At 38.7% G+C, this 107,718-nt stretch overlaps 1 protein-coding gene across 1 annotated transcript; it reads left to right on the plus strand.

The window, feature by feature from the left end:
- On the plus strand, positions 13,081 to 97,997 carry PRKCI (protein kinase C iota). Its single transcript, XM_021069795.1, has 18 exons — positions 13,081 to 13,518; positions 35,607 to 35,728; positions 51,411 to 51,500; positions 53,977 to 54,027; positions 58,257 to 58,342; positions 59,453 to 59,593; positions 62,037 to 62,091; positions 63,156 to 63,214; positions 74,055 to 74,231; positions 74,847 to 74,944; positions 75,638 to 75,724; positions 78,907 to 79,042; positions 85,992 to 86,079; positions 87,540 to 87,665; positions 88,806 to 88,885; positions 90,472 to 90,561; positions 91,120 to 91,235; positions 95,368 to 97,997. The coding sequence occupies exons 1-18, from the start codon at positions 13,418 to 13,420 to the stop codon at positions 95,453 to 95,455; spliced, it is 1,791 nt and encodes a 596-aa protein (XP_020925454.1). The 5' UTR covers positions 13,081 to 13,417; the 3' UTR covers positions 95,456 to 97,997.

The following is a 107,718-nucleotide window of genomic DNA, read 5'->3' on the forward strand; positions in this document are numbered from 1 at the left end:
TGGAAGAAACTCTAAAACCATTAAACAATCATTTCTCATGTACCCTTTCCTGCAACCCGTGGCAACCACTAATCTGCTTTCTGTCTCTATAAATTTGTCTATTCTGAAAATGTGATATAACTAGAATCACACAATATGTAGCCTTTTGTGTCTGGCTTCTTTTGCTTAACTTTATTTGTTTGTGTGTTTATTTTTATGCTTTTAGGGCCTCACCTGTGGCATATGGAAGTTCCTAGGCTAGGGGTCAAATCAGAGCTGTAGCCTCTGGCTTATGCCACAGCCACAGCAACGCTAGATCCAAGCCTAGATCCAAGCTGCCTGTGACCTACACCACAGCTCATGGCAACAAAGGATCCTTAACCCACTGAGCAAGGCCAGGGATTGAACCTGCGTCCTCATGAATATTAGCAGGGTTCGTTACTGCTGAGCCACAGCTGAACAACTTTTGCTTAACTTTACGTTTTCAAGGTTTATCTACATTGTAATGTGTTTCAGCACTTCATTCCTTTTTATAGATGAATATGATTTCATTTTGTGGATACACCACATTTTATCTGCTCTTCAATTAATGGAAATTTGGTTTGATTTCATTTTTTAGCTACTATTAATAATGCTTATAGGAATATTTATGTGCTAGTTTTTGTGCAGACATATGTTTTTAATTCTCTTGCTTATATAACTAAGAGGAATTGCTGGGTCATATAGTGACTATGTTTAACATCTTGAGAAATCATCAAGCTTGCTTTCCAAAGTAGCTGTACCTCTTTGTGTTGTCACCTGCAATGTATGAGGGTTCCAATTTCTTTTTTTTTTTTTTTTTTGGTCTTTTTTTTTTTTTTTTTTGCCATTTCTTGGGCTGCTCCCGCGGCATATGGAGGTTCCCAGGCTAGGGGTCTAATCGGAACTGTAGCCACCAGCCTACACCAGAGCCACAGCAACGCAGGATCCGAGCCGCGTCTGCGACCTACACCACAGCTCACGGCAACGCCAGATCGTTAACCCACTGAGCAAGGGCAGGGACCGAACCCGCAACCTCATGGTTCCTAGTCGGATTCGTTAACCACTGCGCCACGACGGGAACTCCGAGGGTTCCAATTTCTGCACGTCTTTGCCAACACTTGTTATCACCTGTCTTTTGATTGTAGTCAACCGAATAGGCATGAAGTGGTTGAGCTGCATTTCTGTAATGACTAAAAATGAATATTTCTCATGATATGATGGCTATTTGTATGTTTGCACATTTGTGGAGAAATGTCTATTCAAATTCTTTGCCCACAAAAAGAAATGGAGTTATTTGTCTTTTTAATTATGAGTTACTTAAATATCTGAATACTAGTGCCTTATCAGACATAGGATTGAAATGTTTTCTCCCATTCTGTGGGAAGACTTTTTCACTTTCTTGATGCTATCCTTTGAAATACCAGCATTTTTTAATTTTAATGAAATTCAATTTATCTTTTTCTTTTGTTATTTGTGCTTTTGGTGGTGATCTCAGGATCCATTGCCTAACCTAAGGTCACAAAGATTTACTACTATGTTTAGAACTTTAGAAGAAAAGTCTTATATTTAAATCTTTGATCCATTTTGAGCTATTTTTTATAAATGGTTTAGGTAGAAGTCCAACTTCATTCTCTTGTGTATGGATACTCAATTGTTTTAGCATCATTTGCTAAAACAAAGACCCCTTACGTCCCACCCCCCCAAATCCCACTATTATTTCCCCCACTGAATTATTTTGGCCCTTAATGTGTGTTGTTGTTGTTATTATTCTTATTGGCTGCACCTGCAGCATGCAAAAGTTCCTGGGCCAAGGATCAACCTGGGCCACATCTTTGACCCACAGCACAGCAGTGACAACACTGAGTCCTTAACCTGCTGAGCCACCAGAGAACTCCATTAATATGTGTCTTTGATAAATGTTAACACATATCTGCTAGTGTGAGCTCCTTGAAAGCAAGATTTTTTTGTATCCCTACCTCCATGTCTAGTATGGGACTACCACATAGTAAACCCTCAATTAATGAAAAGCTGATTTAAAAATCCCAGTGTCAATCTACAATTACCAAGTGCCATAGACTTTGCTAGGTGCTTGGGAAGGTTAATACATGAAGCTCACAGTTTGGTAAATTTTTCTTTTTATTTTCTTTTCTTTTCTTTTTTTTTTTTTTTTTTTTGGTCTCTTTTAGGGCCGCACCTGCAGCATATGGAGGTTCCCAGGCGAGGGGTCCAGTTGGAGCTGTAGCTGCTGGCCTACACCACAGCCACAGCAACACGGGATCCAAGCCACTTCTTCAACCTACACCACAGCTCATGGCAACACCAGATCCTTAACCCACGGAGTGAGGCCAGGGATCGAACCCTCAAACTCATGGTTCCTAATCGGATTTATTTTCACTGCGCCACAAGGGGAACTCCAAATTTTTCAAACCAGAAGTTTCCATGGGGTCCCAGAATCTTATAGTCCTAGACTGGAATGGATCTTGGAGATCATGAACTCCCTCATTTTCCAGTAAGGAAAAGCAAATCTTAAAGGTTGAATAGCAGCTTGTGGCCGATCTCATATTAATTTACCAGAGGATCCCGGTCTCTTTGAAATTGCATTATGACTTTACAAGTTAACAAAGGTTTTTTTTTTCAGTTAGTCCTTGATAAAGCATTTTTTCAGTTAGGCCTTGATAAAGTTCTCTCCAGATGAAAGACAACAGCTTCTGTTTCATACCACACTTATCTTCTGAGATAACTGCTATCAGGGATTGAAAAAAATTTTTTTCCACCCTAGGTGGACATAATTACTCCTTTCTCCACATTTCCATAATTCTTGCTTACTCTTCCACAAAACTAGCAATTTGTTTTGTTCTGTCCTATTGCTTCGCATTTTTATATAGTCCCAAATTGCTATTTGCAACTGGTTTATGTGCGGGCTTCCTAAGTAGACAATCCCAACTAGACTCAGGGGCAAAAGTTAGATTTTATAGTTTATTTATGAAACAGAGGGCCTAGTACCTAGTGGACATGCAGCTGATATTAATTGCATTTTTCTACAATCCATTTTTAAAATAAGAAGCTATTAGGCTTAAGTTTCCTTTTGTTTCTCCCTGTTTCATAGATAAGGTATATTACTGCAAGAGGCTCAGGGTGAGAGGCTCAAACGGAGAAGCACCTTCTTTCCTTTTGACATTTTCTAGTGACTCTCTGCTTTCCAAGAGGGGTGGAGACTGCAGAGACCTAATAATTAGTACATGTATATATTTAAATATTTCTTAATATTACTATTAAAAGTTTTAAAATTCCATTAAAAGGATAAAAAGACGAAGAATTCCTCTGAGAACCCAGTACATTAAACTAATACTCAAGGGAATTGACTTATAGTTTTTAAATTACTGAGTCAGATAGTAGAGAGAAAGATCCTGATTCTCTCTCTCTCTCTCTTTTTTTTTTTAATGGGCACATCTGTGTCATATGGAAGTTCCTAGGCCAGGGGTTGAATCAGAGCTGCAGCCGCGGCCTATGCCACAGCCACAGTGACACCGGATTTGGATTCCATCTACATGTGGGACCTACACCACAGCTTGGGGCAACACTGGAGCCTTAACTGACTGAGGGGGGCCACGGATTGAACCCGCATTCTCACAAAGACAACGTCCTTAACCTGCTGAACTACAACAGGAACTCCCTGATTGTCTTATCTCAGGATTGTTCTTTAGTTGTGAGGTGGAGGAAGGCGATGGAATAAACAAGCTTCACATTGAACAATGCCTTGCAGAACATAATCAGAATCTTTGAAACTATTTAACTGGGGTAAAATAGAAAAGGTGGCTGAGGAGTTCCTGTCGTGGCTCAGGGGTTAACGAACCTGACTGGCATTCATGAGGAGCAGATTCCATACCTGGCCTTGCTCAGTGGGTTAAGGATTCAGCATTGCCCTGAGCTGTTGGTGTAGATCGCAGACGCGGTTCAACTTGGGTTCAGATCCCAAGTTGCTGTGGCTGTGGTGTGCGCCGGCAACTTCAGCTCCGACTGGACCCGGAGCGTGGAAACCTCCATTTGCCATGGGTCTGGCCCTAAACAGACAAAAGACAAAAAAAAAAAAAAAAAAGAAGAAGAAAGAAAGAAAGAAAAAGAGAGAGAGAAAGAAAAAAAAACAATGGAGTTCCTGTCATGGCTCAGTGGTTAATGAATCTGATTAGGAACCATGAGGTTGCGGGTTCGACCCCTGGCCTCGCTCAGTGGGTTAAGGATCCAGCTGTGAGCTGTGGTGTAGGTCGCAGACACAGCTTGGATCCTGCATTGCTGTGGCTCTGGCATAGGCTGGTGGCTACAGCTCCGATTTGACCCCTAGCCTGGGAACCTCCATATGCCACAGGAGCGGCTCAAGAAATGTCAAAAAGACCAAAAAAAAAAAAAAAAAAAGATGGCTGAATGGAAGAATGAGTGATGAGTGTGTCATGACCTGATACTCAGTGCACTGCCAGGTACCTATGGGAATGCAGTGAGCCTGTGAATTGATTGCGATGACAAGTTATGTGTAGATTAAAATGATTCTCTAGTATCCAGACAGCATTTTAGCTGGTGGTTAGATCATGGAAAACAAACAAAAACCAACTAAGAATTTTGTGAAGTTAAGTTTTTTCCCCTCATCTGCCAGAAATCCAGTTCTTGTTTCAAATTTATGGCATTTTATTTTAAATTTTTGTTTAAGTATAGTTGGTTTACAAGGTTGTGTTAGTTTCAGGTGTACAGCAAAATGATTTAGTTACACACACACACACATATGTATATATTGTTTTTCAGATTCCTAAATTCATAATTTATTTATTTATTTATTTATTTATTTATTTATTTATTTATTGTCTTTTTGTGATTTCTAGGGCCGCACCCGTGGCATATGGAGGTTCCCAGGCTAAGGGTCTAATCGGAACTGTAGCCACCGGCCTACACCACAGCCACAGTCACAGCAATGCCAGATCAGAGCTGCATCTGTGACCTACACCACAGCTCATCGTAACGCCGGATCCTTAACCCACTGAGGGAGGCCAGGGATCGAACCCACGTCCTCATGGATACCAGTCAGGCTCATTAACTGCTGGAGCCATGACAGGGACTTCGACGATATTTTAAAATTATGCTAAAGAATGGAAAACATTGGAAAAATGATAAAGTCATTGTCACTTTAGTTCTTTGGGCTTCATTTGTAAAATGAGGCCTTGTTGTTGTTGTTGTTGTTGTTGTTGTTTTTTGAAGGACCGAAGGTGCGGCATAAGGAAAATCCCAGGCCAGGGGTTGAATTGGAGCTATGGATACAGGTCTATACCCCAGCCACAGCAATGCCAGATCCTTAACCCACAGAGCAGGGCCAGGGATTGAACCCATAGCCTCATAGGTATTATTTGGGTTCATTTCCACTGAGCCACAACTGGAACTTCAAAGCCTAGATTTTTGCTCTTCAAACTGTTATCGGAAACCAGCAACATCAGACATTTTAAGTCAGAATCTGCATTTTAAGAAAATCCCCACCTAATTTGCACGCTTATCAAAGCTGGAGAAGATTGACACAGAGGAATCAAAGTAATGTCAAGCTTGTAAATTCTACTATCCTGTGATTCTAGTTGGAAGACTCCATGTTAGTTTGGAGTTCCCGTCGTGGTGCAGCGGAAATGAACCTGACTAGGGACCATGAGGTTGTGCTTTCCATCCCTGGCCTTGCTCAGTGGATTAAAGATCTGGGGTTGCCATGAGGTGTGGTGTAGGTTGCAGACTTGGCTTGGGTCTGGCGTTGCTGTGGCTGTGGCGTAGGCTGGCACCTGCAGTTCCAATTGGACTCCTAGCCTGGGAACCTCCATATGCTAGGTGTGAGGCCCTAAAAAGCAAAAAACAAAACAAAACAAAACAAAAAAACCAAAAAAAAAAAAAACCCAAAAAGAAAAAGACTCCTTGTTAGATAAAAGGAGAGTCACTTTCTCAGAATTATGTTTCACTTAAGTAAACAGATTGCTCAGCAAGTTGAACTGACTTTTCAGGTCACAGCTTTAACAAGACAAACAAAAAATTAAGACTTGCTTTTCTTGCTTGGTGTTGTCAGCTTCCTTACTATCACACTGAGATTAATTTTAGTATTCAAGGGGACATAAACCAATATAAAATTATTTCAAGAATAAATTAACTTAATATTTGTCAAATACCAACAATTTTCTAAGAGCAAAAAATAAAAAAATGAAAACCAAAAACCAACCTCAGAAGGTAAGATTCCTGCTCTTGAGGCACGTAATGAAGATGGTAGCTTTGCTCTGAAAGTCTGTCTGGAGCCCTTACTGATTTAACTATAGGCTGATTCATAATTTGTCATTATCCAGAATTGGAAGCCACACAAATTCAGTAAAATATCTCATGCCTAAGCTGCAGGGTGATAAGCACAGTGTGCAGGTGAACTAACAGGCAGCTTTATCTCTGGAGAGCTGTTCCCCTTGACATTGTACATGTGATTAAGCCTCCAGAAATCATTAAGGACTATGAGCTCTGCTTTTTCCCTTGATTTCTTTGTGGCTCAAAATAGGATATGGTTTAATTTAAGGCCAGCAGAAATTCAATACTGAAAGATTTGAGTCCTGGCGGAAGTAGGTAGAGGTGGTAGAGAAAATGAGCTATCCCTCTGGGAGAGGGGAGAGGGGTTGGTAACCTTTGGGGGGACAGGAGTTTAATCCAGAGGCTGCTGCTGGGGTGGGTGAGCTGCTGGAGTGGGGGGAATTTATTAGATAAGGTTTACATTTTCAACTGGATATGCCATCCTCAAGAATAGGTTTGCCTTTTCAAATTGGAGGGTAGCTTATAAGCTTATAGTTAATGGTTGATTGCTGTTGGTTTTTTTGTTTGCTTGTTTGATTTGGCAGCATATACAGCATGCAGAAGTTCTCAAGCCAGGAACTGAACCTGCACCACAGCAGTGATCCAAGCCACACAGTGACAATGCCATTTCCTTAACCGTAAGGCCACCAGGGAATTCCAAGAGTTCTATGTTTTGATGGAGGTGTTTTTTTTTTTTTTTTCTTTTTTCTTTTTCTGCTATACCCATGGCATATGGATGTTCCTGGACCAGGGATTGAACCTGAGCCACGGCTGCAACCTGTGCCACAACTGTGGCAACGCTGGATCCTTAACCCATTGTGTCATAGTAGGAACTCTTGATGTAGGCTTTTTCAACCTGTCGTTTTACCAGTCAACTTTATGCTTTTCAGTCAAGCCAGACACAAGTGGGTTCTACTGATCTTTGAAGAAGACAAGGTAGCACTCAGGAGCTATTGCAATTATTCTTTGTCACTTACTGGCACATAGTTTCCCATTTTACAATTTTTCTCTATTGATATATGTCCTGATATCACATATGGATTGTAACTTTCGTGAAAAGGAGAGAGCATAGTGCCTGCACCAGTGAACCCCTTAGGACTTAATTATGTTGAGGTTTCTAAGACCTCTTTGACTATTCAGTGATTTTTGCTAAATAAATGCTTTATTTATTTTTTTGGGTGACTCTATGAATGGAACTCTCCATTGATGGTTGATTAAAACAAGCCCCTCTTTTTTTTTTTTTTTTTTTTTTTTTTTTTTTGTCTTTTTATCCTTTTTAGGCCCTCACTCGTGGCATATGGAGGTTCCCATGTTAGGGATCTAATTGGAGCTGTAGCTGCTGGCCTACACCACAGCTCACGGCAACACTGGATCCTTAACCCACTGAGCGAGGCCAGGAATCAAACCCGAAACCTCATGGCTCCTAGTTGGATTTGTTTCCGAAGTACCACGATGGGAACTCCACAAACCCCTTCTTTTATGTGATTTTTATAGTAACATTGTGCTACTTCACATTTAAAAAATTAAATAATTAGCCCAGCCTCAGGAAGTCCCTATTGAGTAAAGCAAATGCCTATCCTTCACTCATAGATAAGAAAAATGAAGCAAAGTGGTATCGTTTAGTGTCAATGGACATTACCGAGAAACTATTGTGTGCTGCATGCAGGGCACAAGTTGCAGTTCCAGCTTAATGAGCAAGCCAGCAAGAAAATAAACTGTGATAGTGTGCAATAAGTCTGCAATTGATATATAATCAGAGTGTAGAGCAGGAATACAGAGGAAGAGAAAAAATGAAGAAAATGGGTACCTGACCTCCTGGGGAGCAGAGGTGAATTTGTAAATAGTTCCTACAGAAGGAGAGAGGAAGTCAGCCAGGAATCATAGGGCCTGAGATAGGGAGGGGATTTCAGACTAAGCAGAAGGTACTGTACATACCAAGACAGGAATATTTGTCATTGGATCAATGAATGAGCTTCCTTTTCTGTGATCTGTGATCATCAGGGTATATCTGACATCAATTTTTAAATTATTTTAGATTCAACATGAAGACATTTTATTTCAAAGGCAAAACAATTAAGGCTCAATCTGCTATATGTCATTATCTGCAGTGTGGGAGTGAAGGGAACTGCAATGGAAGTATGTTTTGTTGCTGGAGTGAAGGGAGTACCCAGATAAACCTGGTGATGTCAGTGGGGGCAGTGAGAGGGCATATGAGAAAGAAGAGGGTGAGGGAATCATGGGTGTATTGTTTGCTATTACGCTAACTCAGTAAAGTTAATTAACAGAATGAAAACTAAACTCCCTCACTAAGCACAGCTGTTAGGACTCCAATCAAGAGTCTGGGTCATAACTTCTGCTCTTGAGGGTTAAGTTAAATAATTAATGTGATACTATTAGGACATGATCATACAGGACCTGTGTCTACTGTTTATTATCTCATTCGCTATTCTCCAAGCAGGTTATTTCTTTGCTCCATGTTGGGACAAGCACTAGGTAATGACAAAATGTGAGAATGTTGGCCAAAAGTATTTTAAATACCTTAAATTGGTATATTTAAACTTTATGTATTTTTGGCTGCACTTGTGGCATGCAGAAGTTTCCTGAACCTGTGCCACAACAGCGACCAGAGCCACAGCAATGATGATGCTGGAGCCTTAACCTGCTGAGCCACTGGGGAACTCCTGGATTTCAGCATTAATCTTTTTTCCTATTAACATCATTGCAATGAGCCAAAATTACGTGTAATTCAGTCTAGTGCCCAATATTTATTTTCACAGGTCGAAAATTCCATCCAAATGAACAGGACTAGCAGCTTAAATACTTTTTTCCTCTTTTAATGACATCATCACATCCTTAGTAAAATCACTGAAAAGTAGTAGTTTAAGGGAGGCAGGCTTACCCAAGTTGAAGGAACTAGTAAGCACCATTTTAAGTACAACAGAAAGAAAATACACTCTGGCAGACTTGTTCAAATGCATTGGCTTCCCATTTTGTATTATATGATTCTCAGTTGAGAAATAGCCATCTGTGGCTCTGGTCACTACTCTGGTGTGGGTTTGAACCCTCACCCAGGACTTTCTGCATGCCATAGGCATGGCCAAAAAAAGAGAGAGAGAAACAGGGACCAAAGATCTAGCAACAGGGTTTACTAGATGACATAAAGAACACAGCAAACAAATTTTCTTATGATCCTGGCTGCAGAACACACTGGTGAGGCTAATTAAGATTGTATACAAAGAAAAAAAAAAAAAAAGATTGAATACAAAGGAGTTCCCGTTGTGGCCCAGCAGAAACAAATCCAACTAGGAACCATGAGGTTTCGGGTTCGATCCATGGCCTTGCTCAGTGGGTTAAGGATCCGGCATTGCTGTGAGCTGTGGTGTAGGTAGCAGACACAGCTCAGATCTAGCATTGCTGTGGTGTAGGCCAGCAGATATAGCTCCGCATTGGACCCCTAGTCTGGTAACCTCCATATGCCACGGGTGCGGCCCTAAAAAGCAAAAAAAAAAAAAAAAAAAAAAAAAAAGATTTAATATAAAAATGTACCTATTCTGATTAGACATTTCCTTTTTTTTTTTCTTTTTGTATTTTCAGAGCTGCACCCGCAGCATATGGAGTTCCCAGGCTAGAGGTCCAACTGGAGCTGTAGCTGCCAGCCTACACCACAACCACAGCAACACAGGACCTGAACCATGTCTGTGACCTACACCATAGCTCACGGCAATGCTGGATCCTTAAGCCACTGAGGGAGGCCAGGGATCGAACCTACGTCCTCATGGATACTAGTCGGGCTCATTAACGGCTGAGCCATGACGGGGACTACATGATTAGACATTTCCTAATTAGAGCAGCTCAATCAGTAAAAAGGAAGCAAAATTTTCCTAAAGATATGACTAATGTGATGCCAAGTTCCTTTTTTTTTGGCTTTTGTCTTTATAGGGTCACACCCGAGGCATATAGAGGTTCCCAGGCTAGGGGTCTAATCAGAGCTATAGCTGCCGGCCTACACCACAGCTACAGCAATGCCAGATCGGAGCCTCGTCTGCAACCTACACCACAACTCATGGCAACGCCAGAGAGATGGCTTGGAGTTTCCTTATGGCTCCTCTAGTTAAGAACCTGTCACTGCTGTGGCTCTGGCTGTAGCTGTGGCGTGAGTTCAGTCCCTGGCCTGGGAACATCTGCATGCCGTGGGCACAGCCATAAATAAATAAATAAATAATAAAATGTACATCTACCTTAAAAAAATAGAGATGGCTCAATAGGTTCCAGTATTTTGTTACTAAAAATAATCTGTACCCTGATCATCCCATATGCTTAACTGTTTGCGCCCTTTATCTGTTTTAATTGCATCACATTGACTTTAAAAATTAGTGTCAGAGCACTTCCAGAATGGAAACATAAGGAGCTCCTTGTATACTCTCCCCAATGAAACAATCATAACTGTGAAAGTTATAAACAAAAATTGACCACTGAATCAGACTATGGAACAGTTTTATGCCCCACGGCATTGTCAAAAACACAGGAGCAATCAGATGTCAATCTGTGGAGGCTTACAGCTGGGAGCTATATCCATTTAGGCAAACCAGCTTGATGGGGAGATGAGGGAAAGAGGCAGTCAAAGAGAACCTGATTAAAACCCACTATCACTCCCCAGAGAAGGGACAAGGAGTCAGGGTGATAACGTGCATGCCAAAGCTGTACCCTCTGAGGAGAGACATTATAGACTGCATAATGGGGAAATAGACTTCATCTATTCTGGCCAACTCACAAATAAATAAGCAAACAATAACAACCACCAGCCCTGGAGCCAAGTGAGATCAGTCTTTAGAATTGCTACAATGGAAATGTAGAGTTTGCAACAAAAAAATATTATGAGGCATACAAAGAAACAGGCAACAGGACCCATACACACAGAAACTGTGCAAGAGAACACATGCATTGGAGTTCGCACACTTCAAAGCAGCTATTATAAATATGTTTAAAGAACTAAAGGAAACTATGCTCGAGAGTATAGATTCAAAATTCCTCAACAAAATATTAGCAAATTGAATCTAGCAACATATTAAAAAGGATTATATGTCATAGGAATTTCCCCCAGGAGTGCAAGGTTGGCTTACATCTAAAAATTAATTAATGTCACATAACACATTAATAGAACAAAACACAAAATCACATGATAATCTCCATAGACAAAGAAAAATCACTGAAAAAAACCTCAAAATACTTCGTAATAAAAACAGGCAACAAACTAGGAATAGAACGGAACTTCCTCAACCTGATAAAGGGCATCTGCAAAAAAATCTAGAGCAATTATCACAGTTAATGGTGAAAGACTGAAATATCCACATAAGACTGAGAATAATACAAGGATGTTAACATAGCCTCTTTATTCAACACAGTACTAGAGGTTCTAGCTAATTCAATCAGGCAAGAAAAAGAAAGAAATCATGCAGATTGAAAAGGAAGTTGTAAATTAATCTGTATTTGAAAATGATGTAATCTTGTACATAGGGAATTCTAAGGAATCCACCCAAAACACTGTTAGAATTAATAAATGAGTTCAGCAAGCTTGTAGGATTGAAGATGTATGCAAAATCATTGTATTTCTATACACTAGCAACAAATAATAAAAAAAAAGAAATTAGGATGGGAATAAATTGGTATAGCCACTATGGAAGATAGTTGATGTTAGAAAAAATGCTGATGGATAGATAGCTAACTGGATTGATTGGCTAAGTATTCATTGTGCATCTGTTCCTAGTAAATGGCAATGCACAAGGGCATTTGGGGGGCAGCAAAACAAGAAGACAGTTTTCCATCATATATATATACACATATATATATACATATGTGTGTGTATACACTTTGGTTTGGGGGGGCCTTATTTTTGGCATATGGAAGGTCCCAGGCTAGGGGTGGAATCAGAGCTGCAGCTGCTGGCCTACACCACAGCCACAGCAAAGCCAGATCCCAGCAGCGTCTGTGACCAATACCACAGCACAGGGGACACCCTGGATCCTTCACCCACTGAGCAGGACCAGGGGTTGAACCCAAATCCTCATGGATATTAGTTGTGTTCATTACTGCTGAGCCATGATGGGAACTCCCATTATACTTATATTTTAGTTTCCTTCTTTATTGCATTCATTATTACATTTGTTAAATATATTAAATTCTTTGCAAGAAAGAGTCTATGCTGATCAGGTAATCAAATTCTTCTTTCCGAAAAGGGCACTGGATAATTGAAATGATTTATGCAATTGGAAGGGAGCATTCACCAGGGAACAAGGTCTAGATGGTGATGAAGCCCAGTCATTTCCAATGCCCTCAGATGCCCAAGCTGCATTCAGGATTTCCACGACGAGGGTCCCAGGGACACAAGCTGAAGACAGACAGACTGTCAGCGAGAAGGCGGGGCCCTCTACATGTAAGGAACCTCAAGTCCCAGAATCCCATGGGGACTCCAAATCCCAGAAACCCGCAGGACAATTACCTTACGAGTCCCAAGTCGGCTGACCTCGGACGCGACCAAGTGATGAAACAGGGGTGAGATGCCGCAGCATTTGTCTCCTACCATTTTCCTTGCGGGGAAGGGCTTTTTACAGAATTGTAGTTACTTAAGTCTTGACATTCTCTCAATCACAGCTTCCACGAAAGGCCCCCTGCTGAAGAACTTGATGTGATATTTAGCATCCTCCATCCTTTCTCCCCTTTCCGTCCCCGTAAAAATGGGTCAGCCGGGCATTGAGGCTCCTTGAGTTGGAATAGGATGGTTACACCCGCTCTCCCCCGGAATGTGGGCCTTTGGAGCAAGCGAGGTGGGAGGGGCGGAGGCGGGAGGCGTGCTGGGCCTGGGCGGCAGTAGAGTCAGTGGCGGCCGCGGGCGGTGGGAGGAGCCGCGCGGTTCCGGCTGCCCCAGCGAGGCGACCCTTGGGTCCGCGCCGCGGGCGGGGTGGACAGGTAGGCGAGCGGGCAGCTGCGGCTCCGGGGAAGGCTCGGGCTGCGGAGTCCCCTACGGTGCCGGGCGCGCCCCCCGCACCCTCGGCCTCTGGCGTTGAGGCGGGGGAGTAAGGAGATGCCGACCCAGAGAGACAGCAGTACCATGTCTCACCCGATCGCAGGCGGCGGCAGCGGGGACCATTCTCACCAGGTTCGGGTGAAAGCCTACTACCGCGGGTGAGTGTCCTGGGGTATGGGTTAGAGTGGGAGGGGAGGGGAAAGGTCAGCTCGACTTGGCCCGGAGGAGGGGCGGGTAAGGGGCTGGAGATCTGGTGGGAGGGTTGGTCTTAGCGGGCGACTCTAGGGACTCCAGATGGGTGACCAAGTGGTCCGGGGAGGAGCATGGGGCTCTGGCTTGGGGCACCCCCAAGGTGTGGTGTCGGGCGCCCGGGATCACGCGGCTGAGGGTCCTGAGTAGGATCCGAGGGAGGAGCCTTGAAGTAGATTAGGTCCACCTAGTGGGTTCGAGAAACTCGCCTTCCAAGAGATTTACGAGATCTTTACATCTTTAAGTCTGGATGTATGGGGGGTTGAGAGTTGGTTCTGAGTGATGCCTTAGTTAACTAAATTTACTTTGGGTTTAAAAGACAGGACTGCTTCCGTTTGCTGACCCTTTTGACTACCAGCAGGCCTAAAGCCTCTGGTTCTCCAAGTCAGGTTTGTCTATCTTAGAGAAGAGTTCGTGAAGTGTGTCTGGACTGTGGTTAGGCTGCCAGTATGTTAGACATAGGAGCTATTGTTTGAGTAAACTCGATGAGTTTTCAGGGATATGCATTAGGTATTTATTGTCTTGCCAAGATTAGGTTGTATGTACATGTGTAAATTTAAATTTGTGAAGACTTCTTTGTTAGTGTTGCTTCAAAAACTGTCCGATACGGTGAAATACTGTGAGAAGAGGACCAGCCTAGGCACAGTTTTTAAATCTGTGATGTTTACTCTTATTATTACCTAAGTTATAATTACTGTGGTTCCCAGAAATAATCCAGTCCTAAAATCGTTGCATTAAATCATATTCCGTAATCAGTGACCTAAAGTGTCCCCTTCCCTTTATGTAGTTGTGGTTTGAAATTTCTTTGAGATAATTATATTCGGGTGCCTTAGAAAGGTGAAATGTTAGTGTGAGCATAAGAGTTTGAAACTAAGGGTTAACAAAAAACCACTTTGGCTTGTCTTACTGCTTGTCCAAGCAGAAGTAAATTACTTTAAAAAACTCAAGCATTAGGAGGTTTGAAACTGCAATGCATACTTTTACATTCCTGAGAGGATCAGTGAAGATAGCAAACTTCCAAAATGTCTGTCTTGTTTTGATTTCAAAGGAAATATTAGCCCCTAAATGTCTTACTGATTTGATGTAAGGATGTACTAGTTTGCTACCTTGAAGCCTCTGACCCCTCTCTGTTCATTAGCTTGATGGTGTTCAGGAGTAGTTTAGAGGAGTTATTTTGGACAGTAACAGAGTTTTTGCTTAAATCGATCAAGGAGGTCCTGATTTTAAAACAATAGATATGGGAGTTCTCGTCGTGGCGCAGTGGTTAAGGAATCCGACTAGGAACCATGAGGTTGCGGGTTCGGTCCCTGCCCTTGCTCAGTGGGTTAACGATCCGGCGTTGCCTTGAGCTGTGGTGTAGGTTGCAGACGCGGCTCGGATCCCGCGTTGCTGTGGCTCTGGCGTAGGCCGGTGGCTACAGCTCCGATTCAACCCCTAGCCTGGGAACCTCCATATGCTGCGGGAACGGCCCAAGAAATAGCAACAACAACAACAAAAGACAAAAAAATAAAAAAAATTAAAAAAAATAAAAAAAATAAAACAATAGATATGTACTTTGGGAAAAACTTTGCTTTCTTTACCTTACCTTTGATTTGACAAATGAGCTATTTCACTTTAGAATGTGTTCCATTTTATAGAGTTGACAATCTGTGAGTTGTTAGGTACAGAGAATGAAATATTGAAAAATGAAATATTGAAAATGAAAAAATTTAGTACATTTTCTTTTTTCTCATGATGTCCAATTATTGACAGTTTAAAAAACACATATACACACGTGGTAGTAAAGTGCCAACTGTGCAGATATATAAAATAAAAAGTGTTGGGAGTTCCCATTGTGACTCACTGGGTTAAGGACCCAACACCATATCCATGAAGATGTGATTCAAACCCTCACCTCGCTCGGTGGGTTAATGATCCGGCATTGCTGCAAGCTGCAGCATAGGTCACAGATGAGGCTCAGATCAAGTGTTGCTGTGTTGTAGGCCTGCAGCTGCAGCTCAGATATGACCTCTAGTCCAGGAGCTTCCATATGCCGCAGGTGCAGCCATAAAAATAACTAAAAATTAAAAAAAAAAAAAAGTGATCCCCATCCAGTCCTCTCAACTTCCAGTAGTAACTACTATTGACAGTTTATTTCTGGTCCTTCTGGAGGTTGCCCTTATTTCTTTAAAAGTTATACTACTGTTTTGTGATTTATCAGCTTTAGATGGTATCCGAAAGATGAGAAATTGGGCGCCCACTGTATTTTGCTTCCTTGCCCCTGATGCCTTTCGATTTGTGATTATTATTTTTAGTTCTCCGGTTTACCTTTCTGACTTTAAATAATGTAAACTTCCTAACTTAATACTATTAGATAGTTTTCAGTGATTCCAACTGTGAAACATGAAGAAACTAATGCTTTTTTCCTATTTTTATTTGACAATTGTAAATAGGCTTAGTTATTAAAGTCATTGTAGGAGTTCCATTGTGGCACAGTGGAAAAAAATCCAACTAGGAACCTGAGGTTACGGGTTTGATCCCTGGCCTTGCTCAGTGCGTTAAGGATCCAGCGTTGCTGTGAGCTGTGGTGTAGGTCACAGACGTGGCTCAGATCTGGTGTGACTGTGGTTGTGGCATACGCTGGTAACTGTAGCTCAAATTGGACCCCTAGCCTGGGAACCTCCATATACCGTGGGGGTGGCCCTACAAAGAAAAATAAAATAAAATCATTGTAAGCTTCTCCTTTAAAAATCAGAAAGAAATCAGTCTGCTATACCTCAGAATATAGGTATCATATTTTTTTGGCTTATTGTTCCAATTATTTTTAAAAAGAGAATAAGAACCTATAACCCCTTTAGTGCTTGACTAAAATGTCTCCAAAACATTCAAGTTAACATTATTTTGCTTGTTTTTACAAAGCAATGAATTTTGGTAAGTAATGAATCAAACTCCTTGTCCTGTGGTGTTTTTATTCAGTGAAAGCTTTCTTTTTTTTTTTTTTTTTTTTTTTGTCTTTTTTGTCTTTTGTTGTTGTTGTTGTTGCTATTTCTTGGGCCGCTCCCGCGGCATATGGAGGTTCCCAGGCTAGGGGTTGAATCGGAGCTGTAGCCACCGGCCTACGCCAGAGCCACAGCAACGCGGGATCCGAGCCATGTCTGCAACCTACACCACAGCTCAAGGCAACGCCGGATCGTTAACCCGCTGAGCAAGGGTAGGGATCGAACCCGAAACCTCATGGTTCCTAGTCGGATTCGTTAACCACTGCGCCACGACGGGAACTCCCTGAAAGCTTTCTAATAGTGCTTTCTTTTCAAGCTTCATTTAAAGACAACATCAGCACTCTCTAAATTGTACCAATTTCTGGCCTCTGAAATTAGATCTTTTAAGATTATATGTGTATTAACAGTAGTCTAAACTGATGGTTACGATATTACAGTCAGCTTCTCATTACTACAGATGATACTAAATGAGTCACCAATGAGGATAGTTAATAAACAGGTTGGCTAACTAGAACACCTGCCTGATTTTAAAATAAGGAACTCTTCCCTCATTATCAAGAAATGTAAGGACACTCTGCATTTGGAAAAGTTTGTTTTCCTCCAGAATGTCTGAATGACCATTCTCAGAGAGTTTTCCCCTCATCCCCTTCTAACAGTATTGCTTTCCAGTGAATACTGAAATCAGAATAGCCAGAATTTTTTAGTGCATAAATTGCCCTCTCCTTTCAGTGATGTGTCCAGTGTTCTCATTCTGTTAAATTTATTTGTAGTGCAAATGTGATGTCTCCCTAGATATAATAGATTTTAATTAGCCTTTTTTTATTTCTAGTTTTTAAGCAGGAAATTAATAGCACTGAGAATCTGATTTTATTGGAGACCACCTAAGAGTGCCTTGCTCCTGGCCTAAACTCCTCTTTCCTCACCACGAGAGCTTGTCAATGAGTGGCCTGCCTTCCTTCAATCATTACCTAGTGGTGTTAGTTTGGAGGAGGAGAAACAGGTTTTGTGGGTTAGTGGTAGATTGCTATTGTGTGTGCTATCCTTATATAAAGTTACTTGATATTATGGGATAGAATTTAACAAGGAAATGTCTGGACTATTCATTTCTTTACATTATAAACATAAGAGAGACTTTACAAAAAGCTTGTAAAAATGCTTTTTAAACCACTATTGCTGAGCAGTTATGACAATTCAGAGGATTCTTTTTGTGCACATCTACAAATAAAAAGGGATGAACTCCTTGGGTATTTGGAAAGTATAGCTGGTTCAGTGACGAAGTGTACAGAATTTTTCTCACTGTGAACAAGTCTTAGCAAGACTTGTTTTTAAGAGTATTGCAAAATAATTTTAGTGATATACTTTAGTAATGGTTCTAAGGAAATAAAAATGATAGGTGGAGTTGAGCTGAGGAAATGTGAGGTTTTGGTTCTGAAGCTTCTGAGCTTCTGGCATGGCGCATAGGGCAACTGATCCATAAATTAGCTAAGAGGAAGAGAGGCCATGGTGGCTTGGTGCCAAACCAAAACAACCCTCTCAGAAATTCGGATTGGATAATATAGAGATAAATTGCTTTTTAGCAGTGAGGACTAAAGCTGAAGAGTTAAGGGAGAGTCTGGTGAGTCTGAGACTGCCCATGTACAAACTAAAGAGCTGAGGAAACAGGAGGAAAAAACAGCTCTCTAGAGAAAAAATTTCCTAGATAGCTTTTAATACAGCTCTCAAGTTTTCTCTTTTTAAAGTAACTTAAGATAAATTTTTTTAATGGTTGAAGTGAATTAAAACACAGAATTTTGGAGTTCCCTTTGTGGCTCAGTGGTTAAAACACAGAATTTTGGAGTTCCCTTTGTGGCTCAGTGGTTAATGAACCCGACTATCATCCATGAAGATGCCAGTTCGATCCCTGGCCTCGCTCATTGGGTTAAGGATCCAGTGTTGCCCTGAGCTGTGGTGTAGGTCATAGACTTAGCTCGGACCTGTCGTTGCTGTGGCTCTGGTGTAGGCTGGTAGCTACAGCTCCAATTCATCCCCTAGCCTGGGAACCTCCATATGCCCCAGGTTTGGCCCTAAAATAGCAAAAAAAAAAAATAAAATAAAATAAAAAAATAAAAAAACAAAAAAATCCCACAAACAAGGAATTTTAAAAATTCTAATTTAGCCTATGATTTCACATTTTATTTACTACAGTGTATTTAAAATCAGTTTAATAGGAGTTCCCGTCGTGGCGCAGTGATTAATGAATCCGACTAGGAGCCATGAGGTCGTGGGTTTGATCCCTGGCCTTGCTCAGTGGGTTAAGGATCTGGCATTGCTGTGAGCTGTGGTGTAGGTTGCAGACGTGGCTCGGATCCCATGTTGCTGTGGCTCTGGTGTAGGCCAGTGGCTACAGCTCCAATTAGACCTCTAGCCTGGGAAACTCCATATGCCGCGGGAGTGGCCCAAGAAATGGGAAAAGACAAAAAATAAAGAATAAAAAAATAAAATAAAATCAGTTTAATAACGATTGCAGAAGAGCTTCAATAAGCCATGCATATGGTGCTAGGGTGGGCACAGAGCTTGAGTAACCAAGGGCCTTCGAGGAAAGGCTTTAAAAAGTTAATAAAGAAGGTTATGTGTGTGTGTTTATGTGTAATGTACGTGCAAGGATGGCTATTGGGGAGGAGTTTGGGGTGAGGGAAGCCCTCCTAGAGGATGAAATATTTGAGGCTTTTACAGGATACATAGGTTTTCCTGGCAGATTATGATGTTGGGTGGCAGATTATGATGTTGGGTGGCAGATCAGTGCCGGCATTGCACACCCACATGATATGTTTGGGGAATAAAGTTGTTAATTCCATAGTCATTCCTCATTAGGACATAAAGTGTGAAGTGGGCACTAATTAGAAGTGAGCTAATAAGAAGGTTCACAAGGAAGTACTTCCATGGTGGTCTAGTGGTTAGGACACAGCACTTTCACCACTGTGGCCTGGATTCAGTCCTTGGTCTGGGAACAGAGATCACACATCACGCTCCTGCACAATGTAGTGCCCCCCCCCCCCCACCAAAAACAAAGAAGGTTCATAAGCACTAGATCATCAAGACTCTTGAATACCATACTTCAGGCTTCAGATTTTTCTCAATGGTGAAGGTTTTAAATAAGAGGGATGTATGATTAGATTTTACTTTAGAAATGTCACTCTTGGAACCAGTATAGTGGATGAATTAGCAGTGGATGAGACTAAGAGACTAATCTGGAGGCTTTGAAAGTAGTCTTGGTGAGAGATTCTGAGGAGATGGAAAAGAGGACATGGATTCAGTGGCAATTTTAGGGCATAAAATCAATGTGAGTTAGAGATTGATTGCCTTTTGGGTAAAGAGGCTCTGAGTCTGACAACTCCTAGATTTCTTATTTGGAGAAACTAGGGACTATAAAGGAAGAGATTTATTAGAGAAGGTAATTAATTACCTGGAACAAGTAACCAAGTTTCTAGGTCAAGGTGCTTTGGGCCCATCCCGGTGAAAATGTCCAGAATTAACTGAACAACTATTTCTTGTGTGCCTGCTCTGTGTCCCTAGCACTATACATGACAACTAGCCTATGCAGAAATACGCCTGAGAATGATGATAGGAACACAAATCCCACCAGTGGCCACATACAGATTACAAAGACAAGACGCTAAAGCTAATTTTTTTTTCTTTTGTCTTTTTAGGGCCACACCTGCAGCACATGGAGGTTCCCAGGCTAGGGGTCTAATCCGAGCTTCAGCTGCCGGCCTTCACCACAGGCCACAGCAATGCCAGATCTGAGCCACTTCTGAGACTTAAACCACAGTTCACGGCAATGCCAGATCCTTACCCCACTGATCAAGGCCAGAGATGGAAGCTGAAACCTCATGGTTCTTAGTCGGATTCATTTCCCGCTGCGCCACAGCGGGAACTCCAAGCTAAATTTTAAAAATACAGAAATACATAAAGTAGGAAATTCCTCCTGTAGCCTCCCACCCCCACTTCTAGGGTGTAGCCATTGTTAATAGTTTGACATATTCTATGTCATATCAATAAATCTGTAAGTATACGTATGTGTATACATACAGACACGCCCTTTAATTTTTTCCAATAAATGGGTTTTCTTTACATGTTTCTGTAACTTGAGTTTTTTCATTCATGGTCATTTTTCCATGTCAGGATGGACAGACAAGTAGATAAATATGTTTAGATAGAGTGACCTACCTCTTTCTTTACAGTTGGTACAGAGTGTTCCATAGTTTTGTTATACCGCAAGTTATTTAATCTTTTTTTCTGATTGATGAGCTTTCATTAAATCACTATATCAAGTCATGTTGAAGGAACATCCTTATATTTAATATATATTCTTACAAACATGATCAAAGATATGCCTGTTTTAAAACTTGGTATTATCCTTCAAAAATATATCAATACACATTCCCAACAACAGCATACAAATGAAGTATTTTGCTTATGCTCTCATTGCATTTTATCAGCACTTTAAATTTTTATAGATAAAATTGGCAAAAAATGCTATGTTTCAAAAAAACAATATTCATGAGTTCCCGTCATGGCTCAGTGGAAACAAATCTGACTAGTATCCTTGAGGACGAAGGTTTGATCCCTGGTCTTGCTCAATGGGTTAAGGATCCAGCATTGCCATGAGCTGTGATGTAGGTTGCAGATGTGTCTCAGATCTGGTGTGGCTGTGGCTGTGGTGTAGGCCGGCACCTTAGCTGAGTCAATCCCTAGCCTGGGAACTTCCATGTGCCGTGAGTGCAGCCCTAAAAATACCAAAAAAACAAACAAAAAAAAAACACCCAATATTCAGAGGTAGATATCATTATCTCCTTTTTATGGATGATTATGAGGCTTAGTAAATCACAATACGAAGCTGACTCTTACCCTTCAGAGAAGTTTCCCTTTACCCTTTCACTGTATTAATGGGGCTTTTTTTCTTTATTATCAAATTGATATTTTACAATTCTTTTTGAGTCAGTTTTCTATCTCCTTGACTATTAAAATATGAAAGTTGCATTGACATTTATAATTAACAATTATAATTATAAATTAATTTGAGGGTGGTACTTTGTATGAATACTCTATTCCCTCAGAACCTTTTACCTACTGGTTTTACTATCCATGGATAATCCTACCTGAATCTATTATATTGATGATTACAAGTAAAAGGTTTTTTTTTTTTTTCTGATTATACTATATTTAATTTGGGAGAAGAGCTTATGTTGAGATAGCAGAAAAACCGAATTTGATTCTTTTTCAGGTTTTTTTTTTTTTAAAGCAATTAGTCCTAAGGAAAAAACTTTAGATTCTGTATTTAGAACACAGGAACACAATGAATACTTAAAACAGACTTCTGAAGCCCAACAGCAAAGTTTAAAATGCTTTTTCTTTTTTTCCTTTTTAAAAATTTGGCTAAAACTATATCTAAATTTGCCATTTGGGCATCTTTGTGGTGAAGCAGACTGTATTCTTTTGAAGACCAGTGGTAAGCTAATTTATGCCAACACTGAAGTTAAAACCAGGAAAAAAAAATCTACACATAATTTGTTTTGTACCGTTAGAAGTAATATCTTTATTTTGGAGCTTATTTTTAGCTTTGGTGCTAAAATAAGGATCTGGTGATTGTGGGGTATATGAACATGGTGCTTTCCCAATTACTTAAAGAAGTGTTTATAAAAAACTCCCTTTTAAAATGTTTTAGTTCCTGGAACTTAAGGAGTGTCAGTTGATAAAGCATGACTCCTTCATTGAGTCTCTTTAGAATGTGTATACTTACATTTTTAAAGGATTACCCAGATGTTTTCAAAATATTTGTACGTTCTGATAAATACAGCTCTTGAAAAATAAGATTTCTGAAAAATCCCTATTGTTTATAGATATGTTTACATGTATTAATTTTAACTACATGTGTATCTTAATAAGGAAGTCATATTTTTATGATATCTGATCAGACTAACTTTTCCTCCTTACATTCTAAAAAAATAATGTCATACTTTGCCAGAGAAATTCTTCATGAGCCTTTACCTCTCTTTTGATTTAAAATATATGCTCTCCTCATCCTCACCCCCTCATACTACTCATACTAGTAACCTTGAAGGTGTTTTGAAAGAAAAATTGTTGAAGTTAAGTAGGTATCTTTTTTTTTTTTTTTTTTTTAAGGGCCGCATTTGTGGCATATGGAGGTTCCTGGGCTAGGAGTCTAATCAGAGCTGTAGCTGCCTATGCCACGGCACAGCAACGCAGGATCTGAGCCAGGTCTGTGACCTATACCGCAGCTCTCAGCAATGCTGGATCCTTAACCTACTGAGCGAGGCCAGGGATCAAACCCACAATCTCATGGTTCCTAGTTGGATTCGTTTCCACTGCACCACAATGGGAACTCCAAAAATATACATTTTAAAATATTTAAAACAATTTACTTATAAAGTCATTTAAAATTTGTTTTGTATTTTAATTACATTTATTGAAAATTAAAATTTATCATAAATGATACCTTTACATGGTGGAAAAATTGGTAATAATCTATACCACTCAGAAGAATGTAAGTTCAAAGTATATTTTCTTTTTGTCTCTAGGTTCTCCCTAATCTTCAGTTCCACCACCCAGAGTTAACTACTATTAAAAAATTTTACTTTCTTAATAAATAATCTACTCTTCGAAATAATAAAAAGTTTTGTTTTGTTTTGCTTTTTAAAATTAATGGCCGCATCTATTGCATATGGAGGTTCCCAGGCTAAGGGCTGAATTGGAGCTGCAGCTGCCGGCCTATACCACAGCCACGGCGTGGGATATGAGCCGAGTTTGCCACCTACACCACAGCTCATGGCAACGCCGGACCCTTAACACACTGAGGGGCCATGAATGAACACACAACCTCATGGATACTAGTCAGATTTGTTACCACTGAGCCACAACAGCAACTATCCCCCCGAAAATTTTTTTTTGCTTTCTTTTATTATGTCTATTAATCATTATGGAAGATGAGGAATTTAGCACTTCTTCATTGTCTTCTCTCCTGAGTTTTTTTAGTTTTTCTTATGGTCACATTTATAACTTAATATACTTTCTCCTGCTTTTCTTTCTTTCTTTTTTTTTTTTTTTTTTCTTCTTTTTAGGGCCACACCTGTGGCATATGGAGGTTCCCAGGCTAAGGTTCCAATTGGAGCTGTAGCCGCCAGCCTGTGCCAGATCCAGGCCACATCTGCAACCTACACCACAGCTCACGGCAACATGAGATCCTTAACCCACTGAGCAAGGCCAGGGATCAAACCGCAACCTCAAGGTTCCTAGTTGGGTTCGTTGACTGCTGAGCCATGACAGAACTCCTCTTTTTCTTTTTAATTGTGGCAAAAAAATTTCTTTTTAATTGACCATCTTAACTTTTTTTTTTTTTGGTCGCACACAGGACATGTGGATGTTCCCGGCTCAGGGATTGAATCTGAGCCACAGCTGCAACCTACGCCGTGGCTGCTGCATCACAGGGGGAATGCCATCTTAACCATTTTTAAGTGTACAGTTGAGTAGTGTTAATTACATTCACATTGTTATGTGACCAGTCCCTAGAACTTTTTCTTTTTGCAAAATGAAGCTCAGTACTAACAACTTTCTCAAATCCCCCCAAACCTCCAACCCCCGGCACCTCCTTTTTTCTGTTTCTGTGAATTTAACTACTCTAGATACTTCATATAAATGGAGTCATATAGCGTTTGTCTTTTTTGTGAAGGCTTATTTGACTTAGCACAATGTCTTTAATGTTCATCCATATCGTAGCATGTGTCAGAATTTCATTTTCCAGGCTGGATAATGTTTTTTTGTATTCATAGATCACATTTTGTTTATTTATCTGCCCATGGACACTTGAGTTACTTCTACCTTCTGGCCGTTGTGAATGATGCTATGAATGTGGGTGTACAAATATTAGATTCCTTGCTTTTAGTTCTTTTGGAAATATATGTATAACCAGAAGCGGAATTACTGGATCATATGGAAGTTATATTTTTAATTTTTTGAGGAGCTTCTATACTGTTTTCTATAGCTGCTGCACCATTTTATATTTCCACCAAAAGTGCACAAGATGCCTATTTCTACACATCCTTGATAACACTTGTTAACCTGTTTGTGGTGTTTTTATTTTTTTCTTTTGGCCACGCCCATGGGCATATGGAAATTCCTGGGCTAGGGATTGAATCCGAGCTGCCACTGTGACCTGTGCCATAGCTGCTGCAATGCCGGATCCTTAACCCATTGTGCTGGGCCAGGGATTGAACCTGTGCTGCCTCAGAGAAAACACTGGATCTTTAACCCACGGTGTTATTGCAGGAACTCCTTTAATCTGATTTGTTTTGTTTTGTTTTGTTTTGTTTTTGTCTTTTTTTTTTGTTGTTATTTCTAATTTCAACAAATTAGTCTTTTGTTGTTATTACAACAAGTTGCTATTTCTTGGGCTGCTCCCACGGCACATGGAGGTTCCCAGGCTAGGGGTTGAATTGGAGCTGTAGCCACCAGCCTACGCCAGAGCCACAGCAACTCGGGATCCGAGCCGCATCTGCAACCTACACCACAGCTCACGGCAACGCCGGATCGTTAACCCACTGAGCAAGGGCAGGGACCGAACCCGCAACCTCATGGTTCCTAGTCGGATTCCTTAACCACTGCGCCACGACGGCAACTCCCTGTTTTGTTTTTGATAGAAGCCATTCTAATGGATGTGAGATGACATTTCATTATGGTTTTGATTTGCATTTCTCTAATAATTAGTGATGATGAACATCTTTTTCCTAAGCCTGTTAGCCATTTTTATGTTCGCTTTGGAAAAATGTCTGTTCAAGTCCTTTGCCCATTTTTACATTCAGATTATTCATTTTTTTTCCTTGAACCCTGCTTTTACTTATTTTTAAACATTTTTTTTTTTTTTACAAATTAAAAAAAATGTTTTTTTTGGCTGCACCTGCAGCATGTGGAATTTCTGGGGCCAGGGATCAAATGTGCGGCACAGCAGCAACCCAGATGCTCTAGTGACAACCCTAGATCCTTAACCTGCTGTGCCACAAGAGAACTACCCCCTCCTTTTGTTTTTAAATTATTAGTTTTAGGTAAGAGTACTGATTCTCTGTTAGGAAAGAGTTATTTTTGAATTTACAGATCCTTTCATTGTCTCTACATCCTAATTTTTCTTGGCAGTTTTTACATCGTAAAGGTTTATAGCACTATTCTGTTTTTTTAATTCTTTAACATATGTGTTTTTCTTTATTAAAAGCATTTATAATGAATGCTTATGTAAGTGCTATGTATTTGAAAAGCCAAGAAGTGTGGTTAGATGCTTATAGAAGAAAAAGTAATCTTGTTTCAATAAAATTTCTCTGTTAAGGGTTTCTGTTAACTTTGGTTTGGGGGGACTGGTATGATTTTTCCATCAGTTTTATCCCATCTGGTTTCAGTCATCTAGGATTTTCTCATACTTTCTGGTCTGCTGCTGGTGCCTATTTTGTTTTCTAAGAGTTTGATAAATTTGTTATTTCAGTTTTCTATCATTTCGGTAGGCCCTTTGGATGAAAGGATACAGATGTTTATTCCCTGTACCATATTAAACCAGAAGCATCTGTATGTTGTTTTTAGAAGGTTGGATTATTTTTATTTAATAAGGTTTCAATTCTATTTATTTATTTATTATTGTCTTTTTAGGGCCACACCCATGGCATATGGAAGTTCCCAGGCTAGGGGTTGAATCAGAGCTATAGCTGCTGGCCTACACCACACCAACAGCAACACTAGATCTGAGCCACATCTGCAACCTACACCATGGCTTATGGCAATGCTGGATCCTTAGCCCATTGAGTGAGGCCAAAGATCGAACCCAAATCCTCACGGATACTAGTCGGGTTCGTTGCCGCTGAGCCACGATGGAAACTCAATTCTGTTTGAGGTATTATATGAATACATGGTGTTTTAAAGTTTGTTGAACAAAGTGTGCTATATGCTAGGTATATACATTAACTTAATCCACTAAATCCTTATAATACCAAAGGAGTTATTATTATTCCCATTTTTTAGATGAGGAAATTGAGCCACAGAGAACTAAAGCAATTCACCTAAGGTTATACAGCTCTTGAGTGATAGATTCAAACCCAAGCATACTGGTTTTCACTCTCATGGTCTTACTCATTGTACTATGGCTGCCTCATATATGCCGTTCCTCCTTTGTGGTATGCTTTTTATTTTTACATTTCCTCATGCTTTCTTTAGAGTCCAACATACGAAACCTCCATTCACTCAACTTGTAATAATTGAATATCCACTCTGGGCTAGACACTGTTTCAGATATTGGGAATACAGCAATGAGTAAAACAAAACGCCTGTTCTCATGGATTTTACATTTAGTGGGAAAGACTATAAATTATATGCTGGCAATGCATTTTCTTTGAAGAATAAAAAAAAAATTAGCTTCAGATACTAAAGTAGACTCATTTATTATCTGAAACAAGGATTAAAGTATTCATTAGCCTATCTCTTAAAAGTGAGATTGATTGTTTATATCCATTATGTTATTGTCAAAAAATATCATCTGATAATACCTGTGCATTGGGCGGATGCTTGTGCAGAAGATGGTGTCTCAGATTAGCATGCAGGTAGTTTTTTTCAGGAGTGCTTTTATGATTGATAGCTCTTGAAGAGGAAGGAAGAGAAGGAAACAAGATTAGGTAGGAAAAAGTCAAGATGCCCTGGTCTCACCAGAAACCTCATTTGCCCCTCTAGGGAGTTCTGAAGATGAGGTGACGCTTTTGAGCTTTCCTGAGACATGTCTAGGACCTTTATGCCTGCACATTGAATCAGTCATTGATTGTGGGCTGACCAGCAAGGGTGTTTGATCATAGGCAAGGAATCAGATTTCTGGAGGAAGCTGATGACTGGGGATTGTCTACTGGTATCACTCCTGGCAGCTGTATAATAAATGTTCCCATTGCTAATGGGGGATTCTGGAGGTGCAGTGGGGAAGGGGAGGGTCAGATTGCAGCATCCACCATGAATGTCATTAAGAGATGTGGATTTGAATTCTTTTTTTTTTTTTTTGTCTTTTTTTGCCATTTCTTGGGCCGCTCCCGTGGCATATGGAGGTTCCCAGCTAGGGGTCGAATCGGAGCTGTAGCCATTGGCCTACACCAGAGCCACAGCAACTTGGGATCCGAGCTGCATCTGCGACCTACACCACAGCTCATGGCAACGCTGGATCCTTAACCCACTGAGCAAGGCCAGGGATTGAACCCTCAACCTCATGGTTCTTAGTCGGATTCATTAACCACTGAGCCACGACGGGAACTTCTGGATTTGAATTCTTATCCTGTTTCCTAACATGAGACTATGGCACATATTCCCCTTGTGCCTGGTTTTTTATTTATTTTAATTTTTTAATTTTAAATTTTTTTTTTTTTTTTTTTGGTCTTTTGTCTTTTTAGGGCCACACCTGTGGCATATGGAGCTTTCCAGGCTATGGGTCTAATTGGAGCTACAGCTGCCAGCCTACGACACAGCCATAGAAACACGCCATCTGCGCCGAGTCTGTGACCTACACCACAGCTCACGGCAATGCCAGATCCTTAACCCACTGAGCAAGGCCAGGGATCGAACCACAACCTCATGGTTACTAGTTGGGTTCGTTAACCACTGAGCCACTGTGGGAACTCTGTGCCTTGCTTTTTAATTTGTAAAATAGGGTCTGTAGGTTAGTATGTCTAGTTTGACCATTATTGTTATTGGGAAGATCATACAAGATAAAAAGTTTATTCAAATGCCTGAAACATACTAAATATTCTATACTGGTTTATAGGCTAAGGAAAACATAAACAGTGATTTTTCCTTATCAAAAGTGCACTTTTTGGAAGATGGATTTCTCCTAGAAAATATTTCTTCTCCATTCAGCCAAGAGTTATTTGTGTCCCTATCATGTTAATAGTTATGTGAATATATTAAAAAGTGGAAGAATTTTTGTGTTTCAGTTGATAACTTAATTGAGGATGTGTTTATATAATTAGTTGAATAACAAAAAAATGAAACTTAAGATACATGTTGGACAGGTTTGGAAGTATAGGCTTATGTGGTTGAAAAAGGTTTAATGGAAGTCGATGTTGAAATGCTGGTTAAAGAAAGATTCCTGCCTTCCTCCTTAAACCAAGCCTTAAATGGAGGAAATGTCAGGATTAAGACTTGGATCATTGAGATCCTCTGTATGGGGGTTGTGAATAAACCAGATGTCTGTCATAGAGTGTGATGCAAATGGAATCAGGTTGAGAATAGAAATTAGAACCTGCTTATCAAGAATCTTAGAAGTTCCTTGGTGGCTCAGCAAGTTGAGAATCTGGCATTGTTGCTGCCGTGGAATGGGTTCGATTCCTGGCCCTGCAACTTCCACATGCTGGCACAACTGGAAAAAAAAAAAAAGGGAGTCTTAAATACCACACAGAGAGCTGGAATTACAGATTTAGGAGACCCCTGCATAGAGAAAATAGTTAAAACATTGCATGTTAGTTAGGTTTCAGAAAAAGAGAGCTGGAGAATGGATATGAGAGAGGGTGTGAAGAATGTCTTGGGATTAAAGACAGGGGAGACTTAAGTGTTCAGAATAGTAGAAAGGGAGCCAGGGAAGCATACTGTTGTGAAAGCAATTCTAAGAGGCAGGTGCAGGAGTTCCCGTTGTCGCTGAGCCGTTTAAGAACCTGACATAGTGTCCATGAGGATGCAGGTTTGATGCCTGGCCTTGCTCAGTGGCATAGATTGCAGATGTGGCTCAGATCTGGTGTTGCTATGGCTGTGGCGTGGGCCGACGGTTATAGCTCCGATTTGACCCCTAGCCTGGGAACCTCCATATGCTGCAGGTGTGGCCATAAAAAGAAAAAAAAAAAAAAAAAAAAAAAACAACAAGAGGCAGAAAACCGTGAGATGCTAGAAAGAGAATGATTATCAAGAAAAGTTCATTCTGTTTCTATATGTGGCTCTCTGCTTACCTTCTATAAAGCCCCTATAGACTGCAGTTTTAACTTTTTCGGAGGTGACGAAAATTTTCAATTTCTATTTAATCTATCTTCTATGCTCCAGCTACCCATGTCTGTCCACAGTGTTCCTTCACAGCGCCATTTCTTTCCTTTCTTCAACAGATATTTATTGAATATCCATTCTGTGCTGGACACTTCCTTGGCCACTAGAAATATAATGAACAAAACAAAATTCCTACTTTCATCATGCTTATATTCAGGCGAGGGTAGAGGAACTTTAAAACGTTGGCTTATCTGTTCATGGTAGAAGAGGAAGGTCAGAGAGGTAGCTGGGGCAGTTCCCATAGGGTCTTGGAGATCCTGCTGGAGACTTTGGATTTTACTCTACATAAGAGGGAGAAGACATTTGAAGAGTTTAAAACAGAGGAAGGACATGATCTACATTAATTAATTTTTTCATTTTAGGGCTGCACCTGCAGTATATGAAAGTTCCCAGGCTAAGGGTCTAGTTGGAACTGCAGTTGCTGGCCTATGCCACAGCCACACCCCAGATCCTCAACTCACTGATCGAGGCCAGGGATCGAACCTGAGTCCTCATGGATACTAGTCATCTTCATTACTGCTGAGCCATAACAGGAACTCCTGATTTGCATTAATTTTGCAAAACCCTTATGACACCTAGTGTCTGGCACCTAGAGATCACTATATGTTTGTTAAATTAGACTCATTCAGTCCATTTGACTTACTTTCGAAAGGATGAGTAATGGCTGGCTACTATATGGAGATTATAGCACAGGGAGCCTTCTCATGACTTTTTGGAGGAAAACCCGGGCCTCTGCTCTAAAACATTTTGTTGCAATTTTAAGTCTTAGAGTGAGTAGCTTCTAGAAGGATTTATTTAAATACTATGGCTTATCTGACACTAATATAAAAATAAACACACATTTATGTTTTCATTTGTTTTTTGGGTTTTGGCAAATGGGATTCTTTTGGAAAAAGGGGGAAATGAAGGTGTGAGATCAAAAAATCTACTTAAAAGAGACACATGCACCCGAATGTTCATTGCAGCACTATTCACAATAGCCAGGACATGGAAACAACCCAAATGTCCATCAACAGATGACTGGATTAGGAAGATGTGGTATATACACACAATGGAATACTACTCAGCCATAAAAAAGAACGACATAATGCCATGGATGGAACTAGAGAATCTCATACTGAGTGAAATGAGCCAGAAAGACGAAGACAAATACCATATGATATCACTTATAACTAGAATCTTATATCCAGCACAAATGAACATCTCCTCAGAAAAGAAAATCATGTACTTGGAGAAAAGACTTGTGGCTGCCTGATGGGAGAGGGAGGGAGTGGGAGGGATTGGGAGTTTGGGCTTATCAGACACAATTTAGAATAGATTTACAAGGAGATCCTGCTGAGTAGCATTGAGAACTATGTCTAGATACTCAAGTTGCAACAGAAAAAAGGGTGGGGGAAAAATGTAATGTATACATGTAAGGATAACTTGATCCCCTTGCTGTATAGTGGGAAAATAAAAATTAAAAAAAATCATGCCATACAAAGAATGATTGACAGTCTCTTGGATGGTCAATCTGTGGAAGTTAGGGTTGAGGATAGAAGATGTGACAGATCTTTGTCAAATTATTGAAAGCCCATCTTGGATGCAGTTAGACCTTTGGGGAAGAGAAGATTGTGACTTGGGTTTGGAATAGGTTTTATTAAATATAATGCAGAAGCTTATCAGTAATAGAGCTGTTGGAGTTCCTGCTGTGGCGCAATAGGATCAGTGGTGTCTCTGCAGCAGCAGGGATGCTTTTGATCTCTGGCCTAGTGCGGTGAGTTAAGGTTTCAGCATTGCCACAGTTGTGGCATAGGTTGCAGCTCTGGCTCAGATTCAATCCCTGGCCCAGGAACTCCAAATGCCACAGGGTGTTTTGTTTGTTTGTTTGTTTGTTTGTTTTTTAATAGAGCTCTTTGTCTGTGGAGTATAGTGCCTCAAAAAAAGAGTGAGCTTCTAAAAGCAAAGGTGGGATTACTATGTTGGAACAGATAGGGTGGGCTGTTGAGGAAAGACTGAATTAAAGTTTCTCACAAATCTATTATTTTTGTTTTTTTTATTATTTTTTTAATGGTTATTTCCCCAATACAATTTTTTTTCTACTGTACAGCATGGTGACCCAGTTATACATACATGTACACATTCTATTTTCTCACATCACCATACTCCATCATAAGTGACTAGACATAGTTCCCAGTGCTACACAGCAGGATCTCATTGCTAATCCATTCCAAAGGCAATAGTTTGTATCTATTAACCCCAAGCTCCCCAACCACCCCACTCCCTCCCGCTTGGCAACCACAAGTCTATTCTCCGAGTCCATGATTTTCTTTTCTGTGGAAAGGTTCATTTGCGCCATATGTTAGATTCCAGGTATGAGTGATATCATATGGTATTTGTCTTTTTACTTCACTCAGTATGAGAGTCTCTGGTTCCATTCATGTTGCTGCAAATGGCATTATTTCATTCTTTTTTTTTTTTTTTTTTCCCACTGTACAGCAAGGGGGTCAGGTTATCCTTAGATGTATACATTGCAATTACAGTTTTTTCCCCCACCCTTTTTTCTGTTGCAACATGAGTATCTAGACATAGTTCTCAATGCTATTCAGCAGGATCTCCTTGTAAATCTTTTTATGGATGAGTAGTATTCCATTGTGTGTATATACCACATCTTCTAATCCAGTCATCTGTTGATGGACATTTGGGTTGTTTCCATGTCTTGGCTATTGTGAATAGTGCTACAATGAACATGCGGGTGCATGTGTCTTTTTGAAGGAGAGTTTTGCTCGGATATATGCCAAAGAGTGGGATTTCTGGCTCATATGGTAGTTATATGTATAGATTTCTAAGATACCTCCATACTGATCTCCATAGTGGCTGTACCAGCTTACATTTCCACCAACAGTGCTGGAGGGTTCCCTTTTCTCCATACCCCCTCCAGCATTTGTTATTTGTGGACTTATTAATGATGGTCATCCTAACTGGTGTGAGGTGGTATCTTGTGGTAGTTTTGATTTGCATTTCCTTTAATAACCAGTGATGTTGAGCATTTTTTCATGTGCTTGTTGGCCATCTGTACATCTTCCTCGGAGAAATGTCTATTCAGGTCTTTTGCCCATTTTTCCATTGGGTTGTTGGCTTTTTTGCTGTTGAGTTGTATAAATTGTTTGCATATTCTAGAGATTAAGCCCTTGTCAGTTGCATCATTTGAAACTATTTTCTCCCATTCTGTAAGTTGTCTTTTTCTTTTTGGTTTCCTTTGCTGTGCAGAAGCTTGTCAGTTTGATTAGGTCCCATAGGTTTATTTCTGCTCTTATTTTTGTTGCTTCGGGAGAATGACCTGAGAAAATATTCATGAAGTTGATGTCAGAGAATGTTTTGCCTGTGTTCTCTTCCAGGAGTTTGATGGTGTCTTGTCTTGTATTTAAGTCTTTAAGCCATTTCGAATTTATTTTCATGGATGGTGAGAGGGTGTGTTCTAGTTTCATTGATTTGCATGCAGATTTCCCAGCACCACTTGCTGAAGTGACTGTCTTTTTCCCATTTTATACTCTTGCCTCCTTTATCAAAGATTAATTGACCAAAGGTGTCTGGGTTTATTTCTGGGTTCTCTGTTCTGTTCCATTGGTCTGTATGTCTGTTTTGATACCAGTACCACACTGCCTTGATGACTGTGGCTTTGTAATATTGCCTGAGGTCTGAGAGAGTTATACCTCCTGCTTGGTTGTTGTTTCTCAGGATTGCTTTGGCAATTCTGGGTCTTTTGTGGTTCGATATAAATTTTTGGATTGTTTGTTCTAATTCTGTTAAAGATGTCATGGGTAATTTGATAGGGATTGCATTGAATCTGTAGGTTGCTTTGGGTAGTATGGCCATTTTTACAATATTAATTTTTCCAGCACAGGAGCATGGAATGTCTTTCCATTTCTTTACATCTTCTTTAATTTCATTGATTAATGTTTTATAGTTCTCGGCATATAAGTCCTTTACCTCCTTGGTCAGGTGTATTCCCAGGTATTTGATTTTTTGGGGGGCAGTTTTAAAAGGTATTGTATTTTTGTATTCCTTTTCTAATATTTCATTGTTAGTATATAGAAATGTGACTGATTTCTGAATGTTAATCTTATATCCTGCTACTTTGCTGAATTTATTAATCAGTTCAAGTAGTTTTGGGGTTGAGTCCTTAGGGTTTTCTATGTATAGTATCATGTCTTCTGCATACAGTGACAGTTTTACCTCTTCTCTTCCTATTTGGATGCCTTTTATTTCTTTTGTTTGTCTGATTGCTGTGGCTAGGACTTCCAGTACTATGCTGAATAACAGTGGTGAGAGTGGACATCCCTGTCTTGTTCCAAATTTTAGTGGGAAGGCTTTCAGCTTTTCTCTATTGAGTATTATATTTGCTATGGGTTTGTCATAAATGGCTTTGATTATGTTAAGGTATGTTCCCTCTGTACCCACTTTGGTAAGAGTTTTGATTATGAATGGATGTTGGACTTTGTCAAATGCTTTTTCTGCATCTACTGAGAAGGTCATGTGGTTTTTAACTTTTCTTTTGTTAATGTGGTGTATGACATTGATTGATTTGCATATGTTGAACCATCCTTGCACATGTGGGATGAATCCCACCTGGTTGTGGTCTATGATCTTTTTTATATGTCGTTGGATTCAGATGGTAAAATTTTGTTGAGAATTTTTGTATCTATATTCATCAAAGATGTTGGCTTATAGTTTTCTTTTTTGGTGGTGTCTTTGGTTTTGGAATTAGGGTGATGGTAGCATCGTAGAATGTCTTTGGGAGTGTTCCTTCTTCAACCTTTTGAAAAAGTTTAAGGAGGATGGGTATAAGTTCCTCTTTGTGAGTTTGGTAGAATTCACCTGTGAAGTCATCTGGTCCTGGACTTTTATTTATAGGGAGTGTTTTTATGACATATTCAATATCGTTTTTAGTGAGTGGTCTGCTCAGTTGATCTATTTCTTCTTGATTCAGTTTTGGCAGGCTGTAAGTCTCTAGAAAATTGTCCATTTCTTCTAGGTTGTCAAATTTGGTGGCATACAGTTGTTCATAGTATTCTCTCATGTTTTTTTTTTGTATTTCTGTAGTATGTGTTGTGACTTCTCCTTTTTTATTTCTGATTTTGTTCATTTGGGTTTTTTCTCTTCTCTTTTTGGAGAGTCTTATTATTTTTGTTTTTAAGCATTATTTTATTTGTTTGTTTATTTATTTATTTATTTATTTATTTATTTTTTGCCTTTTTGCCATTTCTTGGGCCACTCCCGTGGCATATGGAGGTTCCCAGGCAAGGGCAGGGATCAAACCCACAGCCTTATGGTTCCTAGTCGGATTCATTAACCACTGTGCCACGATGGGAACTCCTATTTTGTTTATTTTTTATTTTTTGGCCACACCCACAGCCTGTGGGAGCTCCTGGGCCAGAGATCAAACCCATGCCATAGCAGCAACACAAACCATTGCAGTGACAATTCTGGATCTTTAACCCGTTGTGCTGAAAGGGAACTCCAGTATTTTACTTTTTACATAGGTGGTTTATTGGAAGCAATATATGTTGAGGCACACACAAAATGCTGAAGTCCTTTGTTGGTAATCTATAGAACATTTTAGGTTTTTTTGTGGTTTTTTTATTTGTTTTGTTTCATTCTTTTTTAGGGCTTCCCATGAAGCATATGGAAGTTCCTGGGCCAGGGGTTGAATTGGAGCTACAGCTGCTGGCCTATGCCACAGCCGCAGCAGCATGGGATCTGATCCTCATCTGCAACCTACACCATAGCCTGTGGCAACACTGAATCCTCAACCCACTGAGTGAGGCCAGGAATCAAACCCACATCCTCATGGACACCAGTCCAGTTCTCAAGCCACTGGGCCACAATGGGAACTCCAAGCATTATTAGTTTTAACCATTGTCTAACTTAAAACTCCTTTTCTTTTCCAGGGATATCATGATAACACATTTTGAACCTTCCATCTCTTTTGAAGGCCTTTGCAATGAGGTTCGAGACATGTGTTCTTTTGACAATGAACAGCTTTTCACCATGAAATGGATAGATGAGGAAGGTGAGTGGTAAAGAGAGGGCTGCCTTTGTGAGCATTTCACTTAAAATACTATTCTGTCATTTGTTTTTTTAAAAAAACATTGTTTTAATAAAAGTTGTAATTTAAGGGAGAAAATGTGTATTGGAAACTTGATGCCGTTCTTATTGTTTTTAATGTTTAAATTAAAAGAGTACTAAGGGTACAATTTTTGTTTTGTCCTTTTTAACCCCAAATAGAGTGAAATTAATGTGACTTTTTTCTAGAAATAAGGTAACATCTCATCAAAAAGTGTTACATTTTTGTTTAATTTTTAATATTGCCTTATGTTTTAAGAGATTACTTGCAATAATTTGACATTATTTTCACTGAAAAATACTTGAAAGAAAAAATTCTTTAAAAGAGAATGTTATAGAATAAAAATGATTGTGACAATCACTACTTCAAATGTAGTGGCAGAAGCTTGCTGCCTTAATGGCTTGTATACAGAAAACATTAATTGAATATCTGTGTGGTGAGGATAGATATTTTCTATCCTCAACTCCTAGTCTCACAGGAAGATGGACATGTGAATAACAAATGTGGTAAGTTGAACAGAAATGCATAGAGGCCTGGGAATACAAAAGAAACAACACCTACATCTGCCTGAAATACCTGCAGAGTTTGAACTAACCCTGTAACAGAGTAAGAGTGGCCACACTGTTGGCATATGGAAATTCCCAGGCTAGGGGTCCAATGAGAGCTATAGTCACCGGCCTACACCACAGCCATAGCAACACAGGATCCGAGCCACATCTGCAACCTACGGTAACACTAGATCCTTAACCCACTGAGTGAGGTGGCCAGGGATCAAACCTGCATCCTCCTGGATACTAGTTGGACTCATTTCTACTGCACCACAACAGGAGTAGGTGAGGGTAAAAACATCCACAAGAAAGAATAAGATAAAGGTACGAAGGGAGGTATTAAGAACATGCTGTGTGAGGAAGAGCAGTAATTCACTAGATGTAAAGTGTGGGAGGCCTCTTTCTCCCCATCTCATGCTGAAATCTAGTTGTAAGAGGCCAGTCAGGTCTCAAAATGGAGGTAAAACCTCCAGCCAGTCACCCTAAGCCTGACTCCAGCTGCTGCTGGAGGAAAGAGGGTCCTGATCCCGAGGAACTAGAGTTGCTGAGAAAACTTTATTGAAATTACAGGTGATAGCTTAAGAGACCGTTTTGAGAAATGGGGCACAATTACAGATTGTGTGATGATGAGAGACCCCCAAAGAAAAGGTTCCAGGACTTTTAGTTTTGTGACTTAACTCTAATGTCAAAGAGGGGGATTCAGCAATGAGTGTTGACAGTACAAGATTGATGGGTACATGGTGGAACCGAAGACAACAGTTTCTAGAGAGGATTCTGTAAAGCCTGGTGCTCATCTAACAGTGCAAAAAATTTTTGTTGGTAGTATTAAAGAAGGTACAGAAGAATATAATTTAAGAGATTCCTTTGAAAAGTATGGCACGATTGAAACCATGGACATTACAAAAGACAGAGTGGAGAAAAGAGAGGACTTGCAGCATATAGAAGTTTTTGGGCCAGGGATCCAGTCTAAGCCACAGCTGCAACCTTTGCCACAGCTGTGGCAATGCCAGATCCTTAACCCACTGAACCAGGCATTGAACCTGTGCCATCACAGATAGAGCATTGGACCCTTTACCAGCTGCACCTCAGCGGAAACTCCCTGCTTTTGTTAACTTTTGATGATTATGATACAGTTGATAAAATTATTGTTGAGAAATACCACAGTATTAATGAGCATAATGTGAAGTGAAAAAGGTCCTTACTAAACAAGAAATGCAGCCTGTGGGATTACAAAGAGGTCGTAGAGGTGAATTTGGCAACTTTATGGGTTGCGGTGGAAACTTAGAGGTGGAGGGGGTTTTTTTGCATTTAAGCCCTTAACCAGAAACAGTGGGGACCTAATTATGCCAATACTATTTTTTAAAAGATAACTTTTCCCAAAGAATCATTAAAATATTACTCAGTTGCTATTCAGATAAAATGCTGATTGTTCATAAGGGCTATTATTGCTGCCCCAAAAGGACTTGTTTAAAATTGAGATTTGTGGGAGTTCCTGTCTGGTACAGTGGCAACAAATCTGACTAGGAGCCATGAGATTGCAGGTTTGATCCCTGGCCTCACTCAGTAGGTTAAGGTTCTGGCGTTGCTGTGAGCTGTGGTGTAGGTCGAAGATGCAACTCGGATCTGGCGTTGCTGTGGCTTTGGTGTAGGCCGGCAGCTACAGCTCCAATTAGACACCAAGCTTGGGAACCTCCCATATGCCTCAGGTTCGGCCCTAAAAAGACAAAAGACAAAAAAATAAAAATAAATTGAAATTTGATGTTAATTTACTTTTTTTTGGTTTTTTTTGTCTTTTTGCCTTTTCTAGGGCTGCTCCTTCGGCATATGGAGATTCCCAGGCTAGGGGTCTAATTGGAGCTGTAGCCATAGGCCTATGCCAGAGCCACAGCAACACGGAATCTGAGCCGCGCCTGTAACCTACACCACAGCTCACGGCAACCCCAGATCCTTAACCCACTGAGCAAGGCCAGGGATCAAACCCAAAACCTCATGGTTTCTAGTTGGATTCGTTAACCACTGAACCACAATGGGAATGCCTTAATCTACTTTTTTAAAAAATTAACGCTTTTGTGGAACAGATATCAAAAATAAAACTAGTTTATACATTAAAAAAGATTAATTTAAAAAGATTAAGTATAAGGAGTGGTGAGGATCTTGGTCTAGATTCTTGCTATTCAAAGTGTGGTGTGTGAAACTTAATAGAAAAGAGGATTCTCAGGCCTCATCACAGACCACTGAATCAGAAACTGCATTTTTATAGGATCTGCTGGGGTGTTGGTGGGAGTTGCATGAATTTAAGAAGTGTAGGACTAGATCCCAGAAGGCTTTTTGCAAGCCATATTAGACTTCATTTTACATGATGGAGCATCACTGAAGTGTAGTTAAAAGTTACCCCGAATATATTAGTTTTGTATAATGGTTTTCTATTAATTATAATACCCATAGAATTTCTTTTTAAGGAATGTCATTATAATATTTAGCTCAATATTTGGGGCCATTTCTGTGTTCTCTGGTATGAAGAGCCCTGGAAAGATATTATTCCAGCTTCAGTTGTGGGTAAACTGAAACCCATTTTCATTTTTCAAGGACATTTTAAAAGATTTCTCTAAAGTAATACTATTTTCACTGGGGAAAAAAATTAGTAGAGATGATTATGAAATTTAAAAAGAAGTCTTCTGGTACAAGGGATGTATGTCCAACATGATAAATATAATTAATACTGCTCTATGTTATAGTTGAAAGTTGCTAGAGTAAATCCTAACTGCTCATCACAAGAAAAAATTCTTTTCTATTTTAATTTTTTATCTATATGAGATGATGTATGTTCACTAAACTTACTCTGATGACCATTCCATGATGTATATGTCAGATCGTTATGCTGTACACCTTAAATTAACACAGTGCTACATGTCAATTATATCTCAATAAAACTGGAAGAAAAAATAAAAAAGAAGTGTACTGTTTGCCCTTTATCTTCTCTCTTCCCTCACCAATCCTAGCCCTAAGAGAGGAAACCACAGCTTAGTAACAGCTTAGTATGTACAGATATATTCTATTCATATTGCATATACATTTTTTGTTTCTATATGTTATTCATATGCACACATTTTTCACACTAAAAGAATGATATATAAACCATTTAACAATATTTTCCTTTTGGAGTTCCCATCGTGGCTCAGTGGACACGAATTTGACTAGTATCCATGAGGACATAGGTTCAATTCCTGGCCTCGCTCAGTGGGTTAAGGAGCCTGAGTTGCTGTGAGCTGTGGTGTTAGGTCACAGATGCAGCTCAGATCCCGTTTTGCTATGGCTGTGGTGTAGGCCTGCAGCTGTAGCTCCTATTTGACCCCTAGCCTGAGAACTTCTGTATGTTGCTGTTTGGCCCTAAAAAGCAAAACAAAACAAAACAAAAAATAGTGTTTTCCTTTTATGTTATGTATTGGCATTTTTTCATTTCAGGGTGCATGAGTTTGCATCATCATTTAAAAAAAAAAACTGCCACGTATTCCATATCGTAGATATTTCATGATTTATTTATATAATCCCTTATTGATGGACATTTGAACTGTTTCTAGGTTTTTAATACTATAAATAGTATACAATAAACATTTTTTTTTAATGGCCATATGTGCAGCATATGGAAGTTTCTGGACCAGGGATTGACTCCAGGCTACAGCTGCCACCAGTGCCACAGCTACGAGAGCATCAGATCCTTTAACCCACTGCACCAGGCTGGCATTGAACCCGTGCCTCTGCAGCAACCCAAGCTTCTGTAGTCAGATTCTTAACCCACTGCACCACAGCAGGAACTCCTGTAATGAACATTTTAATATGTAATTTTGTGCGATTGTATGGGACTCCAGCAAATGTGGGGAATAAGCACATTATAAATTTCAGTAGCTAATGACAGTTTACTACCTAGTTTCTGGCATGACTGCATTGAATGAGAGCATCACTTCACTCTTCCCTTCACTAGCCTCAGATATTATGAGTCATTAACAGTTTTTGAAAATCTAGGAGTTCCCGTTGTGGCGCAGTGGTTGGCGAATCCAACTGGGAGCCATGGGATTGCAGGTTCAGTTCCTGGCCTTGCTCAGTGGGTTGGGGATCCGGCGTTGCCTTGAGCTGTGGTGTAGGTTGCAGACGCGTCTCGGATCCTGCTTTGCTGTGGCTCTGGCGTAGGCTGGCAGCTGCAATTCTGACTCAACCCCCAGCCTGGGAATCTCCATATGCCGCAGGAAGCCGCCCTGGAAAAGGCAAAAAGACAAAAAAAAAAAAAAAAAAAAAAGAAAAAAAAAAAGAAAGAAAATCTAGTAAGTGAAATGCTAGCTTGTATTTTAAATTTTATACTGCTTAAGAGTAAGAGTGAGTATCTTCATCTTTTTCACCACTTTTTGACCCACTCTATCAAAAGGTTTGTTTAAAGTATTGTTGTTATAAATGATGTGGATATTTCACAGTATGTCTGTAGCCTGAAAAATGAGACTATGTAATTTAGTAAAGTGTATGGAATATAGTTAACATCAATAAACTGATTCTTACCATGAGCTAGTGTTACTCTCATTTTAATCCTGTTTTGATCATTTCATTTCCTCTATTTGCCTCTTAGGATTTTTTCATTCAGTGGTTTTCAAAATGTAGTATTCATGGAATCACTAGATAATGCATTTTATCAAAAGAAATTGGTTTAGAGACAATCCATTAAGTTTTTTTTATAGTACCTTTAGGCCTTTGTCTTCTTTGTCTGGAGAGCTAGTTCCCAGATTGTCACATGGCTGTCTCTTTCTTGTCTTTTCAGGTTTTAAATGTCATATTCTCTTGACCCCTATTCACTTTGTATCATATTTGTATGTGGAATGTAAGCTTCATAAAAGCAGAGATCTTGTCTTTTCCGTGGTGTTCTAGTGCCTAGAGCAGTACTCAGTAACAGTATGCTCAAAAAATACTTGTGAATTGTACAAAAGGGCAGTAGCAGGCCTTTCCCCAGTTAGTTTTATATCAGTTATTAGAGAGTTAAGCATTGGGAGTTGCAGTTTAGTCTTATTGTTTTCTTAACCTAATAGTGTATTTTAATTAACAGATTCACATAGTAAATTAAATTAAATTCTCTGACAGAAGTCTTTTCCTTTTACAATGCAACTCATCTTTCTTTCTCTCTAAATAGCTATTAAGTGTCCTTATTTTCTGGGGAAAACTATAAAACCGTAGCCTTTGCCTCATTCAAGTAAAAGTTTAAACTTTTCATTAAGGTCTGCTGATTTCCATGCGATCCTTCTTGCCCTGGTTAATTCTGATACCAGTCTTTTCTTAATTTTAGGCATACAGAGCCAGTAGTAATTATTTTTAAATTCCTTGCAGTTATTTTTCAGTTGTAGTTTTTCACCTTTATTTTCAGTCATGTAGCATTGGGGCATGCTTATATGGAGAAGAAATTTTCCCTAGGATCAGTGGAAGACAGTACTCTAATTTGATTTCTGAGATTTCAGAGAAACATTGTTCTAGAAGCTAAACATTTAATTGTGGGGTTTTTTGTTTGTTTATTTTTTGTCTTTCAGGGAGGACGAAAGACAGTAATTTGATTTCTGAGATTTCAGAGAAACATTGTTCTAAAAACTAAACATTTAATTGTGGGGCTTTTTGTCTTTCAGGGCCACACACACAGCATATGGAGTTTCCCAGGCTAGGGGTCGAACCGGAGCTATAGCTGCCAGCCTACACCACCACCACAGCAATTGGAATCCAAGCCGTGTCTGCAGCCTACACCATAGCTCACGGCAGTGCTGGATCCTTAACCCACTGAGTGACGTGAGGGAAAAAATCTGCATCCTCATGGATACTAGTCAGATTCGTTTCGCTGAGCCATGACAGGAACTCCTCTAATTGTGGGGTTTTAATTAGAGCAAATAAAGATCCTAAGCTTATTTCATTTCTTTAAACAGGTTTATGACAACTGCTCTTTTTCTTTGTGTTCAAAACCAGTTTTACAGATTTGATGTGCATGTTGAAAAATTGGTTTGCTTAACCTAAATATTTTAGAATGAATAGTAATTTTGTAATAATCACATCCCTGTTCTTATATGCAGTGAGGCAGTGTGTGGTACAGAGAATGATAAATGTGACTTTATATTTCATCACATTTTACCTGTGATGGTTTTTCCTTATGGATATAACTTTTTAAACTTCAAACCTAATAATTACTTTCTAAATTTTTAATTCTATAAATTTCTAATTTATTCAAGATCTGATTACCTGGTTTAAATTTAACTGTGTTTCTATTGTCACTTCTTTTTTACTGGAAATTAGCCTTTGGGTATTTTGGTTCTTATTGAAGTTGTTAATGAGAATAATGGATGCTTTTAAAACAAAAATACTGATTTATTTGAAGGAGAAAGATCTCTGGGAATCTTCAGATTCCAGAAATAGCTGCTATGAACAAATTGATGGTATCTTTTTCTGTGAATATACAACTAGAAGGGATAGGGTAACAATGTTTTTCTCTCTTAAAAATGGACTAATATTACAGAAGCATTTTCACTTACCGTCTTATAGATAGCTTTCCACATCAGTGCATGTAGACTTATCTCATTCCTCTTAAAGTCTTTGTAGTATTATAAAACAATCTTATACCATAATTTATTTAACTGGTCCCCTTTTGATGGATATTTGGATTGTTTGCACTTTATCTGTCAAAAATATTGGTGCAGGGAATATCTTTGTGCATGTGTTTTGAGGACATTTGTACTATATTAACTGTAGAGTAAATATCTGTGCTCCAGATATTCTGTAAATTCTGACTGCTACTGTTTATACTGCTACCGTTTCTCCCATTTGGGAGAAATCCCTTGAAGTGGTGGGGTGGGGATGTGTTGAGAGATGCAGCAAGAAAGGCCATCAGAGCCTCTCCCAGACCTGTCTCCAATTGCATTGTCATCTTTGCCTCTCTAAGAGCCAGCTACCATCATAGGGTAAGTTAATAATCTAAACTGTTTTCTCACTCCCGTCCTTCCATCCCCAAACAACCACTTATTTGTCACTGTTCTTTCTCTATATATATACACATATATATATATATATGACCAAGTATAGTATTTTCATGTACTGTTAAATTCCATTAATGGCATTCATTATTCAACATTTATTTTGAAACTTCCTTTTTTTTTTTAACTGGACCTTATGTCTTAAAGTTCACTCTGTGGATAGAGAACTAGTATACCCCTTTTTTAATTCTTTTTTTTGGGGGGGCAGGTGTTCCATGACATATGGGGTTCCTAGGCCAGGGATCAGATCTGAGCTGCAAGTTGTGACCTACACCACAGCTGACACAATGCTGGATCCTTTTTTTTTTTTTTTTTTTTTTTTGTCTTTTGTCTTTTTTTTGTTGTTGTTATTGTTGCTATCTCTTGGTTCTTGGGCCGCTCCCGCGGCATATGGAGGTTCCCAGGCTAGGGGTTGAATCGGAGCTGTAGCCATCGGCCTATGCCAGAGCCACAGCAACGCGGGATCCGAGCCGCGTCTGCAACCTACACCACAGCTCACGGCAACGCCGGATCCTTAACCCACTGAGCAAGGGCAGGAATCGAACCCGCAACCTCATGGTTCCTAGTCAGATTCGTTAACCACTGCGCCACGACGGGAACTCCATGGATCCTTTAACCTATTGTGCTGGGCCAGGGATTGAACTTGTGTCCTGGTGCAGCAGAGGTGCTGCTGATCCCCTTGTGCTACAGCAGTAACTCCTCTTCTTAAAAGTTGTGATAACCTATACATAACATAAATTGTTTTTTACCAATTTAGCCTTCTTTTGTTTGTTTGTTTGTCTTTTTAAGGCCGCACCCACAGCATATGGAGGTTCCCAAGCTAGAGATCCAATCAGAGCTGTAGCTGCTGGCCTACACCACAGCCACAGCAACTCGGGATCTGAGCCGTGTCTGTGACCTACACCACAGCTCACAGCAGTGCCGGATCCTTAACCCACTGAGCGAGGCCAGGGATTGAACCTGTGTCCTCATGGATGCTAATCATATTCATTTCCTCTAAGCCACAACAGAAATTCCCAATTTAACCTTTTTAAAATGTATAATTCAGAGACATTTAAGCACATTCAGAATGTTATGTGACCATCTTCACTACCCATTTTTGGAACTTTTTATCCTCTTAAACGAAAACTCTATATCTATCAGTAGTAACTTCCCACTCCCCCTCTTCCAGCTCCTGCTAACCACTCTTTTACTTTCTGTATGAATTTGCCTTTCTGTCTCTATGAATTACTCTATGAATATGCCTCCAGGTCACCCTTGTTTTTGAAAGATAATTTTGCTGGGTAAATAATTGTAGGTTGATAATTTTTTACTGTTCACTACACTGATTTTGTACTGCTTGCATTGTTTCTGATGCAAAATTTGCTATGTCATCTTTACCTTTGTTTCTCCATATGTAACATGTCGCTGGCTACTTTTAAGATTTTTCTCTTTATCACTAGATAAAGCAATTTGTTAGTGATGAGACTTAGTTTAATTTTCTTTATGTTTCTTATTTTGAGATTTGTTGATCTTCTTGGACCCATGAATTTACAGTTTTCATCATATTTGGAAAAAGGCCATTATTTCTTCAAAAATTTTTTTCTGTCACCAGATTCCTCTTTGAAGGACTCCAGTTACATGTGTGTTAGGTTTCCTAAACTTGTCATAAAGTCCACTAATGCTCTGTTCTTTTATTTTTTTCCTTTTTTAGTCTTTTCCTCTGCATTTCCTTTTGTAGAGTTTTATTCCTATGTCTTCGAGTTCACTAATCTTTTGCTCTACAGTTTCTAATTGCCATTCATTCCCTCTAGAGTATTTTTTATTTTAGACATTGTAGCATTATTTTTAGACATTTAATTGGGATCTTTTAAAATATCTTCCATGGGAGTTCCTGTTGTGGTACAGCGGAAATGAATCCGACTGTGAACCATGGGGTTGTGGGTTAGATCCCTGGCCTCACTTAGTGGGTTAAGGATCTGGTGTTGCTGTGAGCTATGGTGTGGGTTGAAGATTTGGCTTGGATCCTGTGTTGCTGTGGTTGTGGAGTAGGCTGGCAGTTGTAGCTCTGATTTGACCCCTAGCCTGGGAACCTCCATATGCTGTGGGTGCAGTCCTAAAAAGCAAAAAATAAAATATCTTCTGTGTTAACTTAATATGCACAATATCCTTTACTTTTGAACATATTGGATGTAATTATTATTAACTCTTCTAATGTCCCTGTCTCCAGGTTCTTTCTATTGGTGTCAATTTGTGGTTAATTTCAATTAATTGATCTTTCTCCTGTTATGGGTCATATTTTCCCACTTCTTCACATGCCTGGTTATATTTTATTAGATTCTGGACATTGTAACTTTTGCTTTATTGCACATTGAATACATTTTATGTGTATATATATATATTTTTTTTTTTTTTTTGACCGCCCACGTGGCATATGGAAGTTCGAAGGCCAGGGATCCAATCTGAGCTGCAGCTGTGACTGTGCCACAGCTGTGGCAATGCCAGATCCTTAACCCACTGCACCAGGCCAGGGATTGAACCCATGCTGTCTCAGGGACAGTGCCGGATCTTTAACCCACTGTGCCATAGCAAGAGCTCCTGTATAAATATTTTTGAGCTCTGTTTTGGGATGCGTTTAAGTTACTTGGAAACATTTGATCCTTCATTGCTTGATTTCCAATATCTTGAACCATGTTTTCATTTGTCTCATTTTTCTGTTGTTTTAGGTAGAGAGTTAAATACACCTTCTCTTAGTTTATTTTCTCCAGAAGTGGAAATTGAGGATGGGCAGCTTGATAGGATGGCATATACTTCTGGGTAATCACTGATTTCCACCTTCAAGAAGGAAGGAAGCAATAAGCCAGAAATCGGAGTTCCCGTAGTGGCGCAGTGGTTAACGAATCTGACTAGGAACCATGAGGTTGCGGGTTCGGTCCCTGCCCTTGCTCAGTGGGTTAACGATCTGGCGTTGCCGTGAGCTGTGGTGTAGGTCGCAGACGTGGCTCGGATCCCGCGTTGCTGTGGCTCTGGTGTAGGCCGGTGGCTACAGCTCCGATTAGACCCCTAGCCTGGGAACCTCCATATGCCGCGGGAGTGGCCCAAAGAAATAGCAAAAAAAGACCAAAAAAAAAAAAAAAAAAAAAAGGAAGCCAGAAATCCATTACTATTTGTGGCTGGGCCTGATATTGAAAGGATGAATACCTAAACACCATAGCATTCTTGGAAAATTTTCACAAATCTACATTTTAAGCAATGCAACCCTTAAAGTAAGGAGTGCTCTGACTTTCAGAAGTCATATACAGTGTCCTGAACCCAGTGTTCAGGGGCAAGGTGGCCATAGGAAGGTCTTGATAGGAACAGAGACTGAATTTGTAAATCTATGGAAGGCTCAAAGATCAGGAAGAGGAGTGTGGTGGTGCTGTCTCAGGCAAATATTAAAGGTTGCCAACTTTGGTTTCAGTCTGTGCTCTTTCAGATGTGGGGCACTGTATTCAGCCATGTCTAAAATACCTGTAACTAGTGTTGCCTATGTGTGTCGTGTTTTACACCTTGTAAAATTATCTCATAAATAATGGGATCTTACATATTTACCAAACACTTTGAGGTTCACGCTCTAATTTATTTCTTTGTTTTTGTAGGTCAAAAGAAAATGCAGATGCATTAAAAAAAAAAAGACCAGACCTGCTGGTTAATATATGATTTCATTACCTTGAAATTCATTGAACTAAGCAAATTTCACTTTCAGTGTATGCCTGTTTTAGGATATGAGTTTGGACTTTAGTAGTTGAGTGGGCTTTGAAAAATAGCTTTTATCTCATCTTTGTTTCATGATGACTGTGATGATTCATGATGGAATGTTTTACTTCTGAGTTACGTGGCTAGCTTTTATCAGACATTAAACAGTTGGCCTAAAAAGGTAATACCTGAATCAGACATTCAGTCCAATAAAAACAAAGTAGATTTGAATATACGTAATGTCATTGATTAACTTTTACTTTCACACTTCCTTGTCGTTATTCAAAAGCATCAATCTCTATGTATGTGTTGAAAGCAGGTATTTGACCTGCCTTAGGTTTCAACCAACAGCAAGCAGATACTGGTCTGGCAAAAAGACAATGTCTAGCAAAAGGGAAAAATTGATTTTTAAAAATATGATTATTATGATACCTTTGAAAATAGTTAATTCCATTCATGGCCTTTAATCAAAGTACAATAATAAAAGCCATACTTACAATGAACCAAGCATACTATGAGTCACTTTTAAATATATGATCTTTAGTTTTTCCATTATCCTTGTAATATAAATAATAGCACTTGTTTTAACATAGGAGAATATTAAAGCTCAAAGAAGTAATTTTGCTTAAGTCACACGAGCGATGCCATCTGGAACCTAAAAGAGAACCTTGTGTGACGTACTGAAAGACACCTCTTTGGGAGATTTTTTGATGTTCATTTTTAAAGGCCTGACTCAGGAATTTACTAAGTACATAATTTATTTAATATGGCATTTATCTATTTTATACAGTCTGTAATCTCTGGCTGGTTTCTTCTTTTGTTCCAGGAGCATGTAACCATCTAGGTTGATATGAATTGAGAATGCAGCATTTTTCTCCAACACACACAACTTCTTAAAGATTTTCTAGGCCTTTGGTATCTTGTAGATGCTGTTTTAGAATCTAATATTAAGTCAGCTTTTAAAGTTATGAAAGAAAACCTCAAAAACTGCATCTATAATCCTGTCATCCTGATGCAAAATTGTTTATTTTTCATAGGGATTTTTAATCTTTGCAAGGATCTTAATTTAGTTGTTCATTTTATATGTATTTTAAATGTGTCATTTGTGCATTTTTGTGTTTATTTCTGAAGTTCCTTTTCATTAAGATACTCTCAGTGCATTACAAATAGCATTTAATCAGTTTTTGTCTCATCTCTTCTTTTTTTCTGAATTTAAGGAAATCAGGGGTCATCTTAAAGAAGTGGTTTACCTCAGGTTACTCAGAAAGTGAGGTGGTTAAGTTTTGGGTTTTTTTTGATTCATACTACTGCAGTAATTTCACCCTGATTGTGGAAGTCACTTGAATTGTGGAAATCACAGTTTGCTGGGAGTTGAATTTGGCTCAGGCTTTTAAGATTTTTTTGAAAAATTTGTAGAAATAGCCCATTAGGACATCAAAAACAGCCAGTGAGCCCAGAGAAAATTGGATTTGATGTTTAAGTTTTTTAAAAAATCAAGATGCTTATAAGACATCCACTGTCCCCAGACCTAGGAAACCACAAATCTACTTCTTGTTTCTGTAGATTTGCCTGATCTAGACATAATATATAGAGTAATAATACTTAATGCTTTTTTAATGGCTAATTGTATGGATACCATGTTTTATTTATCCATTCATCAATTGATTGTGTTTTACAATAGCTATCCTTATGGATGTGAAGTGGGATCTCATTGACTTGCATTTTCCTAATGATTAGTGATGTTGGGCATATTTTCATGTGCTTATTGGCCATTTGTATATCTTCTTTGGAGAAATAACCTTTGCTCGTTTTTTTTTTTTTTTTTTTCTTCTTCTTTTTTTTTGTCTTTTTGCCTTTTCTAGGGCCTCTCTTGCAGCATATGGAGGTTCCCAGGCTAAGGGTCTAATCGGAGCTGTAGCCACCGGCCACACCAGAGACACAGCAACTCCGTATTCTAGCCGCGTCTGCAGCCTACACCATAGCTCACGGCAACGCCAGATCCTTAACCCACTGACCAAGGCCAGGGATGGAACCCGGATCTTCGTGGTTCCTAGTCGGATTCATTAACCACTGAGCCAAGACAGGAACTCCTGCTCATTTTTTTTAATTGTGTTGGTTTTTTTGTTTTTTGGTTTTTTTTGAGTTGTAGTTCTATATATATATATTGGATATTAATCCCTTATCAGGTAGGTGAATTGCAAATACTTTCTCCAGTGGGTTGTCTTTTCACTGTCTTGATAGTGTTCTTTTATGCACAAAAGTTTTTAATTTTGATGTAGAACAATTTTTTTTCCTAACTAGTGCTTTTGGTGTCATCTGAGAAATTACTGCCAAATCCAGTGTCATGAAGTTTTCTCCCTTTATTTTCTCCCAAAAGTTTTGTAGTTTTAGCTCTTGGATTTAGGTATTTGATCGCTTTTGACTTAATTTTTGTCTTTCATGTAAGATAAAAGTTCATTCCTTTCCCTGTGTTTATGTTTGGATATTTCATGGTGAATTTTTGCTGGTGTTTATAGGTTTATAATGATATTGTGATCATATTAAGGGATTTTAATCTAGGGTTATAAGGATTTTGCTCAAAATGTTATGGTGGGGAGGGGATAAGTGTGTGAGTATGCAGGTGAAACAGGATTTTATGATATGTTTGAAAAATTCTAAAAAGTTAAAAAGAAGAGTTGGTAAGCCAGCAGAATAGTGTTTAAGAAGCCTAGATGCAAAATCTCTGTAAACAGTCAGTGGACAACATTGTTAGATGGTCAGCAGAATAAAGACAAAACATGCCATTGATTTCAGCAGCTGCTTTCATCACCTTAGATACAGCAGTTCAGTAGTGTTTGGACTAAAAGCTGCAATCAAGGACCCTACCCCTTTTTCTTCCTTCCCCTTCTTCTCACTCACCCTCTCCAGTTTCAGTCTGCAGTTCACTCTTGAGACCTGTGGCTTCAGAATGAATGGAATGGCACCCTGAGCAGGAGAGAGGTTTTTGAGGAGGGGACTCAAACATGTCTTTGCCCAAGAAGAGCTAGTGAAAGGAAAGAAAAAAGTGAAGATGGAACTGAGGAAGATTAGTGGAATAACACCCAGAGAAAATAAAAGGAAGTCAGTGGCCAAGTTGGAGGAAAGAACAGAGGCACGCATTTCTTAGCATCTGCAGGAGAGGAGGTGACTTCACCCACTCAAGTAGTAGACCGAGTTCCCTGCTGAGAGTGATTGAGGTTTGGACAGGATTGATGGCATCTCCTGTGTGTTCATGTTTGGTGTAACCACAGGAATGACCAAACGATGACAGTGTGGAGAATCCAGCTCGGGCCCCAACTATGTTCGAAATGACTTTTTCATTGAGGAATGCCATGGTGCAGAGAGCCGTGCCATCCCATTGATTTCCAGTGTTGACTCAGTTTACTGGCTGGTTGACTAAGAGAAATGTTTCTTCGTCCCCTCTCTGTGTGTGAGTTTACTAAACTATGCATTTACATTGAAAAGCAGTCAAGTAGGACTACTCTTTAGTCCAGAGTATTTTATTTAATTTCGTTTCATTTCATTTCATTTCATTTTTTGCTTTTTAAGGCCTCACCTGTGGCATATGGCAGTTACCAGGCTAGGGGTCAAATTGGAGCTGCAGCTGCCGGCCTATGCCACAGCAACAGCAACGTGGGTTCCGAGCTGCATCTTCGACTTACCCCACAGCTCAAGGCGATGCTGGATCCTTAACCCACAGAGCGAGTCCAGGAATCAAACCTGTATCCTCATTGAACCTGCATCCTCATTATTAGTCGAATTCATTTCTGCTGTGCCACAACAGGAACTCCTAGTCCAGAGTACTTTAGTAGCTGTGTTTCCTTTCTGTGTACCTTCGGTAAGTAGGCTCTCAGGTGAAGGAAAAATTTGATAAAATGATTAAAGACTTCCATTGACCATACTGTGGCAATGAAACCACTTTCACGTCTTCTTTTAAAGAAACAGGTAACAGAAGGCTTATCCCTGGCCATTAGTCATAATTGCATTGACAGTCTAAAATGTGCTTAGGATAGATTCTCTTTGCTGTATTTTGAATATGTATAATTATCGAGAATTAAATGGTTTCATATGTATAAAGTTTGCTATCTGTGAATCTCATGTAATAGTTTGTAGAACTAGGGATGGAAGTTATGTTACCTACTTCAGAGAACAGAATTGTTTAAATATCTAAAAGATGTGTCCTTATCAGTTATTTCTCTCTGTGTATGTAATTCTTTTTCCGGAAGGTTTTATGTAGTTTCAATTATTTATTAATCACATTTAGATGATTTCAAAAGTGAGCTTTATTGTGCTTTTTATATTTTTCAGGAGACCCGTGTACAGTATCATCTCAGTTGGAGTTAGAAGAAGCCTTTAGGCTTTATGAGCTAAACAAGGATTCTGAACTTTTGATTCATGGTAAAGGAATAGTCATTTCTTATTAATTTAGAGCTGTAATTTTTTTTTTTAGATAACCCTAGATTTTTCATTTTCTTAATCTTTATCTCTCATTACTGTGTAATTGTCCTTATTCAGTAGTACCTCAAATGCTAAAGAAGACAAAAATCAGTCAGCTTTTTATAATCTTGAAAAATTTGTTATTTGTGTGTGCCTTCTTACATATTAAACTATGATCATCTTAGAGTAGAATTTAAGAATTGTGAGCCCAATAGAACCTAAGTCATCCCCTTGCAGTTTTGTAATGTATGCAAATAACGATTTTGAAAGGTAAGACGTCTTAAATGTCCTTTCTTTTGCTTAAGGGTTAACCATGAAACTATTTACAGAGGTATCATAGACATTAGTGTGTTAAATGTCAGCAGGCCTGAGAAGTGGGTAGTAGTACAGAATGAAGGACCTATAAACTAAGCAGTCATATAACTAGTACATTATAAACCTGGCTTATAAATTTAGACGTTCCGATTCCACACCTGTTTTCTTTTCATTCTGCTGTGCCACCGCTCAAATTTTTTTGTATCATGCAGAACCCACTTAATATGCTTAATGTAACTGCAATACATTGGCAGTATTTCATGTAATATTTTGGGTAGCCTTAGGAGACCAGACCTAGGAAACTCTTTAAAGCTTAAAACAAACATAAATCTCCCTTCAATACAATGACTCTTTTCAATACTTTGTTATTATTCCTTTGTACTTTCCTTTACACTGTTTTTTTTTTTTAATTTATTTTAATTTTAATTTTTTGTCTTTTTTAGGGCCGTGTCCACAGCATATGGAAGTTCCCAGGCTAGGGGTCCAATTGGAGCTGTAACTGCCAGCCACAGCCACAGCAACACCAGATCCAAGCTGCATCTGCAACCTACACCGCAGCTCACGGCAATGCCAGATCCTTAACCCACTGAGTGAGGCCAGGGATCAAATCCGTGTCCTCACGGATACTAGTCAAGTTCATTAATGCTGAGTCACAACAGCAACTCCTACAGTGTGTTTTTTAAAATATAGTGGTTTGATTTTTGTCTCCTGTCAGAATTTGTAATTCAGTTTGTTTAGATCTTGGTAGAACTTGTTTTTTTTTTTTTCACTTGAGTATAGTTGATTTACAATGTTGTGATAATTTCTGCTGTACAATTAAGTGATTCAGTGAAACATGTACATACACTGATTCTTTTTCATATTTTTTTCCCATATAGATTATCATAGAATATTGGGTAGAGTTCCCTGTGCTATATAGCAGGTCCCTGTTAGCCAGCCATTCCATATACCACAGTGTGCATATGCCAATCCCAAACCCCGCCGTCTGTCCCTCCTTCCTACCTGTCCTCTTTGATAATCATGTTTATTCAAAGTCTGTGAGTCTGTTTCTGTCTTGGCAGAACTTTATTTATTTATTTATTTTGTCTTTTTAGGGCTGTACCGCAGCATATGGAGATTTCCAGGCTAGGGTCAAATCGGAGCTGTAGCTGCTGGTCTACACTATAGCCATAGCAATGTAGGATCTAAGCCACGTCTGCAGCCTACACCACAGCTCATGACAATGCCAGATCCTTAACCCACTGAGTGAGGCCAGGGATTGAACCTGTGTCCTCACAGATGCTAGTCAAATTCGTTTCCTCTGAGCCACGACAGGAACTCCCCTTGTCTTGGCAGAACTTTAGAAGTCATCCTTTGGTCATCTCTTTCTAGAATAAGATTACAGGGGACTTTAAAGAAATGACTGATCAGTATATTGAAGTCAGTTTAAGTTTTATTACTTTTTATACTGTATCACAGATCTATTTTCAGAAGTTAGCTTCTATTTCATCTTATAAAAACATATCAGGAACTGTGCTTCCCATATTCCATGCTGTATATTGAACCAAGTCCTTTTGTACATCACAAATGGTAAATGGTTGACTAGATGTTTATAAACATATGATTTCATTGTATTCTATCTCTTTATAAAAATGATTTGAATTAGCATTTTTATAAATAATGTGATTCCTAAGATAAAACTTACATTATTTTCAATGTTAATTTATTCCTAAATTTTGTATACACCTTTTAAAAACAGGAATGGCTTATGTTAGTATTTGTATACATTTTGTAGTTTTAGTTCTTCATTGTAGCAAACTTGTCATGGCAACAAGGATTTAAGGAAATAGTTGACTTTTCTAATGGCAAAAAATCAGTTAATTATGTAACAAGGACTGGAATGAGTATTTTGAGCTTCTAATTAATTGTTTAAAGATGTTCACATTTATAAGAACTTCTTTCATTATGGCCTTACTAAAATGGATCCCTTCCAAAAGTAGTACTGATTGTATGCTAAGTATCTTGTGTCAAAGAGAGGGTCAGGTTGAAAACTGGGTCAGTATATTTGATATTTGAATTTAAAAGTCTCTGTAATTTGTATCTTTTAAATATGCTGTGTTAATTTTTGTATATTGTCTTTCAGTATTCCCTTGTGTACCAGAACGTCCTGGAATGCCCTGTCCAGGAGAAGATAGTGAGTGTTTATATACTTTATCCCTTTGAATAGAGTTATTTATGATACAATGGCACAAGTGAAATCAGAAATAGAACTCTTTTTTTGGTGAGAATGTAAAAACTTTATTTTTTATTCTTTTTTTTTTTTTTTTTTTGTCTTTTTGCGATTTCTTGGGCTGCTCCTGCAGCATATGGAGGTTCCCAGGCTAGGGGTCTAATTGGAGCTGTAGCCACCGGCCTACGCCAGAGCCACAGCAATGCGGGATCTGAGCCACGTCTGCAACCCACACCATAGCTCACAGCAACGCCGGATCCTTAACCCACTGAGCAAGGGCCGAGATCGAACCCACAACCTCATGGTTCCCAGTGGGATTCGTTAACCACTGCACCACGATGGGAACTCCTATTCTTAAAGTATAATTGATTACCACGTTGTGCCAATTTCTGCTGTATAGCATAGTGACTCAATCATATATATATATATTTTTTGTGTGTGTGTTATTTTCCATCACAGTCTATCCCAGCAGATTGGATATAGTTCCCTGTGATATACAGTAGGACCTCATTGCTTATGCATTCTAACTGTAATAGTTTGCATCTACTAACCCCAAATTCCCAGTCCATCCCACTACCTCTCCCTTCCCACTTGGCAACCAGAAGACTGTTCTCTATGTCTCTGAGTCTGTTTCTGATTTGTACATAAGTTCATTTGTGCCATATTTTAGATTCTACATATAAGTGATATCAGATGGTATTTGTTTTTCTCTTTCTGACTTCAGTTAGTATGATAATCTCTAGTTGTATCCATGTTGCTGCAAATGGCATTATTTGTTTCTTTTTTATGGTGGATTAGTATGGCAATTCATTTTCACTTGTGGTTTCTGCACATATCGGTGACTTTAGAAGGAATAATTGTAAATGTTTTGCTTTGTATTAAGTGAAATGCTCTAAACTTTTACTTCTATGATTCTTCATGCAATTAGTGAATAGAAGAAATTAAAGAACCATGGGTATTTGTGTGTAGAGTTGAGTGGGGGCTGTGTACTTTACAAGAAGATCTGGAAATATAAATGATAGTTAGACCCCTGAAGCAATAGTGAAAACTTTAGGTTTGATTTCAGCTAGGACTGTTTTGTTGAATTTCCAGTGGCAGATGGACTATAGCCAGCCTGCGCCGCCTTCACAGCTATCCTATCCTTGTCTAGGCCAGACCTGTGAAAGCCTTGCCATTGCAGCAAGTCTTGGTTCCAGAGTTCCATCTCCAAATCTATTATGGATCTGTAGCACACTTCCCAAATAAAATGAAATTTCCTAACTTTTCATTGTATTTCATGCTCACTTTCCCTATTTAAAAGTTGTTGGTGGGATTTTGACACACTTCTCCCAGTATAATAAGTATTACTAAACTAGATGATGAAAGAAAATTGGTAACTGTTAATATGGTCTCTTGGTTCTTTTAATTCCTAGGCAACTTGTTTTAAATTTAAGATGTATCACGTTGGGAGTTCCTGCCATGTCTCAGTGGTTAATGAATCTGACTAGGAACCATGAGGTTGTGGGTTCCATCCCTGGCCTTGCCAGTGGGTTAAGGATCTGGCGTTGTTGTGAGCTGTGGTGTAGGTTGCGGACGAGGCTCGGATCCCATGTTGCTACGGCTCTGTCCTCTGTCGTAGGCCGGCGGCTACGGCGCCGATTCGGCCCCTAGCCTGGGAATCTCCATGTGCTGCGGGAGCAGCCCTAGAAGAGACAAAAAAAAAAGAAAGAAAGAAAGAAAGAAATTATCAAGTTGTAGTTCATGAAAGCTTCTGGAAATAAGATGTTCTCATAGGTTAAGATATTATTAACAGAGGAGTTCCTATTGTAGCTTAGCAGAAACGAATTTGATTAGCATCCATGAGAACACAGTTTGATCCCTGGCCTCACGCAGTAGGTTAAGGATTCGGTGTTGCTGTGAGCTGTGGTGTAGGCCACAGACACAGCTTGGATCTGGCGTTGCTATGGCTGTGACGTAGGCCAGCGGCTACAGCTCCAATTCAACCCCTAGCCTGGGAATCTCCATGTGCCATGGGTGTGGCCCTAAAAAGACAGAAAAAAAAATATATATATATATATATATTATTAACAGAAACTTTCTGCTTTGGTTACTCCTCTAACAGAATAAATAATTAAAAATAAAAGCATCTGTATTTAGGTTTCTGTATTATGCTGTCTCAACATTTCTAATTCATTTCAACTATATTTTTCCATCTTAAATTTTAAATAGACTCAGTGCTACATTTGCTTTAAAATATGAGTGTAGAAATCTGTGGAATATTACTATTAATGACAAATAAGCAAGATATATAATAGTGATTGACTTAACCAAAATCACATGGGTGGACTTGATTTGATCTCATGGTACCTTGTAGTTTGTTTAAGAAAAAAATTTTTGTCTTTTTAGGGCCACACCCACAGCATATGGAGGTTTACAGGCTAGGGGTCCAATTGGAGCTATAGCCACCGGCCTACACCACAGCCACAGCAATGCCAGATCTGAGCTGCATCTGCGACATATAACACAGCTCATGGCAATACTAGATCCTGAACCCTCTGAGCTAGGCCAGGGATTGAACTTGCGTCCTCATGAATTTTAGTCAGATTTGTTTCCACTGAAACACGATGGGAACTCCTGGAAAAATATTCTTAAAATATAAAAATCAGAGATCCCCTTGTGGTGCAGTGCAAATGAATCTGACTAGTATCCATGAGGACAGGACATGGATTTGATCCCTGGCCTCCCTTAATGAGTCTGGGATCCAGTATTGCCATGAGCTGTGGTGTAGGTCGCAGATGCAGCTCAGGTACCACGCTGCTGCGGCTGTGGTGTATGCTGGGAGCTGCGGCTCCAATTAGACCCCTAGCCTGGGAACTTCCATATGCCTTGGTTGCAGCCCTAAAAAGCAAAAAAATAAATAAAAATAAAAAAGATTAAAAACCATGGTTAAGAATGTCCTTTATAATGTACTTACAAAAAGTACCTTTACAAGGAAGATAACTAGCTAGCATCACTGCCTCGAAGAGAGTGATTGAACACCTAGTGAGAGTCAGCACTCTCACATTTGTTTATTTCTTGGAGGACAGCTATGCTCACCATTATACCACCAACACCACTGACTATGTATTTCTTGAGGTGATGCAGTAAGAAATACGTAACGCCTATGTATTATTTTTGCCAAAAGCATTGATTACTTTTTAATTTGGTAATCCTTTTTTTTTATCTGGGAAGTGTATTATTACAGGCTTATAATAGATTTGACTCTAGTGAAGAGACAGACAGATTCAGAATGTAGGATATAATATAAAATATCTGCTTAGACTCTTTAACAAAACAGTCAACAGAGCTCCTGCTGTGGTTCAGTGGGATCAGTGGTATCTTGGGGGCCCTGGGACATAGGTTCAATGCCAGGCCTGGAGCAGTGGGTTAAGGATCCTGGCATTGTGGCTCAGATCTGATCCCTGGCCTAGGGAACTCCATATGCCCTAGGGTGGCCATATGCCCTAGAAAAGAAGAGAAAAAAAAACAGTCAACATCATGAAAAACAACATAAATAAGACAGAGTGAATGTTTAGCATACAAGGAAGGAGACCAAAAAAATGTAGCAATGAAATTCAGTGTCTGAATTTGGATTGGATCCTAGAGGGAAAAAGAAAGCTTCTATGAAAGACACTTTTCAAGAAAATAGGGAAATTTACATGTGAATTGTATATTAGGTGATATTGAATTAATGTTAATTTTCTAAGACCATGGTAATGGTATTGTGGTTAACAAGGTTAAATAGGTTTAGTCCTATTTAAGGTATTTAAGGGTGAAGCATTATGATGCCTACAATTGATTTTTAAATGATTCAGAAAAAAATGTGTCTGCTTTCCTAGAGAGGGGAGAAAGCAAATGTGGCAGAATGATAGTAACTGATAAATCTAGGTGAAGGATGGAGGTGGTTATTGTTCTTCCAGCTTTTCTGTGGGCTTAAAATTTTTTTCAAAATTGAAAATTAGGGGAAAATTAAAAAACAGAAAAGCAATAATAGTCAAACATTTATACTCTATGAGCTTTATTTTCATCTAGTCTCTTGAATCTACTTTTTTCACTTTCAGATTTTTATCAGTATATGTTTTTTTCTTGCAGCGAATATCATGAAAAAAATCACAAATATAAAGTAACTTATATTCACACTTATTCTTTTTACAAAATTTTTAATCTCTCTTCAGAGTCCATCTACCGCCGAGGTGCACGCCGCTGGAGAAAGCTTTATTGTGCAAATGGCCACACTTTTCAAGCCAAGCGTTTCAACAGGGTAAATCTTTGCTGAATACTAGTAATATAAGAAATCTGTCTTTTTCCCTCCCTATGTGAAAGGAAGTTAGTCTTGTTATTTTCTTCTAAAGGAAGAAGTAGAGTGACCTAAAATTCCCAGTTTGCTTGGGGCAGTACATCTGTTGTCTTCAGTAATTTTTAATACCATCTCCTTGACTCTTAAAAAATGCTCCAAATTGGATATAATTATATGATTACAGTAGCTGTATGAGTGTTGGATTTTTTTTTTAAATGTATATCAAGACAGCTAGAAAATAAGGTTTATTTTACAAACTATTTACTGTTGTAATTTTAGTTTTCACTGTTTCAGAAAATAATTGCAGACGTTTATCTGGCTTTCACTGTGTCCCAGACACTTTTCCAAATACTTATAGTGACGTATTTAATCCCTACAACAACCATGTGAGATAGGTACCATGTATTTCCATTTTATAGATGAAGAAGTGAGGTTTGGGGTCGTTAAATAACTTGCTCAAGATGACATGACTAGTAAGTGGCAGAGCCAAGGTTTGAAGGCAGTCTGTCTCCAGAAGTCCATGTTTTTAACTACTGTTGATAACTACAAATATATAGATTCCATTTCCATTTTAAAACTAGTGTTCTCAATTCATTAATGTAAATAGACGCTACCACTGAAATCCCCAAATTCCTCTTCCAGGAGCACTGATAATTAAAAAGCTTTGAAATGAGGTCACCTTAGGTATCATTCTTTAACAGCACAGGGGTTTGGCTTAAACAACCTGGAAGGTTTGTTTGCTTGGGGGTCCTTGCACAGCTTTTTCTGCTGTATGTTTTTCAAGTTTAATTCACATTTCCTATTGTTATTACTCTGAACTTAATTATGTAAAAACTAAAAATTCTTAGACTTAGACAAAATGACATGGTTGAAAATTTCATTCTCTTTAAAGCAAGCTCTCTTTTCTGTTTATTTTCCTGTGACCACCATAGCTTTGGAAAAGTTATGTATAATGAAGGAAATTGAGTTAGGGAAGAAAGCTACTTATTTTCACTATTTCATGAGCAAACTGTTGGGAAATGATTATGACCCATTTTTTTTGTTAATAAGACATTATTGAATTACTCTCTCCAGCGTGCCCACTGTGCCATCTGCACTGATCGAATATGGGGCCTTGGACGTCAGGGATATAAATGCATCAATTGCAAACTCCTGGTTCACAAGAAGTGCCACAAACTTGTCACAATTGAATGTGGGCGACATTCTTTGCCACCGGTAAGACAGTTATCTAATTTTTTTTTTTAACAGAGCATTTTTGATAATACTGCTAGAGCAGAGGGCTAAAATAGAGGTGTGTTAAGGAATCACAGCTCAACAGTGTTGTTATAGAATGTGGGGAGAAACACATTAGTCCAGTTAACATACTGTGAATTTGGGAATTATCACAAATTTGCTTGTAGGATATGGTTAAATTCTTTGATCTGCTACAAAATCCTTTGGTCTAAATTAGGATGATGTAGGGAGAACCATTTAAAAGGTATTTTTCTCTTCTTTAACTGTTTAGTTTATAGCTTCCATTATTCTAACATCTGTACTAAGCAGAGTTCAGGTAAGAAGAGTCAGATGCGTTATATATGTTGTGTAACATGTGAGATTACTGGGGAGTATCTGCAATTAAAATTTTTCATTTTTCACTTTCTATTTTAAATATGAAATTAAAACATGTTTGTTATAGAAAAAATGGAGAATAAAGATGAATAAAGAAAAATTAAATAAAATCCCCCATGAAATCTACCATCTAAAGGTCATTGTCTTTTGGTGTATATTCTTTCAGAACTATGCAAATTTATATGCATAGACTTTTTTTTTTTTTTTTTTTTTTTTTTTAGTACTGCACTTAGGCACATGGAGTTCTGGGCCAGGGATCAGATCCAAAGTTATGACCTCTGTGGCAGTACTAGATCCTTTAACCCACTGTGCCAGGCTGGGGATCGAACCTGTGTCCTGGTGCTATAGAGATGCCACTGATCCCATTGTGCCATGGCAGGAACTCCATGTTTTGTTCTCTTAAATACTTTTTAACAAAAGTGAGATCGTATGTGTACTATTTTCTAACACATTTTTCTCATTGAATATTTTATTTTGATCTTTTTATATCTTCATCATTTTTAGCATAGTATTTTATGTGTCTATACTATAATTTGATGTGTTCCCCATGATTAAAATTTAAGTTGTTTTCTAAATTTGCTTATAAAGAAAATCATAATGAACTTCCTGGTGAATCTTATTATTTCCTTAAGAATCCAAAAGTAGCATTACTGGGTTAAACGATGTACGTTTTTGTTTTTGTTTGGGGCCACACCTGTGGCATGCGGAAGTTCCCAGGCTAGGGATTGAACCTGTGCCACAACAGTGACCTGATCCACAGCAGTGACAATGCTGGATCCTTAACCCACTGAGCCACCAGGGAACTCTGGGATATGCGTTTTTTAAAAGTCTTATTTTTCTAAGTTATCTCTTAGAGTGGTTATACCATGTTTATCTGTAGTACCTTCTTTGGACGTTGTGAAAGTGGATTATTATTAGTGGCTTGGTAGTAGAATTATTTAGCTAGTTCATGTAAATTTACAAAAAGGGAGGTAAAAATCCAATCTTAATGAAAAGCAGAAGCCAGAAATTGTGAACATACTTTATCCAAGTTACCGTTGATATTCTTGAGCATTCTTAGGTGATGGAATGACTTGTGTGAGTTCATAAATGTAGAGGGAAAAAGGGACAGCGTTGGTGACTATACTGGTATTTTAGAATGGGTGCTGAACATATTGAAAAACCCATGAGTTTATCTTTAAAGCAGCCTTAAAATTATAACTCTTTAACTAAAGCTGCTTCTCAAGGTTACCCTTTCCTCCTGGTATTCATTAAAATTGGTCCCAAACTTAATGAATAAGTAACATTTTGGTTTGAATTAGCATTGTTCTTGACATTACTGGCAGTTACTTTCTTGAGGGTATTTCTGTTCCTTTTGCGGGTCAGTGGCCCCTTTGAGAATCTTCGGAAAGTGAGAAACCCATAAAGTTTACATATAATTTCAAAACGTTTATAGACATCTTGAAGTCTCTTTCTGACATCAGCTAAATAACTCTGTACTAAGTCCTTTTGCCAAAGACTTAAAGTGAGTATTTGGAGCTCAAAGGAAGAGTAGGTGGTGTAGAGGAGAAATAAATCAGAGTATATAGCAGTTGAATTTGATTTCTAATTGATGGTCTGAAATCAGTTTTTTGTTTATTCTGTGATTAGTAAAATGTGACTAACATTACCTCATTCATAGGAATGATGTATGGTTTCATATAATAAAAGTAAATTATATATAGTAATATAATTCTCACTTATTAAGATGTATTCTTTCAAATTTAAATTTTAATATTCTGGAGTTCCTGTCATGGCTCAGTGGTTAACGAATCTGCCTAGCATCCATGAGGATGTAGATTTGATGCCTGGCCTCGCTCAGTGGGTTAAGGATCTGGCATTGCCGTGAGCTGTGGTGTAGGCCAGCAACTACAGCTGCGATTAAACCCCTAGCCTGGGAACCTCTATATGCTGTGGGTGCAGTCCTCAAAGGACAAAAAGACAAAAAAAAATGTTGTTTTTGGATTTATGGAGAGGTATTGAGATTTAAAAATAGTTCACTAAGTTACTCTATCTTTGCAAATGATTGTAGGAACCAATGATGCCCATGGACCAGTCATCCATGCATTCAGACCATGCACAGACAGGTAAGAATGACACTGACATGAACCATTGCTCACAAGTATCATTTAAAGACTCCTTTTTGTGAATCTTTCACCTAAATTTAAAAACGTTATATTCTTCCTAAATAAAAGTTAGGTAACTATATTTTGTAATCTTAACATCAGTCATAATATTTAAGCTGTACATTTGACATTTTAAAAAGACAACTAAGGGAGTTCCTGCTGTGGTACAGTGGGTTAAGAATCCAACTGCAGTGGCTTCGGTGGCTGCAGAGTGGAGAGTTTGATTCCTGGCCCTGCACGGTGTGTTAAAGGATCCATTGTTTCCACAGCTGGGGGTGTATGTCATAACTGTCGCTCCAATTCAATCCCTGGCCTGGGAACTTCCATATGCCTCGGGTGTGGCCGTAAAATTTAAAAACAATTATATAAAAGATACAGAGATGCTGTATAGAAAATTCGAAAAGGAGCATGTGTGTTCAAATATCTAGTAGATACAAAACCTTAAATATATAGCTGGGGAATTCCTGTCATGGTTCAGTGGTTAACGAATCTGACTAGGAACCATGAGGTCAAGGGTTCGATCCCCAGCCCTGCTCAGTGGGTTAAGGATCTGGTGTTGCCATGAGCTGTGGTGTAGGTTGCAGACACAGCTTGGATCTGGCGTGGCTGTGGCTATGGCGTAGGCTGGTGGCTACAGCTCCGATTAGACCCCTAGCGTGGGAACCTCTGTATGCCACGGTTGCAGCCCTGGCCTCGCTCAGTGGGTTAAGGATCTGGCATTCCTGTGAGCTGTGGTGTGGGTCGCAGACGCAGCTCGGAACCCGTGTTGCTGTGGCTCTGGTGTAGGCCGGCGGAACCCTAACCTTCATAGGCTGTGGGTGCGGCCCTAAAAAGATAAAAGACAAAAAAAAAAAGTTTGGAATTTAACTCATTTATGTATAATTTGTTGTTAGTAGGACAAGTATTCAGTTTTAAATGATGATCACTTGTTCAGAAATAAAAACCAAGAGAAAATTTGAAGTCAAACTCAGCTAATGGATATTATGTTTTTCTCCCTTTTTTTATGTTCCAAATTGGCCTTTTAGTAATTCCATATAATCCTTCAAGTCATGAGAGTTTGGACCAAGTTGGTGAAGAAAAGGAGGTAAGATAATTAATTAGTCTTATGGTACATTATGTCATCAGCTATTTAACAACACTTAACAGTTTAAAGATATGACAAATTGACTTGCTTAGATTTTAGATCATAATAGTAAAATGTAGGGATGATTTTTAATAATTCCTGAGTTTCATTCTGATTTAATCCAATAATTAAATTACTAAAATCATTTAAATTAAGAAATAACCTGATGGTATAACTTATTTTCATTTTGAGATAGCGTAACCTAAAAAAGATTCTGTATTTAAGAATGATATTTAGAATACTCAGTAGTATTGTTTAAAATATAGATCCATGGAGTTCCCGGCCTGGCTCAGTGGTTAACGAATCCAACTAGGAACCATGAGATTTCGGGTTCAATCCCCGGCCTTGCTCAGTGGGTTAAGGATCCGGTATTGCCGTGAACTGTGGTGGAGGTTGCAGATGCGGCTCGGATCCCGTGTTGCTGTGACTCTGCTTAGGCCAGCGGCTACAGCTCTGATTAGACCCCTAGCCTGGGAACCTCCATATGCCATAGAATCGGCCCTAGAAAAGGCAAAAAGACAAGACTAAATAAATAAATAAATAAAAATAAAATAAAATAAAATATAGATCCTTTCATTTTATGGGCTTGATTGTTTGTTTAAAATAGAAATGATTAAGCATATTTTTTCTTTCTTTTTTTTTTTTTTTTTTTTTTTTTGTCTTTTTGCCATTTCTTGGGCCCCTCCCACAGCATATGGAGGTTCCCAGGCTAGGGATCTAATTGGAGCTGTAGCTGCCAGCCTACACCAGAGCCACAGCAACGCGGGATCCGAATCCGAGCCGCATCTGCAACCTACACCAAAGCTCACAGCAATGCTGGATCCTTAACCCACTGAGCAAGGCCAGGGATTGAACCTGCAACCTCATGGTTCCTAGTCAGATTCGTTAACCACTGCGCCACGACGGGAACTCCCAGAAGCAACCCTTTTTAATCATTTCTAGTTGTGTCTGCAATGGTTATATCTCTTTTTCAGTTTTTTTCACCTTTACATATTTCTGGCCATGAATGGTTTATTAGTTCACACTACCTCCTGCCTTTCTCTTCCCTTTCCAATGTTTGATAGGTGTATTATGTTTCAGTCTGAGTTACCTTTTTATTATGGAGAATTTCAGATATCAGTAAAAATAAATAGTATAATAAGCACCTATGCCATTACCCAGTTAAAACAATTGTCAGTACATGTTTTGTCTATCAGATTCCCTTGCTAATGTATTGTTTTGAAACACATCTGTTGGTTATCTGTTTGTCTCCAATCTTAATTTCTTGTTCTGTTTTAGTTAATACTTTGACTCTCCTTTAGCCATCCCTTCTCTTTCTTTTTTTTTGTCTTTTTGCCTTTTCTAGGGCCGCTTCCGAGGCACATGGAGATTCCCAGGCTAGGGGTCAAATCGGAGTTGTAGCCGCTGGCCTACGCCAGAGCCACAGCAACGCAGGATCCGAGCCACGTCTGCAACCCACACCACAGCTGACGGCAACGCCAGATCCTTAACCCACTGAGCAAGGCCAGGGATGGAACCTGCAACCTTATGGTTCCTAGTCGGATTCGTTAACCACTGCTCCACGACGGGAACTCTCCATCCCTTCTCTTTCTTCCATCTTTCCTCTTTCAGCTACACAGTATTTTTATGCTGCTAAGGTTGTTAGCATTTATAATCTGTCCTACAATTTTAACTGAACCTTCCATATTTTGTTCATTGATTGATAATGAGTCACCCAAAGGAGGAAATTCTTAATAATAAGGAACAAAGTCACTGTTCTTGTGGCACCATGAATTGCTAATGTTTCCTTCTGTTTGACCCTTGATGCTATTTTATAGCCTTTTTTTGGTCTTTTTTTTCGGGGGGGGGGAGACTCTTTAAGACCACACTTGCGACATATGGAGGCTGCCAGGCTAGGGGTTCACTAGGAGCTGTAGCCACTGGCCTACACCAGAGCCACAGCAACACAAGATCTGAGCCGCATCTTCGACCTACACCACAGCTCACAGGAATGCCAGATCCTTAACCCACTGAGCGAGGCCAGGGAACCTCAGTCCTTATGGATGCTAGTCAGATTCATTTCTGCTGAGCCACAATGGGAACTCCTGGTTTATAGCTTTTTGTTCTTTTTGGAGTTTCTCGTTTCCTTAAATATTATTATGTATTAGATTGCTTGTTTACCACAGACTCATTTGCTTTTATCCTCAATTTCTTTTTTGGTCTTTTTGCCTTTTCTAGGGCTGCTCCCGTGGCATATGGAGATTCCAGGCTAGGGGTTGAATTGGAGCTGTGACCATCAGCCTATGCCAAAGCCAGAGCAACGCAGGATCTGAGCCTCGTCTGCAACCTACACCACAGCTCACGGCAACGCCAGGTCCTTAACCCACTGAGCAAGGCCAGGGATCGAATCCACAACCTCATGGTTCCTAGTCAAATTCATTAACCACTGCGCCACAACAGGAACTCCTCTTAAAACTTGTGATACACCCTTTTTTTTTTTTTTTTTTTTTTTTTTTTGGTGCTTTTTGCTTTTTTAGGGCCACACTCGTAGCATATGGAAGTTCCCAGGCCAGGGGTCAAATTGGAGCTACAGCTGCCAGCCTTTGCCACAGACAGAGCAACACAGGATCTGAGCAGTGTCTGTGACCTACACCACAGCTCACAACAACGCCGGATCCCCGACCCACTGAGGGAGGCCATGGATCTAACCCATATCCTCATGAATACTAGTCAGATTTGCTTCTGCTGCACCACAATGGGAACTCCTTAATACACTTGTAAATTGAAAAATAATATACAGCAAAGTACACAAATCATGAATATATATAGCGAGTAGAATTTTCATGGAGTGGACACTGGATAATAGCCACTCAGATCAGTAGATAGGATTTTCTAGCATCTCAGAGGCCCATCTTTGCGCCTTCTTGGAGTCTCTGACACTCCCTCCTCCCTACAAGTAGTCACAGTCTTAACACCACAGATAGTTTTGCTTTTTTCCCCCAAGCTTTTTTATACATGGATTTGCACAGTGTATATTCTTTTGCATCTGGTTTCTTTTGTTCAACATTGTGTTTGTGAGGTTCAGCTGTGGGTTTTTTTTTGAGGGTTTTTTTGGTTTATTTTTTGTTTTTTCAGCCTTGTCCTCAGCATGTAGATATTCCTTGGCCAGGTATCAAACTGAGCCACAGCAATGACCTGAGCCATAATAGTGACAATGCCGAATCCTAACCACTAGGCCACCAGGGAACTTTTCAGCCATGTTTTATATAGTGGTATTTCTTTTTTTTTTTTTTTTTCCCACTGTTGTTTCAATTTACCTGTTCTATTGGTCTCAGTCCCCTGGATTGGGATTATTATGATATGTTGCTATGAATATTCTTGTAAATGTAGTTTGGTACACATATATAAGCATTTCTGTTAGGTATATAGCTGGGAGTGGAATTCCTGAGTTTTGAGCATGTTACTAAATGATGCCAAGGAATTTCCTAAGGTACTTTCCCCAACAATGTATGAAAGTTTGATTTGCTCCACATCCTTGTCAACACTTTGTATAGTGTGTCTTTTAAATTGTAGCCAGTCTGTTGAATGCGTAATGATAGCTTTTTAGAGTTTTTATATGCGTTTCCTTGGTGCCTACCTTGTATTTACTGGCCATTTGGACATCATCTTTAGTTAAGTGTTTCTATATCTCTTTAAAAAAATACATGTCTCCCTTTGTTGTAATAATTTGTAGGACTTTTTTGTATATCCTCAACATTAGGCTTTCATCAGCTATAAACTGCAAGTATATTCTGCTACTCAGTGGCTTTATTTTTACTGTATATCTTTTTTTTTTTTTTTTTGTCTTTTCAGGGCTGTACTTTTGGCATATGGAGGTTTTCAGGCTAGGGGTTGAATCGGAGCTGTTGTTGCTGGCCTACACCACAGCCAAGAGTAACACCAGATCCAAGCCGCATCTGTGACCTACACCACAGCTCACAGCATTGCTGGATCCTTAACCCACTGAGCATGGCCAGGGATTGAACCTGCATCCTCATGTATACTAGACAGATTCATTTCTGCTTAGCCATGACAGAAACTCCTTACTCTATATCTTTGGATGAACAGATGTTCTTGATTTTTGATGTAGTAAAATATATCTGTCTATTCCTTTTGGGGTAGAGTTTTTGGGACCTGTTTAAGAAATCTGTCTTTCCCAGGATTATTGAAGATATTGAAAATATATATTTCCTCCATTACTCTGCAGAGGTATCTTTTCATCAATTATATACCCATCACACTATCCATTTCTGGATTCTTTTACATTTTCATCACTTATTTATTTATTTATTGTCCTTTTTTTTTTTTTTAAGGGCTGCACCCATGGCATTTGGAAGTTCCCAGGTTAGGGGTTGAATAGCTGGCCTATGCCACAGCTACAGCAACACCAGATCTAAGCCTCATCTGTGACCTAGCACTACAGCTCACAGCAACACTGGATCCTTAACCCACTGAATGAGGCCATGGATGGAACCTGTGTCTTCATGGATACTAGTCAGGTTGGTTTTCCCTGAGCCATGATGGGAACTCCCCATTTATTTATTCTTGTGCTGATATCATGCTATCATTATAGCTTTATAGTAAGTCTTTATATCTAATAAAGTTCTTCTATTTTATTCTGGGAATTAATCTTGGCTACTCTTACTAGCTTCTTGAATTTCCATGTAGAATCAGCTCACCAGTTTCCATAAAATCAAATAAACCACACCTGTCAGTCAGTACCAGGAAAAGTCATATCCACAATATTAAGTCCTCAATACATGAACATGATGTGTTCTTCCATTTACTTAGGTTTTCTTCCATTTCTGTCAGTGTTTTGTAGTTTTCAAAGTTCTTATGCTATTGGTATTGGATATAACTGGTATTCTTTTAAAATTTTAATTGTTTACTTAATGTTATTATATGGAAATAAGGAGTTTTTTCCCTAAATTGTCTTGTATCTTGATACTTTGCTGAATTCACTTATTCTAATAATTTATCTAAAAATACTCTTAGATTTTTACATATATGACCATCTTAAGAATAGCGGTTTTCTAATTTTAGAGATTTTATTCCATTTTTTTATCTTACTGAGTTAGCAAGGACCTCTACAGATGGCCAAAATGATGTTGAAAAGAAGTGGCTCTCATGGGAATTTCTTTGTGGCACAGCATGTTAAGGATCTAGCATTGTTATTGTAGCAGCTCAGTCTCTGCTCAGGTACAGGTTTGGTCTCTGGACTGAGAACTTACACATGCTACAGGCACAGCCAAAAAACCAAACCAAAACAAAACAAAAAAGAAGTGGCTCTCAGATATTACTGTGTTGTTCCACATTTCAGAGGGAAACCTTCCAATATCTTATCATTGTTTAATATTTGTTATAGGTTTTTGTTTTGAAGATACCCTTATTAAAATGAGGAAGTTTATCTCTGTTCCTAGTTTGCTAAGATTTTTGTCTTCATCATGAAAAGATGTTGAATTTTATCAAAAATATTCAATGGCATTTGTGGAGTTGATTGTAAATGTCATTAATTTTCAAATGTTAAGCCTATTTTTCATTTCTAGGAAAAAACTCCCTGTGTTGTGATGTTTTATTCTCTTTATGTATTGGTAGATCTGATTTGCTAATAATTATTTTAGGGTTTTTAAAAAAATTATTATCATTATCACATTATTATTTTGGGCTATGCCTGTGTCATGCTTAAGTTCCCAGGCCCAGGATTAAATGGGTGCCAAGCAGTAACAATCCTGGATCCTAACCACTACTCCACCAGGGAACTCCATAAAAAATTATGACTGTTACTATTTTTATATTGTGTGGAAGTTCCCAGGCCAAGGATTGAACCCACACCATAGCAGTGACCCAAGCTGCTGCAGTGACAACACTTGTTCCTTAACCCACTGCACCACAAAGGAACTCCTAAAAAAGTATTGAGACGTTGACCTGTGATTTTTCCTTTTTGTATATTGTCAAGTTTTGGTATCAAGATGATATTGAGTTCAAAAATGATTTGGGGGGTTCCCATTGTAGCTCAGTGGTTAGTAAACCCAACTAGGATCCATGAGGACCAGGGTTAAGTCCCTGGTCTTACTCAGTGGATTAGGGATCTGGCATTACCACCTGGTGTAGGTCACAGATGAGGCTTGAATCCTGCATTGCTGTGGCTCTGGTGTAGGCCAGCTACAGCTCTGATTCAGCCCATAGCCTGGGAACCTCCGTATGCCTCGGGTGCAGCCCTAAAAAGACAAAAGACAAAAAAAAAAGAAAAAAAAAAAAAGATTTTGGAATTTTTCCTGTTCCCAAGGAGAATTCTTAGAAGATTGACATTATTTCTTTCTTATATTTTTGAAAAAATTCACCAGAAATGTAGTCTAGACCTGTTTCAGTTTGTTTTGGTTTGTTTTTTGTGGCTTTTTATGTATGTGAAGGAAGGATTTAAATCTAGATTCTCCACTAGGAGAATCTAGACTAGGATGATTTAACTTCTCTGTTTCTTCTTATGTTTGTGTTATTCCTTGGAATTTGTCTGACCTAAATTTTCAGATTTATCGACACAAAGTTGTTAATTTCTGGGCATATGAAATGATATCCCCTTTACTCCTGATAAAAGTTATTGTGAGAGTTCCCTGGTGGCTTAGTGGCTAAGGATTCAGCTTTGTCACTGCTGTTGCTTGTGTTTGATACCTGGCCCAGGAACTTAAGCATGCCATGGGTGTAGCCAAAAAAAAGTTACTGTTTGTTTCTGTTTTTCTTCATCAGTTTTGCCAATTGGATATCAATTTATCAGTCTTTTGAAAGAGCTGATTTTTGACTCGTATTTGGTGAACCCTTATTTTCTAGTGCACTGATTTCTCATTTCCTTATGCTTTCTTAATCATTCAGTTTTAAACATATCTTAACCTCTATTATTTATTTTTTGATACATGTATTATTTAAAAGTATACTGGTTAATTTTCAAGTACATGGGAATTTTTTTTTTCTTTTGGCCACACCCACAGCATATGGAAGTTCCTGGGCCAGAGACTGAATTTGAGCTGCAGTTGTGATCTATGCCACACCTGTAGCAATGCCAGATCCTTAACCCATTGCATCAGGCTGGGGATCAAACCAGTGCCTCCACAGAGACAAGCTGGATCATTAACCTCCTGTGCCACATGGGAACTCTGGGAATTTTTTTAAAGTCAATTTCTTTCTTTCTTTTTTTTTTTAATTAAAGTATAGTTGATGTACAATGTTGTGTTGATGATTCCCGTGCAGCAAAATGACCCAGTCATACATATATATACACACACATTCTTTTTCTCATGTTATCTTCCATCAGGTTCTATCACAAGAGGTTGGATATAGTTACCTGTGGTGTACAGTAGGACCTCACTGCTTATCTATTCTAAATGTGATAGTTTCCATTTACCAGTTCATCCCACTCCCACTAGAAAGTTAATTTCTAGTTTAATTTTGCTGCAAATCAGAGAATGTATTTTATTCTGTATGATTTCAGTCTTTTGAACTTTGTTGAAATTTGCTTAAAGACCAAGCATAGAGACATTGGTAAATATTCCCTAAGTATTATTCTGTAATTGTTAGGTGCAGTATTCCATACAGATCAATTAAGACCTGAGTATTAACAGTGTTATTCAGTCCTCTGTAAACCTCACTGACTGCTCGCTCTTTAACCAAACAGGCTTCATTTTGAATTTACATGTTCCTTTCAGTTTTGTTACCTTTTGTTTTATATATTCTGAGGCTATGTTACTAAGTACAGATAAATTTAGAATCGTAATATCTTATATTGAATTAACTTTTTTTCATAAAGAAATACACTTCTCGATTTGTAGTAGTGCTTCTTGCCTTAAAGTCCTTATGTTAGGTAATTGCTACATAACAAATTACCTTAAAATTTAGTGGCTTCAACCAACGAACTTTATTATGTCATAATTTCTAAGGGTCAGGAATCTAAGTGTGACTTACCAGGTTCTTGCCTCAAAGTCCTTTAGAGGCTGCAGTCAATATCCTGGCAAAGTCTGCAGTTATCTCAAGGCTGGACTGGGGAAGGAGCTGCTCCCACTCTTAGCTCGGTTGTTGGCAGGACTTGCCAAATGGCCTCATGTAGAGCAGCTCACAGGAAGTGCTTCTTAGTCAGAGCAAGCAAGCAGTAAGATCTAGAGTGAATGCCAGCAAAACAGAACTCAGTTTTTTGCAACCTAATCTCAGAAGTGACATCCTTTCATTTTTGCCATATTTTTTTTTATCAGAAGCAAGTCACTAGGTCCCGCCGGTACTCGAGGAGGGGGTTACACAAGGATGTGAATACTCGGAGGCGGGGGATCCCTGGGATCCTCTTAGAAGTCAGCCCACCACAGCAGGCCACTTTGTCTCATGTTAGTTTAGCTACAACACTCTTTGGTTAGTGATTACATAGCATGTAGCTTCTTACCCTTTTACTTTGATCTTTCTGTACCCATATAGTTAGACTTCCCCTGTGGTTTGATAGTCCTTGGTTCTAGTATTTAGTATGTTTAAATATTTATGTACTTTTACATTTATGTATGTATGTATGTATGTATGTATGTCTTTTTTGCCATTTCTTGGGCCACTCCCATGGCATATGGAGGTTCCCAGGCTTGGGGTCGAATTGGAGCTGTAGCTACCTGCCTACACCAGAGCCACAGCAATTCAGGATCCGAGCCACGACTGCGACCTACACCACAGCTCACAGCAACGCCGGATCCTTAACCCACTGAGCAAGGCCAGGGATCAAACCTGCAACCTCATGGTTCCTAGTCAAATTCGTTAACCACTGAGCCACGACGGGAACTCCTGTATTTTTACATTTAATGTAAATATATTTAAGCTAACAACTCACTGCTGTTTAAGTCTATCATTTTACTGTGTTTTCTGTATCTTATCTATTTATGTTACTTTTCTGGCCTTTTGGGTTAATTATTATTTTTTTCTCACCTCTTTTAGCTTGACATTCTTTTGCTGTTTTATTATTGTTTGTTCTAGAGATTGCATCTTATACCCATAACTTATCTAAATTTGATAAAATTATTGATACTTTTACCATTTTCCAGAATATGCAAGGATCTTAGGACACTTTAAATTCACTCACACTCCCTTCCTTGCTTTGGTGCTGCTTTTGTCAAATTTAAAAATTCTTTATGTGTGTGTTAGTGTTTTTAAGCAGTCAACCGTTACTTAGGTTTAGCCACATTTTTTCCTTTTTTGTTCTGTTTTCATTCTTGTGTGCCTGCCTTCTATATGAGATCATCTTTCTTCTTCTTGAAGAACTCAATACTTCCTTTAGGGAGAACCTACTAGTGATGGATTTCCTTAGTTTTTGCCTGAAAATGTACTTATTTCACTTTCATTTTGTAGACTATTTTTATAGGCTATAGGATTGTAGATCAGCAGGGAGGTTTTTTGGGGCCCTTAAAAGGTGACATTCCACTGTTTTCTGGCTTCTATAGTTTTATTCATCCTTAATACTATTTATGTGAAGGTACTGTTCCATACGATTCGCTCTTGTAGTTTCCAGTTAATCATATTTAAAGTCTAAACATTGCTTTGCTTTATCTTTTCACATTCTCTCCTTTCTCAATCTGGTCTAATCTGTTTTCTTTCATTTCTTTTTATTTATCTTTGTTACCACATCAGATTATTTCTCAATTTTCTTTTGACTCATCGTTCTCCTTCAGTTTTTATAATATCTTTTTTTCCTGTTTTGTGCTTACTAGTTTCTTTTTCTTTCTGAAAGTTTGCTCTTTGCTTTTGTTGATACTCTTCACCTCAGAAAACTCATACTTAATTCTCTTCGGTACATCTGTTGATGGTATGCTGAGGATTTTGCAGGCATCTAATAAAAGATAATCTTTAGTCTTCTCTATAAATTACTGGAAGCCCGTTTCTAGTTGTGAGTGAATTACAAGGCTGACTTTGTCATTCCAGAGAAGCCTTGGATTTGTGTAAAAAAGAACATTTTCCATTAGCTGAACTGCCTCATGTTTGTTTTCTGCCTGTAGCTTCTAAAAATGAATCTGAATGTATCCTCTCATTAACTCAGGTTTCATACACCAAGCCTCCGGCAGACACTGTCATCTCAATGTCCCTTTTAACTTCTAAGTTCAGTAGGAAACACTGAACTCATTATCTCATCAACTTTAACAGTCTTATCCTGTGCTCACTTTATTTTTCTATCAGTGATACCTCCAATCTCCCAGTCACCAAAATTAGTGTCATTTTTTTAATTCATGCCTCTCCATTGCCTCCATACCCAAAAGTTATCAGATCCTTTTAAAGACATACTTTAACATTTCTTAGATTTCCACTCCCTTTCCATTTCCAGTACCACCCCTTTGACCTCAGTTCATGAGTTCATCCTACCTTTTGAGTAATTAGAATATATTGTTTGGAAAGATGTAAGAAAATAATTAAAAACTTAAATCAGAAAGTATTTTTAAAAATCATTATAGGAGTTTCCATTGTGGCTCAGCTGTAATGAACCCAGCTAGTATCCATGAAGACACCGGTTCAATCCCTGGCCTGCCCAGTGGGTTAAGGATACCGAGTTGCCATGAGCTTTGGTGTGGGTTGTAGATGCAGCTCGAGTCCTGCATTGCTGTGGCTGTGATGTGGGCTGGTGGCTGCAGCTCTCATTCAGCCTCTAGCCTGGGAACTTCCACATGCCTCGGGTATAGCCCTAAAAAAAAAAAAAGGTTATAGGTATAACTAGGTGTTGGAAATATATTGTATTATGAAAAATGCTTCAGATATAACTCTTTGGTATAAATGTTCTCAACAGGCAATGAACACCAGGGAAAGTGGCAAAGCTTCATCCAGTTTAGGGCTTCAGGATTTTGATTTGCTCCGGGTAATAGGAAGAGGAAGTTATGCCAAAGTACTATTGGTGCGTTTAAAAAAAACAGATCGTATTTATGCAATGAAAGTAGTGAAAAAAGAGCTCGTTAATGATGACGAGGTAAGCACAGTGATGTTTTATTACCTCTAAATTGTTGAGTTGGCTTAAGTGTACTATATCAGAAAAACCTCTATGTTTGTACCTTATTATTTCAGTGTACTTTTCTAAACACATGCTTCAAACAGATTATATCAGGTATTACAATTATTAGTTTTTTTTAAATAAAAAACCATGTTATTATCAAGGGAAGGTACTTGAGCTTTGTAAAAGTTTTCTAGACTGTTTCAGATCGGGAGCTTGGGCTTATCAGACACAACTTAGAATAGATTTACAAGGAGATCCTGCTGAATAGCATTGAGAACTATGTCTAGATACTCATGTTGCAACAGAAGAAAGGGTGGGGGAAAAACTGTAATTGTAATGTATACATGTAAGGATAACCTGACCCCCTTGCTGTACAGTGGGAAAATAAAAAAAAAATAAAAAAAAAAGATTTAGTGTTAGTATTTTTCTCTTTATATGTAAATTATAATTTCATGATTATGAATATTTTTGCTGTTTAGCCTAGTTAGTTAATAATTGCATTTGTGGTAAGGGAATTGTAAGAACAAATTTATCATAGTTCTTATGCTATCATTTCAGTGCGACTGAGACTTCTTTTGTATTTTAAAATAGGATATTGACTGGGTACAGACTGAGAAGCATGTTTTTGAGCAGGCATCCAATCATCCTTTTCTTGTTGGGCTGCATTCTTGCTTCCAGACAGAAAGCAGGTAAAATGGAAAGATAATGGGATGACTACTGGGCTTTACACATTTTGGTATATTACACAATAAGGACCCTTTAGTAATTCCTGAAGTGGAAGTCACATGGAGACAGACACAACAGTCCTATACTTATAATTTCCTGCTACTCGTGCTCCAATCAGTGATATCAGTTTGACATTGGATCAGCTTTAGGAAATTACCTGCTTCAGGCAAAAAAGAAAAAAAAAAGGAAAGAAAAGGAAAAGAGAAAAAAAGGAAAGAAAAAGAAGCCAGGTCGTAACTAGGGCAATAGAAATCCAACCTTTTAAATATCCCCAAGACTCCAGTTTTAGGACTTAAAGTTTCCTAGAGTTTAATTAGGGGGATAAATCCTAACTTCTTTTACCTTAAATCACAGTTGAAAATGACTTCTCTTGCACATGCTAAGATCAGGGTGGGGGAATGAGAGCTCTGGATGGCAAGTGGTACTGCTTGAGAACAGAATGAGCAGTTTACAGGATGATTCTCATTCTGGTTTACTTTCTTGTATCTTCTCTGATTAAATAGCTTACTATTCCAACTACCCTTTGTTTCCGGCAGATTCCTGGAATTTTTTTAAGGGTGAATCATGCGGAATGGCTGGTCTCTATAGTATTTAAAATGCAAAGTTATACCACCTTATTTTGGTCTTAGTTTCATGTGTTCTCTCCTATGTTGCAGATTGTTCTTTGTCATAGAGTATGTAAATGGAGGAGATTTAATGTTTCATATGCAGCGCCAAAGAAAACTCCCTGAAGAACATGCCAGGTAAGTGTTTATTATTTACCTGTGTTGGATTTTGGTGGGGGGAGCTGTGGGACTTTTTATATGCCAATGGTTGAAAGCAGTAGATAAATCATTTATTTTGATAAGAGCTAATCTTTATAAGTCATATAGAGGCTAAGCTAGAAGTTAATTTATATTATGATATATATAATATAATTATAAGCAATTGAAAAATATGAACAATACTAAAGCTAAAGTCTTTAGTATTATAAATTCAATTATTTCCAATATTTTCCCTATTCAGCATCAGCCAGTAAAGTAATTGATGGATTTATAAACACTTACTAATCTTATCAAGTTCACAGTGATCTCTGTTAGTTTTTCTTTCTTTGAAGACTATCTTGGTCTCCCTGTTATAGCTGTGTTCTGGTGAGATTGTTTTCTTTTGGTTAGAGTGTATTTTCTTTTTATTTTTTGTGGGGATGCCAAACTTGTAGTATATGAAGGTTCCATTTCTAGGGGTCGAATTGGAACTAAAGCCACAACCTGCACCACAGCCATAGCAACTCCGGATCCTCAACCCACTGATTGAGGCCAGGGATCAAACATGTGTCCTCATGGATACTAGTCTGATTCGTATCTGACTAGTATAGAAGTGAGGGAACTTCTTTGGCAGGTTTTCATTAAAAGATTATACTGTTCATACATACTTGAGAGTAATAAAACAATTCCTCTTAAGTTATTATGTAATTCTAACCATTCTTCCATAATTATCTCTGAATTGTTCTGCCTTGGGTTTTCCCCTCGCTGATCCCATACATGTTGATTAATAAGAGAAAAGTATTAAATATCATTTGTTTAGTGTCCTTAATTTGATATTATGATTCAAGATTATAAATCATTCATATATTAGAGGAGTTAGGTGGGGAGGGGTCATGGCCTTGAATAAGAAGTTTAATCCGTCAGTGCCATGGTTTTGTTTTCTACTTATAATTAGCAGTAATTCTGTCCATTTGTGCTTCACAAGAGTAATGCCAAAATGAAGCCTGTGAGTTTGTACATGTATGAAACAATGCTTAGAAATTCATTTTTTAAAATAACGTATTAAGTGGAAATCTTGCTATTCATTGATAGTTCTTTTTTTTTTGTCTTTTCTAGGGCCGCACCTGTGGCATATGGAGGTTTCCAGGCTAGGGGTCTGACTGGAGCTATAGCCGCCGGCCTACGCCACAGCCACAGCAACTCCAGATCTGAGCACTCCAGATCCGAGCCGCATCTGTGACCTACACCACAGCTCACGGCAACACCGGATCCTTAACCCATTGAGCGAGTCTAGGAATCGAACCCACAACCTCATAGTTCCTAGTCGGATTTGTTAACCACTGAGCCACGATGGGAACTCCTCATCGATATTTCTTAAGAAAAGATAATATCCTTCAATTTTATAAGAAGTTACAAATTGTATCAATCTAATTTCGGGGCCAAATTGTTGCTGCTGTTGTTTACTTTACTGTATGTTCATTGCTTATTTAGGCTTTATCAAATGGTCACCCTTTCATATCAAAGCCAAGATGATTTTTTTTTTTTAGGGCCACACACATACGGAAGTTCCCAGGCTAGGAGTCCAATTGGAGCTACAGCTGCTGGCCTACACCATAACCACAGCAACTCGGGATCCAAGCCGAGTCTGCGACCTACACCACAGCTCACAACAAAGCCAGATCCTTAACCCCCTGAGCAAGGCCAGGGATCAAACCTGCATCCTCATAGATACTAGTCGGTTTTGTTCCCACTGAGCCACGACGAGAACTCCTACAGATGATATTTTTAATCATGAATATAGCCAGCATTTGTTCCTTGTTTTTCAGTTGGACTTGAAGAAACTATCTAGCTTTTACTATATTAAAGTGACCTTTCTGGTTTTATACCGTCTTTTTTTTTTTAAGAACCAAAGTACAGGACAAGGGCTCAAGTTCCTTATTCATAGAATTAAGTAGCTAGAAAGTGTGTATTATGTACCTCCTTCAGCATAATAATGTTCACCAAAGCAGCTATAGTCCGGCCAGGGTGCTTCATTTTCTTTTTTCCTTTTGTCTTTTTAGAGCTGCACCCAGGGCATACGGAAGTTCCCAGGCCAAGGGTCAAATTGGAGTTGCAACTGCCAGCCTACACCATAGCCACAGCAACAACAGATCCAACCATGTCTGCAACCTATACCACAGCTCACAACAGCACTGGATCCTTAATGTAATGAGCAAGGCCAGGGATCCTTAATGTAATGAGCAAGGCCAGGGATTGAACCCGCATCCTCATGGATACCAGTCCAGTTTGTTACTGCTGAGCCATGATGGGAACTCCAGGGTGTTTCATTTTCATCATCCAGGTCAAAAGTTTTGCTTATGACCAATAAGTTAGTGGCAACTTTGAAAAGTGCTTTCTTTAATATATTGTAGAATAATTTCTTCTAATTCCTTTTCTAGAATTTTGGCATGGATCTTATGGTTTGAGTGGTCAGCTTTTAGTATTCTTTCTATTTTATACCAATCAGTGGTTCTTAGCATTTTGGGAGGTCATTGATCCCTTAGAGAAGTGATGAAAGCTATGGAAACTCTAGAAGTATTCATGTACACACAGCTTTGCCTGCAGTTGTATGAGTATGGACAATCTGAAGTCTGTCCAAGGGTCCTGATTAAGAACCCCTTCTTGAGACTTTCAAGTCCAACTTTAAGGAAAGTATGGATTTAACTTAGACCTTTTTTTTTTTTTTTTTTTTGGTTTTTAGGTCAGCATATGGAAGTTCCCAAGTTAGGGGTTGAATTGGAGCTACAGCTGCCGGCCTATGTTACAGCCAGAGCAATGCAAGATTCAAGCCGGGTCTGTAGCCTACACACAGATCATGGCAACGCTGGATCCTTACCCACTAAGCAAGGCCAGGGATCGAACCTGCAACCTCCTGGTTACTAGTCGGATTCGTTTCTACTGCACCACAGTGGGAACTCCTAGACTTAAACTTTTATAGTTGTGTTTGGGGCTCAGCTGTTTTAAAGTGGTACTTCAATTTGTGTTTTGGTATTGTTCCTGAAATCACTGGGTGAAAAAAATCTTTTGACATGATTTTGATGATGGGAGTTTGCAAATGGGAGTAGGATTTAAATACCTTTCTCTAGAAACTTACCACAATGTAAAAACTTGAATCAAATGAGTAATTTTTCATTTTATTTTAGATTTTACTCTGCAGAAATCAGTCTAGCATTAAATTATCTTCATGAACGAGGGATAATTTATAGAGATTTGAAACTGGACAACGTATTGCTGGACTCTGAAGGACACATTAAACTCACTGACTATGGCATGTGTAAGGTGAGGGAAATTTCTAGTTATTCAAAAGGTCTTAGCAGCTCAGGAAATTGTTTTGGTCAAATAACTTCATATTTAAAGATGGGAAAATCATTGCTCTTTTGTTTAGGATACACTTTGGAATTCTAGCACAAAGACAAATGTACTCATTTCCTAGCCATTTACAAAATTCCATATTCTCTATGAGTGTTATATGTGCCATAATGAATTAATTTCTTTTTATTATCTGTTAATTGTCTTGAGAGTTGTGACACTTGAAGAAAATTTGGAGGCAAAAACTTAGCTACCAGCCCACAACTTTAGCACAGCTGCTTACATATTACCTTCCAGTTTTTGCCATTTAATTGTACCTCTTTTTTTTTTTTTTTTGGCTGCGCATGAAGCTTGGGGAAGTTCCCAGACCACAGATCGAACCTGTGCCACATCTTTATCCAGAGCTACAGCAGTGACAACACCAGATCCTTAACCCACTGAGCCATGGGAGAACTCCTAATCGGGACTCAATAATGCATTTGAAAATTTCCTAGAATTCCCTAATGGCACAGAGGGTTAGGATCCAGTATTGTTAATGCCATGGTGTGGGTTTGGTCCTTGGCCCCAGAACTTCCATATGCCAAGGGTGCAGCCAAAAAAATTTTTTTCATAGGAAATCTTTTCTTTTTTTTCTTTTTTTTTTTTGGTCTTTTGTCCTTTTCGGGCCAGGCGCAGCATATGGAAGTTCCCAGGCTAGGGGTCTAATTGGAGCTGTTGCTGCTGGCCTAGCCAGAGCCACAGCAACAGATCTGAGCCGCATCTGCTACCTGCACCACAGCTCACGGCAATGCCGGATCCTTAACCCACTGAGTAAGGCCAGGGATTGAATCCGCAACCTCGTGGTTCCTAGTCGGATTCATTATCGCTGCGCCATTATTTAATTTAAAATTTAAATATTTAACGTAAAGTGCAATAGAGCAAAATAAGAATTTCAGTTATTATCAGGACATGTTCTTCATTTCTCCTTTATTTCTTGGTGTTTTATTCTTTTTATAATAATGTTTCATTTAAGGGTCCAGTCTTTTTCCAGGAAGTGTATAAGGGGCTACTCTTCTTTTAAAATAGCTGGACAGAATCATCTTCACACAGTAAATGTGGCAACAAGATTGTAAATGTGTTAATTGCCTTTCCCCATTCACCTGAGGCAAGTGCCTCCAAGCCTCACTATTTCTTCAAAGAAATTCAGGGATCCTGTTTTGCCTGGAAGATATTATATTAGAGAAAATATTTGATCTTTTGTTTATTCTTAATCAGAAATAATATTGGTTTGTTATGTATTCCCATTCTTCCAGAGATCCTCAGATTAACCAGGATTTTTGATAAATCTTAGAGGTTTTATTTAGTAGTTTTTTAAATCGGTTGTTCTGCTTACCTGTCTTTCTGCCTTTCCTCCTTCTCTAGGAGCTAGTGTTAGTAGGAAAAGACACCAGGATTGGAACTTTTGTTTAGAGACTTGACTAACTGTACTTTGTGTCTTTTCCAACTAACACATTTATACCCAGTGTTAAAGCTTATGGGACATGAATCCCCTGGAAATTTGAGTGTTCTTATCTTAGGACTTAGAGTCAATATTTAAACTCACCTAAAATCTGACCTTGGGCAAATACTGGATGAATTTCTTTTCCTATTTCTTCAGTTTCTCATTAGATACCTTTAAATAAAGAATGCAGAGAGTAGTGATTATTGGAGGCATATGAAAACTGCAATTAACATTTCCAGACTTAGGCTTGAAATATTTTATGAACATTTACTGAAAAACTAGCCATTTTATGAATTGATGTGCCTTTTACTCTTTTTTTCATCAGCAGGGGAATTTTATAGTATCTATCTATCTTTTTTTTTTTTTAATCTTTTTTGTTTTTTCTAGGGCTGTTTCCCTCGGCATATGGAGGTTCCCAGGCTAGTGGTCTAACCAGAGCTGTAGCCTCTGGCCTACGCCAGAGCCACAGCAACATGGGATCCGAGCCACATCTGCAACCTACACCAAAGTTCATGGCAACGCTGGATCCTTAACCCACTGAGCAAGGCCAGGCATTGAACCCGCAACCCCATGGTTCCTAGTCAGATTCGTTAACCACTGAGCCATGACAGGAACTCCCTAATATCTGTCTATCTTATGCTGTAGATAACTTAGCTGATGGGCCTACATTTAGATAGCCAGTCAAAAGGTGAATGATTTAGCATAGCTCTTTTACAGGTTAATAGACTGCACCACTTGCTTCTGACTCTTGCCCTGAAAGTGCATGTCATTCACCATTTGACTGTAGGTCAAGCTATTGCCAGTAACTTAAATCACGTTCATATTTCTTTGTACAGGCATGCCTTGTTTTATTATGCTTTGCTTTACTGTGCTTCACAGGTATTGCATATTTTTTTTTTTTTTACAAACTGAAGGTTTGTGGAAACACTGTGTTGTCAGGTAACGATTAGCATTTTTAACAATAAAGTGTTTTTAAATTAAGATATGCACTTTTTTTTTTTTTTCCTTGGCTGCGCCCGCAGCATGTGAAAATTCCCAGGCCAGGGATCAAACCTGAGCCACAGAAGCAACCCAAGCTGCTGCAGTGACAATGCCAGATCCTCAACTAGCTGTACCACAAGAAAACTCCTGCATTTTGTTTTTTCAGACATAAAGCTGTGCACACTTAATAGATGACAGTATAGTGTAAACATAATTTTTATATGCACTGGGAAACCAGAAATATTCATGTGATTTGATTTATTGTGATATCTACTTTATTGCAAGGGTCTGAAACCAAACTTCAGTATCTCTATGGTATGCCTGTATACAAAAATAACATATATATCCCTATTGGGGATCTTAAAAAAATCCTTGGAATCACAGCATATATTACTAAGTATTTCTTCTTCTTCTTCTTTTTTTTTTGTTTTGTTTTGTTTTGTTTAATAAGAGTTGAAACATTTATTTCAGGTTTTCTCTTGGGTTTTTTTTTTTTTTTTTTTTTTCTTTTCTTTCTTTCTTTCCACATAGGCAGTATTTGGAAGTTCGTAGGCCAGGGACTGAACCTATGCCACACAGCAGCAACCAGAGCCACAGTGGTGAGAAGGCAAGCGCCTCAACCCACTAGGCATCAGAGAACCCCACTAAGTATTTCTTCTAGATGCTTGTGTTAGTATTACATGTAATAATATAAAATTTGAAGAAAAATGCATACACCATGCCCAGAATATCTCTGTAGGAATACGTGAGAACCTCATAACAGTTCTTGTCTCTTAGAAGCTGGAACTGCATGTGTCAGGGACAAGAATGGTAGGAAGGCTTGACTTTTAGTATTTTTCTTCTCCCGTTTTTTTGTTTGGAATGTTGGACCATATAATTTAACAATAGGGAAATGGTGAAATTCTATGTTCATAAGTTCAGTTGAATTTTATAGTTATTAATAATAGGAAATCTATAATTACCTGGGAAATTACATGCTTATAAAGTTTAAAAAAAAGCAGATACCTAATTGTATATTTAATATTATTCAGCTTGTTTTTAGACTATATTTTTACTCCTTAGTTTTAATTGAGGTATGGTTGATTTACTTTCTTTTTTTTTTTTTTCTTTTTTCTTTTGCTTTTTAGGCTGCACCTGCAGCTGATGGAAAGTTCCCACGTTAGGGGTCAAATCAGAGCTATAGCCACTGGCCTACACCACAACCAGAGTAACTTGGGATCCCAGTCTCTTCTGTGATCTACACTACAGCTCACAGTAGCTTTGGATCCTTAACCCACTGAGCGAGCCCAGGGATTGAACCTGCGGCCTCATGGATGCTAGGCAGGTTTGCTTCTGCTGAGCCACAACAGGAACATCCTGATTTAGTATTTAAGTTTCAGATGTACAACATAGTGATTCACAGGTTTTAAAGGTTATACTCCATTTATGGTTATAATGTAATATTAGTATAAAATAGTATATTCTTTGTGCTGTACAGTATATCCTTGTAACGTATTTATACATAGTAGTTTGTACCTCTTAATCCCCATGCCCCTACTTTGCCTCTTCCCTCACCCCACTCATAGCCATTAGTTTGTTCTCTATATCTGAGTCTTTTCTTTTTGTTGTTGTTATATTCATTAGTTTATTTTTTAGATTCCACATATGTGATAGCATATGAGTTGTATTTGTCTTTCTCTAACTTATTCACTAAGCATAATACCCTCCAAGTCCATTCATGTTATTGTAAATGGCAAAATTTCATTATTTATTGTGGCTGACTAGTATTCTATTGCGTATAGTATACTCCATCTTCTTTATCCATTCCTCTGGATGGACATTTAAGTCGCTTCCCTGTCTTGGCTATTGTAAATAATGCTGCTGTGAACATCAGGGTGCATGGATTTTTTTTTCAAATTAATGTTTTCATTTTCTTTGGATATATACATCCAGCAGTGAAATTGCTGGATTATATGGTAGTTAACATTTTTCAGTTTTTTGAGAAACCTCCATATTTTTTTCCAGAGTGGTGCAACAATTTACATTCCCACCAACAGTGTAAGAGGGTTCCTTATTCTCCACATTTTTACCAACACTGATTATCTGTGGCCTTTTGTGTGTGTGTCTTTTTGCCCTTTCTAGGGCCACTCCCATGGCATATGGAGGTTCCCAGGCTAGTGGTTTAATCAGAGCTGTAGCCACCGGCCTACGCCAGAGACAGCAACGCAGGATCTGAGCCGAGTCTGCAACTTACACTACAGCTCACGGCAGTGCCGCATCCTCAACCCACTGAGCAAGGCCAGGGATGGAACCCGAAACCTTATGGTTCCTAGTTGGATTCATTAACCACTGAGCCACGATGGGAACTCCCTGTGGTCTTTTGGATAATAGCCATTCTGACAGATGTGAGGTGATATCTCATTTTGATAGGTATTTCTCTAATGATTAGCATTGTTGAGCATCTTTTCATTTGCCTGTTGTCTGTGTGTCTTCTTTGAAAAAATGTCTCTTCAGGTCTCCTGCCCATTGTTTAATCAGGTTTTGTTTTTGTTTTGTTTTTTTGATGTTGAGTTGTACAAGTTTATATATTTGGGATATTAACCCCTTATTGGTCATATCATTTGCAAATATTTTCTCCCATTGTGTAGGTTGTCTTTTCATTTTGTTGATGGTTTCCTTTGCTGTGCAAAAGCTTTTAAGTTTAATTAGGTTCCATTTTTTAATTTTTTCTATTGTCATTACTCTAGGAGACAGATCCAAAAAGATATTGCCATGGTTTACATTAAAGAGTGTTCTGCCTGTGTTTTCCTCTAGTTTTTTAGTATCTGGTCTTACTTTTAGAGCTTTAATCCATTTTGAGTTTATTTTGGTGTATAGTGTTAACAAATGTTCTGATTTCACTTTTTTATAGGTAGCTGTCTAGTTTTCCCAGCACCACGTATTGAAGAGACTGTCTTTTCTTTATTATATATTCTTGCCTCCTTTGTTATAGATTAATTGACCATAAGTATATGGGTTTACTTCTGAGTTCTTTATTCTAATTTTTTGATCCATGTGTCTGTTTTTGTGCCAATACCATACTGTTTTGATATCTGTAACTTTGTAGTATAGTCTGGAGTCAGGGAGCTGATTCTTCCAGCTCTGTTCTTCTTTCTCAAGATCGTTCTGGCTATTCATGGAGGCTATCTTTTTGCTGTTGATTTCTTATTTGATTGCTTTGTGGCCAGAGAATGGTCTGAATGATATTGGTTCTATGAAATATATTGAGCCTTTAATATTTGGTCAGTATCCCAAATGTAAATTAAAAAGGATGTATAATCTCTATTTTGCATGCAAGAAGTCTCTGACTTTCGCTCTTTTTCCCTTTCTCCACACATACACATAGATGTAAGTATTCTGTATGTCTCATATACATATTTTTAACTCTAGCTGTTGTCCAAATCTTTCTTTGCTTATTAATTTTTGTCTGTATGACCTATCATTTTCTCATATAGATGTATTAAAATCACCTGTCATGATTGGGGATTGTACTGTCAGTTCAGATTGCAGCAACAAGGTACTCTAGACTAGGTGGCTTAAGCAAAAAACATTTATTTCTCATGGTTTGGACATTTATTTCTCATGGTCTCATGGGGGCTCCAGCCTCATGACCTGATTACCTCCCCCCAAATCCCCACCTCCCAGTGCTATCTATCACATTACAGCTTCAGCATATGAATTTTGGGAGCACACACACATTCAGTCCATAGCAGGGATTGTAAAATTCTCTTAATAATTTTGTACATTTTTATTATTTGTATTTTGAGGCTGTGTTGTTAGCTTCATACAAGTTTGTTTAAACTTCTTTGGTGATTTTTCCATTTGTTATTGTATAGTTTTTGTATTTATACACATTAGTATACTATACCTAAATTCTCTCCATCCCATAGCTATTAAAATACAAAACCAGGTGTTCTCTTGTGGTGCAATGGGTTAAGGATCTGGCATTGTCACTGTAGCAGCTTGGGTTGCTGCTGTGGCATGGGTTCAATTCCTGGCCTGTGAATTTCTGCATACCACAAGCATGACAAATTGATTAATTATAATATAATTAATTAAAATAAAATACAAAATCAAAAGTTTGTGTGCCTTAGGAAAAACGACCTGAAGGGAAACATCATAATGTCAACAGTAGTTATGTTACAGGGTGGGATTTAAAGGGCTTCTTTTCTTCATAAAATATGATTCCTTTTATTGATATAATTTAAAATTTTACTTGAATATAAATTAAATGCATTTTTTATCTTATTGAACTCTTTACCAACGTATAATGAGGACAGGCTATCTTTAAGTTTTTTAATAACAACTCATGATTTCAAAAATAAAGGCAATTGTGCTAGTGATATTTTATTTAAGCTTAGTACATTACCTACAAATACTGAGCTTATATGATAAATGGAACATTGCATCTTAAACTGTTTTTTCTTTTTTTCATAAAAGGAAGGATTACGGCCAGGAGATACAACCAGCACTTTCTGTGGCACTCCTAATTACATTGCTCCTGAAATTTTAAGAGGAGAAGATTATGGTAATAAATAAACTAGTGACATTTGACTATATACTAGAAGGGTGGTTAAATATGGTACCAATTGCAGAGTTCCCTGGTGGCTCAGAGAGTTCAGGATCCTGTGTTTTCACTGCTGTGGCCTGGGTTTGATCCCTGGCCCAAGAACTTCCACATGCCATGAACTTGTCCAAAAATATATATATATATATATATGGTAGTAATTGCATTACAGTACACTGTAGTATTTCAATACTGATCTTTTTTTCTTTTTTTTTTTTCCTGACTGCCCCATGGCACATGGAGCAACGTCTTAATTAATTCACTGTGCTGGGCCAGGGATCAAACCTCTGTCCCAGCACTGCAGAGACACTGCTCATCCCATTGTACCACAGTGGGAACTCTAATACTGATCTTATTAATATAAACCTTTTTTTTCTTTTGGCTGCACCCATGGCATGCAGAAGTCCCCGGGCCAGGGATTCAACCTGTAAACCTGCGCCACAGCAGCGACCCAAACCATAGCAGCGACAATGCTGGATCCTTAATCAACTGAGCCACCAGGGAACTCCAATATAAACTTTCTTGATCCTCTTAAAACCAGTGTGAAAACCCCAGACTCTGAAATTGGAGACAGTGGGACCTTGGCAGATTTTGAGGGTGCAAATTTGAATAATACATTTTATTAATGCAAGCACTTAACAGTGCTAGGCACAAGTTTAAGCAGTTTGCATATATTAACTAAGTTAATCCTCTCAATGATCCTGTGAGGTAAGCACTATTAATTACCATTTTACAAACAAGCTGATTTACAGAAAGTTTAAATCACTTGCCCAAGGTCATGTAGCTAGAAACAGGAAGAGTTGGGATTTAAACTTCAGCCATGTGACTCTAGAGTCATAAACCTCTGGAAAATTGTTCAGATATTGTGGGGTATTTTTCCTAGGAATCTAAGATTGACTGCTTGTTAGGAACCAGAGGATATGTTTATCTTAAAATATTTGACCCTTTGGGTTCTGGCCCTCTGATTTCAGCAGTTATAAAGGAGGATGGGTACTTCTGATAGCTGCTCATAATCTGGTTCCAAAGTCCTTTAAGAATCTAATCAGGTAACAGGAGATCAAGTTGCAGACCAAGGAAGGCTATTCTCAGTACACTTATATCCTTGAAATATCAGATACAGCCACAGCAACATCAGATCCTTAACCCACTGAGTGAGACCAGGGATCAAACCCACATCCTCATGGATACTTGTTGGGTTCATTACCACTGAGCCATGATGGGAACTCCTGATAAGTGAAATTTTTTTTGGTAAGTGAAATAGTCCCGTAATCCTCAATGCCTACCATGATAGTTGTAATGCATTTAGAGTTTGCTTTTTCATGAAGTTTACTTTTTTATTATGTAATAAAATGAATCTCAAATCACTGACTTTTAAGACCGCAGAATGGATAATTTGTTGCTTTAAAATTTCTTTTTCAAAGGTTTCAGTGTTGACTGGTGGGCCCTTGGAGTACTAATGTTTGAGATGATGGCAGGAAGGTCTCCATTTGATATTGTTGGGAGCTCTGATAACCCTGATCAAAACACAGAGGATTATCTTTTTCAAGGTAATTTGCAGTATTTTACAGAGATTCTCTGTGGATAACCTGTTCTAGAGCATGAATGAGGACAGCTTAAGTATTAACTTTGAGTAAGAAAGAGAATCATCTGGACAGTATATTCCTTAACATGTGAAGCTTTAAGTTTGTTTTTATTTCAATATATCCTTTTTTACTTCTCTTGTCTTCAGTCCATTTGCTAGTTACCTTCTCATACCCAAAAACACAGAAAGAGGTTCTTTCAGATGGTGTATCGCAGAGATTGGAGGAAGGAATTGTGTGTGTAGAGCGGACAGTCTTTTCACCTGGACCATGAGGCCGAATGCATAAATCTAAGAACAGTATGGAGGAAAAGTAGAGTACTAAGAAAACAAGAGGGATCAAAAGGTGAAAGAAAAAAAAGCCCCTAAATTGGAAATAACAAAGAAATGAACAGAACAGAAAGAAACAAGCAGACAGGCACAAGGACCACCCCCAACACACAGTCCAAAGAAGTTACCGTAAGATCCTGTGTTTAGCAGTTAAGGCCGTCACAGGAAATGGATAGATCTTTCATGTAATAGGAAATCCATATGGCTGTGGAATATATGGAAAGACATTCAACTTCACTACCAATTAGGTGTGTGCACATTAAAATGTTAATGAGCTACTATTTCATACCCACGCATTTGACAAAAATTTTTAAAGTCTGATAATAACTGTGCTGGTGAGGATACAGAGCAACTGGAACTCTCTTAGACTGGTAGTGGTAGTAAAAATTGACACTGCAGCTTTGGAGAATGATTTGGCAACATCCAGTAAAATCGATATAGTAATGTATACCACACATTTTACTGATACTAACTCATTTAAACCTCTTAACACCCCTATGAATCAGGTATTATTTGTATTCCAATTGCACAGATGAAACCAAGACAAAGGAAAGTAGTCAAAGAATAAAATGTATCCAGGTAAATATTATAAAAACTATTTAGATTAGGAGCTGTCTCTGAGAAGGAAGGAAAGGAATGGGATTGGGAATACACAGGACGCTTAAGTGGTGTGTGTAATGTCTTGGTTTTTTCCTGCTAGAATGCCTTAATTATCTCATAATAAAAATTTAAAGACTTGTAAAAGTTAAATAAAATGCCATAAATTTTACCTTTCTAGTTATTTTGGAAAAACAGATTCGCATACCACGTTCTCTGTCTGTAAAAGCTGCAAGTGTCCTGAAGAGCTTCCTCAACAAGGTATAAATTGTGTATAAAATCTGTAGTGATTTATCTCCGTACAAATGAAACTGGTAAGTAGAAGTCCAGGCACCTTAAAACTCTGAAATCAGAGACAATGGACCATCATCAAAGAGTAAGTTGGCAGCATTAGATCCTGAGAGGAGTTATTTCCATTTAATTTGCCCCCAGCTATATATTGCATGTGGTGTTTTCAAGGTAAATGATATATACCATGTACTCAATTAGGGAAAATTTACATCTTTGGGGATAGTCTTAATTTTATTTTCAGCTCTATTTTTTAAAATTTTCATAGAGTATCTTTACTTATTATTGAGAACTTGGGGCAGTAGATTCCCTACAAAATCTCATATCAAAACCCTATAATTAGATAATATTCAGAAGAAATGAAATGCTATCATTGGCTCTTTAAAAAATCTGAACACCATTCCATTGTTTGTTGCATTGATGGACTAAAAGCATTTTAGGATCTAAGATTACAATTCTGAAGTGTTTTTACTTATCACTTCTAACACCACATGTGTAGTTTTTTGTTTTTTGTTTTCCACACAAACAACCAACTCTCCAACTCTTACTTTAAAAATCTTATTTTAAATAAGTGGTAGATTAGAAAGTAGGTTGATGTACATTTAGTTTCTAAGATAAATAGATATGATATTGATTTAAAAAGATAAATTCAGGCTTATTTTAAACAAATATTTTATATGAAGAAAGATTTAAACTAGAAACTTAAGTTTTAACACAGTGAAGAATGAAGGTGAAAAGTGTCAGTATGCAAAACAGGATGCCTTGTATTGGAAAGGAAAATGGGAACATGTTCTCATTCATGACAATTTATTAAGTTGCCTGCTCCTTCTCAGTCCAGTGATTCAGATAATGGTTGTATCATTGTTGTACACAGATTATGGATTGTTATAATAATTGAGCATAGGGCTTTTAAATTGAGCTAAGAACAAACTTGTAAAGTTTGGAGGGTTGCAGATTTTGACTGTCACTCTAAACCATGTCAAAGAAAGAGCCAGATGCTGCCCAAATGATTCTATTGCTCTCCCTTTCCTCCCATTTTTCTTTAGCAAAGTATGGTGCATATCTCCACTTGAATTACATGACAGATGCAGAGAGAGCCATAAGGAAATCTTTTTTGTGTGTATGTCTTTTTAGGGCTGCACTTGTGGCATATGGGGGTTCCCTGGCTGGGGGTCGAGTTGGAGCTGTAGCCTCCTGCCTGTGCCAGAGCCATAGCAAAGTGGGATCCGAACCAAGTCTGCAACCTACACCACAGCTCATGGCAATGCTGGATCCTTAACCCCCTGAGCAAGGCCAGGGATTGAACCTGCATCCTCATGGTTACTAGTCAGATTCGTATCCACTGAATCACGACGAGAACTCCAAGGAAATCTTGCCACAAGCTTCATGCTCATTTGAGTATCTAGTGTACTTTCTAGAAATGAAAGGTAGACCATTCTCATTTCAGACATAAAGGTATCATATAATAGACATGAAACACAGGTCACAAAGAAGATTTTCTCTAAAGCAGGATATTCACCCAGTGAACTGAAAAATTGAAAAATTTCTTTGCATCACAGGACCCAAAGGAACGCTTGGGTTGTCATCCTCAGACAGGATTTGCTGATATCCAGGGACACCCATTCTTCCGAAATGTTGACTGGGATATGGTATGTAAATTTGGTTTGTTTTGTATATTAGGTTTCATTGTTTTCTTGGGCCAGAATTTATTAACTTAAAAAATATTGAAGTTTTTATATCACAGCTTAAATAACTTAAAACTACTCTCTAAAGTGTTTTTTTAAAAGTTTTTAGGAGTTCCTGCTGTGGCACAATGGGTTGAGAATCCCAACTGCAGGGGCTTGGGTTGCTGCGGAGGTGCAGGGTCCATCCCGGCTGTAGCAGTGGGTTACTGGTCTGATGTTGCCGCAGCTGGCTTGAGTTTGATCCCTGGCCCAGGAGCTTCCATATGCTGTGGATTCTGCCAAAAAAGAAAAGAAAAAAGTAAAAGCTTAGAGTATTAATTTAATGGAGCAGGTTGTAGTATTATTGAGGACTGCATCACTGTTCAGATTTGTAAATTATTTCCATCATTGTGCATATCATAGAACCATTCTAAGGGACTCACTTTAATAATACCGGGAAATATCTGAGGGCAGAGGAGAAATGCAGAGGTGAAATTTTTCTAAGAATGCAGGCTTGAGTTGTCATTCAATATGTCTTTCTAGATGGAACAAAAGCAGGTGGTACCTCCGTTTAAACCAAATATTTCTGGGGAATTTGGTTTGGACAACTTCGATTCTCAGTTTACTAATGAACCTGTCCAGCTCACTCCAGATGACGAGTAAGTAATTCTGTAGACAAATATTTTGAAAGTTCTTTGAAAATCCCATTTTTAGTGGCTATACAGTGTTTCATTATCAGATTAAGCTATAATTTGTCTAACCATTTAATTACGAGATATTTGCATTTTAAAAACTATAATTGTCATTTTCTGCTTTGCTTTATCTGTATTGTCTCCAGTTCTCACAACAAGCTTGTAAACCTAGTCGTTGTCATCTTCATTTTACAGGTGAGGAAACTGAGGCTCAGTGAGGTTAAGCAAAGTTAACAAAACTATGAGGTGGCAAAGCCAGGATTCAAACCCAAGTCTGACTAAGGCCTGTGCTCTTTCCACTGCACTGCACTTTTTCCCATTTTGATGATGACCATCTTTGTCTGAGTTCCTGAGTATTACCTTGAGATAGATTCCTAGAAAGGGAATTAGGTCAAAGGGTCTGAAAATTTTTAAACTCTTGATGTGTATTGGCAAATTGCTTTTTAAAAAGATTGCATTAACTTATCAAGTCCAGGCACTTTTTATGTTAATATTGTTTGTATCTTTTTGTTTTTCTTCTTTTTTATGTTGTTTGTATCTTTTAAAGATATGGTTTAGAATAATTTGGGGCCATTTGATCGTTCACCTGTCATTACAGTTTCATTCTCTCATCTCATGGGGGCGCATTCTGCTTGTCAGTCATTTTATTTCACATCTTGTTAGTTCTTATCACATTCCTCACTGCAGCTGTTCCAGACGGTCTCTACATTTCGGAGGAATTCAGTCCTGCTCCTGCCTCCATCACTCTTAATGGATTAACCTTGCTTTAACTTGACTGCTAGGATTGAGACCTCCCTGCTGTGAGCTTGCTCCCTTTCCAGCTGTCACTAGACCACCTTGCATCTCAGAACTGCTAACTCTTCCCAGACTTTTTCTTCTTCCCTTTTCCTAGAAGGCTCTCCCTCTTGTGTAAGGAGTACCCTGTTATTTTCCTAGACCTGTTTCCTTAGTTTTCTCCATCATTTCCCTTTGTCAGTTTTCTCCATTACTCTTCCTTCCTTAATTTCTCTTTTCCAGGTTCTTTCCCTCTGCTTATAAACATGCTCAAATATCCTTATTTTTTTTTCATTTTTTATTTTTTTTCTTTTTCTGGGCCACACCTGCGGCATATGGAGGTTCCCAGGCTAGGAGTCTAACTGGAGCTGTTGCTGCCAGCCTACACTAGAGCCACAGCAATGCCAGATCCAAGCTGCATCTTCGACCTACACCCCAGCTCACAGCAACGCCGGATCCTTAACCCACTGAGTGAGGCCAGGGATTGAACCTGCGACCTCATGGTTCCTAGTCGGATTTGTTAACCACTGAGCCATGAGGGGAACTCCAAATATCCTCATTTTTTTACACTTCTTGGAACTATCACTTTTTTTCTCATCTTCTTTTCGTCTTCAAGCCTTTTTTTAAAAAGTTAATAGATGCTATCTATGATAAAAGAAAAATAAATGGTATTAAATTCCTTCAGAGCATTGTCTTGCTCTCTCTTACTGCCAACACTTTACCCTCTTACAATTTATCCTGCTCTTTCAGCTTTTGAAGATTGGATTGACTTCTTAATTTTTAAATTTTAAGGCATTTTTGGTCTGTCCCAATCGCCCCTGATGGCTGTAAAACACCCAGCACTCATGGCCTGCTTTGGTTGCTACTCCTACCTTAGTTCTGCATCATCTCTTTAGCTACTTGTCATGTTTGTTTCCCTGTCCTCTTGAGACTAGGATGCTTCTGTTCATGACTCCTTCTCTTTGCTTCATGCAGTTTGCACCTTGGAGATTTGATCCTGCCCTTTGGCATGGATACCAGCTATTAAATGACTCCCAGCTAAATTGGAAAACAATTATTGAGCAAAAAGAACATGTCAAGTACTAGACATTCAAAGACAGTAAAGCACAGGCCATCTCTTGCCGTCTCCTAGAAGGGAGAGAGATGTACCCAACTCATTATTTCTGACAGCATTTCCTGTTAAAAGAGCACTGGATTTAATCAAAAGATAGGAATTTGAATCTCGATGCCACCTCTTACCAATTAGGTGTCCTGGGTGTGAATTGCATAACTTCTCTGAGCCTGTTTCTTCTCGCATTGCCTCGCTCTCAGGGTTGCTGTGGAACATAAATGCATGATAGTTTCTAAAGTGCCTAGCCCCTGCTCTGATATCTCTGCCGAGCTGCATTTCCATCTGCTTGTTTAAACATCTCTTCTAGTTTGTCAGACAAGCACCTCAAGCATATGAAGTCTAAATTGTTCTCAAGCATTTCCTTGTTTTTATTTACCCTTTTCTGCTCATTGCACCGCCGTGTATTTCTGCATTCAGATTCAAGATGTCAGTGATTGTTGACTCTAGCTTTTCCTTAACAAACTGTGTAATACTTTCAGCTGCCAAGTCCTTGTCTTTTTTATTCCTTTACTTCATTACTTTCGTCAGATCTTCCTATTCATTCCCATGGCCATAAGCCCAGTTCACATCTCTTTCAAATTATACATAGAATGTTATGCCACCCTCCTAACTGGGCTCCTTCTTTACTTTGCCACCCATTTGATATAGCTTATGAAGTACCACTCCAATTCTTTAACTTCCCTAATCAGAAACCTCCAGTAACTCCTATATTGCCTAGCAGACAAAGTCTATCCCCTTGGTTAGCAGTTAAGGCCTTGCACCATCTGCCACAGGCTGGCTTTCTGGCTGTTTCACTACACCCTAACACAAGCACTGTGCTCTGATCAGGCTCAGTTACTCACCATTCCCCGATACGTGCTGATAACACTGTGCTTGTGCCACTTGCTCGCTATTCTTCCTTCCTTTTTACCTATTGAAATCTTCCCCGTCTTTCAGAGTTGCGTCAAATGTAACCAGGCTTTAGTGAATCAAGGTGGAACTCCTTGGTATAAAACATCACTGGCTCCTTTGAGCATCTGTCACCTTCCTTCCAGCATCCTCTGTCACTCAACACCCTTGTCTTCCTGTGCTCCAGCTCTCATCCATTACTGGCATTTCCCCAGACCTACCTAATCTTTCATAATTCCATTCAGTTAGTGTTGTGGGATGATGCTGTCTTTCCTGATTTCTCCAGGTAGAATGTAGCTTGGCCTGTGGGAAACTTCGCAGATACTGCTTTCGTTTATATGAAGTACCTTCTCTTCTTGAAGTAAAGGACTATATCCTGTGTAACTTTGTGTCTGCAGTACAGTTAGTCCATTTATGTACTGAAATATTTGATGATACTCACTCTTGTATATTAAACTAGAAGCCCAGTGTAATTAACAGAGTGCTGGCCTCCTGGCTCCCTGTAACCCACTGCCTCCCCATGGTGATCTCTTCTCATGCCAGGGTTTTCAGTGTTCTTCCCACTGTTGCCTTTTCTTTTGGTTAACTCTCCTGGGTCTTCCCTTCGCCATATTCCATCTGCCCATTGAGGAGACTCCTAAATTGAATGTTAATTCGGACCTGGATGTTCACCTATATTGTGAATGTTATTCAGGTCAAAAGTTAAGATTGCCTAGGATTGTGGCAGTTGGTGCCTTTTTTACTCCCAGCCTTCAGTTTTAGACTACCTTTTGGTTCTACATTTACTCATGGAATTATTTGTCTTTTTTGATTTTCAGCACTCCTGATTCTTTTAGAAGATGTTTTGGGATTAATCTAAAAACTTGTAGATTTTTTCCCCATAATTTATACAAAGTAGCCTTATTCCTTTTTTTTTTTTTTTTTTTTTTTTTTTTTTGTCTTTGTTGCTATTTCTTGGGCCGCTCCCGCGGCATGTGGAGGTTCCCAGGCTAGGGGTCCAATCGGAGCTGTAGCCACCAGCCTACACCAGAGCCACAGCAACGCGGGATCCGAGCCGCGTCTGCAACCTACACCACAGCTCACGGCAACGCCGGATCGTTAACCCACTGAGCAAGGGCAGGGACCGAACCCGCAACCTCATGGTTCCTAGTCGGATTCGTTAACCACTGCGCCACGACGGGAACTCCCTTTTTTTTTGTTTTTTTGTTTTTTTTTGTTTTTGTTTTTTTTTTTTTTTGCTTATTCCTAATTTTTTAATCTTATTTTACCATTTAAATAAAAAAATCAGAGACATCTTGATTGTGAAAATTATTTTTCTTTCAACAGTGACATTGTGAGGAAGATTGATCAGTCTGAGTTTGAAGGCTTTGAGTACATCAATCCTCTGTTGATGTCTGCAGAAGAATGTGTCTGATCCTCCTTTCTCAGCTATGCATTTTGCTCATGTTGCCATTTAATGCATGGAGAAACTTGTTACCAGCCTGGATACAATGAACCATTTTATATTTTTCACCTACAAAAAAGCACTCAGTATATTCTCTTGTTGGCTGTAAGAATCAGTTATTACATCTAAGTTTAACTATGAAAAAAAATGAAACTAGTTTCTAGACAATCGTGTCAAAATTTAGTTAACACTGGTAATCCAGCAACCTGCTGATGAATAATAAAGTCGTCCTTTGGTTTAAAGGAAATACCTACCTGAAAAGAGTGTCTGTTGCATTAAGGTACACGGTCCAATTACATCATAAACCTCCCATGATTTTTGTCATATTCATCAAGTCATTTAAGTGTTGGAATTTAAGTCATTTTGGAATAAAAGTAATTCACAATATAACCACTTGTTATATTACCCATTACTTTCTGAGTTCTTTGTATTTAAAAATTCAGCTGTAAGTTAATCATTGCCTTGGAAAGATAAGTTATTGATTTTTAAGGCAACAGTTGTTAAAATGGTAGTGAAAGATGTTGCTTCCTTAGAAATGAGGATTACAGATTCTCCTTAAGGAAGAAAACAGGTGGATTTTATTAAGGATCAGATCCCAAATCATTAGCTATTTGTGAAAAATTGACTCAACTGATTTTTTTTTAGGGGTTAGCTTCTGAGCTTGTCCCTGTAGCTGATTTTAACGGGAATGTCAATAAATGTAGTTCAGAGGACCCAGGATGTAGTTAAATGCAACACTTCTCAATATATACAAAGTAAAAAATAAAAATTTTAAATGGATATAGAAAAGTACAATAGTAATATTTATTTCTTATTGGAGAGTAAATCCCATTGTTGCCTTTTGGGATTTGATTTAAATAATAGGGACCCATTCACTTGTTACCAAACTTGTAAAAGCCTTCCAGTGGATATAGAATGTATACTATATTTTCCTTATAATTCAGGTTACAGGAAAATAATTTATCTTCCAAACAGTGTCTTAACCATGCGTATTTATTCCCCCAAACTACATTATCCATACTTTTGGACCCTATTATGGACTCTTCAGTGAAATTCAGGAAAAATAATAAACATGAATAAACGTTCAGGATATGCATGTACACTGACATTCACTACAGTTCCAGCTCCTCAAGGGAGTTTTTGTTAAGTAGGCAACACATGTAATCACAGTAGAATACATTTCAGGGGCAGAGTTCTTCAGATTATTTTTTATTAATATTAGTGTTTAGCAATTTATTATTTAAAGTGATGCCAGTAATAGCATCCTTCTGTTTATTTTTAAATATTTTTTTATGAAAAGGGACTTAAAAAATAACCATGATCATTTAAATTACTTACAATTACCCAATCTTAGTAAAATGTAATTTTAAGGAAAGCTATCTAGTCTTTAAATGTAGAATGATTTAAAATATGTAGGCATTTAATAAATTATCTCTGTTTTTGGATGCTGCATTTCATTTGAAATATAATTTTTCCAAAGTTTCTGGCCAGGTATTATCTTGTCTTCAAACAAGTCTGAAAGCAATGAAAACCTCACAGGAAATGTTTATATACATTCACATGTTTATTTAAGAGGTATATATATTTCTCTTAATACCTGAAACGTTTTAAAAGAAAAAGCAGTATTCACTTCAAATCGTAAACATATAGAAAATTCTGACATCTTAGGTCAGAAATATGTTTATGATCTTACTTTTAAGTGGTACTGTTACCCATTGGGCATTAGTTCTCAAATTTTAGAATGTGGAATAATTGCCTAGTAAGTTTGTTTCAAATGCATACTGGGCCCACTTAAGAATTCTATTGAGTCTTTAGACCTCACTTTAAGAAACACTTTTTCTGAGTTATTTTATTTTGTCCTTACCTAAGGACAAAACAGTATTCATGATAAAACATTTGAGAAGAGGTAGACGGTGAGTTACTCTCTTATCTACAATTTTAAATAAACTTTGAATGAATGACTCCTTCAAGTTAGAGATATCTTCTCAAAAAAATGCATCAATTTTCTATCAATTTTACAAGTGATGAGCATTTTTCTGTGATGAGGTTTTTAACCATTATTCAGGGTGGCCTTTTTTTTTTTTTTTTTAACCTAATAAGATTTACTATGTATATTTTATACAGAATTGCATTACAAATATGTTTTTAATTGTATTCTTTTCTTTTTTCTTTTTTTGTAGTCTTTATGTGCCATGCCAATTCTTTTTATATTACATAGAGGTTTTTTTCTCAAATTACTCACCAGGGGACTAAGGCAGTTGACAGTCAGAATGGTTGGAGTTTTGGTGTTCTAAGAAAAATTTATTTTGCATAAGCATGTATGTGGTCAGTTCATTTTATGTGAATGCAGCCTGAAATGAATATCAGGTATCATGCTTGCTTATTAGTACCTGTACATTTACTTTTAAAATTTTGTTTTGATTTTTGTCATGTAGAATACTGCCTTGGTATAATCTGTATTTGTGTACCTTTTTTTACTTTAAAAATCTTTAAATAAAATGTTTAATACTCATCAAGTTTGGAACATTTTTAATTTGTAGCATATCAGAATTTTGTGTAAGAACAGAGATGTATCAAAGTTTGTTCAAGAAAGAAAAAATGAAAATTTTAGAGTTTGGAATTTTGCATTAAAAGCAGCATTCTGGTAGTTCTGATGCCATATTGTAGACATTTATTTACTCATAAGATGTTGTGCAGTGTATTTTGTTTGGCCACGTTATGTGGAAATTCCCAGGCTAGGGATCAAACCTGAGCCACAGCAGCACTTCAGACTGCTGCAGTGACAATGTCAGATCCTTAACTTACTGCACTGCAAGGGAACTCCTGTTCACTTTTTTGGTTTTTGGGTTTTTTGTTTGGGTTTTTTTTTTGTTTGTTTTTGCTTTTTTAGGGCTGCACTAGAGGCATATGGAAGTTCCCAGGCTAGGGGTCAAATCAGAGCTGTGGCTGCTGGCCTACACCACAGCCACAGAAACATGAGATGAGATCCAAGCCATGTCTGCAACCTATATCACAGCTCACGGCAATGCTGGATCCTTAACCCACTGAATGAGGCCAGGGATTGAACCTGCAACCTCATGGGTCCTAGTCGGGTTTGTTAATTGCTGAGCCATGAAGGGAACTCCTGTTCAGTATATTTTTAAACTCACCCTTATGCATGTCTTATATGAACACAAGTTAGTAAAAAATCAGCTGAACATAGAGTATGTTAACTAGTTTTAAAACTGAACCAAATTCAAATGGATTCAGAACAGTATGTTCTACAGTGATCTATTCTAGAGTTCCAGAATTCCTCCTCTCTCAATTGTAGCTAGTATCCTTATATAAACAAGCTCGAGCCTGATTTCCCACACTTAACAAATTTCTTTAACTTACTGTTTCTTTCCTTCCCTTCACAGGAGAATGAAATCTTAAATGCTTTCACTTTTTTGTTAATTGACTTGTCAGCTAGAGACTGTATATTAAAATCACCAAAGACTGATGATCTCCTGTGTCTTCAGTATTATTTTATTCCAATATCCCCTGTACCAAGCCATAAATTTGGTTGTTTTCTTTGAATTAGTAAAATCCTAAAACAGAGTCCAAAGGGGAATTTAAAGCTGTAGGGAAATTTTACATTCAGACAAATAGTAAAGCAACCAGTTTCTCCCTAAAAGGTAAAGTCAATCTCCAGTCCCTAAAATCCAACAGATTGGTTTCTGGACCACAACCAGCAATGAGTCAGTCATCCGATATATTTGATGGTCTTCTTTCATAGATTTACCCTCCTTTCCTCTAGGACTTAAGGAATCAGTTAAGACTCAGATAGTCTGGGTAGTTTGCATCCAAAGTTTATTGTTCCAGAATATACTGGAATTTACTATGCATGGTGCTAAATAAGGCTAATGAAAAGACAGTTCTCTGCTTTTGACATTCAAGATAATAGACATACTGAAAAAGATGGTTGTCTTCACAACAAATAGTCCAGTGATAAAAGCCAAATAAATGCAGTAAAATATACATATACATTATGTAATCACGATAAGTTAGCTTCACTAGTGAAACTTGTATGAGTTTTACCTGATATTCATATATAACGGACGCCTGTTATACATTTTCAGATTCATGGTAGATTCCAAAAAACTTTCAGAATTCATGTATACATAAGAATAAAATCTCAAATGTCTCTCTCTCTCCCTCTCTCCATATATATATATATAGACATATACTGTGTAGTGTATTTGTATAAAAGATCATTTTTTGGCTTTTGTGCTCAGAAATATGAATTGGAATTTACATGGAAATGGGAGAGAAAATTATCAGATGCTTCTCTTAGATTTTGTACAGTTCATCTCTGAAATTTATAATTAAGATGACTCTGGCTCAGAATTTCACTTCAGCCAAGTGATTTTTGGCTTGAAATGTGGCAGCACAATTCCCGTTGAGGTAGCAATTTGTACCTTGCTGGCATTAACACTGTGTTTTTACTCCAATTACTATTTTTAATGTTTTTATTGAAGAAAATGGAATTACAGTTTTTCTAAGAATTAAGCATCTGTTTAGTGTGATCTTTTACGACTATCTGAAAGTTAAACCCCACTTGAGATGGATCCACTAGACTTGAGAGTTAGCTCAAGTTTTCATTGTCAGTTCAGCAGGTCAGAAGCAAATTCTAATTGCGTAAGAAAGAATTCTTTGGGAAACAGAGAGAGCCCACTAGGAAAATCCTTGAAAAATTAGATGCTTTGTTTTTTTTCCATAAAATGGAGGTGCTGGGTTTCTATAAGTAGTGCCACGTAACCAGGTTTAAACCTCCCATGATGTAAACTCTGTAACATGGGTAATCATACTTGGTGACTTTTTATATTATTCATATTCAGGAGGAAATATCATGTAAAGATAAAAACAGAAGCCTAATTTTAACTCATTTCACAGTCTCTAGAAAATAATTTTTCTAAGTAAAATTTCGTTCTCAGCACTCTTGATTTTTATTTAAAAGTCAGATTTTTTAAATTTAAAGATCATGAAAGAATGCACTTATGAATTTTTTGAAAGTTTTCTCAGAAACTGCTTTTTTTATTGCTGTTGTGTTTTGGTCTTTTTGTTTTTTAAGGGTCACACCCGAAGCATATGGAGGTTCCCAGGCTAGGGGTCGAATCAGAGCTATAGCTGCTGGCCTACACCACAGCCACAGCAACGCCAGATCCCCAACCCTCTGAGTGAGGCCAGGGATCGAACCCCTGTCCTCATGGACGCTAGTTGGGTTCACTAACCGCTGAGCCACGACAGGAACTCCAAAACAATGTTTTAATTTAAAAAGTCTGCATCTGTGTTAAAGACTTGATATTTTCCTAAATTATTCTTACCTTCTTTAGGTTTCAAATGTTAATTCAGATTGATTCTACAGGATCAAGAAAGATTTTATTGTAAGGATTTTTTTTTGATAATACAATGAATAAATTCATTCTCAAAAAGTTGGTTTAAGTTAAAAAGAAAAAAGCTGATGTATATGTTACCCTTTTAGGTAGAAGATATTTCCTATGATTAAAATAAAAATTAACACTCCCCCCTCCCGGAGTTCCAGTCGTGGTGTAGCAGATACAAATCCGACTAGGACCCATGGGGTTGCAGGTTCAATCCCTGGCCTCACTCAGTGGGTTAAGGATCTGGCATTGCCATGGACTATGATGCAGATCACAGACGCAGCTCAGATCTGGCGTTGCTGTGGTTATGGCATAGGCTGCCAGCTGTAACTCCGATTCAACTCCTAGTCTGGGAATCTCCATATGCTGTGGGTGCAGCCCCTAAAAAGCAAATAAGTAAATAAATTAAATAAAACATTCCCCCCTCCCAAGTAGTGAGGTCTGAAAATGTGGAAGGAGTAGGTAGCAGAGAATCTGATTCCATCTCAAGAATGATGGTTCCATCTGCTTCACCACCACCAGGGGCCAGCCTCTTGCTGTAATTAAGGTCAGAGTCACCAGCACTTTCTTGCCAGTGGAAGAGGCAGTGTATTTACAGGCTAGTCATGAGAGGTTCCAGGATTTCATCAGTGCTTATCATGTGTGTTTTGATTTTTACAGAACTATTAAAATTCAACATTCCGATTGCTCTTCTGAAGGAAATCTCACATAGCTATCTAGAAGTCTGGCAAGTTGTCATAGGACTGCTTTGCCTTTAACTTTTGTGGGTGTTAAAACTTCCATATTTATTCAACATAAATTAGAACCTACTATGTGCCAGGCATTGGGGATATATCAAGCAAGAGTTTCACACTGTCTGGGCAGTTTTCCATCTGTGAAGTATACTTTTAGCTGAAAATAAAACCAGGGCTGATTTAGGTCATTTAAATATAGAAGAATTCAATTAAAACAAAATGCCAGAAATTGTCCACATTCTTTAGTTGTAGAAGTTTCTATATCAACAATTACATGGCATCACATATTTAACCCATGAATGTTTGTAGATGCTCAGATTATCCATTAAAAATATAATTTCAGGGGAGTTGCTGTGGAGGCTCAGTGGAAACAAATCTATTATCCATGGGGCCACAGGTTCCATCCTGGCCTCGCTCAGTGGATTAAGGATCCTGCATTGCCGTGAGCTGTGGTGTGGTTTGCAAACGCGGCTTGGACCTGGCGTGGCTGTGGCTGTGGCATAGGCCAGCAGCTACAGCTCCTAGTCAATCCCTAGCCTGGGGACCTCCATATGCCGCGGATGCAGCCCTAAAAAGACCAAAAAAAAAAAAAAAAAAAAAAACATATATATGTGTGGAGTTCCCATCATGGCGTAGCAGAAACGAATCGGACTAGGAACCATGAGGTTGCAGGTTCAATCCCTGGCCTCACTCAGCGGGTTAAGGATCTGGCATTGTCATGAGCTGTGGTGTAGGTTGCAGACATGGCTCGGATCTGCATTGCTGTGGCTTTGGGGCAGGCCAGCAGCTGTAATTCTGATTCTACCCGTACCTGGGAAACTTCATATGCTGTGGGTGCAGCCCTAAAAAGCAAAATATATATATATGTATATATATAATAAAAAACATGATTTCAGGAAGATTTTGACTATTTTGCTATTTCACAAACACTGAACACTTGCGTATTGGAAGTAAATAGTTGAAAGCATCAGTTTGCCAAGGAAAGACATTTTCCTACTAAATCTAGTTGAAAATTAATTTCCAGCAGGCTTCAGTTCCAGGCAGTTATTTACTTCCTTGCCAAAAATAACTGTACAGTGTGCTGTGAGTTGCACTAAACAACCTCACACCTTCTCTTTCACAGGTTTTCTCATCAACAACTTTTTTAGTTTTGTTGTGGTGTTGACACCACTTTATAATCTGCACATTGTAACTTGGTAGTAAGAGTAACTAGGAAGTATGAATACTTTGTCCACTTACAAACTATTCTTAAGAGTATAAGAATTCCTTTTTTCTGAGTCTGCTTCTTTTTTGTTATATTCACTAGTTTGTTGCACTTTTTAGATTCCAAATATAAGTGATATCATGTAGTATAGAGAGAGCAAACTAGTGGTTACCAGGGGGGAGAGGAGAAGGGAGAGGCGATGTAGGGATTAGGGGGTTAAGAGGTACAAACTATCAGATCTAAAATAAGCTACAAGGATGTGTTGTACATCACAGGGAATATAGCCAATGTTTTATAGTGACTATAAGTGGACTATAACCTTTAAAAATTGTGAATCACTATATTGCACACCTAACATATGATACTGTACAGCAACTACATTTCAATAAAGATTATATTTTTTAATTTTTATTTTTGACTTTTTGTCTTTTTAGGGCCACGCCGAGGCATATGGAGGTTCCCGGGCTAGGGGTTGAATAGGAGCTGTAGCTGCCAGCCTACACCACAGCTCATAGCAAGTCTCGATCCTTAACCCACTGAGCAAGGTCAGGGATCAAACCCGCCATCCTCATGGATACTTGTCAGGTTTGTTAACCACTGAGCCATGATGGGAACTCCCTCAATAAGATTTTAAAACACTTTACCAAAAAATGTGGAATGGGAAAACATTTTTATAGATTTCTATAGTGATAAAAATAAAGGAAAGAAAAGAATTACTTTTTTGCATTTCAAGATAGAGGAAACACTTGTACCTTATGATGAAGCCTGGTGTTTTTTAGTTCTGTTTGATTTTTTTTTTTTTTTTTTTTTTTTTTTTTTTTTTTTGCTGCACCCTTGGCATGTGGAAGTTCCTGGGCCAGGGATCAAACTCACACCACAGCAGCGACCAGAGCCAATGCTGTGATAATACTGGATCCTTAACCTGCTGCACCACAAGGGAACTTCCTACTTCTGCTTGATTTTTCAGTGATGCCAAAGGAAAAATTTCCCAAAGAGGGTTGCTCCTTGCTGTTGGGTCCACTTAAGAAATACTATTTATAGATTTTAATAGCTGACATAGGCCAGGCATGTGCTAAACATTTTGCACACTTCTCATTGAATCCTAACCATCCTCTGTTTCCCAACCCAGAGTCACTGAACTGACGTCTGTAGGGGAGACCTGAGACTAGCATCTCGGGTAGTTTCAAGTTAAATTCAGAAAACCACTAACCACTAACCTGTACTATTGTTACCATTCAACAGATGGAAAAAGGAGTTCTCTAGTGGCTCAGCTGGTTAAGGATCCCCCGCTGTCATTACTCTGCCTCTGATTACTGCTGTGGCAGGCATTCAGTCCCTGGCCTAGGAACTTCCACATGCTGTGGGCTCAGCCAAAACAAAGGAACAAACAAACAAAAAGATGAAAAAAATTTGGAGATTTAGAAAGATTAAGTAACTTGCTCAAGGTCCATATCACTCCAATGCCTATAGCTCTCTAGACAGTTTATGTAAAGTTTGTTCTAAATTTTGCTCCTGAGAAATTAGAACTAATTAATGCACTGTTCTTCAAACTGCCTTGATGACTCCTTGATGGTCTCCTCCCTGGGTCTGTTAAGGCCTTCGTCCCTTCTCTGTGTTCATCCCTGTTAGCTCAACCCTGCCAGCCTTTTCCCATGATGTTGCACTCACTTCATCGTCTCATGTATTGAGCTTCCCACTTCACAGATACATGAAATACACCTTCTTGACCAGCCCAGGACTCCTTTCTTCTAAGTACTCAGCACTGGGTGGTAGTCCTTTAGAAACTGCTCTGATGTCCAACATTTGGTGTGAGCCTGCCCAGTGAAATAGTTCTGTGCCTGGCCTCCCCTAACCACGACTTTCTCAGATAAGTCCAGGATGCTGCTAATTTCTGGGAAGTCAGAGTGCCCCTAACACACACACACCCCTCTAATCCATCAGGTGACTGTGAGGGTTGGGTCTTTTAGACATCCTGGAGTTAGCTATACCCATACACTTGCTATTTGTGGTGACCCTCCAAGATGTAACTCCAGTAAGACAGCCTGCCCTGCACTCTCATCCCTGTTCTTTGTTCTCACAAAACGTAATTATATGTTTGCTGATCGATTTTACCATCATCTGTCACCTCCACCAATCTGTGTGTTCCATGAGGACAGGGGCCATGTCAATTTCATTGACCACTGGAGTCCCAGCACCTGGAACAATGCTTGGCACAGAGACGCTCCAGAAACATTTACTGAGAGAATAAATGAGTGAAATGGACCAACGTCAGTTCTGCACTTTGGAAAGAGAGAGCGCCCGTTGGCTCGTGGTTTCTCCATGAGTAGAGGTTGGCAAGGAAACTTTCATTGCTTCAACAGAGCTGAGGCTAAGAAGGCAGTATTTTTTATAGACCACACAGTTCACTTTTATGCTTAATAAAGTTTGGAAAACGGAACCAGGGAAAGGCCTTCACCCACACACTGAGTGCTGACCTAGGCTAGAGAACTTTTTGTTGTAGTCGGGAAGGTGAATCATCTGGGGTTTTATGGGATTCCCCTGCACTGATGTAAACGGAATCATGTAGAGAAGGCCCCCAATTACTCAGGTAATAAATGGAAATCAAGGGAAAGGGACTCCTGAAAAGTTGTAGAGACTTAAAAGCGTAGACTAATTTTAATTGGTTAGTTTTCTGTTTCATAGGAAGAATTTTTGGAGAGGAGAACTTCAGGGTATAGATTGCCTCTGTTGTCTTGACAGGGTGAATAATCCTATTGAAAATCCTCAGTGGCAGCACATTTCAAACCCTGAAGGTGGATCTAGTTCTCAAATACTCTAAAGCAACTGGGAGTCAAGTTTGATATGCATGGCAAATCTGGAAACATTGATCTGGAAATGTGAATCTTAATTTCCCCTCCCTCCACCCCCTGGAAGACGAGCCTCTGATGTGAGAAGTTTTAAAATGACTCCTAGAGGTAAACAGGACACACTGCCCCTTTTCTTTGGCCCACAGAGGAAGTTTACTTCTCCTCAGAGGAGGAGAAATGATGACCCAGAGAATTTTTTTCCCAGCACAAGGATTCCTCAAAGCTGTGCCCTTTGTCTCTGCACTGAGCCCCCCTGGAGGCACCTCAGGAGCCTGCTTTAGGCCAGGGGTGGGGAGGGTCTAGTGTAGAAGCTCTTCCAAGTCAGTGTTCCCAGACTCAGAAAAAATATTCAATTAGTTCTATGCTCCAGGCTCCTTGTGATGAGATGTCATGGGGTTGGGGGTGGAAAGAGAGACTTGCTCATCTCGTTTAGAATTTTACCCTTCGAAGCTCACTTGCACAACTGCAAGTTCTCACTCACAGGCCTTGGGAGTCCTCCTGCAGGTGCCCTCTAAAGATAGCAGAGAATGTCCCACCCAGAATCTCCCTTCTTCTCCCCACCCCTCCTCCACCCACCTCCTTTACCACAAGAGTAACTGCTATTCTTAGCCCAGGCCCATCTCCACTGCTAAGATGAGCAGGGGAAACACAGGGGTTGGAGGAGGGGAGGAAAGAACCACCATTGCCTCGCTCTTGTTTTCTTTTCTTTTGTTATCTTTGTTTTTTTCTTTTCTTTTCTTTTTTAATTTGGTCACTTCTAAATTTCTTTTTTAAAAAATCAGACAGCTTGCATTGTAAGGATTAATATCCTATGGCTACATCCTCAGGTCTGCATTTAAGATTCATACTCTTCCTGCTAGCATGAGTCTTGGGCCTCTGGGACTTAAAGGAGCATCTGTCTCCTTTTAAAATCTGGAATAACCTTACAAAGTTCCCTTCTATTAATGTTGACTTAACAGAAACCTTACCTGACTTCCCTTTCCCAATTTTCTGTTTCTTTCACCCTCTGACATCAGGCAAAGAGATGTTATGAACGATGGCAGACTGTACTGAGCTAATTTTTTGGATTGTAGGTTAAGCAGGTGCAGGTGTGAGGACTGAACTGCCATTTCCAACACCATCTATATGGGGAAAGATCTTCTATGTTCCAAACAAAGAACAGACCAGCAAACCAGTGGACCTAATGTTACCATGGAAACAGTCCCTATGTGTATGGGGGTTGGTGGTCATATGTATAACACACATAAAGGCAATGCCTTGGAGAATTTTCTCTGTGGCAATCCTTTTGAGACCTTGAGGAATCCCTGGCCTCACTGCGTATTTCTTAGGGTAAGCTACACTGCCCTAACAAATAGGCCCATAGGGTGATGGAAGTTAATTTCTTCCTCTCCAGACAGTCCAGGACAGATGCTCCAGATCTGGAGCTGGGAGGAGGGGGCTCTGTTTCCCACTGACATTCAGGGCACCTTAGGAAAGGAAAGGGGTGCCTTAGGAAAGGAAAAGGCTGGAAGGCACACACGTGGGACGTGTCACAGCCAGGCTTGGAAATGACTTGCCTCATGTAGGTTCACATGGGTTTGGCTAGCACTCAGTCCTGTGACCTTTCCTAAAGCAAGGGAGGCTGAGGAATGTCAGCTAGCTGTGTGCCCCAGGAAGAAGAGGTGAATAAATATAGATGGCCTGCCAGCTGCCTCCACCACGTTAAGGTGGAGTTTCTTTCAGGCTGAATCACATCAGGTGAGAGGCCCTGAATTGACCCTGGGAGGGGCATCAGCACATGTTTCAGCCTGAGCAGGATGGAGTGGGAAGTCCTGAAATGATACTCAGAGGGCCTTATCCTGACTGTGAGGTGCTCCCTACCTAGAAATCATCTGTGGTTCAGGCCATTCTGAAGACATATAATCATAAAATACTTGCAGTAAGAATCCTTCACTTGTCACTAAGCACGTCAACGTATTTATAATGGTGGAGTTTTTCACGTAGGTAACCTGCCTTCTTCTTGCTCATCTAAGTTGGAAACCCTTGGTCTATATTTAATGAATCTCTT

This window comes from Sus scrofa, chromosome 13 (genome assembly GCF_000003025.6).
Source record: "Sus scrofa isolate TJ Tabasco breed Duroc chromosome 13, Sscrofa11.1, whole genome shotgun sequence".
Classification (NCBI taxonomy): Eukaryota; Metazoa; Chordata; class Mammalia; order Artiodactyla; family Suidae; genus Sus; species Sus scrofa.

What these genes read in the sequence shown, in the direction of transcription:
- PRKCI (XM_021069795.1), top strand. Translation starts at nt 13,418, where the DNA reads ATGCCGACCCAGAGAGACAGCAGTACCATGTCTCACCCGATCGCAGGC. An exon ending in TTCTGAACTTTTGATTCATG is followed by an intron (nt 51,501 to 53,976) that starts GTAAAGGAATAG and finishes ATTGTCTTTCAG; the next exon opens with TATTCCCTTGTGTACCAGAA. An exon ending in CAGCTCACTCCAGATGACGA is followed by an intron (nt 91,236 to 95,367) that starts GTAAGTAATTCT and finishes TTCTTTCAACAG; the next exon opens with TGACATTGTGAGGAAGATTG.